This window comes from Arvicola amphibius, chromosome 2 (assembly GCF_903992535.2).
Source record: "Arvicola amphibius chromosome 2, mArvAmp1.2, whole genome shotgun sequence".
Taxonomy (NCBI): domain Eukaryota; kingdom Metazoa; phylum Chordata; class Mammalia; order Rodentia; family Cricetidae; genus Arvicola; species Arvicola amphibius.
The window spans coordinates 114,801,436-114,945,614 of record NC_052048.2 but is presented as its reverse complement, the minus strand read 5'-3'; the positions used below and the strand labels follow the sequence as shown (position 1 = coordinate 114,945,614).

Below are 144,179 nucleotides of genomic sequence, written 5' to 3'. Positions count from 1 at the left end.
TGACCTCCCTTCCCATGCTAGTCAGGAACCATGCCCACCCTGACCTCCCTTCCCATGCTAGTCAGGAACCATGCCCACCCTGACCTCCCTTCCCATGTTAGTCAGGAACCGCGCCCACCCTGACCTCCCTTCCCAATACTAGTCAGGAACCGTGCCCACCCTGACCTCCCTTCCCATGCTAGTCAGGAACCGTGCTGTTAGAGGCCTGGAGTCTGAGTACTGCATGCATTCAAATATAAAACAAAAAACAAAAGCCAAAACCCAGAGACTGCTACTTATACAAACCTTGAAGCTCCAGGTGGTCAGCCCGAGGCTGGTGAAGGTGCTATGGGAATTACAGAGGTCTGTCCTGGTGGCTCCACTATCCTTATGAAAACAGCTTTTATTCTTTTATTTATTTATTCTGAGACAGAGTTTCTCTGTATAACTATGGAGCCAATCCTGGAACTCACTCTGTAGACCAGGCTAGCCTTGAACTCACAGAGATCCATCTAGGCTGAGTTCTATGAGTTCAAGGCCAGCCTGGTCTACTGAGAACTAGTCTCCAAATCTTTTTAAAAAGCCAACAACAACAGCAAAAACACAAAAAGACTTTCCAAGAAGCCCCAAGCACAGGTTTCTGATTATATCTCATTGGTCAAACACGGGCTACTTCTAGCTACAGGGCATCTTAGTGAGTGAGGTTTTATATGGGGAGCCCACCAGAGATGACCACTCAGTTTACAGCCAATCAAAAGTCTTCATTCCAGTCCTCTGGGACTATACTCAGGTATTCAGGATTCCAAGTGTAGCCCTGAACATTTAGCCAAGGGTCTTTTAAAGGCAAAAACCACAACCTGGTATCTCACACAGCAGCTGCAAGGGGAGATTCGCACAAGTGGGCAATTTATCAGAAGCTAAGATAAACTGTTTGCTAGAGGGGGAGGTTAAAGTAGCTGGGGGCATCTTGACCTTGGGTTCCTAGACTAGAGCTGGGTAATTTTCCAGGCGATTCTCCATCAAAGAGCTCAAATTCTAGTTAAAACGGAAATGACCTCGGCAAGAATACAAGATAGAAGACCTCTTGTTCTGTCTTGCCCGGCAGTTTTTATCAGAATACTTTTGCATCTTTAAACAAAATGAGGATTCCAACAGGACAAGTTGAATGAGAAACTAGCTGCCCACCATTCCTGCTTTGGAGGCCGGAGTGACTGAGTCAGAGGCCTAGGTTGGTTGAGTCAGGCAGGGGGAGCCGGGCAGCAGCCAGTCTGTGCTTGGCCCCGTGCTGTGTCTACCTAAGGAGGAGCACAAGTGGCCACAACTACACACCACAGTGGGAAGGGCTTGGTTTCACCTGGATGCAGTTGTGCCTAGAACTGCTCGGGCCTTCACCATCAGGGCAGCGACCCAGTCTGGGGACTTAGCGGAAAACACAGATCAGTGTCGGCCATCCTCCAAAACTGCAAGAGATGCATCCAAGGCTACAGTCTCTCCCCTTCCTAACTCAGGTCCCATAGAACACAGCCCACTGCTCTGACTCCATGGTCCTACATCCAGCCTCTAAAGACTGTCTCATGAAAGGAAGTCACTCCCAAGGCCTACTCTGGTTTAACCCAAATAATGAGACCCTAATAACAAGTAGGTCTAGGGGGAAGGGCAAGACAGAGTTCGCCAGATCCTCAAATAGAATATCGTAGATTGCCAACCCCAAGTCCCAGGCCTAGACTGCTGTTGTTTACTGCAGGGAAGGGCATCAGGCAGCAGTCTAAGGCCCCTTCCCCCACCTTTTCTGTTGTAGGCCCTTGAAGTTTCTTGGGCTTCATTTAAGTGACCTATAGGTTATCTAGAAACCCAGGGAGAAAAACAAAGGCTTAGAGCTTTGGTAGCTAACACAGTTTACCTGAGATTGTGTCTGGAGGTAACTTTCTAGCCTAGAATCAGGCCCTGGTTGATTCTAACATGTAGCCAGGATCTGTGGGCCAGCAGCGCCAGGAAAGCCTGGGAGCACCTTAGACATGTGGCAGCCTGGATCCCAAGCCCACTGAGTACATGGGTTTCACCTGGATGTCTGTGTGCCTAGAGCTCTCTGGCCTTCACCATCACTGTGATGGGCACCACCCCATCTAAGATACTGTTGCCCTGATTGAGACTGCATTCTTTTCTCTGATCTGCTCTTGGCCTGGAGGACATTCCTGAGGGATAAAAGAACAAAACAGAAAATGAGGTGAGGAGACCCCCATGTGGGTCCTAGTGCTGCGAGGGCCTTCATCTATTCCTGGCACGTGGGTCCATCTATAACTGGCAAGGTAAAGGCTGGCAGGAGCTGGCAGCACCACCACAGGACGCCCAGCCTAGAAGCTGCACATCTGTCCCTCCTCCCTCTGCTCTTTGACCAGTCCTTGCTCTGGGCTTCCGAGGAGCCAGTTGATTTCAGGCAGCATTCCAGAAATCACCAGAAAGTTCTAGAGTCCCCTCAGACCCATGTCTACCTCTGCAGGCTTTTTGATGTCTCCTGTGTGTGGCTTTGTGGAATCCTGCTCAAATCCATTCATTATTTAAAGCTTGTCCCTGCTCCTTCAGGAAGGTTAAGCATGATTAAAAGATGGGATTTTTCCACAGGGCACAGCAAAACAGCGAGGGCTCCCACATTTTGATGCTGTTTTGGCCAATCCCTGTTATATAATTTAAAGCCTGTGACTTATTTAGATTTAATTAGCTGGAGGGGCACAGCTGCAGGTTCACTATTAGTGTTCCCTAAGCTTTGTGGGATCTGAGAGTAAGGCAGCAGATTGGCTCAGGCTTGTAAGTTTCTCATGCTGTCTGAGATGAGGCCAGGGGGAAAGGTGTTTTTGTTCCTCAGAGAGCAAAATGGTGACCTCAGAAGGCCTCATTGGGCAGGTCCCCACGTTGGCCCTTCAGAGATGTCGGCCCCTCACTCATTGGGTTGTGATTAATATGGTCGCAAGGTAAAAGCCTGGGGTGGGGAGAACAGAGTTGAGCAGGAGAGAGGAGACAGGGATGGGGTTATCCCCCTGAATGTAAGACCTGAGGGGGACAGACAGAATAGGGCTCCTGAATTTGTGAGCCCAGCGGGAAAGGACAGCACAGGGTCCCATATTCAAAAACAAAAACAACCCCAAGGGCTGGGGAGATGGCTCAGTTGGTAAAGTGTGTTCATTCCTTAGAACCCACACAAGCCAGGCTTGGCTGGCAGAGGGGCCTGGTAAGGTAGGGGAGTGGAGACAGGCAGATTCCTGGGGCTCTGGCCAGCTAGCCTAGTCTCCTAGGTGAGTTCTTATCTTGGGACATACCCTGTCTCCAAAAAGAAAGAAAACAGAAACCATTAAGTGAACAGCACCTGAGGGCTACTGCCTGAGGTTATCCTCTGCCGTACACACACCACGCACTTGCTCACGCGTTTTCTCTCTCTCTCTCTCTCTCTCTCTCTCTCTCTCTCTCTCATTATATATATATGCGTGTGTGTGCGTGTATGTAATATATGTATATATACACGTATATATTACTATATATCATTACTATTGTTGTAATATATTGCATATACATAATTACTATTGTAATTAATAGTATGTAATATTATATACTATATATACATATATATATGTGTGTGTGTGTGTGTGTGTGTGTGTGTGTGTATATATATATATATATATATATATATATATATATATATATATAAAACAACAATAGTAATGACACTGAGAATTCCTGATTCTGACAGCCCTAGTGCAAGGACTGGGCTCTTGCTACCATCCTGTAGCAGGCTGTTGGAGTATGCCTAGCTAGGGGCTTCTGAGTCTGGTGTCCAAGGCAGTCTTTAATAAAAACTCAGAAAAATTGGGGATCAACCTAAAGATCTGAAAAGTAAAGCAGCCAGCCACTGACACCTCAAACTCAGTCCAAAATGGCAATCCTGCCTCCAGGAATCTCAGAATGAGACCGTGTCTACGAGCTGTTTCCTCCCGTCTTATAATCCTCTCTAGTTCTGCATTAAAGGTATACACCGCTGGGATTAAAGGCATGCACTGCCAGGTTTCTATGGCAACTAGTGTGGCTACTGGGATTAAAGGTGTGTGTTACCACTGCCTGGCTGTAACACTGACCAGTGTGGCTGTTTTACAGTCCGGATCCCCAGGCAAAGCTTATTAAAATACAATTGAAATGCCACTACACGGTTACATGTACATCCTAGCACTGGAGTGGACTCTGGGCCTGAGGGAAGCATCGTCCAGTGAGCAGGGCACATTGTACGTCCCTAGCCACTCAACAGGACTCCCCGGAGACCACCCAGTCTCCAACTTGGGGACACATCTCCTTTCCCTCCTGCCTTGTACACTATTTAGCCGACTCTTTCTCTAGGTTAGAAAATCCAAAAATAGAAAGCTGCATTTTTTTTATAAGATGATGGTGACTTTGATTCAAACTTGTCATCAAAGGGGCCTTTGTTCAGTCCTGGGACAGAGGGAAGATCTGGGAGGAAAGCCACCAGGAAGTCCTGTGAAAGTGCTGAGCAAGGAGACCTGGCAGGAGTACTGGGGTGGGGGGAGTGGGATGGGGGGTGGGGAGTGCCAGGACCTTCCCCACCCCCAAGAAGGGCTGAACGCTTCCACCCTGGGCAGCTCCGCTCTGTGCGAGGACGTGCAGCTTTGGATCCTGTAGGTGCCAGAGCAGCCAACAGTGTGGCTGCACACACCACCCAACTGCAGCAATTCCATGGAGCCCAGAGCAAAAGGAGGCAAGAGGGAGTCTGAGAAAGGCCCTGGGAACTCAGACTGCACCGAAGACTTCTTGCCAGGGCGCACCTTGACCAAAGTCTTTCAGTATGTCTGCTCTGCCCACTCTGTTGTGCAGTGAGATTTCATTTATATTTTAATAAATAAAGCTTGCCTGAAGTTCAGAGAGTAAAACAGCCACACTGACCAACCTTATATACCAAGCCGCAATAACCCACACCTTTAATCCCAGTAGCCACACTAGTTTATAATAGAAACCGGGAGGTGCATGCCTTTAATCCCAGCCCTAGAGAGGATTATCAAATGGGAGGAGCCAGCTCTCAGACACAATCTCATTCTGAGATTCCTCCTGTCAGGATCGCCATTTCAGACTGAGGTTGAGGTAAGAGTCGGTGGCTGGCTGCTTTGCTTTTCAGATCTTCAGGTTGAACCCCAATCTCTCCCTCTGAGTTTTTATTAACTGTGCGTCACTGTTGGGTCAGTCATCCCATGGCCACCTAGTCTTAGACTGTTCAGGCTGCCATAACACACGACATACATGGCTTAAACAACAGGAGTTTCATCCAGTTCTGGAGATAGGAAGCCTAAACAAAGGTGCTGCCCCCTTGGTTTGAACATGGCCTCCTCTATGCAGATACATCTCACATGTCCCTTCACATGCCCAGATATCTTTGTTGCATGTTTTTTTTTTCTGGGAAGACATAAATGTCTAATCATCCCAAATAGGGTCCTGGAGACCAATAAAAGATTTCCACTGAAGTTCGGTCTGGTGAACTAATGGATTTATTAGGATTATTTATTTATCAGGACTAATGAAATTATTAGGATCTCAGAAGCAGGAGTAGCCCAAAGTCAGCCACACAGCCCCTTCAGAAATTCCCTGGATGGCCTGGTTTACAGGCAGTGACCCACTGGGAAGTCCCACCTCAGTCAATAGCCCACATCTTCCATAATCTTAGGGAGGGGCAGAGCTGCTGAAGAAGGCCTTGTGAGCCTCCTGCCTCCCTCACAACAGTGTGCAAATAGGCCTGATCTCACAGAGGGCCTGCACGGTGATTGCTATGTCCAACCTGGAAGAAAGGACAATAAGGACACCATTAAGACTGGATGAAGGCCTCATCTTAATTAATTCTTCAAAAGCCCTGACTCCGGGGGCTGCAGATATAGTCAGTAAAGCTCTTGTCCTGAAAGTAAAAGGACCCGAGGTCAGTACCCAGAACGCAGTCATAAAAAAACCAGCCATGGTGAAACATGCTTATAATCACAGCACTGGGGAGGTAAAAATATACCACACATATACACTATTCACCACACATACACAGCAATACTACACACACCATACATAGAGACATACCACATACACATCATACAGACCCATGCTACACATACAGCTACAGACACACATCACACATATACACCACTCAATATACATACCGTATACATGTACACATAGCACACACATATACAGGCCACACACTATCACATACTACCATACACACATAGACGTATCATACATATACCACACAAACATTTCACATACACAGTATGCATATTCACACATACTCCTTATACCGCACTGCCATACTACACACACATATACCATACACATACACCTCATATACACACCGCATATACACACATACACACTACACATAGGATACATGCTACATGCTACCTCACCTATACACTATACATGCCATACATATACCATACAGTAGTACATACTAACATACACACACATACAGACCATACATATCACACACCTTTCACACGTACCACACATATCACAGAGTACTTGAACATACACTATACATATCACACATACACTACACACATACACCCCAAGTACATGTACCATACAAATACTACACATACCATACACTACCCATATTACATATACCACATAAAGCAACATACATATACCACATGCCTCACATGTATCACACATTCCACACACTGCTACACATAAACTATATACATACTACACAGACCATATACAAATATCACCCGTATCACACAGTGCCATACACATTTATACCACACAAACATACCAGATACATATACCACACAAATATGCCACACAAACACCTGAAATATGCATATCAAATACACACCACACACAGCTACATACTACCACATACTCATCACACATACATACACCACAGTACCATACATACCTCACACATATAAACACACAAGGTACAATATATAGCATGCATACTTCACAAGAACACAATGTATATAGAACACATTCCACACACAAAGCGCACACACACACACACATACAGGCAAATGCAGGAAACACAGCATCAAAAAGCAGGCACCTCCTCCCCACCCCCTTCACTGTGTGGAGATGCACACACCATGCCTCTGTCCAGGGCAGCCAGCTCCAACACCCATGTGAGAACCTGCTGGATTTCAAATGTTGCTTCAATTTTCTTTAGTTACTCTGTGGCCCTGACAGAAGTCTGTGAGGCCAGCAGCTCATAATCCCTGAACTATTCTTTTAGGATAGATTGTTTCCCTCAAAGACATGCTGGGGGAGTTTCTTCAAACAGAAGCACTCCAGGTACAGAAATAGAATGAGATTCACTCCCTAACAATGTTTAAGCTCACAGCAGCAGTAAGGGGACTCTTCTTCCCAAATTGCCTCACCTTGAGGTGTTCCAAGAGGCAGATCTCTTAATGCATTTCAAATCAGGTTAGAGTGGCAAAAATCTAATTTTCATACAACTTCTTAAAGATGAGAATTTAACTAAAGGCTAGATCAAGATTAAGGAAGCCTCAATTCAAAGGCCTGGGAAAAGGGCAATAGGTGGGAGAAGGTGTCAGAGGAGGGTTTAAGGGGGAAAGGCTGGGGACCCTGGTTGTGACATGGGAGAGGCTGGGGATCCTGGCAGTGACATGGGAGAGGATGGGGACCCTGGCTGTGACATGGGAGAGGCTGGGGACCCTGGCTGTGACATGGGAGAGGCTGGGGACCCTGGCTGTGACATGAGAGAGGCTGGGGACTCTGGCTGTGACATGGGAGAGGCTGGGGACTCTGGCTGTGACATGGGAGAGGCTGGGGACCCTGGCTGTGACATGGGATCGGCTGGGGATCCTGGCTGTGACATGGGAGAGGCTGGGGACCCTGGCTGTGACATGAGAGAGGCTGACAACTGCTCTTTGATGTTGGCGAGACAAAGGCAGGTGGGATCTGGGGAGTAGAGAGAACCAGAGAGGAGGAGATGAGGAAGGAACATCATTAGTTGCCATGGTAATAAAGGAACAAGGGAAGAGGGAGGGAAAATGAGGGGGATCTGGAGGAAGAGCTGCATTTTTGTTTCTACCTACAATACTTCTCAATTTGCCTAAGACCCCAGGGCCCCTCTGATTCTACTCATTCCAATATAAACCGGCTACTGTGAAATCACATCAAGAACAATAATTAAACATGGATAAACCAACTGGGAACCTATGTGGTAAATCTCTGCAGCTCCAAAAGACCCTTTGGATCCAAAATGTTTTCAGTACTATCCTGCTGTGAGGCCAACGAGTCCACTGTTTGAGCAGCATTTCTCGGATTCCTAAGACATTAAGTTCAATTATAAATCTTCATTAGAAGGTTTAATGTCCTGGTAATCAATGTTTAAGCTCTCAGAAGGAGGTTGTCATGTGCTACAAGGACTTCAGCTCCAGTCTAGGAATGTCCACTAGAATCCTGAATGTGTAAGATCCACTAGCAGGGCTGATTTCAGATAGGGCATCTCCTAGGATGGTACCCTTGACAGTCACTATATGTTTATCCAAAATTTATTTCCTCTGACTTTCTTTGGGGTGCAGGTCTTTTTCTATGAGGTTCTGATGTGGAATTCCCCTCTGTATGCTATGAAAATGTTTTATAACTATTGGTTAATAAAGAAACTGCTTTGGCCTATGACAGGGCAGAATAAAGCCAGGTAGAAAATCAGAACAGAGATATAGAGAGAGAGTAGGTGGAATCAAGGAATCACCATGTAGCTGCCAAAGGAGAAAAATGCTGAATCCTTGCTGGTAGGCCACAGCCTCATGGTGATACATAGATTAATAGAAATTGGTTAATTTAAAATGCAAAAGCTATCTAGAAATATGCCTGAGTTATCTGTCAAGCAGTGTTGTGTTTAATATAGCTTCTGTGTGATTATTCAGGTCTGGGAAGTTGGAAAATGAAAGAGCCATATCCGTTTACCAGATAGCACCCAATATTTTCAGATAGACTCTGTTAGCTGGCAGAGAAGGGGCTCCTTTAACTGCAAGGCTTCTTTGAGAGACAGCTTCCTGGTTTGTGCTGGCAGCACGAATAGCTCTGGCTTTTTTCAGGAGGCTGAGCACTTGAATGGGGTTTGTGAGCAGTGTGCTGCTAGTTGCTTAATGACGATGTAGACCCACTGTGTCCCTGGAGCTGGGGTAGTGAGCATGGCTTGCAGAGGTGGTAAACATACCTCTGCCATGTTGGACGGGACGGAGCCAACAGGCAGGGCTGCGGGGTTGGTCCTAGCCACGCCCAGCCTAGCTCAATCGGTAGGATATGAGCCAGAACATGGCCCTTCATCTCAGTCTCATGGCTTCATGCCCCACGTTGGGTGCCCATGTATAGTCACACCAAAGAGTTCCACAATAGCCTGGAATGGAGTATAACAAAGGTTTGTTTATTTGGGGATAAACTCACAGAAAGGGTAGCGATCTGCAGTCCTCTGCGTGTGCTGGGAACTGAAACCAAATTCAACAGCAAAGAGAGCCAGGCATGCTTTTTATCTGCCCTCACAGTACATGAGACCACGCCCAAAGTGGAGCTGTATCTTAAAGGCTATTAGCTGAAGGAGTTCCCACAACAAGGTTCAGGCGAGCTGACTCACATTAATTGCCTTTCTAGTGTCTGTAACCAAGGGACAGAAGGCACTTAAGGAAGATGGGGTGATTTCAATTCATAGTTCAGAGGATACGGTCCATAAAGGCAGAGAAAGGATGGTGGCTGGAATAGTATGGGGATAGTCATTAATAACAACATGACTGGAGTTTCTAGACTGGCTTAAATGAGGAGAGAAAACCCACCCTGTACATGGGTAGCATCATTGATGAGCTGGGGTCCTGGGCTGGATTAAAGAGAGGAAATCGGGGTGTCCTGCTGGGCAGCGGCATTCCCCCCCCTCTCTCTCTGACCAAGGAATCTCAACTGGGTACTGGAAGAAGAAATGTGCAGAACTTCTGGGTGCTGTCTTGTTTCACCTTGGGAAAAGCTACCTGAAAATGAAGCCCATATAAAGAAGAGCAAAACAGGGAGACCAGAAGATACATGGGGAGGACACAGGAGGCCGAATGTGAGTCCCTGAGGGACTGCTTCAGGTGCTAGGTCCTGAAGTTAAGCGACATCCCTGAGCATTTCACTTTCATTTCTGTCACTCTAAGTCACACGAGAACAGAATCTCCACTCCATGAAGCCACTTGGGTCTGCAACAGGATGGAGTAGGTGTTGTCATGTCTTGTCCCAGCTAGAAAGAGGGGAGATAAACCCAAACAAAGGAGTTTCCAAGCCACAGGGCAGAGAGCTCCTGGGTACCTGTGAGGGTATGTGCCCTTCTGCAAGGGATAGAGCTGTCTCCTCCATTCTTGGGTATAAACAGCCCTACCCTAGCACAGTAAGAGAGGGGGCACTGATACTGGTACCAAGAGAACCCCAGCAGGGTCCTGCCGGGAAGGCAAGTGCACTGTGCAATTCAGTGGACAGCAGACGCTGCCAATATACAGTGCACTGTGCAACCTAAATGCCCATCACACACTGGAAGGGCAATGAAATGTGGGCCATCAACATAGTATGCCACAATAAAGAGAAATAAAGTACTTAATCCTACTACAGCATGAATGGACCCTGAAAACATTTATGCTAAGTCAAACCCTGACACAAAAGACCACAGTTGTCTAATTCTCTCCATATAAAATATCCAGGGTAGGAGACACTAGAGATAGGAAATGCTTTTGTTGCTGCCTGAGATTACAGGAACGGGGAAATTGTGGGGTGATGGCTAACGTATACAGGGTTTTCCTCGGGGTGCTAAAATGCTCTAAACCTGAGTGTGGTGATGATTGGTTATACAGCTCTATGAATATACTAAAATCATTTCATTTGTACATTTTAAAATGGGGGAAATGCATATTATACAAATAATTTCTTAATAAGACTGTTACCAGTCTGTAAGTGGCAGGGTGGGGCAGGGAGTGGCCTCAGAAAACCTCAGAGCACATCATGTGACTGCCACCACTGTGAATGGACTCTCAGTCCCAAGCAACGAAGACCTTACTTTAGCCTGCCACACTAACAAACCGCCCCATCCTGATCTACCTTCTCCACGTGACATGCAGCCACAATCACGCTTTCTCTTCCTGGACCATACCTAGGGAACCCTGGAGTTCCCACCCCAAAGGCCTAGAAGCTGTTTTTAGAATCTTTAGGTCTGCCTTCCATGAGGGCAGAATGTAGCAAATTCTCAATGCTTGAGGCAGAGCTGGGGTTGAAAGGAGAGCCACCTATGGGCTGTGAGTGCAGTCCTGTTGGCTGGAGCCGGATCGTTCCTCTGTCACCATGTTCTCATGACGCCATCTGAGGAGCATGTGGCTTCCAGATTTAAACTTGACCTTCCAGGTCATTATGAAGTATGAGTCACCAGAATGAGAGGGTAGAACCCTGGAGCATGTGTCCATCCATGTTGTAGCTGTATTTGAACTGTTTATTGGCACTCTGTAAGCTTCTGCTGCGTGTCTATAAATGTACAGAACTGAGAAGCTAAAAAGTGCTACATTTGAGAGAGAAATCCATCCCAGCTTGTCTTCCTAGTGAATCAGGGTGTGAGGTTTCCCAAGCTGTGACTGCAGATTTTGAAAACACAGTTCATAGATTCCTTGCTCCAGGCTAAACAGAAAGCTGCCACTCAGCTGAGCCCAGAGATTTGGGGATGTGAGGCACAGGCTGAGAGGAGTCCTATTGAGCTGGACTAAGGAGTCCCATGTCTGCCCAGATTTCTTAAATTTCCCTTTTTAATATGTAACAATAGAGTCTGACAGTCTCAGATCACTGGGAACCTCTAAGAACAAGGTTTGGACAGGCCAAAGAGTACCAGTTCATACTTTTTCTGAGTCTATTTCTGAGTCGATTGTTGTAGAATATTATCTTAATTAGGCAATGATGCATTACATTTGTCTTTGCTGAGGAATATTACTTGAACTGTGTAATGGTATGTTACTTTTGTTTATGCTGCATTTGCTTAATGATGTAAGGGTGTGTGTTTAATTATGTGTTGCTGTTTTACCTTGCTTGTCTAAAGCACCTGATTGGTCTAATAAAGAGCTGATTGGCCAATACCTAGGCAGGAGAGGGATAGGCAGGGTTGCCAGGCAGAAAGAATAAATAGGAAGAAAAGAGAGAAAGAGGAGAGAATGAGGGATTCACCAGGGGCCAGAAGCCAAGCAGACACCAGCCAGCCAGAAATAGAGAAGCAGTGGCAGTAAGATATATAGAATTAAGAAAAGTAAAAAGCCCAGTGCAAAATGTAGATAAAGAGAAACAATTTAATGGAAGTTAAAAGAGCTAGCCAGAGCTGTACCTAAGATAGACTAAGCATTCAAAACTAATAAGTCTCTGTGTCATGATTTGGGAACTGGTTGGTGGCCAAAAAGAAAAAGTCCATAAACCCAGAGGGATTCAGTGCTAGTGAGATCAGGGATAGAGACCTACCAGACACATGCTCTGGCCTCTAGGTCACCATCTGCTTGAGGACTTTCCACTGAGCTGCTCTGGCCATGGTGTCTTTCCACAGCGATGGAAACCCGCGCACCCCTGCCCCTAAAGAGACTTTGCATGGAAAGATGAGAAGAAAGTACATCAAGAGCTATGACAGTCAACCAGCAGTCTGGGTGGGCCAGAGGGGACAGACACCTAGGACCAACATCAGTGGCCAAGACACCTGGGGCTCAGAATGCTTTTCTACCCCCTCTGAAGAAAGATCTTACAGAGGCAAGGCCACCTTCCCTCCAGAAAGAGCCTCTTCATTCCCACATAGAGATTTGAGAACCTGTAGGAACTCCTCAGCCACCCTTTCCCTCCCTGGTTCACCAATCCAGCAATGGCTCTGTAAAAACTGAGGATGGAAGCGCTTGGGGATGACACAGAAGCTTTCCACAGGGTACGTGTTTGGACCTGGGTCATTGTAAGAGACTCACATTTAAAGTCCTCAACAAGAACCCTCTGCACTGGTGACCTGTCTGAGACCATCTGAGTAGACGAGGACATTGCACTTCTTCCTGTCCCCCATTTTATGTTCCTTAAACACACAACCCCTACTCACCCTAAACCCTAGTCTGATGCATTAACTTAGGGGAAATAGCTGGAGCACAGGGGCAATCTCAATCCTGGGGAGGAACTGTGTGTGCTGAAAAAAAGAGGAACAGTGTTTCGAGAGATTTGGTTACACTGTGTAAAGATATGTCACTATGACGGGTTTAATAAAAAGCTAAAAGGGCCATAGCTAGACAGGATTTTCGGGGCAGAAAAAAACACTGGGAAGAAGAAGGTGGAGTTGCCAGCCAGGCTTGGTGGAAGCAGGAAAGCAGCAGGGGCAGTAAGAGTAAAGGTAATAGAGCCACAAGGCAGAAAGTCAGTTATAGAACTAGCCTAATTTAAGTTATAAGAGCTAGTTAGAAACAAGTCTAAGCTACCGGCTGAGCTTTCATAATAAGAAGTCTCCATGTTGTGATTTGGGAGCTGGCTGGTGGGACAGAAGAGGTCATCTACAGATCATGAGTGGGAAACCTCAGTAGACCCCGATTCACTGCTCTCATATAAAGGGGGAGAATCTATTCCAATTGGTCAGCTGACAGGTTTTCATCATTTTTGTCAAATAACTCAGAGAGTTTAGAAAATTAAATGACCGAAGTCACAAAAGTCCTTACATTTCTTTGCACTTACTTGGAAGACATTTCTGAGCCCAATTCTTGTTACCAGTTTTTAAAACTCCACAGCAATACAATTAGTGATGACTCAACCCCTTTTAACACTAGTAAGGGACTGAGACATGGCTCAGTGGCTAGTGGTTAAGAGTTCACGTACTGCTTTTCCAGAGGGTTGGAGTTCAGTTCCCAGCACCTGTGGAATGTCAGCCCCAGAGGACGGGGCAATTCTGACTCCAGGAAGCACCCCTGCTCACATGCATATACACCCCAACACATGCCTACACAGAATTACAAATCTTTAAAAAGCAAGTCATACCCATTTACAGGCATATGAACTAACTGAAGTGGGGGGAAGCTCCATCTACTTACATGAGTTTCCAATTAGACTCTAGGTCTTTATTAACTTGCTAGATATGTGTGAAATAGCACCTGCTTTGACTGTGGGTGAGTTACTATGACATGACATCAGACCAATTGTTAACAAGAGTATATGGTTAGAAGAGGGAGGGAATTGTTTTCATTAGTAAGGTAGCCACTGATTAGCTAACTGTCTGTGCTCACCCAAGCCACCCAAATTGGAACACACACACATATGCACACACACATATGCATGCACACACACGCTCACACACATGCAACATGCAAGTATGCATAAATAGGAGGGGAACTTGTGGGGGGAAGGGCTCAGTGGTTCAATGGGATTAGAGAGGGTAACGGGGATATATATGACCAAATATAAAATTGTCAAGAATATAAAGATCATTTTTAAAATGACAAAAAAAAAGAATGTGTCTCAAACTCATTTTCTATGAATACGTACACGGGTATACAAAAAATAGCTTTGCTGGAGGGAACGAGGCTTTGGTAGGGGATACAGTCTTCCATTCATAAAATAGCTTTGCTGGAGGGAACGAGGCTTTGGTAGGGGATACAGTCTTCCATTCATAAAAATGTGGGCTAAAAATGAAAAGTAGAATGAAAATGTATGTTGAAGGAGAAAAAAAGATGAAATGGTTCCAACTTGTTCATGTATTTTTAAAAGGGATGGTGGTGGGTAGCCAACCACTGTGGTATTGCACGTAGGAACATCTTTCAGAGTACTGTAACCATTTTATTTTAAAATGTCAATATTTGCAATATACCAGAAAATGTATTCCATGTAACTATTTAAACTTAGGAAAAAATATTTGAATGTGTGAACCTAAAAATGTACAAGAAGCTACATGGATTTTTTTAAGAAGTCTTAAGAAAAATGTTAGGGCTGTGTGTGTGTGTGTGTGTGTGTGTGTGTGTGTGTGTGTGCATGCCTGTGTGCGCTGGGGTGTTGCGGGGGCGCGAGGGGAGGTTGGTTGAGGGGCATTTGAAAGCGTGCTTGCCTGCAATGGAATCGGTAGGCATTTGCATGCTATAGGAAGGTGTCTAGGATGCATGCAAAATCGAGGGCTGTGAATGTTCCCTGGGTCTTTGCCAATCTGTCACAGGAACTCTAGAGGGAAGTGGAACCGTCATAGGCTCTGGGTAGGTGGGAAGCGAGTGCTCTTTCACTTCAGGAACGCTGTCCTTTCGTCTTTGGGGTCTCTTTATATTGGTGTTTCTCTCAAAAATGCCCTTTCTGCCCTACAGATCCGGATAAATCCTGCCTTGTCCTTTTCTTTCCTAAAGTGCCCGCACACCAGGGGTCCCCAGTCTCAAAGGCTTGGGTGCAGGTGGGGGCCTCTAAAGCTGCCTGTCTTGTCCTCACTTCTGGGCTGGAACCTGAAGTTTTCTCGGTCTGTTCCCAAGAATATCTCCTGGGCAGTAAGATGCGGCTATCAGAGCGCTGGGAGAGGAAAAGGCAGAACCGCTGGCACAAAGGCTGGCCTGCAATCGGAGCTGGGCATCCAGCTGCACGCAGCAAAGAGTGGCTAATGAAGCAGAGAATTATCGTTTCAGTCCATCAGAAAAGTCGGAACATCTCCACCCTCTGCACTCAGGAGACCAAGAAGAGTTCCTTTAAGTAACTTGCCAACTTGGGGTGATGTGGCTAGCTTCCCGCCCCTCCTCCCACAGCTGCTGGGCCTGGCACAAGCCCGGAGCTATGAGGTCATGCTCATGCCACGTGACTGCTGCTGCATCTGTCAACCTGATACAATTACTAAGACAGTCAGTCAGGGCATTTATGACAGTCAAACCTGCTCTTGCCTCCGCCTCCCTCTTTACATGCTGGCCCCTTTCACAAGTAAGGGACCGTCTCAAAAGTGCAGGAATCCGAAGTGTACGCCTTCCACGGGACAATTTCAAAACAGGAGGCTAGAGAAGGATGAAAAGGTCCCAGATTGTAATTCCTGCTGCTGCAGTTTGAAAACCACGCTTGAGCCCTGATCTTAAAATCTCTTCTGTTGAAAAATTAAGCACATGCTTTAGCAGTCTCTTAAAAATTATCATTCTCAGGACCGGAGAGATGGCTCAGCGGTTAAGAACACTGACTGTTCTTCCAAAGGACAGGAGTTCAATTCCCAGTACCTGCATGGCAGCTCACAATGGTCTATAACTCCAAGATCTGACACCCACACACAGACATGCAGGCAAAACACCAGTGCACATAAAATAAAACAAATCAATTATTTAAAAGAATTATGATACTCTTAACTGGGCAGTGGTACTAGCACTTAGGAGGCAGAGGTAATCTGATCTCTGATCTCTGAGTTTAAGGCCAGCCTGGTCCACAAAGTGAATTCCAGGACGGTCAAGACTACAGAGAGAAGAAACCCTGTCTGGAAAAACTTTAATTTTTTTTTAATGATACTCTTTAACTCGTTTAACACAAGTCTAGAGTGGAAATAATTCAAACTGGGGCAGAACTTTAGGTACCCCCAAATCACTGCCTTATTATTAAGATAAACAAAATATAGGATGCCATTGGATAAATTAAGGTATATAAAATACCACAGTATCAGGGAGTCACTGAAAATGATGATCTCAGGACTGGACTAATGACTCAGCAGTTAAGAATTTCCAGAGGACCCTGATTTGATTCTCAGCACCCATGAAGGCCGACCACTGTAATTGGGGTTCCAGAGGATCTGATGCTCTCTTCTGGTATCTGGGCAGACCAGGCACCCACATAGTCCATATACATACGTGCAGGCAAAACACTCAAACACATAAAACAAAAATTAAAAGAAAACAATAAAAATGTATTTTCAAGAATACTTCATGGCATTGAACATACATGAAAAATAGCAATGGCTAATATTTATGGAACACTTACTGTGTGCCAGCTCTGATGAAGGCTTTCCGTGTAATGACTCTTACACCTTGAAGAGACGAGTACTATAATTATCCTTCTAAATATGTGAATGGGAGAAGGACGTTGCCCAAGGTTAACTAGATTACTAATGTATGAATACAGAGACTAAGAGTTTATCCATGTAGGGCCAGCCAAAGACGCACACCCTGGCCCTGAAACCAGAGCCAAAGGCTAAAAAGAGCCAGTGAAAGAAACACACTTTGGCCCTGAAACCAGAGACAAAGGAATACACACAGCCCCTGACTAATTTAACATAAAAATCAACTAATTTCTGAGCAGGTAAATCAACCAATCCCTGGGCAAGAAATCCAGCCAATCTCTGAGTTTATACTAGCTCAGGGACTGAAGTCTGACCAGTTCCCACCCTGAAAATCTGCACCCTAGAGAAACTCCGCCCCTAAGAAGCCCTATAAGAGCCCTGTGCTTGTTCAGCTTGCTGCTGCCTTTTTCACCATGGCCCAGCAGCTACCCTACTGGGTTCTTTCCTCCCAATAATTTTTTGTTTGTTTGGTTGGTTTTGGTTTTGGTTTTGGTTTTCAAGACAGGGTTTCTCTGCGTGACAGTCCCGGCTGTCTTGGAACTAGCTCTTGTAGACCAAATTGACCTTGAACTCACAGAGATCCACCTGCCTCTGCCTCCTGAATGCTGGGATTAAAGGTGTGTGCCACCACTGCCTGGCTCCAATAAATCTCTTGAATGAGGTTTGGGTAATGACCTTCTTTTGTTGGTGCAGAGAGGGAACCTGGGCAGATCACAGCAGGACTATAACACTTCTACTGGGGAAACCCTCCCCTGCCAGGGCAGAGTCGTTACATTGGGGAAATCCCTTTCCATTTGAGCTGCAATGCTTAAAATCCAAAGGGTCAGGGCATGGAGTTGAATTAAGTTCGTATTAGTCTAGACTCTGACCTCCTAACCCTCATACTCTTAACTGCTTCCCACAATAGTAGTAAGATAAATAAAACTGTTAAATCACATTCTCCACACTGTGTACATATGCACAAACTTAGGAGTCACTGTACACCATACACCTAGAGAAAAAGAATGGAGCTGGGTGTGGTGGTCCATGCCTGTATTCCCAGCACTTCGGAAACAGAGGCAGAACAAGAGTTGATCGGCCTTGATTACTTAGTTTGAAGCCCACCTAAGTCACTAGACTCTCTCTCCCTCCCTCTCTCTCCCTCCCTCTCTCTGCCCCTTCTCTCTCTCTCACTCTCAAAAAGCAGGTATCTCCATATTTTTAGCCTGGTATCTCTCAGTAGGACAATTAGACAAAACAATACACACAGATTGATTTTACTATTAAAAAAAGGGTTAAATCACAGCATCATTTACTGTAATGGATCCTCAAAAGGAGCTCAGCTGTCAAGGACTGCTGGATTCATTAAATTATGAAACGTTATTTTCAATAGCTTATGGACCCTGAAAATGAAATTGCAAAGATCCCCACTCCCAGTAAGTGACAGCCCTGGGCATAAAGTGAGAAGGACCTGCGCATAGTGTCTTAAAGACAGCGTTTGGTTTAAAGAAGAGAGCCAGCACGTGGTGGCTTCAGAGGACGGCCAAGCTTCAAACTTTGAATACTAAACTTTCAAAGTTTTAAGGCATTTTTAAACATTCTGGACGTCCATAATGTATTCACATTTCTTGTATAATGCAGTAATTAAAAATAATTCCATGGAGTTAAGGTTTGGTGTCTAAATTAGCATGGAACACATGGAACTGACTCTCTTTGACTTTTTTCTAGAGAGCTTTTTCTAGTTTGTCTCACTTCAGTATCAAAACTCCCCAATAAAAAGAAGCCCCTCTTCCTCCCTGCTCGGAGCAGAGAGTGAGTGAGTTATTAGCTTAATCCAACGAATGGCTAGCAACTCTGCAGCCAGAACCTGCGCCGGCGGCCTCCTGCCCAGTGCCCTCCTGCTCAGTGCCCAGCCTCTAGTATACTGATTTTCCTATGTAAACGGCTGCTGGATAATGCAAGCGGCTATTATGAAGACCCGGAGATCTAAGATCCCAGTGATGGTTCTTTTCAGAGGGCGAGCCCGTAGATAGGAAACATGCCCAATTCCTGCTCTCTAGGGACACCTATGGCCTGAAGCATTCATTCTCCTGCCTCTCTCCCAACCTCTCAACTACATTGCAACTCTTGTATACCCAAAAGCAGACTTCCTGGGAACATGCCCTGCCTTTGGATGGAGGGAGAAGCCTGGGTCCCATCCCCAGCACAGAGCAAAGCAATAATGGAACAAAGTACAGCTTTGGGGTTGGGGGGCTAGGTCATAATTAGAAGCACACCTTATGAATGATAAGCGCCCTTAGGAAAGAGCCTGAGGGGGCTTGCTGAGCCTTCTCCCTCATGGAATCCTCCAGAAGACACCATCTCTGGTGAGCAGCCTCCTGTACCAAGTCTCCGGGACTTTGACCTTGACTTTCCAGCTTCCAGATTGTGAGCAACCAATTTCTGACTCTTAGAAATGATCTTATCTGAAGCATTCTGGTACAGACCAGGACAGTGACACCTCACAGCATGCTCAGCTGAGAGCACCTGCTCAGCCCTGACCCCACCCACCATTTATCTGCTAATATGACTGCTTTCTTTTTCTCCTGAGATACCAAGGGACAGTTAGGAGGACCCCTGCCTGAGCAGGGGTTAGGGAAGACTTCTTGAATTATAACTTTTTAATTTTTTCTCAGACCCACTTAAAGTCATGCACCGGCAATGTGTTTAGTGCCCCGGTGACTCCTCCCATCCCTGCCCTCACCATGCCTATCAGAAGGTTCCTTAAAGGCCTAGAGCCTTAATTCTCCTGTTCAGTGCAAAGGCCACTTAGTAAAGACACACTAGGACACGATAAATATTTTCAGAACGTGTGAATAAGAAGTCTGTTGGTGTGAGATTTCACCGTGTGAAAAGCCAGGACTCAGATTCCAAAGAGCCAAAGATGACAATCTCTGACTGCCTGCCACTGTTTTCCTCCCACCAAGTAAGCCCTGCAGCCTCTCGCTTCTACTCTTTCCCTCCTTTCCCTTCTCTCCCACCCATCCACATTTTTCTGTTTTCTCCTTCCCTCCCCTCCCTCCTCTTTCAGAGAGTCGTCAGTACCCACTAGGAGATGGCCCTGAGCCAGGTACTGAGGGCTGGGCCCTCCTTCCCACCCACTCTGTTTCTTAGGGTGCTGTTAGTACTCTGACATTGTACAGGGCTCACTCCTTCCCTGGACCCCTCCGGTCACTGCTCTTGTACAGGTACCATTGGTCTGTGGGTCCTCACGTGACTAAGCCTAAGCAGGACGCCCTGGGAGTAAAGGGCAAAGGCTTCCCGGGAGCCCCAGCTATGGCTGTGCACTTATTCTCATAGCTGGCCTACTGGCCGCCAAGGCTCTCTCGTTCCTACACAGTGTGTCTTCTATAAAGAGGAATGGTGACAATTCAGGCTTCTCTGGCTTGTTTTCAATCCCAGGAGTCTTATTAGCAGGTCAGGCCCTGGCTGGACTACTTCTTTGCTTCTTCAAGACTTCGGATTCAAGCAGACATTTGGCTCTTTGGGTGTCCTGGACTTCAGAGCCTCCTGTAAAATCCAGGATAGTATGGGAAGTCCTTCTGTATATGTGTTGCTTTTATTGGTTAATAAAGAAGCTGTTTTTTGACCAACGGCTTAACAGACTATAGCCAGGATGAAAGAGAGGAAGAGCAGGCAGAGTCAGTGGGATGCCACGTAGCCACCAGAGCAGACAGACATCGGAATGTTGCCCAGTAGATCACAGCCACGTGGCAATACCAGATTAACAGAAATGGGTTAATTTAAGATGTAAGAGCTAGCCAGAAATACGCTGAAGCTATTGGCCAAACAGGATTGCAGTTAATAGAGTTTCTGAGTGGTTATTTCCAGTCAGGGCACCTAGGAAAGAACAAGCAGCCTCCAACAACACCAGGACAGGTCTGGGAACATCCTGGATGAACTGATGAAAGCAACCTCACCCTCCACAGGCTCCTTGCCCAGTGGTGAAAGAGCTCACATCCATCACTCTCAGGAGACGGCTGAGGATGTGGGCCAAGAGTCCGCAGTCTCGAACATTACTGCCTGGGGCCCCTTCTACTGTCTTTAGACAGAGGTACTCTGCCTTCCTACAACAGAGGTTAGAGATGGTGATGGTGGGGGGGGGCAAAGCAGAGCTTCCTTTCCTGTTCTCTCAGTAGCGAGGGTGACTTCCTGGGTGGGATCGGAGTTGAAGGATTAAAGTGTATACTGGAGAAAGCTGGAAGAGGGGAAAGTGTCCCCAGGCCATCAAACAAGGGGCCACAGTTGCTCTCCAGAGGTGCAAGGAGGGCTCCAATCTACAATCTAAGACACTCATGACCTCAGGGTCAGTGCCAGAGCCCTGAGCTCTGCTGTGTTTTCATTGCTGCAGGTTTGGTCTCCCAACTTTCTCTGAAACTGGCCACATGACCAAAGCAATCATACCATCTCTGTTTGCTGCTCTCCAGGAAGCTCAGAGTCAGAGTTAAATCTATTTTCTTCCTCTGTCTGCTGACTGACCTAACTCTTGATGAAACACTCATCTGTGCAATGGGTAGGGGAGAGGAGGGAGGAAACTGGAGGTGAGGGTTCCTATACCCCACTTCCCCCTGCTCGATCTCCCCTTAGTGGGAGGAGTCTCCACAGCATCCAACTCCCTCAGTGGGAGGAGTCTCTACAGCATCCAGCTCCCCTCGGTGGGGGGAGTCTCCACAGCATCCAGCTCCCTTCAGTGGGGGGAGTCTCCACAGCATCCTTGCCACTTTAGGCACAGCTGCTCTTCTTTGCAGCCAACAGCTTGCCTCACACCTCAGAAGGAAGTGCTAATGAGAGAAGGGCTGTGCCTGTTTGGGGGTTCTCACAGTTTGTTCCACGAACACACCTTCTTCGGGGCAGGATGTGAGTACTGATGCAGAGTTCATACCTGCTAACCAAATGCCTAGGTGAGTGAGCGCTTCTAAAGCGAAGACCCTGGGGTACCCTGCGGTAGGGCACCTATGGCTCTCAGCTCCACAGCATGATGAGGCAGTCCATCACCCATGCCATGTTAGTCCTGGAGCCGTGCAGATTCGAAGCTGGAAGATGCATTTCCCATGGCACCTGTGAAGGTTACTGGTTAGGCACATGCCCTCTGGAGCACCCCAGTTTGTGCACACAGGTGCAAAGCAAGGCCCTGCCCATGGAAGGAAGAGGTGCAGAAGCCCCCAGATGCATTCAGGCCAGAAGGGAAGCAAGGCAGGGGGCATACTTCCTCAAATACAGCAACTTTTTTCCCCTGAGATAGGTTTCTCTTTGTTGCCCTGGCTGTACTGGAACTCTGTCTGTAGACCAGACTGGATTCAAACTCACAGAGATCCACTGCCTCTGCCTCCTAAGTGCTGGATTAAAAGCGTGTGTCACCACTGCCCGGCTCCGCAGCCCTGTTACAGTCCTTTCTCCCAGGAGCAGTGGAGAAGGTTTTTCTTGTCAAGCTCCAATTCTGAAATACTGTGGAGATGCCCTTCCCCAGACCCTTGTGCCACATCTCCACATACTGGAGAAAGCTGGAAGAAGGGAAAGTGTCCCCAGGCCATCAAACAAGGGGCCACAGTTGCTCTCCAGAGGTGCAAGGAGGGCTCCAATCTACAATCTAAGACACTCATGACCTCAGGGTTAGTGCCAGAGCCCTGCTGTGTTTTCATTGCTGCAGGTTTGGTCTCCCAGCTTTCTCTGAAACTGGCCACATGACCAAAGCAACCATACCATCTCTGTCTGCTGCTCTCCAGGAAGCTCAGAGTCAGAGTTAAATCTATTTCCTTCCTCTGTCTGCTGACTGACCTAACTCTTGATGAAACACTCATCTGTGCAATGGGTGGGGGACAAGCCAGCCTAGGAGAGACCCAGGGGTCCCCCATCCAGAATGTCCCTGACTACTCACTCACCCCGAGCCTCTGTGTCAACCAGCACCAGATGCAGCACCAGCCCCAGGCAGCGGGGTTACACAGAAGAGCAGAGATGACCCCTGTCTGGAAGGCAGTGTGTGGGATACGAGACAGGTGGGAAAGTGACACCAGGAAATAAAAGTCTCTTGTGTAGAACCCTCAAAGGGACATGGTCCTTGTGGCCGGGAACTGGGGAAATGTCAGGGCTTGGTTGAACATTCCTTTTGGTTTGGCTGTAGGGACATGGGTATTCTGGAACCACGGAGACAGAGGAGGAGGGGGAGGAGCAAGGCCAAGCAATGTGTGTCATGGTAACAATGTGAGAAGAATTTGGCGAATCATGGAGATAGGACTTAGGAGGAAGAAGATTCTAAGTGGCTTTTTGGAGTCTCAATTGCAGCTCTTTCCTGAGGCCTTGGGAGATTTCTACCCCTGGAGTATGAAGTACCCCAACTTACTAATAACCTGCCCTAACTTTGTGTTTGCTTCCTATGGGCTTCTCTGTTCATGGTCCTGACCAGACAGGGCATAGCATTTGCTCTGGGAAGGTACCCAGGGTTTCTTCTGCTCCAAGCCTTCCATCAAAGGCATGTACTCACGGACTCAACTTGAGAGCATACGTACTCATGCAGACTAAATATGGAATCTGTGGGGTCCACTGTACAGTAAAAGTGAAGGAGCCTTTGTTTAAACATTAAGGGAAGTGTGATGGCACAGGAAGGGCTTCTGCAGTCTCTCCACCTTTCGTGTTTCTTTACTACTTAATGTCTTCCTAAGCAAAGCAAGATTAGTCCAGACTTTACTGTTCACATGTGTTTGCCTCAAGAAGGTATGTGCACCATATGTGTGCCTGGTGCCTGCACAGGTCATAATGAATTGGCTCCCCTGGAACCAGCGTTAGAGATGAATGAGCCGTCTGGGTGCTGGAAATAAGCTGGGGTCCTCTGAAGAAGCAACAAGTGCTCTTAACCCGTGAGCTACATCTCCAGCCCCACTAGTCATTTGACACTATGTAATCCCCACATGTAAACCAAAATGACCACCGTCTGTGTACTTCAGCTTCTCTCAGCCCAAATCTCCACAGGCATTTGACTCTCTGAGGGAGGACTCCTGTAGGTGGGAGGGGGGGGATTTTTTGCAGACCCCAGACTGCTCAGGAGCCCCTGAGGAGCCTGCCGTGATACTTGGGCCCAGAAAGTTTGACAGTTGCTGGGTTCTCTTTCCCGTCAATCCCAAGAACTGCACACTGTGCCTGAACTAAAAGCAGAGATGTCTATCTTTGTAGTTGATCCTGAACTCCATAGAGTTTATATAACCCACTCTGACCCAGCATGTATACAGGAGCGGAAAGCTGGTGATGTAGGCTGGTAACGAATGTAGAAGGCTGGACCTTGGGGTAGCAGGGAGATGGGAGAGACAGGTCAAGAACGGACTTTAGAAATACAGGTGGACCTCTGGAATCTGTAGCATCCCTAAGTTCAGGCTCCAAACCCATGGTACACACCCCAATGTCACACTGAAGTTTCTCTTACTCATTTCCAACGATAGCAAGAATTTCAAGGCAGTGGCTAGAGCCACGAAACTGTAGGTTCAGTTTCTGATTGCCTGGGGATTTCCTGATCATGAGCTCCAGGGAAGCTGTTCCAGGCACATCCATGATGCTGACTCTCCTTTAATACCATTGTCACAAGTTACTAAAGCTGAAAAAAGGAAGGAAAAACCCATTTCATAGTTGAATAAGCGTAGAGCCTTGGACTCATAGGTCAAAGGGGCCATTTATATCTCAACTAAGGTGAAGATATCTTCACTTCATTCATTCCAGACTTCAAAATGTCCCAGAAATTGTCATAAATATGGATGAACTAGAATTTGATTTCTGAGCAGCATTTGTGCTTTATTCCAAAGTTAACGAGGTGTCATTCTTTTAGCTGTTCAAAGCTAGGAATCAACACCAGAGCTTCCAAAGAGGAAGACGCATCCCCACCCCCACCCAGTTCCCTTTGTCCAAATGACTTAAGACTTGACTTTGCAGTTCAACCCAAGCTTCCCTTTCCAGTGCCTTTATGTAAAGAACTTTCTATTGGCATTACCTCCAAACAAAGCCCTTCGTATCTCTGGCATCTTTTCCAGGGCCGCGAGAGTCAGCCGACTTTCCAGGGTATTGGAAACCTTTATTTTCTGATCGCTGCTATAGACCTCCACCCCGCCGGCGGCATTTGGAGCTAAGTATGCCTCATGATCAACATGGACATCTGAACGCTTTTGGCAGAGCATCATGTACTGAGGGAGGGCTCTTTGCACGGCAGCCTCCACCAGGTGGATGTCCTGTGGCCGGCAGCGGACGATCATTGCAGGCTCCAGGAGCCGGAGAAAGGCTTGGAGCACGAGCTTGTCCAGCAGCTCCTGATAGATATCCGGATCCAGCACGATTGTACTGAGTCTCATCTTCACATCCTTGAGCAGTTCCAAGATGAGATTGTCTCGGGCTCTCAGGACTGTGATCCGCGCTTGATTTCTCATGGTGGACAGCTGGATTTTTTTCTGCTGTTCTATCTGCTTCTCCTTCTTCTCATAATAATCCATGATCTTTAGTCGCTGGGTTTGCACGAGGCGGCCTTTCTCAATGTTAAATTCTTCCTCCGCCTTGGCGTCGATCTCCTCTGCCTTTTCGTTGGCTTCTTGTTCAATGAAAGCCATCATGTGCTTGATCTGCTTCTGCACATCGGTGTCACTCAGGGCCATGGCTGCTCTCAGGAAGCAGGGAGAGGGAGAGCTCGTGGACCCTTTGGTGACTTCGATTTGGAGCAGTTTCCAGAGTGCTACTAATGTTCCACGTCCTCCCTGTGGAGTCCATAAAGGAGGAAAGGGCTAATCAGAATCGAAAGGGAAAGACCCTGGAGACCATCTCTATAGCCCAGCTTGTAGGGAAGTAAACGGAAGTCCAGGGATGAAAGGAGATTTGTTCATTCCCTGGTACAGAGGCTTCAACCTCCGTTCCATTCCTCTTTCACTCCTTGTCACCCAGTAGCCGCAAGCTGGGCCCACTCTAGTCCAGAATTCTCTACACGGCAATGGAAAGTCAATGTAGAAATACCAAATCAACACACAAACATAAAGAATGTCTCAACATGGGGCTAGAGAGATGGCTCAGCCATTAAGACCTGAGTTCGATTTCTAGTCTAGTGTTCCTATGGTAGCTCACAACTACCTGTAACTCTAGACCTAGGCAATCTGCTACCTTCTTAGGGCCTCTGCAGGCACTGCACAGATGTGACACACAGACATGTATGCAAGCAAACCACTCATGCACACAATTAAAGAAAAGGTTAAAAAACCAAATAGATACATTGTGGGGTGGGGAGGACTGAGGAGAATGGTGAGAACCTGGTAAGGCAGGATTCTATCTAGGAAGACTGCTCTGAGGCAGGAGGCATCACAAGGCCTCTAAAGATACAAAGACTTCCAGGACAGGCTCTTAAAAAGCTGCAGAGAAACCCTGTCTCGAAAAACCAAAAAAAGAAAAAAAAAAGACACAAAGACTTAAGAGGATGGCTCAGAGGAGAAAAGCACCCTGGGGAGAGGCATGGGACTGCAGAGGTAGTCTTTTCACCAGGGATGGTTTCCAAGCTTGTGTAGATATTTGAATCGCATTGAGGGTCTTTAAGAAATCCATCTTTGAAAGTCTCATTCCGTTCCTGCTCCTCCTACACCAGCTGTCATCAAAACCTCTGCCGGCACCGTCTGGGATCTGGGATCTGAAAATGAGTGTTGGGCTAGAGTGCTTGCCTAACAGTCCAACAACCTGTGTGTGGTCCACAGGACCCTGTAAAGGAAGAAACAGACCCAGATCTTCTACTCTGACCTCCATGAATGCTCCATGGTATGTGTGACCTTATACCCACAAACTGTTGTGCGTGTGTGTGTGTGTGTGTGTGTGTGTGTGCGTGTGTGTGTGTGCGTGTGTGTGCGTGTGTGTGTGTGCGTGTGTGTGTGTGTGTGTGTGTGTGTGTGTGTGTGTGTGTGTGTGTGTGTGTGTGTGTAATTCTTTGCTCTTTGGGTGGCTCATCACCCAGCTCCCAAATAAATACATAGAGGCTTATTATTTCTTATGAGTGCCCAGCCTTAGCCTGGCATGTTTCTAGTCAGCTTTTCTTAAATTATACCATCTACCTTTTGCCTCTGGGGTTTTCCCTTTATTTCTGTATTTCTTTTCTTTCCTTCTTATTCTGTGCTGGCTGTGTGACTGTGTGGCTATGTATCTGTCCCCTTCTTTTCTTGCTCCTCCTCTTTCTCACCCCTCAATCTTTCCCAGGTCTCACCTATTTATTCTCTCTGCCTGCCAGCCTCACCGATCCTTTCTCCTGCCTTACTATTGGGTGTTCGGCTCTCTATTAGACCATTGAGGTGTTTTAGACAGGCAAAGTAAGCTTTAGAGAGTTAAACAAATGCATCATAAAAGAAAGCAATACATCTTTGCATCATTAGACAAATGTTCTACAGCATAAACAAATGTAGCACATCTTAAAATAATATTCTATAACAACAAACACTCATCATATACATATCCTCCTCTGGCAATAAGTATAATGAAGAAGAGGAGAGGAGGAGGAGGAGGAGAAAAATCCTCAGGCTGGGGATGTGATTCAGTGGTAGAGCATTTGCCTAACGTGCACACGGCCCTGGGTTTCATCCTAGGACTACAGAAACAAACAAACAATAAAAAAAAACACCAGAAAGCAAAAAACAAAAAACAAACCTTCCTACTAGGTCCATAAAATACTGTCCTATGGGCATGGCATGGCCATGACATTCACGAGCTTCCAACAGCTGTGGTTGCTTACATAGGACCTACAAAAGTCTGAATCCATAAACATTCAATCCCAGATGGATGAGGGTTAGTGGGGTATCCACCCCACCCAGGAAATCTAAAGGCAGTCTTGAGCTGCCGGAGGACAGAAAGTCATTTTCTTCAGTAGCAAGGCTATCCACCAGTGACTAATGCTACACTGTTCCATGCCCATGTCCTCATGAGTGACCCGATTAAACCCCATTGGTCACAAACCAAAAAAAAAAAACCAAAACAAAACAAAAACACAAAGTATGGTGAAGATTTTGTAGGAGGAAAAGAAGCATGGAAGAGGGGGCTGTGGGAGGAGACTAAGGGACGGTGGAGGGATCCGTGGCTCAGAATGGATTATATACACAGATGAAACTGTCTAAGAATAAATTAATTTTAAAAACTCAAAAAATCTCATCAAGCTCAGGAAAATGCCTGAACAAAATGAGAATATTCGTAAGAGAGACTATACAAAGAACTCAATACCTTTTAGAGCTAAAGAATAACTGAACTAAAAGGATATGAAAGGCATAATCAGGACTAGTGAGATGGCTCAGAGGGTAAAGGTCTTACCACCAAATCTGAAAACCTGAGTTTGACCCCTAGGGCCCACATGGTAGAAGGGAAAACCGATCCTAGTAAGTCCTTTAAGCCCTACACCTGCGCCCTGATATGCATTCATGTAATTTTAAATTTTTCAAAAAGGCTGGGTGTGGTGGCACATGCCTCCAATCCCAGCACTTGGGGAGCAAGAGGCAGGCAGAGCTTCATCAGTCTGAGGCTAGCTTGGTCTATAGTTAGTTCCAGGCCAGCCAGAGCCACATAGTAAGTTCCTATCTAAAATAGCTTTTATCCAAAAAGAACGATATGGAACTCATCTCGTATTATTTTGAGGTATATTTTTGAAAACTAAGTTATTTTGTCGACAGAACGAAACATTCCCTGCTCCTACATGAGATGTGTCGATGAAATCTGTTTTAAAAGACTCCCTGAGTGACTGCTATCACCAGCATTTGGAGCCACTGTGGATGAAAGGCTATAGGGAGTTCGAGATGTAGGGCACCCTGGCATGTGTGTGGAGGAACAAACACACGGGGCCAGCCCTTACCGGTTCCCTGCTAGGAGCCGCCTTTGGTCTGGCGCCTGGAGTCTGATACAGAACGTGGAACTTGGAACACACACTGGAACCTGGCACCCTCATAGCCTTCTGTCCAGATGACCCTGGCCGTCTGACCAAGCAGCTCAAATTCACAGCTAGGCCGTCCCTTAGGAAGGCTGGCCAGTTCTGCGGAGAGGAGTCCAGGAGAGGCTGGAGCCGGCACTTGCAACACTCAGAATCTCAATTAAGTTGGTACAGGGTGGGCCCGATTCTGGGGTGGGCTCCCCTTAACAGACGCATGTATAGACCCAGGCAGCTAGTTTATTCATTTACTAATGAAAACTACAGCCGCCATGCTGGCGGGTCATGGCCTCTTTTCTTGAAGACAAGTTGCCTGTGGAGCCAAATTTGAAGGCTGTTTAAAGAGAAAGCAGTCCAATCAAAATCCACCAGATGGTCTTTAAGCCAGTCACTCCTATCATGGGGCTGCTGGGTTCCCTTTCATGATGGAGGCCCCTCTCGGTGTCTGTACAGCTTCCACTCCCCAGCAGGGTTGCCTGAATGCCCAGCTCTGCACTGACCATGCACGCGATTTTCTAAAGCACTTCAGGTCCTCCTGCACCCAGTTTCATCGTGGATATAATGGGACTATAACAGCATCCACATCTGGGAGCCACTGCTTAAATGAAAGAAGAGAAGACTGGTCACAGTGATGGGCAGAGTCCGTCTTCCTGGATGGTGACTGTCATCAGCACACTGCTGCTATGACCTCTCCTTGGTTTTGGGTGTCACCCCTCATCACAGTTCCTCTTTGGGTGTAAAGAAGCTAGATCTGATTTGACTCTCAATTTGTAAACTTTGTAGCTGGAGTTCAGGGACTCTTCCAATATTTCACAGTGCCCCCATTCGTAGTCCAAACACTGACACAGCTCGGTGATGGTGGGCAGAATTCTCAATTCTAAGGTCCCAGGCTGGGGGTGGGAGTGGATCACCTCATAGCTCATCACAGCTCCCTCCCGTTGCTGCAGTTCAGGGTTCTTGGGGCCCTCCCTGTGCACCAGCTTCTACTGTGTTCATTAATGCTGGCCTTGGAAGCATCTGCACAGTGGGGTGGGTTGAAATTCAGGGCTAGAGTCAATGTGTCTGCAGGAATTCGGGTGCCCTGCCGTGCGTCTGCAGGAATTCGGGTGCCACGTCATGCGTCTGCAGGAACTCGGGTGCCACACCATGCGTCTACAGGAACTCAGGTGCCATGTCATGTGTCTGGCAGATGTAACTTCCTGCCTGTCTTGAGTAGAAATTTTGAGTTCATGTGGGCTTGAGGTTTAAGCAAAACAACAAGCCAAACTGAGAAAGTCTCATGTCGGCTTTTGCACAAAAACCCAGAGTCCTGTATTCTACTTTCCTGAAAGTAATATCTGTCCTAATGATATTTGAGGTTGTGGCAGCCAATCAGGGCCTCTGAGCCAGACAAACCTCCAAGTGTCTCCCCATATCCAATAGCAGGGCATCTTTGCTCCTTCAAACCCAAGCACGCGAGCCCAGTTCCATTCAGCAATGTTCGTTCACACGGTTCCCTCGAGTAAAATGTCCAGCTCGACTGAGCCCCACCCTTCTTTCAGTCCCAGTTTGAGTCACACTCTTTCTTGGGCCTCCAGGCTCCTCATCAAAATGACAATTCAGAGGTGGGACCTGGGCACCAGCACTCAACAGTTCAGCAGAGGCAGGTGTAGGCAGATGCTTGTTCAATACGATTGGCTGGACTAGGGGGCTTGGAGTCAGGAAAAAATGCCTCTCTCTCTCTCTCTCTCTCTCTCTCTCTCTCTCTCCTCTCTCTCTCTCTCCTCTCTCTCTCTCTCTCTCTTCCTTTCTTGTCGTCTTAAATAAAACATATATTCAGAAAAGTACACGGAATAAAAATGTGCAGCTTAATGAATTATAACTTGGAAATCCTGACTCCCAAGCAAATATTTGGAAACTACCTACCACCCAGGTCGAGAAAGGAAGTGTCCAGGGCCAGCGAGATATCTCAGTAGGTAAAGGTGCCCTTACCACCAAGCCTGATGACCTAAGTTCGATACCTCAGACTCACATGTTGAAGTGAGAACAGACTCCCACAGGTTGTCCTCTGACCTCCAAACATGTGTCATGGCATGTTCACACTAATACATAACACTTCCACACAAAGTAAGTTATTAGTTTTTTTTAAATAAATGTTGCTCATATTCCAGACACCCCTACTAAGACTGTGGATAGGACATTTCTGGACTGGTGATTTTGTATCTGTGGTTGAGGGAAAGGTCGTAGGAGGAAGCATGAGCTTGGAAGTCTCCATTTCTTCAGGCCCTTGCTTACCTGAAGCCATCTACACCCTAGAAAAGCAAGAAATCCTATAACCAAGAACAAGCCAGGAGTCTGTCAGCCAGGAACTTGTCCAGACCCTGAGCAACCGTCCTTCATTCCAGCTGTGTCTGTAAGCATGCCTGAGGTCAGATGTGTGTGGTGTGCTCTCACTGCCCCGTCCAAAGGGAAGCAGCTTCAGATTTAGACCTCTAGACACTTAGGGGTTTCCAAGCAACAAGAGGAAGGGGCTTTCCAGGACTTAAAGCATGGGGCAATATGTAGGGCCCAGGAAGTAGGTGAAGAAATTTAGGAAGTCCTTTTGCCGGGGGTGGGGGGGAGATTCATAACTAACTATGTGAGAGGAGGCGCCTCCCTCTGTCTTTTAGCAGATATTGGCTGAGCATGGTGTGAGGCACTGTGCAGGCACTGCCAGCCAACAGAGAGAATAAGGCCCATGCCAGTCCAGGCTCCCAAGCCCTTGATGTGATGGGAGACATGGTTGGTAAATAGGAAATCACAAGCCAGGGGACTAGGCATCCACAAAACCACTAAAGCTACATGCATGCAGGGATCTAGCCCTGCAGTCCATACCAAGCTCATCGTAGACTGTCACAGCATATGGCCCTGCATGTCTGCAATCTTACACGTAGGTGGTTTCAAACGTCTGGGTGTTGACAGTAAAATGCAAATGGGGGGAAGGATGATGATAAAAGGATGGAGATGTAGAAATTTAGAGACATTCGGACAAAACGAGGTTTCAGGGAGATCCAGTATAGCACCTTAACTTGGAGCAAGTCAATCTGGAAAAGACAGGACATTGGTGGAACTTGCAATTGGGAATTTATCCAAGCTGTCAGGAACGACTCAAGTCTTCATGGAGTTCCAATCTTAGCAGAAACTTGAGCTGCGCAGAAAGGCCTCTGGCTAAGATGTGTGGAAAGGTACCTGCCATCCAAGGTGAGAGAGGATAAGGGGAAAGAAAAGGCACAGATAAGGTGGCCTAGGTTTCAGATGAGTGACAGAGCCTGTGGTTTCCGAATAGGGTTGTAATTTGACCAAACACTGGGCTAGGGAGATTCACTGGGTGGGGGCAGAGGCAAATGAGATGAACTGGCTATAAAGCAAATAGGGATGGCCCAGGTTAGGCCCAGAGTGAGAGACAGGGTGGCAGTAATGAAAGAGGAGACATAAGAGCTATCAGGTGCAACACTTGGATGCAACCTTCCCAGGGCAGAGCGGCTGGGCTGGGCTAAGGCTGTGGATGAACACTGGGAACTACATGCTGTGCTCTCAGGAGCCAGCTGGAGGAGGGCAAGTGAGAGCATAATACTCATTTGCTCCGGAAGTAGAAGTCCACTCCTGGAGAGAAAATGAAGTCAGAAAAGCATAAACTACGTTGTCAGTGATGACAGTGAGGACCATATCTAGTCTCAGGGATTCCATCCCAGTGGCTAAGCGATTTCTTGTCCTGGCTGCAGAACGTAAAATGCATGTAGGGGCCAGGCAGAAAGGGAAGAGTGAGTCAGACAAGGCAGGGAGACACTTCTTCCAAAATCATTTACATCAAGCAACCACAACTTAGCCTCTTCTAGAACATCTGCAGGCCAGATGTTTCAAAGCAGTACTTCAGAGAAGTTGGGTTCTCCCCAAGAGCGGTTTGTTTCAAGTTAGTATAGCTTGGTTTCCAGGGATGGTGTCCTCCACAAGAAAAGCCCTCCAGTTCTCTTTCACCTCCAGGTGATACAACCCAACCCACCTTGAAAAAAATAAGGCTCTCCATGACAATTGAGGCTGTACCTTCACCAATGGCCTCTCTTGGCTTCTTTCGGTGACTCCAACCCTGCCACATGGTGTCAAGACTCAGCATCTTGGGGTTTCCACTGCAGCTGAGGCTGCCCCTTCACCAGTGACCTTTCCTGGCACCTCACAGTACCATGCCTCTGTTTGTCCCCCATGACTCCTTCAGTCCTATAACTTCTAAGCCAATGATTCTGTCCTGTATGGGATGCATTTACACATCACCAAGTTCATTTGTTACCTTGATACACAGCCTTGGCTCCTCTGGAACACAGTCTCGGAGTCCTGACCCCACGGGAATGCTTCCAGGGTCTCACTGCAGTGGTGCTGGTCTCTTCTTAGTCACAGATAATTTTTAGCCCTAGATAACCAGGATCGATTGCCCCGGTAAAGCAAAGATTTCACTTCGGGGGTGCTGGTCTCTTGTTAGCCAAGAGCCACAGCTAACTAAGACTCACAGATTCCCAATTCAAAATATTAACAGCCCCGAGAGGCTTTGCTTCCTTCTGAAATTTCACAAGCCATCTGCATTTCTCTCAGCATTATTGTTCATGTTCCCACAGAACAGCTCATTAAGCTCCAAGCCCTTGATGGCATTTCCAGACCACACTTACAGATGTTTCCAGAATCCTCCCCTGAGGAGCAGGGCCAGGTAGGCTATTGTAACAGCCCATTCTCTGATACCAACTTCAGCTTAGAGAGGAAAGGGTTTAGTTCCTCTTACAGCTTACAGTCCACCATGAAGGGAAGTCGAGGCAGGAACCCGGAGGCAGGGACTGAAGCAGAAGACATAGCAGAATGCCGCTCCATGGCTTGCTCAGGCTGCCTTCTTATATAATCCAGGGAATGGGTTGTATACAATTCCACCTGTCCAGGGGATGGCACCACCCATGGTGGACTGGGCCATCCCACTGTAACCATTAATCAAGAAAATGCTCAACAGATGTGTTTATAGGACAGCCTGATAAGGACATTTCCTTAACTGAGGATATGCATAGGCTAGTCTGAAAGGGACATTTCCTTGATCGAGATTGCCTCTTCCTGGGCAACTCTAGTTTGTGCCAAATTGACAAAAAATCCTAACATAGGATCAGATGATCTTATTTGACACAACAAAGTCACATCTATGAAAGAGAGATGCTGGTACCCTAACAATGGAAGTCACATCTGTGAAAGAGAGATGCTGGTGCCCTCACAACAGAAGTCACATCTATAAAAGGGAGATGCTGGTACCCTCACAATGGAAGTCACATCTGTGGAGGAGAGACGCTGCTACCTTCACAATGGAACGGAAAGGCCAGAGATGTGAAGGTTGAACAAGCTTCGGAAAGTTCTAGGTGAGTTTGTTATTACAAAGTGTAACTTCCCTGGCCTCACCTCCGAGGTTCCTGCCCTCTGACCTTACATAGAACCAGACCCTCTAACTACATGAGGGCAAGTGAGCCTAGATTAGAGGTCCCAGAAAGCCTCCAGAGGACCAAGCCTAAGGGTGAGGTGAGTGAGTAGCTTTGGGATATATCATCTCAGAGAGAACTATCCATCTATAACTTCAGAACTTAGAAGGAATACAAATGTCAGCCTCCGAGACAAACAGCAGCCATGTCTGCTATTAGTCCTCAGCTCTAAGTGACATATTCGGAGTACACACTGCTCTGATACCATCATAAGAGTCCCAGCCTCAATCCTTAAGAGGGACACAGCTCAACCCCCAGCACAGGGCAAGTACTGGTTTGCAAGAAAGAGGATGTAAATGCCTGTCCAACATTGTCCCTCACATGTCCAGGGTCTCTTCAGGGACTTCTTCTGGAAGAAAGCTGTTTTCCCTTTTCCCTGCTCATCATGGAGGCAGCAGAATTCAGTGATGTCATCATAGCTACACACTGAGCCAACACACTAATGGTTGGATGGTGAAGTGCCCCTATAAACTGCTAACAACCCTGTGTGTTTTCAGCCCCTTGTCAGAATGAGAGAAGACCAAATGTGTTGATGGAAGGAGGTGACACAGTGGCCTGCTCTAGCGGGGCTCCCATATGGCCTACCTTGCTGGGACACAAGGCTCCACAGGAAGTTGTGAGTGTGAGGTAGTTAAATGGATTTTTCTAGAAGCCTCTGAGACTATTCGACTCAAAGAGGTGACTATTAAGGAAGTCATGATTCTAACTTATACTCCAGTAGAAGATGAGATCAACCAGAGTGGTCCTGCCTCCTGGAACTACATTCCAAAACCCCCTTCTTAGTATTAACCCTCCAGATACTGAGTAAGGAAGTCAGAGGGAGCCAGAGAAAGGCTTGGGCAAACTTTCCTGGGGGAGGTCACGGCAGAAAGCAAAGCAAAATTATTTCATTACCTTTAAACCTGTCTCTCTATAGAACATGGTATGTTATAAGCAATAAGTTAGCTTTGGATCTCTGGAACTTATGGAAGTTCCCATGCTTAGTTGAAGATCTGTAGAACAAGTAATGTAGGACAAGGGTGTTTTGCCTCCCATACTACGCGATACCACCTATGCCCAATGCCTTCTACCCTGAGGGACCAAGAGACCTTGTTGTAAGAAGGCCACTTGTTTGTTTCCCAGCCTCCTGGAAGCTCAGACCCAGAATAATCACACAGAAACTATATTATTTAAAACACTGCTTGGCTCATTAGTTCTAGCTTCTTATTGGCTAACTCTTATATATTAATTTACCCATCTCCATTAATCTGTTTATCTCCACGTGGCTGTGGCTTACCGTCTAAAGTTCTGACATCTGTCTCCGGCAGGGCTACATGATTTCTCTTTAACTCCTCCTTCTTTCTCCCAGCATTCAGTTTAGTTTTCTCCACCTATTTCTATTCCCTTTGCAGGCCCAACACAGTTTCTTTCTTAACCAATGGTATTCACAGCATACAGAGGGGAATCCCACATCCTGACCCGGATGTGTGAGACCAGGACAGTGGCAGGGAAGTAGACAGGATTGAACAGAAGTTGATGGCCTGCTCAGGGTGCTCTGCCGGGTTGGTGGTTGGACTTTCCATGGTCCTTGTTAGGCATTTACTTATGTCTTAGGAATGCAGAATCTCTCCTTTCCCCCATTCTTCAGCCCTCATTCAAAGAACAAATAGCTTGCTTTTTTTATTAAGGTCCCAAAACACAAAGGTTCTCATGTCCATATTCCCATTTCCATGGACAGTAGGCATGGTTGCCATGAACTATCTGGTGTTCTTAGACATGAGAGGTTCTTATATCTAATACGATTTTGATAGGCAAAGAACTTGTGGGTGCAGTGGTTTCTCATATAGAAAGGTCTTGTGGGTTCATATACATCCTACCTTTTTTTCATTCTCTTTTTGTCCTTCTGGTCCCCCAGAGTAGATGCAGAACCAAAATGCCTTCCTGGTAGCAAAGAGTAAACCCTTTACAGACATAGTAAAGTTGGCTAGTGTTTTGGTTCTGAATTTCCCAAGGTCACTATATAAGCAGCACACTTTAATTATTTATCAATATGTCATATTAGATTGTGTCACTTCCTATGAGATTATGTGTGCCAATTACATTCAAACTACCACACAGTGGTTTTTTTGCATTTAATGTCATTTTCAAGATCCTTACACCAGGAAAATTGGTCTAGTACTGTTGCTTTCTATGGTAGAAGTGAACACAGCTACACTGCTTATGCAAAGTGCATTCAACATAGACATCTGCTTGTCCGCTCCTTTCTCAGGAGGCTAGGCTGCAAGCAACAGAAACAATGTCTGATTAAACAGAAAAGGCATGGAGAACCTTAAGAGAATTGCGAATAGCATGCAAGGTTGTAGAAAGACTAGGGAAACTTTACTGGAAGATGCCCATGCTTATTGGTTCCTAGTCGCCTGGCTAGCTTAGACCTGAAATAATAACACAGAAACTGTATTAATTAAATCACTGCTTGGCCCATTAGCCCTAGCTTCTTATTGGCTAACTCTTATATTAATTTAACCCATTTCTATTAATCTGTGTATTGCCACATGGCTGTGGAATAATGGGTGAAGTTCCCAGCGTCTGTCTCTGGCACCTCCCCGGCTTCTCTCTAACTTCACCTTCTTTCTCCCAGCATACAGCCTAGCTTTTCCCGCCTAGTTCTGTTCTTCCCTGCCATAGGCTCAAAGCAGTTCTTTATTCATTAACCAATAAAAGCAACACACAGACAGAAGGACCTCCTACACCAAAACTTGAAGATGGGAATGGTGTTCAGCTCACACCTCAAGAGCTATTCTGGTAAGAAAACCACTTCTGCCTCCATTCCCATCACCTAGCTTTCAACAACCCATGTGAACACCTGCCGCTTTTGAACCAGGAACTCAATCATACCACATCTATAACCACTGCCTGCCCTGAGGTGCCACTTCCCATGTCAGAAACTTTCGTACCCATCGCTGAAGCTGAACCTCCAGAGAGTGTTTGCTTATATTTAACTTGAGTTTCACTGACTCATGAATCTGGCAAGAATTGAATGTCTGCAATGTCTATCTTTACTTTACGGTTAGCTCTTTTCTTCCACTGAGACTCACAAACTAGACCAATGGCTCTCAACCTTCCTAATGCTGCAACCCTTTAATACAGTTCCTCATGTTGTGGTGACCCCTAAATTATTTCATTGCTACTTCATACCTGTAATTTTGCTACTGTTACAAGTTGTAATGTAAATATCTGATATGCAGCTATCTGCTACGCAACCCCAAAGGGGTCATGGTGAGAACCACTGAACTAGAAGATGCTCTACATTCAAAATGTCGTTCTGAAGTTCCCTGACCAGAACATCTACTATGAAAGAACAGCCACAAATGAGTTTGGCTGGTGGGTATCATTGCTGCGACATGTATCTAAACAACTCACGCGTCTGTCACTTCTGAACCAGGAACTCTATTACCCCACTCTTAGAAATGAAGCATGGGATACAATACGGACTTCATTTCTCAAAGAGAAATCTGTGACCCAGCCTTCTTTGAAGCTATGGAAGGGAACAATTCCCAAATTATATGACTGTTTTATTGCATCAACCTCTAAAGACGTGTCCTCTCCTACAGCAATTGGTGGTGATATTGTCAGTCACAAAAACTGCTTTCCTAAACCCAGGGTATAGCAGAAGGCAGAAGATGGCAAACATTATGAGCGGTACTTCAGTTAGAATTCTCAGTGTCTGGGGTTTAGTCCTGAATTTCTGCGAGGTACTGAACTGGAAAGGGGGATCTAGTTCTAGTCACTTGGAAATGGAAACCAAGTGAGGCAATCTTGTTAGACTTGGTTTCCATCATTCTACCTGCTAAGGTCGATGACTTTTAAGAACTCACTACAGTGTTTAAGTCATTAGTACCCCAGCTCAAAGCACCATGTAATGTCTGTTACCAAAGACAGCAATGCAGATGGGAGGTGTAATAGAAAGGAAAAGTGTAGGCAGGATATTTGGCCAGATGACAAGAAGTCGGCAGAACCCTCAGCACATCCATGGCTCAATCTGAGCACAGGGACCATGTGTAACAGAAAGCAGTGTCGTGACAAATGATAGATCATTTCACTTTCTTATAGGCAATTTTCCAGAAGGAATTTCATAGACAGGGGTGGGGGTGCCAAGGCTCGTAGTGAGCATGGGCTCTTGTAGAGACAAATCAAGAGACTGGAACTGGTGGCAAATCGTGGCTTTGTGATGGACTCATGTCACCTTCCTCTGCACCTGACCTGACACATTTCTTTTCCCTTTAAAACTGTCATTCCCACTGTAGCCTTGGGGGACCTGCGAACCCTGGTGAGCAACAACCCAGGTGAGTGATGCTGCTGGCTGCCTCTCCAGCAGAGAGCCTCCTTCGGAACTGTGGCCCATCACGTGGGAAGTGCAGAATCTAGTCAGAATGAAGCCCATGCCTCAGTAGGAAGGGTGGATAGAGCCGACCAAAATGGTCCCAACCCCTTTCCATAAGGATGGTTTTATGGATGAGGCATCTTCCGGGTGTTAGGCAAGAGCCATCCAACATTTCACCACCATGACTGGCTTAAGGATGAACTGAATTGATCCAATCAGAGGAAGTCTAAGTCTTTTAATTATTGAGTCAAGGAAAACCTGCTGGTTGGAGCAGTCAATGGAAGATAGAAGCCTTTGCCATGCTGTTACCAAGCCCCGTGGATTTCTGTCGTATACACATTCTTGAACCTGACTCTCTTCTTCATATCATGGTAATGCTTCAATTAGTTATATATACATACATACAGTGTTCTGCCTGCAGGCCAGAAGAAGGCACCAGATCTCATTACAGATGGTTGTGAACCACCATGTGGGTGCTGGGAATTGAACTCAGGACCTCTGGAAGAGCAGTCAGTGGTCTTAACCTCTAAGCCATCTCTCCAGCCCCGCTTCATTCAGTCTAGCACAATCCCTCCCTTCCTCCCACTGTCTTAGTCTCCTCCTAGTCACCAAATCCATGCTCTAGTCCCAGAGGGGTTTCAAATGACAGACTAAATTTGTCGTTTTTCTTTGCCTACAATCTTCGACGCAGTCATGGAACATATAGCCAGTAGCATAAGACTGGAAGACATTTCAAACCTTAGCCCGACTACTTGGCTGTGTAACTGAACAAGTTTCTTAATGTCTTTGCATATTCCTTTCCTCAGCTTATAATGAGAGCAGTGTAAGAGTCAGAATTCCTTTGGTTACCAGTGACTGAAAACTAACTTCAATTAACTTCAATTAGGCAAAAAGGAGAGCTGTGCTGGGCAATGGTGGCAGCTGCTTTTAATCCCAGCTCTCAGGAGGCAGAGGCAGGCGGATCTCTGTGAGTTCGAGGCCAGCCTGGTCTACAAGAGCTAGTTCCAGGATAGTTATGGCTGCTACACAGAGAAACCCTATCTTGAAAAACCAGAGAGAGAGCTCACTATACCAGCTGTTTGGCCATCTTAAAGAGCCACAGGAGCACAAGAATCCTGGACTTAGATTACCCCCATGAGCTTTACCTGTGTGCACATTCGTGCAAATGTGTGTGTGCATGCCTTAAGGGCAGCACATCTCCACTGTGGCTTCTTTCCGCCCTCTGGCTTCACTTTCTTGCACTGACTAGTTCCTGAATAGCCAACAGTTTTCAGACCCACACAAGCCAGCTATGCAGTGAAAGAGGAGAAAGGAAGTCCTGCTGTGAACTCCCCATTCGAAAACTTCAGGAAATGTGTGTCTTGTCTTGCCTTGGTTGCGGTACCCATGTAGGGCTAGTCCTCATGGGTTCAGGCAGGATGTGGAAAGTAAGAGCTTCCCGCCAAGTCACATGATGGCAGAGGTGAAATTACAAAGAATATTTATCAGAAGCAAGTGGTGCTGTCCTAGATGGCCGCTGTCTACAAGTCTCACCCTGCATAGTATTCCAGAGATAAAACAAGATTACCTACATCACTGACCTTCGAGTACACAGCACAACCCAGGTCCCACAGAGCAGCACTGCCAATCCCTCCCTCATTCATGATGTTCACTATCTCCTTGCTTTTAGGCTCACCTAGACAGTACCTTTGTCTCTTGCTGTGTAGATAAAGATGGTCCTCTCTGTATGCGTCCCTGTGGCAATAAGGTTTGACAAACAGGCAGTATCATCAGCTCCTACGCACCGCTAACTCTGCTCTCTGTCCACCTCAGATGGCCACCGTTCCTAAGAAATTGTGTGCCGCTCTCCCTTGGCCAGGGCCTGCGTCTGCTTCTCCCAGGCCTTCTACTATTTGCCTCACAAGCCCCAGGCCAATGATAGCACTTCTGCAAGTCCTTCCTCAGCATGCCCACAGCTCTGCGCGGTTGCTCCTTGGCTCTTCCAGAAGCCTGCCCTTTCTCCTCCTCCACAGTACTGATTACATTACATAGCAATTATCTGTTTGCCTATCAGGTCCTTTCCGCTCCCCTCCAGCGATGGTGGCTTGCCAGCTCTAAGTCCCCTGGCCAGGAAGAAAGCCTGGCTTCTAGTTGACCTCAATTCACGCTTGTTAAATGAAGTACTGAATGAATCAATGAGGAGGAGGAAGGAAGGAGTAGAGGAAAAAGAGAAGGCGGCCTAGACAAGCTCACTGTTCCCACACAAACCTGTGTCTGTTTCAATGCTCACAGTTGGAACAAAAGGGGGGGGGGAGCAGAGGCCTATGGGATGCTTAAGAACAAAGTTGCTTCCTGTCCCCCAGTCCTTGACAGTTGAGAACTGTTTTTGGTTTTGTTCTGTTTTACCGCTTGGGCATTCTCTTCTTTTGCCCATGGGAAATAGAGTGCCTTGCAGAGGTCTATTTATTCCAGTTGAAGGGAGCAGGGGCTGAGGAGGCAGTATTCCGGATGACTCCCCTACCCCCTTTTTCAAGTCATAGCCATACCAGGTGTGACCGTCCCCAGAGCACTAATATTGTTGGCAGTCTGTCTGGCATTACTATGGGCCAAGGGAATGAGGTCACCGTCGCCAGTGAAATCACCACTGTATGATTCAGGGCACATCAGTTCCCAACTTGGAGTGTGCTCTGAGATTCCCAGAGCTTCCCACAGCCATCCAGAACCTGGGGTCCCTGTGAGACCAGCTCACATTTTTAGAGCAAAAAACTGAGGCCCAAAGAAAGGCAGCCTCGCTGCTAACTTGTGGTGCTTGGACCAAATTCAGCTTTCCAGCAGAGCTGGCTCGCACAGCTCTCTAGCCTCTTCCACAGATCCTCCTTTCAGAATACTAGCCTCTGCAAACCACGGCCTGAGCTAATGGTGTTCCTTCCCTCCTCTCCACGGGAAAGAGGCAGATCTGACTTCAAGGCAGTTTGTTGCCTTTCTTAACCTTTGAGAACTTACAAGTAACTTCCAGATTTATCAACGCAGCCAGTGCAAGGACTTCCACTCAAATGCAATGGGCAGGTTATAGAGAGAGATACTACTATACGTTCACAAGGAACTTTAAATGATACTCGAAATCTTCCTGGTAGATTTGAAATCGTGTTTCGGATTTGAGAATGGGTCCCGCGTGGATCGGGAGAAAGAAATGAGGACATCGCGGTAAGCATTTCCCCCAAGTGCTCCCGAAGTTCTTGACCGCCAGTAGTAACCACTTCCCAGGTACCAGTTCCTCATCCAAAACCCGAGGGCGAGGGTCTAAATGACCCCACGCCCCTCTCACCACAGTTATTTCTACCACTGTGAATTGGTGAGTAAGAGCGATTTCCCTGTCAGAAAGCAGGAGGTGGGGTGGGGCGGGGGCGGGGGAGGGTGGTCAGCACTGAGTGCGTCTTCTCTCCAGTGCCATAAGTTTAAAGTAGAACTGGGCCACAGAACGGCCCCGGCCAGACAAGTGTTTCCGGACTTGCCAGACAGAGGCGCAGGGTTGGCCCTGGATCCCCAGCCAAATCTCAGAGCATGAGGACACATCATATCTCAAGAATCACAACCAAATACTTTTGGAGACTTTGGGGGGAGGGAGGGGAGGAAGCTTCGGACGATGTCGCCTCCAGAGGGAGCACAAATAACATTTGCAGTCTCCTGAACAAGGCTCGCCCCTTTGTGGCTGGTTGGGGGTGCAATATGCTGCATCTCTTAGTCACCAATTTCATAGAAAATGACTCAAGCTCGTGCTGCGAAAGGCGTGGGGTGGTGATGCTGAAGAGAAAGCAATAAGCCAGGAGTCCCAGTTTTCAGCTGCTCAGAGACCCACCGCCCTTCCAGCCTCCGCGCGTCTTTCTAATTATTGTTATTAATTATTTTTATAACCTTTTTGGCCTCTGTTCCTGATTTCTAGTTGCGTGGAGCATTTGCAGGCCGATAGGATGGCTCCTGCCTTGCAGGCTGAATTTAAATAGATACATCTGTGTAATTTTGCACAATTGCGTCACCGTTGAAGTCGTCGTGGTTCCCCGAAAGGCCTCCACGACTCCTCCTCGCACCAGGGCCTGCAGACGCTTCCGGGCTCTGGACGCACTTTCGCGAGGAGCCCTGGGCTCCTCCCGAGCGGCTGCCCGAGAGCCCCTCCCCCCCAGCTCCCCTTCCCCACCCCCTCCGTCCTCCTGGCTCCCGGGCGCCTCCTCCACTGTCTCTACGCTCGCCTCGCGGGGAGTCAGGCTAGGGTGAGCGGCTGGGCCCCCACGGCGGGCGCGGGTGCGAGCGCGGAGCTCGCGACGCGCGGCGCTCGGGAGCAGCGGGGACCGCCCTCCTCCCAGCCCAGGCGGGCGGGGGCCGGGGCGGTGCGGGGCGGGCAGAGCCGCCTGGCCCCTCCCCTCCGCCGCCCTCCCCAAAGTTGCCGACTCCCTTGGGGCCGGACAGTCTTATGATCCAGCAGATCCTTCTGGGGAGGCCGGGCCCGGGAGCGGGTACGGGCGCCGACCGGCGGGGCCATCAGGCGGACGCGGCGAGCGGGGCCGGGGCGGGGAGCGGGGCAGCGATCGAAGCGGCGGCGGCGGCGGCGGCAGCAGCACCCCGGGCCCGCTGCACCTTCTCCTCCGGTGAGGGGAACTGCTTTATGGGGCCGGGGGGGCGGCCCTGCTGCGCCAAGCGGCGGCGACGGCGGACCCCCCAGGCGGGCTGGGGTTGAGCCCGGGGCCGGGGCGGGGGCTCCGGGGGGACCATGCCCCGAGGCCGGCCGGCCGCAGCATGGCTCACGGGCCCGGCGCGCTAATGCTCAAGTGCGTGGTGGTCGGCGACGGGGCTGTGGGCAAGACCTGCCTGCTCATGAGCTATGCCAACGACGCCTTCCCTGAGGAGTACGTGCCCACTGTCTTCGACCACTACGCAGGTAAGTCTCTGTCCTGCTGACTAAGGGGCTGATCCCGGGCCGGGAACTTTGGAGCAACTTTGGCTGAGCCCCCTGGCTGCCTCCCCTGAGCGCGATCCCCTCCCCCGCCTCGCCCTCTGCCTGGCGCTCCTCCCCTCCCCCCCTCCCCAGACTGTGACTCTGGTTAACCCCTCGAAGCAGCTCCCACCCCCTCCCTATCTTCCCCCCTCGCCCCTTCTCCCACACTTCCCAGTTCCCTGAGCGCCCTCCTTGACCTTCCTACAGTTGCTTCTCTTACTGCCCAAAGCCCCTGTGGGGGAGACATTTGGGGACACTTGGATAGACGTGGCTTTGGGACTTGGGAGAAGAGGGGTGGATAGCAGGGGTCCACATTACACCTAAATCTTATGCCACATGACGAGCTGGACACAAAACGGGGGTACTCTCTTCTTGGGAGTACCCACACACCTCCCAGTGATTTGGGAAAGGAGGGTCCTGTGGGAAGCGAAATTGCTCGACCTCAGGTCATTGTGAGCTTCTCTCCCCACCCCCACTTCTGTCCTTGCAGTCAGCGTCACCGTGGGGGGCAAGCAGTACCTCCTGGGACTCTATGACACAGCTGGACAGGTGAGTGTCTTGGCCTCTGGCCGGTTCCTTTACCCCCACCCTTCGCCAATGCTGTGTGACTGAAGGGCCTTTAGAAACTGAGGTGTCTAAGTGGGAGGGTGTGTCTTCCAGGGGCTCCTTCAGGATCAGGTTTTTTTCTTAAGTCAGCAAATTAAGGAAACAAACCAAAAAGAAAATGCAGACCAGTGTGAACCCCCGGGACGTGAAAGTTTTGACTGTATGGGTCGTTCTGTGTGTTGCCTGCTGTGTGGGTCCTAACTCCTGTTGCAAAGTGTCGGCGGCCAATGGTGAAGCGCTCTTATTTTTAGTTGCTGATGACCAGGTCTCCCCCCTCACAGCCTCTGTCTGGTCCCTCATTGGTGAGTGGTCTGCCTGCCCGAGAAGCCTGATTGGTGGGAAATGGCATCATCTAACATGATGGGAAGGCATTTGGTTCTGGTTATGTTTATTACAACATCATTGCACTCTGGGACTCCAGTCCCTGAAAACGTAATTTGTGGTGTTGCCAGAGGACCGCAGGGAAAAAGGAAAGAAACGACAACCATCAGCCACTCCCTGGGGTGCAGGGAGGCTAGGGTTAAGAGTTCAGTGTGAATCTTGGAGGAAGAGCTTTCTTCCTCCTGGAGGGCCAGGTGACTGTGTTTTCTTTGGAGAGATTATCGAGCAGAGAGGAAAGGAACACGTCTCCCTTCAGCCGCTGGCTAGTGTTTGCAAACCTGAAGGGCCAGGCCGTTCTCCTTGTAGGATTAAGGCGCTTGTTCTTTCTCTCGTCCTCCCTGACCAGCTCAGCCGCTTTGCCAGACCCACTTTCTTTCCTCTGGGTCTAGGTGATGAAGTTTTGCAGAATTCAGCTCTGCTGTTTGGCCTGCAGTCTCAGGAAGAAGTTTCTGTGTATTGTGCAGACTTGAGGACTCTGAGGATGTGGGAGCCACTGAAGGCCCTAGACTGGCTCTGGGGGAAATTCAATCACTGAGCTGCTTTATTTGTGCACAGGGTCTTGAAAAAGAAAAAGAAAGGGGGTGGAGGAAGAAAGGAAAAAAGGAAGGAAGGAGAAGAAAACTACAACCACCATAGATACTATATGTCAAATATGTTGTTTGTTTAGATTTGCCTTTCGGAATTGTACACTCTCAGATTCTATACTGACGTCTAGAAATAGCTTGTGGGTTGGAGGTTTTTTTTGGGGGGGGGACAACTTGATGTGGCCCTGATTTCTAAACCATTAGTGGAACATCTGAGCCTGGAGAACAGGCGATTTAAAGGGCAGAGGACACTACCTGTCGTGAAGGTGCCCAAGCCAGCCAGGTCTGATTCACAGATTTGGGGGCCTGGTTTGAGTATTCTTTCAATGTCCCCCACCTTAGCCAGTTATGGAAAGCAAGGAGAGGAACTCAGCCAGATACCACCATCTTTTAAGTTGTGCTGTTGACAGATAAGAAGTTGATATTAGTTGAAAATAGAGTTTGAGGGGAAAGTTTCTATTTTTAACTTTTATGAAATTTTACCTCATTTCATTGTTGCGGTGATCGCGTTTCAAACAGGCGCCTGTTTAACAGGACGTGTGAACGTCGGAATTCTGTTTAGACAGAGATCTGTTACTATTAACCATATGCCTATGTATGTACATCTCGGTGTGCAGCTCCCAAGAGCTTGCTGCTGGGATGAAGACCCTTGCACCACTCCAGCTCGAGGTCCTGGGAAGTGCCCGGATGCTCCCCGGGTTGGCCAGATTGCTTGTATGTATAGAATACCTGAAATTTACAGTCATTTACTTGGTGGTGGTAGACAGAGTGAAGGTGGGGAGGATGTGATCGGGGTCCTGTGCTACCTGATGGTCGGCTCCGGTAGTTTTTTTACCTACTCACTGATACTTTTGATTTGGGGTTAAAGTTATGGACAATTCATTCCATTGGTAAGAAGTAAACTTAATCATTATCAGACAACATAGTAGGACCATTGTATCATGCTAAGCAACTGGGGAACACAAAAGAAGACATTTAAGTTAGGGGCCCACCACTGCTGGTGTGAGTGTGTGTAAAAGTCTGGATCAAATGTGTGTCTTACATAGATTTCTGTGTTGATTGTTAAAACCCCACTTCTCTATGAATAGGTATCTGATTCCTTTTATGATGCTAATAGTGGTAAATAAATACATAGACATACATGCACATACTTACCTGTTGAGGATTTTCAGACAGATAGACCATAGAGGAAAGACTATGGGCTTTGAGACCCAAACGTCTTGGGTTCAGGTCTCTACCTTGTGTGTGATTCTAGCCGAGTTATTTACTTTCTCTGTAATAGTAAAATGTAGATAATTAGCATCTACACTGCAGAGCTGTAGGCTGCCTTAAATTCATTAACCTTTGCAGAAACAGTTGGCGTCCACAGTTCTTTGTATATAGTAGGCGTGCAAACGGTATTACAAGAGATTACTGTGCTCTGCAGTGGGCAGGGTAATGGGGGTGTCACAAGTGGAAGAGGATATATGTATCTTGCATGCCTAAAGTTGGTAGATTCTACTAGAAGCGTTAGCAGATGTGTGGAGCGAGAGAAATTGATTGTTTCAGGTTCTGGGGAGAAGTTGAGAAGCAAGGGGCATATGTAGGTTTCTGTTGGTTCTTCTGTCCCAGAGACAGAGGGATGAGGAAGAAGATCATAGCACTGGAAGGCATTGCCTTCTCTCCAAACTGTTTGCTCATGCGTGTGGGCGCTTGGCATACCTACTTAAAGAAATGCAGCCGTGCCGCCCTCGGGCAGGCACCCCTAGTACACTCTTTTCAATCTTGACCTTCTTGATGACTCCAGTCAAGTCCAAAGCAATAAGCGTCATTTGCCCAGTTGACATATTAGGAATCTACCAGTTGGGTGTGTGTGGGGGGTTAGGTTGTGACCTTTGGTCTTCTTGACCTGGCTGCTGTCACTTGACCTTTGCTGCGAGTAGCAGAGAAAGAGAATGAGTACGAGAATGTGTTGGGTATCAGTTCCTACCCTGTGCCTTGTCTGGAGACATCTCTCACTGCTCAGCTCACTCAACAAGCACTGCTGCTGAAGGTAACTCCCTTGCTCCTCTTGGCTGAGCCCCGGGGTGGTCCTAGGACAGCTTGCCATTTTGACTGCCAAGCATTTTGGAGTGGAAGTTGACAGTCACCTTCCTCTACCCTGGGGGCCTTACAGGGAGGTCTGGCTTTCTGCCTGTCTCTGGGGAACTTCTCCTTTTGTGTCTGACTCTGGGCCTTCAGTGTAGGCTCTGCACTAGCCTCTGTTTGCTCTGGGAAGGGACTAGAAAGGTGGGGTTGTCCCAACTGCCTCCACTCTTGGGAATGAAAGGAAGTGGGGAGCCAGCGGGGATCTGCTGGCAGCTGCACTCTGGCTCCCGGCTCCAAGCCTGATCTCTTAATCCTTGGCAGGAAGGCAGAACTTCATGCTCTGGAGAGGGAAGCACTGAAATCCAATTTATCCCAGGTCGCAGAGTACCCATACTCAGGAGAGTGTGTGGTGGGGTGAGTTTGGGATCCCCAGAGTTGTAGATTTAGTCACTATCTCTGTGTCCAAGTTCACACGCATGCGTTACGTACATGGTTGCTGTATCTGGCAACTTCAGCATCGAGTTCAGGGTTGCATACATGAGCGCTATAAATAGCCTTATTCCGGTGTCCCCTGCGGTAGCTTCTCAATGACAAATGAGATTGGCTTCACACTTGCCATGGCCCAGCAGCTGTGACTGGTTCCCCACCACCACCCCAGGAGCTCTCTGGGTACCCAGGGAGGCACTTCCTCCAACAAAGGGAACATCCACTGAAGGCAGCAGACAGGTCCCTCCCCTCTTCTGCATTTCATGGGATAGCACCCAAGAACTAGTCTAAGGGGGGGGCCAGGGAAGGGCAAGGGTGCTGCCCCGTGCACCAGGTGCCTCTTATCTTCAGGCAGGGCTAGTTCACACAGCACCTTTCCAGGTTGACTTTTCCCAGAGAGGGAACAGCAAGCAAGTGAGCTGATGGGAGAGCGGGGAGTCAGGGATAAGTGTGCACTGAGCAGAAGTAAGGGCGTCAAGAATGGCCATTCACGTCCCTCAGGCTCAGCTTCCCTAAGCCCCGCCTTCCATCCTTGAGGGAATGGAGCATGAGAGGAGCCCCGAGCTCCTTCTAGATATGAGCTGCAACAGGTGAGATGTGGCGCCGAGCATCTGGTTTCCCTTGGTAACCCACTGTGGATTTCTTGTCTGCGTTTTGCTAACCTTCCTAGAAGCTATTTATATCCCAGGCTGCACCGTATCACGCAGGCACGCTGGTTTCCTCCTCTGTACTGAGAAGGAAGGTGGCCCCTGTCCATTCATAAGTTGTTGCTGTTTAAAATATACCATGTTTTCCTGGGACTCGGGTGGTCTGTTCCAGCTCCAGCTTGGGTTCATAGGCAGGGACCTTAGGGTGGGGGCAGTGCTTGATTGTGCCACGGATGGGCTTCAACCTTTCTGGGCCCTTTGATCAATTTCCAGCATGACTCTCCCGAGGTCTGGTGACATTTCCAGTCTTTAACGTTTCCTGACTGGTATGCTAGGCCTGAGTGCTGCAGATATACCAAGATTCTGCCCCATCAGACTTAGGGAGCTGGGGAGGTGGAAGGCCTCAGGGAGCTGAGCGTGTATTGCTGTGTGTGCCATGATATGGCCAGAGTTGTTTTGTTTTGGGGGGTTTTTTGTTGTTGTTGTTGTTTTGGTGCACTACTGGGGTTTGAACGTGTAGCCTCATGCTAAGGGGCTTTTTGGAGAACTGGACTTTTGTGCTTTCATTGTGGAATTCGGGGCTTCAGGGGATGAGAGCAAAGGGCAAAGCCAAGCAGGTCTCCGTGGGAGTATCAGTTTCTAGCAAAGACATGTGTGTTGGCAGCAGCAGATACCCCGAGGCCCCAGGCACGGCAGTGAAGCTCCAAAGAAGAAAAAGGCAGAGGCAGAGAAACCAGGCAAAAAAACCTACAAATGCAGCTTAAAAAAAAAAAATCCAACAATTTATGACTGTGATAGGCTAGATTTCCTTTTACACCTAGGGGGTTGATTTTGCCCTAATTTGGCCAGCTTTGGCTGGGGAGTGGCTTTCTTTGCCCTCAGCACTTTCTTGTTCCTCTTTCAGTGCCTTTTGCAGCTGCTCTGAACCCAGGAAAGCCTGCAGGTGGTCGGTGGCCAGCTGTTCTAGCCCTTTCTGTGTCCCCGTAAGTGGTCTGAGACCATTGCCTGCCATTGCCTCTGTGGATGCCCTGGGTCTTGGGCCCCAGGCTGGTGGAGCACTGTGTGTCCTTCTCCACATCCCCAGGCCCAGGCTGGTGGAACACTGTGTGTCCTCCTCCACCACATCCCCGAGCCCAGCCAGTGCCTCGTGATGCTGGGCACATAAATCTTAAAATGAGTTCGTTTTCGTTTGGCTCTCCACTTGCTCAGCTAAAAGCTAACCCATGGCTAAAGAGCACCAGGTACAGCCTCCCCTGCTGATTCAGCCACGGCTTCTGAGAGGGGAAGATGTGGCCAGTGCATCACCCTACCCATTTTGTCTCTGACCTGGCTCTCTAGGCTTGAAGGGTACCTTTGCATTGTCAAGGCCTTTTGCTTCCTGATCTCCTGAACAGAAGGTAGTTTGGCAGTGGGAAGGTGGGCTTTGGATTCTGCAGATAAACATCAAATTCTGTCTGTACTTTCGTGTGGCTGAGATAAGTCCACTAGCCCCCCCCCGCTCCCCACCCCCCCCCCCAGCCTTTTTCCTTCTGTATGGGTTGCGGAGACAGTTTCTACTTTGGCCAAGGTGGCAGTAAGGATTAGTCCCAGGAGTGCCGCATCACCTTGGTTCTGGTGATATCCATTTGGTGTTCTAGCCTTCTGTGGGAGAAAAGGGAAGATGGAGGGACCCTGCAAAATGCATTGCGCAAGTGGGAAGCTGGATGAGAGCAGCGTTGTAGGACCGTGTTTGGGAGATGTAGGGAAGGAAAGGAGGCAGGAGAGCACTGCCAGCCAGGATGGGCTGTCTCACTGGGCTGTAGAGTCCTACCCAGGCTCTGCCATTTTCCGCCGAGAAGCTTCACCCCTCCCAGGCTGATGTCCCCAACGATACAATGGGTTATGATAGTACTGTCCAGTACGGTTTGGGAGCTAAGAGCATTCTAACTTCCAAAGGGATTTCCTCTTCTCTTTGGGTAGCCAGGTGAGGCTTGGAACACCTTCATGTTTCCCTTCCAGTCACTTAGCCATGCTCCTTGTCCCCACTCGGCATGTGTGAGCACAGACACTCCTGTCTGTGCCACTAAGTGCAAGTTTGAGAAGCATGGCGCTAAATGAGGTCTTGAGATAGAGTGCATGAGAGAAAGCTGGCATCTCAGCAGGGGTGTAGGAAGCAGTAGAGAGAGGGCAGGCTTGGGAGGTGTCCCCCTTGTGTCTTTATGGGCCTGGGATGCCCGCTGTGGCTGTCAGCTTGAGGTGTAGGCTTGATAACTAAATTATAGACTTTTCCCCTCTTGATTGACAACTTAGTAATTAGAGAGATATTAATCTGCTGCTTTGTTGCTTGTTGATTTTAATAGAAAAGTAAGCGGAGGAGGAAACCTTTATTGTTGCATTTCTTTTGTGGTGTCTGGCCAGGGAAGGGAGCCGGCCTCCTCTTCAGATCCCCAGATATATCTGTGGAACCTCAGGGTAGACTGGGGCCTGAGCCTTGAATGGTATTTTCCCCACAGAGCAAGCTTGTGGCCTCTCTGTTTTCTCACCTCTGTGAGGCAGGGCGAGTAGTGGTGTTTGCCGTAATTTGCAGGGTCAGAAAGGTTAAGTGGCTTGCTGCAGGCCATGTAGTTGGTGAAAATTAAAAGGCAAGTTTCCAGGGCAGAACTTTGGACTGCAAATCCTGGGATCTTTTGTGTTTGTTGACACGGATCAGCTTGCCCATCAGTACATGCCTTGTTCTACGACACATACTCCTTATTGACTATGTCATGCAAAAGCGCCAATCACTTTTCTAGGCAGAAGAGCTGGTAGGCTGGCTTCCATAGGTGGGATGTCAGGGCTGGTGCTGAAATTGCTTCAGCAAATGTTGTTCCTGTGAGCTTGAGTCTGTTTTGTCTATTTGCCCACAAACCACTGTACTTCCTTAAAAGGGGCACGTCGGGGTGGTGCCCATGTCACTCTGTGGATGAGTGAGTGGACGAAGCTTGGTGGCATTTGCCGTATGTCCTGGGCTGAACTGTCCGTGGACTTCCCTCAAGCCTAAGGGATAACACCCCTCTGTGCCCGTCTGCTTCCTGTGCCCTATCCTGCCCACTTGACTTGGCCAGTGGTCGGGGAACTGTCCCACACTGGCCATTTGGGTCTCTCTTTTATCCCTTTTCGGAGTGTTCTTATTTAGGGGAAGCTGTCTCTTCACAAATGTGTTTCTGGGCCCTGGGGTATAGCACAGTGGTAGAGAACTTGCCTATTATGTTCACTGAAAAGAAATTGTCTCTCTTGTCTAAATGTCCCCTAATGCATCCCATACCTTCATCTGCCGCTTGCTACCTATATAGTTTGCTGACTTGGACCATCCGTATTGCCACCACCTTGTTCGTGGGCTCCCAGCTTCCCATGGTAGCTGGCTAGATGAGAACATCGCTCTATAGCTGGCCAGTAAACAGCCCCCTAGTATCAAATCCGGGCTGGGACCTGTGGTGGAAGTACAGTGGGGTCTGTCTCTGGGGTTGCCAGGAGGCCAGCATCTGCTCTTCTGGTAATGAATTCCTAATGAGGACTAAGTTAAAACAGGGCTTCACAGATTGGATTCCTACATGTACTGGCTTCTCTTTTTTTTTTTTTTTTTTTTTTTGGTTTTTCAAGACAGGGTTTCTCTGCAGCTTTTTTAGAGCCTGTCCTGGACCTAGCACTTGTAGCCCAGGCTGGCCTCGAACTCACAGAGATCCGCCTGCCTCTGCCTCCCGAGTGCTGGGATTAAAGGCGTGCGCCACCACCGCCCGGCATACTGGCTTCTCGAAATGTAGTCCTCTATACAGCGCAGATTGCCTGGGATGTTGTCAGGCATCTCAAATCTCAGAATCTACCACCATCTCCTAAATCACAAGCTTGGGGAAATCAGCTAGTCCAGGCTGGACACATGATTCTAATGTGGGTCAGAAAGTCAGAGCTGCTGCACAGACACCGTGAGTCCCAGCATCTCCTCTCAGCAAGCCACCCACCACCACCTACCTTACACTCTGTCTGGGGAATCATGACTGGACTTCATGTCTAATCTTCTTCCCTCCCAAACATTAGCCTGGCCTCCTTCCTCATTTTGAACAAGTGTTGGGACTGTCCATATTTGCTCAACAAATGGACCCCTCCCGGCCTGCCTGTGGACAAATCAGAAAAACAGAGGCAGGATGTCATGTGACAGACCACAGCCCCAGAGTGTGCTGTCTGCCTTAGGGGTATGCAAATAGTAGACGCCACAGGTATTCCTTGAGCCAAAGTGTGCTCTCTCCTGCACACTGAGTAGCTTGATAGGTCTGATCTCCTTAGCTGAGGCTTTTTCATGGCATCAGACCCTGTGCCCCATCGGGATGGTGGCTTGACTTTGTAGTGTCTCAGCTCCAGAGTAGTCGATGGGCTGTGGAACCTTCTGGTCTTAAATCCCAGCCGGTCACAGTGGCTGGAGGCAGAGGAGGTGCTGTGTTGGTCCACACCCACCTTGGTAACTTTTTCCCTTGGCAGACCTCAGTGTTTTAGGGAGTGACCCCTCTCTCCTCCCTGCCCCCTTCCTTTCAAATTTATCTTTTTGTTTCCCTTAAAATAAAATAAAAACAAAAACCAAACAAACAAAAACCATAGCCAACTTGTCGCAGTGAGAAGCATCATCCTTCCACTAGCGTAGTGGTTAGGGTTATGAGCGAGGAGGCGTGGAGGAGGCGTGGAGGAGGCCCCCTTGGAGGAGCTGCCGCTGAGCACATTTAATTCCGACTCCCCAGTTCAATTAAAGCTCCATTTGCTCCGGCTTAATTGCAAAAGGCTGTCCTCGCCAGCCAGCTGGGTCAGGGCTCGGACACTCTTATTACCCGAAGGTGTTTCTAGAAGCTTCCTTGGCCCTGAAAACCTGGGGATGGTGGTAGATGTGGGAAGAGAACAAAACAGGTGCAGAGGAGGGGCAGAGATTTCTGCTCCCTGCACCAGGGACTCTGTCCAACAGGTGGAACCATCCAGAAATCCAGAAAGTCTGAGGGGCCTGCTCAGCAGCCCCTCCCATCTGAGGTTGATCTATACCCCACTTTTGAATTTTAATCCTGTGAGTGACCAAGCTACAATCTGACACGTGGCTTCATTCTTGGGCAGATCTTTATTGCCCATGAAGATTGTCCAAGTCCCTAAGCGGGGAATATGTGTGATACAGCACTTTACACAAGGTTTGGAAATCCCCGTAGGAACTAGGTGGGTGTTGGATCTCAGAGAGTCTGTTAGTCAAGTTATTATGGAAAAAAACCTGACTTTAATAAGTGACTTTGCCATTTGGAAGAGGATTCTGACCTGTCTAGACATTATCGAAGGCTTTAAAATCAGCGTGTAGGTGGTGGTTTTAATGCACTGCCCGTAAATGTAAGCACAATGATACTCATTGCAGGGCCGAGGAGGAGACAGGCTGCCGGGTCCATTTGGCTCTAATAGGCTGTGTGGGTCTGAACTGTTCTCCAGTGAGTCTAGACCCACAGAACACTGCCTGCTGTCAGGTGCGCCTCCGGAGTGACCTGTGGACCTAAGAGGAGGTAGCAGAAAGGCTGTATAGTTCCGATGGGTCTAGACAACACAGCCTTCCTGCTACCACGGGGGCAACAGAGGTATCAGTAACCCGGCAAGTCGGCCAGGGTTGTTCATCGGTGGCTCAAACTGCTGATGTATACATTTACACTTGCTTTATGTTTGAAGCCGAGATGTTGTAAGTCACAGAACAGTTTTATCATCCCCCAATGCCCAGAAACTTCACACCCACTGTTGGTCCTTCCTCATATCCTCTTCCCCCATTGGTCCACTTCTGTCTCATAGATTTGTCTATTCTGGGCTTTTTGTGAAGATATTTGCTCTTTGATGTCTGGCTCTTTTCATTTGACATGTTTTTAAGGTTCATTTTTATTGCAGAAAATGGCAGTTTTTCATTCCTTTTTAGCTGGATTTTCTCTCTAGTCTTTTTCCATGTCCATTTTCTAGGTTCTGGGGACCGTATTCAGGGTGGGACAGAATACAAAGTCCTGCTGTTCTTTGGCTTCCCAAAGGATGTGGCTGTCTCCCCCTCCTGTCCAGTGTTCTTGCCACATTTGTGCTTTGGTCTCTGGTTTCTCTCACCCCCATCCTACCCTAATTTCTTTATTCATCAAATGTATGGATGTATTAAATACAGATGAGGTAAGGAACAAAAATACCTACCCAGTGGGTTTTCCCCTTTGTTGGAATGGTTTATAGAATTGGGAAGCCATGGACACAGCTGACCAAAATACACATAGAAAATGAAGATTCTGTAAAAATAAGAAAAGTGTTACAAATGTGTCCACCCAGGCAGAGTCTCTGTAGAGTCCCCTCAATTTAGAAGTGACTCTACTGGGGACAGTCATGATGGTCAGGTCCATGGGTCTGTATTGTTTTGTAAGAAACAAGAGTCTAAGTAAGGTTGCCAACAGGTATGTAGGGGGAAACACAAAGATATAAACCAGTAGGCCACAGAAGAAAAGAAAGCAAGTAACCAATCAAAACTCACAAAGACATGGAAATAAAGACTTTTAATCTATTGAATTGGATAAGATAGAAAAAATACGATATCCAAGAGACAGGAAAGTTAATATTCTACTAAGCATGGCCAACCTGGCCTTTGGGCTACATGTGCCCCAAAGTAGCTATAAATGTGGCCCAGAAAAAAAGTACAAACTTATTTAAAACATTCTGAGATATTTGCATGTGTGAGAGATTTTTGTTTAACTCAATCACACAGTTCTTGAGTGTGAACTCTGTGGTGTTGGTGCATCCAAAGGTTGGACGGGCCATGTCGTTGGGAGTGAAAGCTGCCCCAGCTATTGAGGATATCTGCCAAAGCCTCTCAAGTTTGCAGCCATCCGTTCCTCTGAATTTATAACAAGAACACACTCAGAGCACACACAGACTTACATACAGTGGTATTCTTCGCAGCATCGCTCACGGCAGTGGATTCTAAACACAATGATGAAGAGTGAGAAGCGGCTGCTGAGCACAGGACAGTGTTAGGATAATAGCAGCCATTAAAACCTGCCTTCACAAAATTGTCAAGAAATGTAAAAGGCTAATGATTCACGCAGTCTAAAAAATCGTGCATTAAAACTATAAACGGCAATGACTACATTGAAAATATACACGTGTATAATAAGGGGAAATGTAACAAAACAGTCAAAGTGGTCAGCTCTAAGTAGTGATAGCAAATAATTTTAGAGATTTACCTCTTTATTCTGTTTTCCACCAGCTTTTTTGAAAGTCATTTTATTTTATTTTATTTTATTTTATTTTTTTCGAGACAGGGTTTCTCTGCAGCTTTAGAGCCTGTCCTGGAGCTAGCTCTTGTAGACCAGGCTGGTCTCGAACTCACAGAGATCCGCCTGTCTCTGCCTCCTGAGTGCTGGGATTAAAGGCGTGCGCCACCACCACCCGGCAAGTCATTTTATTTTTATAAAAGTTTTAATGTAGATGGTTTAAGAGGCAGCAGTCCTGACAGGGCCCGTTAAGGAGAAACAAAAGCTCCCTCCATGCTCCTCCTGCAGCAAGGACATATCCCCTCCGTCCTTACGCCCACTGTCTACTCCCAGCTGCTTATTCAGTGGCAGACATCCTGTCTGCATGTCACACTACAGCGCTACAGCCCTGTAATGACACCATGATTCCAGGTGCCCTTCCCAGTGGAGAGTTTGTAGTTTCAGTCTCCCAGATGATGAGTGTTTGTCTGTGACTGGTGGTCACAGCTGAGCCCTGTGTGTAGGCTGCCTTGCTCACTCCCCCTCTCTGTCCTGTGTCCTGTAGAGTTGGGCATTGTCCCCTTGCTTAGACGTCACTTTGCCGCCTATTTCACCTTCAGCCTGCCCTTCCAAGCATCACCCAAGTTCAGCATCTGTCAGCCTCTCCCTGGGCGTATGCCTCCTGAGCCTTCCAGTGCTGCACTAAGTTAATGACTGTGGCATACATCAGGAGCACTGAGTTAGTGACTGTGGTATACATCAGGAGTACTGAGTTAGTGACTGTAGTATACATCAGGAGCACTGAGTTAGTGACTGTAGTATACATCAGGAGTACTGAGTTAGTGACTGTAGTATACATCAGGAGCACTGAGTTAGTGACTGTAGTATACATCAGGAGTACTGAGTTAGTGACTGTGGTGTACCTCAGGCAGTGACTGTGGTATACATCAGGAGTACTAAGTTAGTGACTGTGGTGTACCTCAGGCAGTGACTGAGTTAGTGACTGTAGTATACATCAGGAGTACTGAGTTAGTGACTGTAGTACACATCAGGAGTACTGAGTTAGTGACTGTGGTATACATCAGGAGTACTGAGTTAGTGACTGTGGTGTACCTCAGGCAGTGACTGAGTTAGTGACTGTAGTACACATCAGGAGTACTGAGTTAGTGACTGTGGTATACATCAGGGGGTACTGATTTAGTGACTGTGGTATACATCAGGGGGTGACTGAGTCTAGTAAAATAAAGACTTCTCCCATGGAGTCCCATGTGTGATTTTCTGCAGGGTGGTCGCTGCAGAGATATCTTGGTCCTTTGAATGGGCCTTGATTTCTTGTGTTTGTTCTTTAGAAGTGCTTGTCTCTGTCTCTCTGCTCACATCTCAACCACTACCACAGAAGGTTTAATTGGCGTCTCCACAGGTGCTTGCTCATACTTAGCGTTAGGGGAGACGGTAGTGCATGAAGAGGCTGTTTAAGTCAGCTTTCCCTGCAGGTCAGGGTTTCTCAACAAATACCATCCATACAGGCTGGACCATTGTTCTTTAATGGGAAGAGGCTGTTTCATGCACTGTAGGATGTGCAGAAACACCCTTGTATCTCCCCATTGAGCAGGTAGTACCCTCCTCCAGCTGTGGCAATCAAAATGCCACAGACTTTGACACACGTCCCCTTGGGACAATGCCATACTTCCCCCACTTCCAGGTGAGAGTCATGTTTGTACTGTGATCAGTCTAAACCCTTCATTTGGGAATTATGTGAAAATCAGTAGTGTTTTTGTCTTTCTTCCTGGGCTAGGGTCATATTCCCCAGAAAAGAATGTCCATCCTCCAGCCCAACAGCTCACAGAGTTGCTGATATCCTGGGAACCAGTCGGAAAAGGCACCTTGAGGGCCTCAATTTTAAGCACATACCCTCTCCTTTTTGCAAGGTTAGAGAGTTTATCATGGCATAGAAGGGGGCAGAAATTAAACCATGCCTTCACCTTTGTCCTGTATCTAGAAGAGCATATGGCCCCAGACCTCACATCTCAGCCCCCGGGACATATTCGTATTCCAGACAGCTGCTCCTGAGGCCCACTGTGTTGGCCCAGGAGCTACAGCCCTGGGCCTGCTCAGCTGGTTCACTTTGTTCTTTTTAGAATCTAGAATCTCTAGATTCTAAAATTTTTGTGGCTGCTGTTTCCTTTTCTATTGGTTTTTTTCCATGTAGCTGTATGCCTTAAAAAAAGAAAAAGAAAAGAAAAAATCACAGTACATCTTAAAGGACTTTAGCGAGAGATAAATGTATGTGTTCAGTCACTGGGATCTAGCTGCAGTCGTCCCTTTATAATTAGAAACATAAATATGTTCCAGCAGCGGCTCCTTTTCAGCGCCTGCCTCAAGACGCCGGGGAAATGAATTTTAAGACGCTTGCTTGGCATTCGGGCTTTAGAGCAAAAGTCATTGAATGTCTCAGAGGTTTTGTCCTCTAGGTCCTGAACCACATCACAGCCTTTTTCTTCCACATGCGAACCCGGCTTCCACCAAGGTCCAGCACCCTTCTCTGGCAACAGGAATATCAGCGTATTCCAGCTAAGACGCGACCCGTGGGGTCTGCACGGACCATGATGGTCCCCTGGACACATTCTCGTGCAAATACTGTCTCTCAGGTTGCAGCTTCCTTTGGTTGCAACCCAGTCACCTGATTAGATTTGGTACTTTCATGGTCCCCAGTCACCTGAGTCACTGGCACTGCTGATGACTAATAAACACATTTCCATTCATTCATATCTCAAAATGTATTTTATTATTATTTATTGCCAGTGGTTATGTGGCTCCCGTAACCCCCTACATTAACTGTCTGCGGTGTTGCTGCTGTTGGAAGGCAGGAAAGAAAACTTCTTGCTTTGGGTCAAGGGCAGACTGTCCTAGTTGCTCTGACCAAAAGCAAGTTGAGGAGAAAAGGCTCCCACTCCCACAGCACTGCTCACCACTGACGGAGGGCAAGGCAGGAACTCACACAGGGCAGGAACCTGGAGGCAGGAGCTGATGATCTCCTGGAGGCCATGGATCACTGGTTGGTTCAGCCTGCCTTCTTACTGAACTAAGACCACCATCCCAGGGCAGCCCCACCCACAACGCACTGAGGTCTTACACATCAATCACTAATTAAGAAAATGCCCTACAGGTTGGCCTGCACCCTACGTCATGGAGGCATTTGCTCAACTGAGGTGCCCTCCTCATAGATGACTCTAGCTTGTGTCAGGCTAACATAAAACTAGCCCACCCACAGACCAGAACAGTTTCCTGGGTAAGGAGATGGCATGAGTGTGTGGGTGGGGGTGGAAAGGAGACACCCTTGATGGAGGAAGTGTTCCAGGCTAAGAGAAAAGCACAGAAGGTGTGCAGAAGTGGTTGGGGTGGGTGGAAGGCGTGCACAGCATTCTGTGTCCATTTTGGTCAGAATGAGCTCTCGAAACAAACTTAGGTAGGCAGAGGAGCTTGAGGTCAGCTGTGGCAGGTCTGGAGCATTCTGCTCCAGAGTTATTCCTTCTAAACCGTCCAATCAGGAGCTCGTGCTGCCTGAAGACCAGTGCTGTCAGAGCAGGTGACATGGACATCCGGTGGTTTCCTTATAGCCTCTTCTGAGTCCTCAAGAGGGGCCAATTTCTGTCTTCTGACGGCACCTTGTTATCAGCCTGCACCTGCAGTCAAGGATTCATGGTCCTCTTTGGACCTGTGTTCTGCTCAATCACAATAGCAAACTGACCTTGAACAAGTTCCTGTCTTTGCTTTTGTTTTAACAGTGGATGGTAAGGCCTGAGACAAGAAGCTCGCTACACACCAGCATGAAGACCTTAGTTCGGATCCCTAGCGTCAGTCCATAACATGCTGAGTGGGACAGATTCTGTAATTCTGGTGGTGGGAGGCAGAACCAGGAGGCTTCCTGGGGCTTGCTGACTAACCAGTTTAGCCAAATTGGTGAGCTCCAGGGTCTCTCACTGACCCTGTCTCAAAAAATAAGGTAGAGAGCATCAGGAAGATGGCTGACGTTGACCTCTGGCCTCTACGCACATGCACACCAGCACCTCCATACATCCATGCACACACTCATACACTCTCACATGAATGACGAGGGGAGGAGAGTCTGTGAACACTGAATAAACAGGGTTAACGCGTGGCTTCAGAGAGCGCGTGTCCCCGGCCCTGACCCTACACTCCGAAGCTGCAGTCGGCTGTGTAGTGACTTCCTCTTGCTGTCAGATCTCACTAGCTTTCTTAAATAACAAAGCGGCTTGTTAACGGGGGGGGGGGGGGGGGGGGCTACATTTTCAATTTTCAGACAGCACATTATGTAGCCTCCATAGTGGACTATGAGCTCTAAAAGGAACTCAGTGGACAGGTATCACACGGCTGGGTCCGGAGCCAGAACCTAAAGGCTCCTGTATAATTCGACCAGGTCACAAGGTGTGGTCTTGACCTTGGGATCCACCCCTGGGACCCTTTGCTTCTGAGACAGTTTCATTTTTGAGTCCCCTAGAGTTTGGCTGCTGTCTTCAGTACCCTGGGATGGGATGATGTAGGCAGACTGGCACTGCCTCTGAGGTTGTAGAAGATTGGTAGAATACCTGCCCAGCATGCATGAAGGCCTGGGTGGTGCAAACCTGTCCTCCCAACAGTAGGGGAGGTAGAGGCAGAATTCAGTCACCCTTAGCTACATAGCACATTTGAGGAGTTTGAGGACAGTTGAGACAGTTTCCTAAAACAGTACACAGCCGGGCGGTGGTGGCGCACGCCTTTAATCCCAGCACTCAGGAGGCAGAGGCAGACGGATCTCTGAGTTCGAGGCCAGCCTGGTCTACAAGAGCTAGCTCCAGGACAGGCTCTAGAAACTACAGGGAAACCCTGTCTCGAAAAACCAAAAAAAAAAAAAAAACAAAAAAAACAAAAAACAAAAAAAAAACAAAAAACAGTACACAAAGAACATCCTGTGTGTAAGCTGCGGTACACGCGGAAGCTGCTTAGCTGCTGTCACTCATCCACTGCAGAGCTAGGTCACTGTGCCTTTGTCACCCTGGCGCTTAGCTTGTGTTTGGTCGGTGTCACAGATGTGTCTCCCTAACTAGATTCTTTCCGTGGGGAGTCTGTTCTGGCTGTGTAGGTGAGCATGCACGTTTGTGTCCCTATAGATGGGACCCAGAGGTCAGCCTTGGGTGTCTGTCCTGAGGTAACACTGCCTTTCTTTTTTAAGGTCTCTCACTGACCTGCAGCTTACCAAGGACACTAGTTTGGCCGGCCAGTGAGAGATCTGCCTGCCTCTGCCTCCCCAATGATGAGATTACAAGCAACACCCCCCCTCAGCTTTCTGAAGTGGATTGTGGGGTAGAGTCAGGTTCTCTTCACTGACTGAGCTGCCTCCCTAGTCCCAGAGCAGAGCAAACATCTCCGTGTGTTTTCCTCAAAGTCAGTTTTGCCCACAACATATTCTCTCTCTCTCTCTCTCTCTCTCTCTCTCTCTCTCTCTCTCTCTCTCTCTCTCTCTCTCTCTCTCTCTCTCTCTCTCTCTCTCTCTCTCTCTCTCTCTTTTATAACTCTTCCCCAAATCTGAAAGTGAATGGGAAGCATGGATCTACACTAGAATGGGGAAGAAAGGCTGCTGGTGGCATGGATCTGGACTAGCAAGCAGCCACCCCATGTGCTGAGAGCCTTTCCCACTTCAGCTCTTTTAATCTAACCCCCAGCTCACTGTGAGGATCTGTAGTAGTCTAGATAAAGGAGACAGGGAAGGTGACCTGCTAGAGACCACAGAGCTGACAAGCCCAGCTCAGGTTCAGAAGGTCAGTGACTCAAGCTTATGACGCATTGCTGGCAAACCCTCACTGTCTAGAGAACTTCGTTTGGGCTAGAGTTCTGCCCAGCTGTTCATGTAATACTGGATAAGCGGTAAGCTTCCTTGACGGAGCAGGAAGCTCCTGTAAGTGGGGCTAATGGTGAAGCGCAGTGGGATGGTTGGAACTTCTGCGGAAGCAAGAACCTGGTAGCCTTCCCGAGACTAGGCCTGCAGGACTCCATGGCAACCCTCATAGAGGCAAAGGAAGTGATTCAGCAGGGGGTCCCAGGAGGGTAAGCTATGCTCAGGAGTGTGGAAGTACCTATGGCAATCCTGACCTCCCTGCCTCTATCTCCTGAGGGCTGGGATCACAGGTATGGGCACCTTGGATGCCTTTTGTGGCATTGGTGGCCGAACCCAGGGCTGCTCCAATGCTAAGCAAACCCTGCAGCAACTGAGCTGCACTCTCCTCTGTGCTCTCAGTTCTCTCCGGGTTACTTACAATACTGACACAATGGTAGTTATGTTACTGTGTTATTAAGAGATAATGAATGACAAGAAATAGTCCCAGAGACAGGCACAGGTTCTGTGACTAGGTTGTCATGTACATAGAATTGGACTTTTCCAAAAGACTCCCCCACCTCCTTTAGAACCGAAGGTGAAAAGGGACACAAGGCAGTCTCCGACCCATTGCTGAGGACAGCCTGGCCTAGCTCCATGCACTGCAGAGACTGGGCCAGCGAGAGGTAAATCCTTACATCTTGGGGGAGAATGATAGACGAGGAGGTCAAGGGAGCAGCAGGAGAGGCAAATGCATATTGGACTGTTCAGGTATTGCTTCATTCTGATTGGACAGTTTAGGTCATGTACCCATGCAAGAACCAGGAATAGAGAGTGGAACTCATCACTTAAGTTTAACCCAAATACCGCCCTCCTCTAGCAGGGTGGGACCAGGCTCCCCGGACCCATGTATCTAACTGGAAGAGGATGACCCTTGAACTGGATCAGGGTTCTGGAAAGAAGGAAAAGTACAAGGATGCTGGATAGACAGCGTCCTCTGCATCTTGGCACCATAAATGTCCAGGTGATGGTAGAAGGCTGTGGGGGAAGCAGCAGCAGGAGCTAAGAGCTGGGAGTTTCTCAGTGTGAGGCTCCTGGGCTCCGAGGTCACTGCTGAGTGAGTTTAGAGCAAACATCATTCAGCAGGGAAATAGCCCTAGTCCCAGGAGCCAATTTGATTTCTCCTTAAAAGTGACAATAGCAACCCAACAAATTAGCATGTCACTTGAGAGTTCCAATAGCTAATACACTTGCTCCAGCCCCAGCTAGCACAGTGCAAGCTTCAGGAAGTTTCCTGGCTTGGCCACCAACTAGCAGATACCGGCTACCAGGCCCTCAGACCTGCTCCCAGGGAGTCCCCAGGGGATACAGATGAGAGGGGAGGCACCACTGTTTCAGTGCCAGAAACAGGAGCAGAAACGGTGCTGTGGAAGTTCAGAGCCAGTGGTGGTAGATCTGAACTCGGCATCCAGCTGAGATCTGTCGGACTAAATAATTTATAGACCAAAGCTTAGGAAGTGTGGAGAGGGAAGCAGAGTCGGTTGGTTGGAGATGTGTGCTTGAATTCTTGTGTGCATTGGAGTAGCTATCGAGGATTTCCGGGTTTCTAGCTCGGGCAGCTTGAGTGGGTAGCAGTTTCTTTTACTGAGGTGGCAAACTTCTGAGTTGCAGATTTGAGAATTTAGTTCACATTGTCAACGCGGGAGGTTCTGATTCAACCAGAAGAGGATGTGGAATACAGAGTCTGTCTGGAGCTACCTATGGATGTCTCAAGTTCAGCATGAGGCTGTGGAGTACAGAGTCTGTCTGGAGCTACCTATGGGATGTCTCAAGTTCTGCATGGTCCACCGTGGCCACCTTTTCTTCCCTAATGTGTTTGCCTCTACTCTGTAAAATCTGCCGGCCATCCTTCTAGAAGCAGTAGCAAGAACCCTGTGTCCAACCTGCCACCAAGCCTCAGTCTGCCACCAGTTCTCCGGGGACCAGCTGCTTCCACTGAATCCAGGCCACCGTCTTCATCCTCCAGCATCCAGTAACAGCCTGTCTTGTGCCCCTGTCCACCTCCAGTCTTTTGAAAAAGTCCGACTCTGTGATTCCCCCTCCCTCCGGGTTTAATGACAGTCTTTGACTTCCATGACTCAGGCTGACTCCCCGACCGGCTTTGCCCCCTGGCCTTGCCCAGTGTCGTCATCAGCGTCCACCATGGCCTTGGGGCTGACCTCTATCCCTGCTGTCAGACCTCTGGCTGAGGTCTTTCCTTCTCCCCTGCCAGAATCCATCTGCCTAGTCCAAACCTTCACTAGTCCCTGGGCCTCTCCTTTCCTAGCGCCCACTCCAGCACTCTGGGGACAACTTTTCCTGACCTCAGCCTCATCGGACTAAGCCACCCCATCTTAGAACAAATGTTTCTCTTCTGTTTGTGCTCGCATGATATCTGTAAATGCTACAACCTCCCTAGACTCCTAATTCCAAGTCAGCCTTTAACATTGCACATGTGAAGTCGGGATATGGGGAAAGGAATCCATCATGAAATATTTATTTCAGTACCAAGTTCCTAGATTCCCAGGGTGGAAGATTCCTGAGATCACCATTCCATAACCAGAGTGACTGACATAATAATGTTTTATTGACTATTTGGGTGCTAAGAGCAGTATTGCCTGCGACCTTCGTCAATAGTGTTACTCTGATGTTTCAGTGCTTGGAACGATTGTCTCTCTCTGGTTTTCACTGAGATCACCTTCCTAGAAAATGTACTTTAACTATGCTAAAAACAAAAATAGATCAGGTCCTAGAGTCATGTGATTACAAAGTTGTTTTCATGTTTCTGACGCCTATACTCAGCAGATAGAGGTATCAGTCTCAGAATGCCTGTAGGGACCCCTTTCAATCAAAAGCAACTCTCGCTTTCCAGGATGTCCTGCAGATGGAATTGTACCACCTAAGGAAAAGCCCCTCACTAGCCCCTCGTTTTATGCCAGAAGTGCAGGAGGACAAGATTCATACCCGCTTTTCGCTAGTGTGTGTGCCACATTCAGTGCCTTGTTTCCAGACCTTAGCTGGGGGAGGGAGGGAGGGAGGGAGGGAGGGAGGGAGGGAGGGAGGGAGGGAGAGAGGGAGGGAGGGAGGGAGGGAGGGAGGGGGGAGGGATGGAGTGTTGTCTGAGTGAGTGAATGTATGATCCCAACAACATGAAATTCCAGCCAAAAAGTCAGGCATTATACCCAGGAGAGTGAGCTGGCATTTAACTCCTTTCCTGAAGCTGGAGGCCAGCTGACCTCTGTTTTAGTAAAAGCGACTTGTAATTATAGCTCCCCACAGTGTAGAATTTCAGTTCCCAAACCTCTCCAAGCAGGGGAGTCACCTCACCCTGCACCAAAGAGACAGCGCTGGCCGAGAGGCTGTGGCTTATCTTTTTTTGGAAAGTCAGCCCTGTCTGCTAGAAGAGCTCAAAGCACGTATCCAGCTCCCTCCTCTCAACATGTGGATGCTATATTTACTATCTCCACACGGATGGGGAAGCGAGGCTTGCTGGACGGAGGACCATATTTAGCTGAGTCTTGATCCTCTGCCTTGTGGGGACCAGCGTAAATAAAACAGAACCCTGAGACGTAGGCTCTCTCTAAGAGTAGTGTTTTCCCAGGGTTACTCACAAGGTGACATGCAGGTTCATCCCCCCTTTTAAAGGGAGGAGGTACTGGTCCCTGAAGTCCCTCTCACTGGGTGTCATTTAGCCCCAGCTCGTCATGTACATTTCCTGTCCTCTGGGCTAACTAAAACTGGCGTCATGATCAGTCAAGTGGCTACAGAGAACGTATCTATGGAAAAGCCCGCAATCTGGGTCCAAAGCTCCAAAATAATTGGTAAATTAAAAGAGACAGACTTGTTTAAACACACACACACAGAGAGAGAGAGACAGAGAGAGAAGGAGAAAGGGAGGGGAGGCACTTCAGAACTCAGAAAGCAAGGCTTCAAGTTCAATAATTCTTTGACTAAAGCTAATCAGGCCTATGACTTACAAATACTATTTCATAACTAAAATGAAGATTGAAAAAATAGGAAAAGGCTAAATATGCAAAAAGGTTCTGGAAAAAACCCCAGTCACTTCTTAGGAATTTATAGCACCCTAAAAATGATTTCTCCTCCCCAAATTTCCTTTTGTTTAGCAGTAGTAGGAGGTAGGAGAAAGTAAGTTGGCGAGCTCACTGGCCATGTGGTTGAACCGTCTTTATCAATACAGTCTCCACAGGCAAGGAAGGGGACTTATCCCCAGTTTCCTTGAAAAGCGAGTTGTGGCTGTTGCTGTTACAGAGCTGGGGATCCTCCCTGAGGTCACACATACGCTAAGCGAGCTCCTCCACTGAGCTGCATCCCCAGCCCTAGAGTTACTGTTTAATACTAATTTTCATTTCTAGTTATGCGGTAACGAGCGGGATGGTGTGTGCACATGAGCTCAAGTGTGATGGAGGACAGGGGCCTCGCAGCCACTGCAGCCACTGTCAGCTGCCTGGCGTGGGTTCTGGCGCCTGAACTCAGGACCTCTGTGCTGAGCCATCTCTCCAGCCCCTCTTGCCATACCGAGTCCCTTTGTGGTGCAGGAGGATCTAACCTAGTACTAGGCAAGCGCTCCACTCCGCCTCTGACTAAGCTGGAGAAGAAACGCTGTTTTCACTTGACCAAGTTAACGAGGAAACAAACTCGAAAGTGGCAAATTGGCTACACAGAGGAAATAAAGTTTCAGAAGTTATGATTACCACAAAGGACTCTGGGAATGTCTGTAAGATCTTGTCGGACTTAGGACAAACCCATTTCTCCTTCATGAGTTACTCCATCCATGCGCCTGAGCCCACCTGGCCTGGGTATGTACCCTGTTTCCAGAGGGCACGGTGCCTATTTTGGACTTGCCACTCGAAACAGATGTTTCGGATGGAGAGGACTGCTGCGAGCACTGGCCGCGACAGTTGCTGCTCCGTGGCTAGCAGAGCTGCAGTTGTCAGGGCATTCCTGACGGTGAGGCTGCTTCTCTGTCTCCCAGAATACCCGGCAGCTGTTTTGAACTTAGAAGGCTGGGGCTTGCCTGAAAGAATTAGTCCTCTGTGGCCCACTTGCTCTCATTCCAGGCTGTCTCAGAGGGAGCTTGGAGACTTTGGTAGTGGACGGTATTCTGATCACTGGGGAGTATAGTTTATCCCTATGGCATTTTTCTGGCCTTGGAAGTATTTGTTGCTGACAACCTCCCATTTTACAAAGAAACACAGGCTCCCAGAAGTGAGAGGCTTAATGGAGACCACACCCCCAGTATGTGTTCAGACCTCTTCAGCTGTAAGGGCTGACTCAAATACATTTCTGATATTTTCTTTTCTTGGTATCTCCTAGTCAGCACTTGGATATATACAACATTCTGACTTGTAAGGGCGTGCTCACAGACATCTTTACAGTGTTCAAAGCCCTAGTGTGTTGCAAGGCACAGCGTGGATTGCTTGTTCATTTAACTTCATTGCCTGTTTTTCTTAGATTTATTTATTTAATGTGCACCAGTGTTTTGCCTATATGCGTGTCTGTGTGAAGGTGTCAGGTCCTGTGAACAGGAGTTACAGACAGGTGTGGGTGCTGAGAATTGAACACAGGTCCTTTGGAAGAGCAGTTGGGGGTCTTAACCTGTTGAGCCATCTCTCCAGGCCCCTCATTGCCGGATTGCTAACACATCTTTCATGAGAGAACTCTGCAAATGTTTCTAATGTAATTTAGAAATCAGATTTTGAATCTTGTTCTTTCTTCATGTCCTTGTTGACTATAGCACCATTCTGGGCACTCTGGGGCTGTTTAATGGTGATTCTTGGATTAAGCACTTATCTATTCACCTGTTCAAGCTTCTATCCATCCTGTTGTTTATATGATCATCTTTTTCTGTTTATGTCTTGAATATCCATCTAAATTAGAAGCTCCAGGAGATACTGTCAAGCCCCTTGTCTGTGCATGTATATCCTTGTCTGTGCATGGATAGCCTTGTCTGTGCATGCATATCCTTGTCTGTGCATGTATATCCTTGTCTGAGCATGTATATCCTTGTCTTGTCTGTGCATGTATATCCTTGTCTGTGCATGTATATCCTTGTCTGTGCATGCATATCCTTGTCTGTGTGTGTATGTCCTTGTCTGTGCGTGTATATCCTTGTCTGTGCATGTACATCCTTAGGACATCTTCATGCAGTGCAATCTCAGCCAATATTTGCTGACGGCTTTGGAGTGGCCAGGGTGATGGAATGTTCACTGGCAATGCACAGCAGAGGGAGGCTGTCCAGTGTCGGTGGCTGATGAGAAATGGATCTGTATTGTAAACAGAATCTGAAGACCAGCCAGGTGGGAGGAAATGCTCAGGTCTGCAGGGAGGGAGTGAGCATTGAGCTAACGAGGAAAGGCTGGTGGCTCTGCGGGCTGGGCCTTGAGCACAGAACTCTGATAGGGTACCCTTCAGTTCTGCTGTTCCTGCAGACCTGTTGTGTTCTCTGTGCGCATATTTCTCCCTGTGTGAGATTCTTGTCATCTGCTAAGTGTGTGATCATTTCTACCATTTCTGGTTTCCAATATTGTAATACCTGCTCAATAAGTTCTGAGAACATGGCTGATTAAAAACCGGAGCCTCTCTGCGGTAGCCAGTTGGTAGGAAGTCAAGAGTTCCAGTAGTAGCCCCAAAGTCCCATTACCCATTAGCAGCCCAAAAGTCCCGCTAACAATATTCAGGATTTTTATGTTGGGTAGTTGTCCTTTCGTATATGTAGCCATGTTCCTGAGAACATTCCAGTTAAATGCCTATTTTAACAATTAGAACTAACATAATTGGTTTACTAATTAGGAGGACACAGGAGATTTGGTCGAGAAAGTTCTGACTTGGAAAAATGGGTGTTTCAAAGTAAGGGTGCTTATTCTGCCAACTCTCAAGGTGTTTCTGTTTACAACAGCCTGCCTGAGATGAGAGACTTCGCGAGCCCTGCATTGTCCCTCTCAGGCCCACATTTGAGGTTAAACCCAGGCAGACACCGTGCACTGGGGAGAAGCCACTTTGTGTGAGGCTGGGCACCATGTGCACAAAAGCTAACTTATTCTTTAATTTGCTCTCTATTAATAGCCTGCTAATTACGCAGACTGGATAAGAGCAAGAGAGGGCTCCTTCTTAAAATAACCGCCACTTATTTAGCCCAAGATGGCAGAGAAGAGCAGTTCACTGTAGGCAGTTTAGCATTATTTACTTCCAAGAAGGTCTGTACATGCTTTTTATAAAAATTCTGTTTTTATAGCTATAGTCCTAGCATGTGATTATTCTAACATAAAAAATGCAATTTAATAGATTCCTAGAAAGGATCGATCTAATTGTCCTCCGATATGTCCACATCTGTCACTAGGAAAAGTCAGGCCTGACTCATGAAAGCAATCAGGTTTGGATTAATGTGACTAAGTATTTCTAGGGAACTTTGAATCCAACTTCTTTAACTTTCTTTTCACAGCCCCCTAAAGAAGGAATACAGAGTTTTGTTTCCCTGATGAAGTAAACTTGGTTGAGGAAAAAAAAAAAAACCTTGGTATTCTTTAAAAAAAAAAAAAAAAAAAAAAAACTTTTTTTGATGTTTCTAATAGTCTTAAGCTGGTTGTGTTCCAAAGTGCCCAATTAACACAGCGCTAACAAATCATTTTTCTTCTATTAATCAGAAACGCATGGTGCTCTTGAGACTTTGGTTTGGGTGTTTTGATGAGAGTGTAGAAAATTATATTTCTCAGGAAAGAAACCTCTCTGTAGTTGCTGGGCGCTAAAGCCAGGAGCACAGGGCTCCTGGGACCTTGCAAGGACTGTGGAGGAATTGGAGAGTTGGCTTCCCCTGGGGCAGGGATTCTGTTAAAGCCTGGTGTCCTTCCATGTGCTGGATGCAGGGTTCTGAGTGTTTCAGTGGCTCTGTCTTAGTCATTCCTCCTCATCCCGGGGTAACACCGCATTATGGAGACTGTTCCTCCTCATCCTGGGGTAACACCGCATTGTGGAGACTGTTCCTCCTCATCCCGGGGTAACACCGCATTGTAGAGACTGTTCTTCCTTATCCCGGGATAACACCGCATTTGTGGAGACTGTTCCTCCTCATCCCGGGGTAACACCGCATTTGTGGTGCCTGTTAAAACTGGAAACCTCAGTGTGGGAGGATTTTAGTGAGAAGAGCCCGCCCTCCAGAGCGCTAAGGGCGGGTTTGCTTCACCGCTTTCAGCAGCTTCCATTCTGGACCTGTGAGCTTCCTTTCCACATCCCATGTGCTAGCTGTTTGACGGGGGCTACACGGTGTGAAAGACATGCTCAGGGCAACCGAGTGTACCACCTGACACTCAAACTGCTCTTCTAAATCAGGGTTTTGGAATTTGTTTTAGATTTATTTTATGCATATGAATGTTTACTGCATGTATGTTTGTGTACATGTGTGTACCTGGTACCCTCAGGTTAGATGAGGGTTTCCAGTCCCCTGGGACTGGAGTTGCAGATGACTCTGAGCTTCCATGTGGGTGCTGGAAATTGAACTTGGGCCCTCTGCAAGAGCAAGTGCCTTTAAACCCTGAGCCAGCTCCCCAGCACCCCACATAACTGTTAATGCATACTAATTCCAATATCGGGTTTTTCTGTGATGTATCCATACACTCATATTTATATATTTGTTGTATCCACCCTCCCAACCCCACGCTTCTTCTCTCCTCACTCCCGGTGTCCCTAACCCTTCCCTAGCCATCCCCTACCACTTTCCACAAATGAGAGAAAACATGTTGTCTTTCTCTGTATGGCCTACTTTAACATAATAAACTAGGTCTATCCAGTTTCCTGCAAATGACATGACTTTGTTGAATGAAATTCTATTTTATATACATACCACATTTTCTTTACCCATGTACCTTTTGATGGACACCTAGCCTGATTCTATAACTTGGCTACCATGGATAATGCCACAGTGAACGTGGGTGTTTTGCTGGGTCCTAATGGTCTCATCTTCTTACAATGAGTGGACCAGTGTCTCCACTGGATCCTGACTCTGATTCTTTTGAATATATACTGTGGGGCAGTATACTGGCTTATATGGTAGTTGTGTGATTTAGGACTTCCTTGCTGTTTTTTCTTGGTGGCTGTCCTAATTTACATTCTCATCAACAGAGAACAAAGGTTCTGTCTGGCCAATATGCCTAGCATCATGGCTCCTTCTTGCTTTCTTGCTGATAGCCATTCTCACTGGGGTGCGATAGGATCTTAGTGTAATTTTGACTTCCTTTTCCTTGACTGCAGAAGACATTCAGTATTTTTTTTTTCTGGTGTTTTCTTTTTAGATAAGTGTCTGATTGTATTATTTGCTCTGATGTATCTTTGTTTGTCTTTTAGCTGCCTGGGGTCAAACCCTACTTTACTCATATCTCACGATACCTCTCTTCACCCTTGTAGGCCAGAATGAGCATAGTTCATTGCGTCCCTGCACGAGTGCAGCCCGTTTTGCAGGAGCTTGCTTGCTGCCTATGGCCTGATTTCTAAACACAGGGCTCAGATGTAGCCAAAAGTAAGTTGAAACCTCCACACTGGATAGTAAAGCCAGACAGCAGGACAGACAGCCTAGCAGTTAGTAGCACTGGCTGCTCTTGTAGATTACCTACATGGTGGCTCACGACCATCTGCAATTCCAATCTCAGGGCATCTGACACCTCCTCTGGCTTTGTAGGCACCAGGTATGTGCATGTATACACACACACACACACACACACACACACACACACACATTTACATATACAGGCAAAATACCTGTATACATTAAATAAATATAAAAAATAAACCAAGATTGTAGAAATGTGGCAATGACATTTCCCTATTGTTCTGTTCTGTCACCTTGGAAACTTTCACTGCCTATGGCTGTAGAGTATATGCCCTTTGATGAGCCAGCAAAACTGCCTTAGAATATATTGTCATTTGAAATGTAACACAATCCTAATTCGTTTTATCAAATAAAAACTCGGAGCTGGGCAGTGGTGGTGTGTTGAAGGAGTGGCGGGCTGCATTCCCGCCCAGCTCCTGCACGGCTAGCTTTACACCCGAAATAATTACACAGAAACTGTATTCATTTAAACACTGCCTGGCCCATTAGTTTCAGCCTCTTATTGGCTAATTCTCATATCTTGCTTTAACCCATATTTAGTAATCTGTGTAGCACCCCGAGGTGGTGTCTTACCAGGAAGGATCTTAACCTGCATCTGTCTCAGAGAGGAGAGGCATGGCAACTGCCTGAGGCTTCTGCCTGACTCTGCTTTCTTTTTCCCACAATTCTGTTCTGGCTACTCCGCCTACCTAATTTTCTGTCCTATTAAAGGGCCAAGGCAGTTTCTTTATTAATCAATGAAAATAACATGTAGACAGATGACCCTCCTCCATCAGTGGTGTACGCCTTTAATCCCAGCACTTGGGAGGCAGAGGCAGGCAGGTGGATCTCTCTGAGTTCATGGTCAGCCTGGTCTACAAAGCTAGTTCCAAGACACCCAGGGCTGTTACACAGAGAAACACTGTCTTGAAAAACAAACAATCCCCCCCAAAAAACAAAAAACACCGAGTCAGATATTAAGGGGTGAAAGTTGAAAGATCAGAAGCAGAGCAGCCAGCCACTAGAGGTCTTACCTCTCTGAATGCTCAGACCAAATAGGCAAGATCCTGTCTCTACGAATCCTCAGACTGACTGCCCTGAGCTGCTGTTACTCCCAGTTTATATTCCTTTTTCTGCCCAGCCATATCCCTTCCTGTCTCCATCTTCCTAGTGATGGGTTTAAAGTTTGAGCCACCCCCTGCTTGGCTCTCTTTCTCTTTAGACTGATTCAATCTCGTCAAACTCACAATGATCCATCAGCCTCTGTCTCCTGAGTGCTGGAATTAAAGGTGTGTGCCACCATTGCCTGGCCTCTATGGCTAACTAGTGTGGCTAGCTCCATATTCTGGTCTTCAGGCAAGCTTTATTTGTTAAAGCACAAACAAAATATCACCAAATGAAAGACTCACAAAAAAAATAGAAAAGTTAACATCCGTAGACAAGGATTTAAATGTTATACATCAGCCCTTTTTATCTGCAGGTTTCATATCCAACTATGAAATTTTAACCAACTATGGATTGAAATATTTGGGGGAAAATATACAATGCATGCAGATCTTTATTCCTGCCGTCATTCCCTAAGTGTCTTAGTTGGGGTTTCTGTTGCTATGATGAAACACTATGACCAAAAAGCAAGTTGGGGGGAAAGGGTTTATCTGGCTTACACTTCCAGATCATAGTCCATCATTGGAGGAAGTCAGAACAGAAACTCAAACAGGGCAGGAACCTGGAGGCAGGAGCTGATGCAGGAACCATGGACGGGTGCTGCTTACTGGCCTGCTTTCCATGGCTTGCTCAGTCTGCTTTCTTAATAGAACTCAGGACCAACAGCCCAGGAATGGCATCACCCACAATGGGCTGGGCCCTTCCCTATCAATAACTAATTAAGAAAATGCTTACAGGTTTGTCTACAGCCCCATCTTATGGAGGCATTTTCTTAATTGAGGCCCCCTCCTTCCCAGTGACTCCAGCTTGTGTCCGGTTGACATAAAACTAGCCAGGACATTAAGAGATACAGTAAGCTAACTTTGTGTTGATTAGGCACTCTAAGCAAGCTTAAGATGTACACGAGGGTGGATAGTGGTTACACATAAGTAATGACCCCATTTTATAGAAGGGACTTGGAGCATCTGCAGATTTGGGTGTCATGGGGATTCTGGAACTAGTCACTCACAAGTAGGGGGAGGTGCTGGGACTGAAGTTATAGTGAGAAAAATGTCAGATGGCGTGGAAGGAAAATTCTTGAGTGGAGAATAATGCTGCAGAAACTAAATGGAAGATCTTTGGAAATATTCCCTTAGTTCCGCATTTATACAGCTCTGGTAGTAAAGTGGGTCATTTAAGAGATAGTCTACTCCAAAACCAGGTTCCGAGAAAGCAGATGAGTCTGGCCATGGCAGAAGTGGAACCCCGACTCCGTTCTCTTGCTAGAGTGTACACAGAACTTAGTGTCACAGAAAATAGATCGTGCAAAATGAGATAGTTATTGTGGTGTGGCAGAAACTAAAACCTGTGAGGAAGGAAACCCTGAAGCAGCGGTGTGACCCGTGTAATGGTCCAGTGTAGTTAGGAAGGAAACCCTGAAGCAGCGGTGTGACCCGTGTAATGGTCCACTGTAGTCAGGAAGGAAACCCTGAAGCAGCCGTGTGACCCATGTAATAATAGTCCAGTGTAGTCAGGAAGGGAGCCCTGAAGCAGCAGTGTGACCTGTGTAATAGTCCAGTGTAGTCAGGAAGGAAACCCTGAAGCAGCGGTGTGACCCGTGTAATGGTCCACTGTAGTCAGGAAGGAAACCCTGAAGCAGCCGTGTGACCCATGTGATAATAGTCCAGTGTAGTCAGGAAGGGAGCCCTGAAGCAGCGGTGTGACCCGCGTAATGGTCCAATGTAGTTAGGAAGGAAACCCTGAAGCAGTGGTGACCCGTGTAATGGTCCACTGTAGTCAGGAAGGAAACCCTGAAGCAGCCGTGTGACCCATGTAATAATAGTCCAGTGTAGTCAGGAAGGGAGCCCCGAAGCAGCCGTGTGACCCGTGTAATAGTCCAGTGTATTTTGGTGTGGAGTGATTAGCAAGGCAGAGTAGACAAGGTGCTTGCAGAGTAGAATGTATGTGTGGCTTTATGGATGTGTGTATATATGTTTCAGGTATATATATGCAAAGAAAAAAAAGCTGGCAAATACAAAGAAAACACTTGGGAAAGAAAGGGAAGTGGGAGGGGTTGTGAGTTACACATTTAATATCCATATGCTGTATACACAAAGGATGGGAGGGGAGGGGGAAGGAAGAGGACAAGAAAAGCAAAAATAGTCTCCGTGAAGGTGCGTTAAGCACTAAGAACGCTGTCAGGCCCCAGCTCCCCAGCACCTTTACTATGACTCTCCATCCTTACAGGTTCTTTGCCTTCTGTGCCTCTGTATGTGAATCACAGTTTTAAGGAATAAGTCCGTGAAAGACCATGTTGGTCTTACCTGTACCATTGTAATACTTGCTGTACTTATTCAGTGTGTGTTATTATGTTAGAATACTTAGCATCAAGCTCGTCTTGGGTCTTTGTACAAACTTTTCAGTGATAGCTTTAGGAATCAGTGTATTCTGTCTCTCTTCCCTTCCCCCTCTCCCCCCTCCCCCCCCCCCCCCCCCCCCCGTGTGTGTGTGTGCGCGCGCTTGTGTGTTTTGAGGTGGGAATCTCACTTTGTAGCTCAGGAAGGCCTAGAATTCCCCATCTCCCTTCCTTAGCCTCCCAAATGTTACGAAGTTACGGAGTGGGCCACCACACCCCTCTATTTTCTTAGTTTTTATTTGATTTGTTAATTGTATTAAATTGTTTTACCAAAAAAGATGAAAAAAGAAAAACAAGTGGAATCATCTTATTTCATGGAGAGATACAGTGCTGGATGAACTTTTTGACTCATGTGACCTAATGTATTTATTGTTACTAATCGGTGGACATTGTAAGTGTAAATAATGACCTCTCATTTTATTTGTCCACAGGAAGACTATGATCGTCTGAGGCCTTTATCTTACCCTATGACTGATGTCTTCCTCATATGCTTCTCTGTGGTAAATCCAGCCTCATTTCAAAACGTGAAAGAGGAATGGGTACCGGAACTTAAGGAATATGCACCAAATGTCCCCTTCTTATTAATAGGAACTCAGGTGTGTCTGCTTGGATTTTATTCTGTTAAGAATAAGCTCTCCAGCTATTTTGGAGGGTTGCTGTCAGACAAAAGACCCTAGGATTAGCAAATGATGTGTCTAACAAGTTTCAAATGGTAATTCCTCTCATTTTACATAAAAATAATTCTCCCAAATTATATTAATATCTTTAAAATCCTGTTTTATTTTTTAATATGTGGAGCTTAAATGGGACTATATGCGTTGGTTTCTTTTAAAATATACATCATGGGACATTATTGATCTTTCTTAATTAGATTGATCTCCGAGATGACCCCAAAACTTTAGCAAGACTGAACGACATGAAAGAAAAACCTGTCTGTATGGAACAAGGACAGAAACTAGCAAAAGAGGTAATGAGTCCCTGCTGGATTTCCCACGAACGTGAAGTCACAGCAGAAGCCAGCTGCGCTGTGCACTATGTCCCAGGGCTGCTGGGTACTTCTCTCCCCTTATCTCTCTTATCTCTGCATTGATGTCACAAGGAAAAACTGTTTTCCTGACTGTAGATGAATGAGAGAGAATGGGGGCGTGCTTCTAAATATCAGGGGGTCTTGCCTGAGATCTCGCAGTAAAATTGTCAGAGCTGGGCTTCCAGGTCACATGCCTGTCTTTGGTATGCTTACAACTATGATGTCTTTAAAGCCATTGGTAGGTGGCTTTTTAAAAGCCAGAAGCAGGTGCTTAGACTTCACACCTTTCTTAATTATTGAAATATTTGTAGTGTGCCAAATTAGGCTCTGCTTTCAGTGTAGTTGAAGTGACATTGGGTAACAGTTTAAATGTGTGGCTAAAAGGAAAAATATGGCTAGATTTCTAAAACATATTTACAGATACATAGAATACCTTTTAACTCATATTTTCCCTTACCCCAAAGCTAGATTCTTTTCCCTTTCACACTGGATGATTCTTCCTCCTCCTCTTCCTCCTTCTACTCTTTCTTCTTTTCCATTAGCTTTAATATGATTTTTGTATAAGTACTATCTAATGAGGTCTTTTAAAATATACTATTAGGAGATAGGAAGAAGCAAGAGAACTTTCTGGAGAACAGTTTTCCCAAAGCAAACAGAAAGGATTTCACCAACAAACCACTTCAGAAATTGCTTGCATCTGACTTTATCATCTCGGGGAGAGAAGGAATTTCTAATGCACAAAGGCAAAAGTTCTAAGAGCGGAGAGTGAACTACAGAATGTGCTGTCATATCAGGTGCCGGAAATAAAGTCGGCCAATGTGTAGAGCAGTGGCGTCTCAGTGTACAGCAACCCCTTACATTAGATGAATTAGTCAGCAGAGGGCATATGTCCCAGCAGAAAGTGGGCTAAGAGCATCCATCCTAGGCCACCAGGTCAGAAGTAAGCACGAGCATCCACTCCAAGAAGACTGTGCGTTACTTGCCAGGTGACAACACAACAGAACAACATTAAGTTCCTACCCTGCTCTTGAGACTTAGTCCCAGAAGCAATGTGTAGTCTGGAGAACACAGTAGGGATAGAGCAGCGTGGCAGTCCTGAGGAACTGACACTGGAGAATGACCAGCGTCTACACGGTGAGCAGTCACATGCCTATCGCTCCCACCTCTGGCTTCTCCGCTGTCTGGGCTATGTCAAGTACCTCCCATAGGTCTTTGGGTCTTGCGTGGCTCCTCAGGATTCCTCACTGCTCAACCTTGACCTGAAAGGCTTCTCTGACTCTCTCTGCTCCTTCTCCCCAGCACTTGCCTTGTCTGCTCTGTGCTCCTTTAATCCTCAGCACATAAGCAGTAGCAAGTATCTATTTGATGAATGAACTTTTCATAGAGAAATCTAGAAGGCCATACACTAAGCATTTCAACGACTGTCTCCTCTGGAGATTATGAATATGGGTAATAATTGGCATAGCTGTATTTTACAACTTCCCATACAATGTGCTATTACTGAGTTCTATAAAAATTGTTTTATGTAATCGTGGCTTTTCTTTTCTTCCCAGATAGGCGCATGCTGCTATGTGGAATGTTCAGCTTTGACCCAGAAGGGTTTGAAGACTGTTTTTGATGAGGCTATCATAGCCATTTTAACTCCAAAGAAACACACAGTTAAAAAAAGAATAGGATCAAGATGTATAAACTGTTGTTTGATTACGTGAGAAAAGTCTGTAGCGGCCAAGGAAACTGTCCATTTCTCCCAGAAAGCACTTGAAATGCTATGGCAATGTCCTGACCTCTTACAACAAAGCAGTTTAACTTGAGGGGGAGGGAACCTGTCCTCAGCATTCTACCGAGTTCACAGAGAATGTTTCTTAAAGGTCTAAGCGGCAGCAAACAGCATCTGAAGCCACAGTCTACTATAAATACTTTATTTCAACTAGAAGGTACAATCTCTCAGGGGTTTCATAGTTAAAAGCTACAATCACATCACGTTGAGACAACATTGACAAACAACAGTGCTGTAAATGGAACCGCTTGGCTTTGACCATCCACCTCTGCACAGCCCTTATGGAATCTGCACCAAGAAACAGCTTCTCCCCTTCCTCCTCTTAACTGCTCTTGTATGTGAGTTGCTTTCTATTCCAGTATATCCAGAGTGGTGAGCTCACCAGGCCAGCCACGTAGCCAAAGGTTGCTCCGAGTGTACAGGAGATGGGCCACACCTGAGGAAAGAATTATGAAATCAAAACCAACTGATGTTTTATTATTACTTGAGCACAAATTAAGTGTAACATAAATATTTCTATAGTGAAGCTTAATGTGCTTTCTTAAAGAATGCCAAAAGTTTAATAGGTCATAATTGCATTTACCACGAACACTAAAATGTACACATTTTAGTTAATGTGCATCAAAAGGTAGCAAGGCTTCTGGCAACTGTAGATTTAGTTTGATGTTTCCCAAATTGCATGAAATACATGCTAACGTACAAATTTAAAAATTGGGTCATAGTTTGCCATAACCCTGAACTCAGTTTAGCTCTCTGAGTTAGTTGGTCATTTTTCTAATTCCCACTTTGGCTGTGTACATCAAAGGAAACAAGAAGTGAGTAGGCTGACAAACCTTAGAAACCTTCAGTTGTGTCAGGGAAGACCTAGAATCTAAGCATGTTCCGTGGAATGTGTGGATGTTTGGCTTCCATGAGCTACAGATACCGTAGCCACAGAGGGTACAGCCCACAGCTTATACACAGAGTACAAGGCAAACAATACTACAGGCTTCCCAAGACGGTTTCTCCAGCCATGCCATACTTTATTAAACCAGAACTAAATAATGCTGATTTCTTTAATGCCGCAGACAGGGTATGTGGGTCCCTACATAAAAAGCCCCGTGTAAAAAAAATATGGGAAGCAAACTTCCATATCTCTTTGTAAAAATTAGTTGGTGTACTGGAGCCACTTCTAACCCTTCTCGGGGAATAGGCCATCACAGTGTACTGGAGACAAACCACCTTAATAACTGGCTGGTACCATTTGGTTTTCTTCCTCGGTCTGCTATGGATCTGCCTTATTCTAAACGCCATGCAACAGACAGTAGTGTTAGATGAAGCTTCCATGAGAACCAGCTCATGCAGTTTAGGGAAGCATAATCTAATCCATATCGTGTTGCCAGCCTTTCTTAGATTTAAATTTGCTGTTGCCTAGACTGCGACTCCTTTGTCTTTAGCGAGCTCCTGTCATCTTCCAAGACTTGTGCTCACAGCTTTGTCTATTGCACAGATTGGGTAATGGAACACTAAACATTGATACTTGAAAATGACAGCCTTAAATGTTCATACCAGTCACAAATCTAGATGTACTGTCTTGCATGTGACTTTGTAGGAGTTTTTGAAGTCTAAGCACCACACGCCCCCACTTGGTAGTGGACAGTCTACTGGACAAGAGCTTTCTCTTGGAAGTGGACGTGGGATGTTTTTCTCTCCAAGCAGTGGTGGTTCACATTAAGCATCATGGCCTTATGTATGCTCAGATGGGGCTTCTGTACCCTCCCCATTTTGTCTGGTCTGTTTTTAGATAGAATTGAAAGAAACTGTATAATGAGTTAACATGCTAGCTAAGTTGTCAAACCCATGATATGAAGGAATCCCGACAGTAAAGTGTTATTCATTTCCAAGTTGCCTTTGGAGATTTGATGGGTTTGAGTCTTGGTTTTTCTTTTTTCTTCAAATCTACACTTGTGAAACCCTTGACACTTAGTGTATTAGGCAGTGAAGTTGAAGTCAAGAACGTTCCTGCTCCAAGAGAAATGGATTCAGAATCGGGAAAGGTGCACTGGTGTGCCTCGCTCTCCTCCTGCTGTGACCATGGGAACACGCTCCAGTGTCCCTCCCACGCATGAGCTCTGTCTCTCTCTTCTGATTCACAGCAGTCATAGTTGGGCATCACCTTTCCAGCTTCCCTTTCTCCAGATGGTAAGAACCATGTATATAGAATACTCGGACTCTAAGCAGACGATTGTATCATCTGAACCTGAGGTGCCTTAGGTACTCTATTTACCTTGATGGGGTTTGGAGTTTCCCATTGCTTGTTAAGAGCTCTTTGTGTTGGTTATTTAGTATTTCTTTTTGCAAAATCTTCTCTGCCACTTTAACCAAAAAAACCAAAGATTTGTTTTCTATTCATGGGCAGATTATAGAGAATATGCCTTATTTTTCAGAAGCATATCTTCATTAAAGGCTTAGGCTGCAACAGAAATTCAGACTAGTCTCTGGAAAAATCCCTTTCAAACTAGTGAAATACCTAAGAAAGAAAATACTTTTCAAAACTATTTTATTAACATGAATTGTGCTAGTGAATGCACTGCTTCAAATAAGGTCATGTATGAACAAACTTAGAAGAAATTATAATTCATCAGTGTTTGCACAGAAAATTTGTTCTAAAGTCCTTTAAAATTGTTAGGGGAATCTTGAACTCTAATAGAACTTTGCTAATGTGTGCCCTTACTCCATCCTTACATTGTAGCTTACTTGCAATGAATTATATTTCCAATAAGTAAGAGCTTGGGTTCCTGCTATTTGTTATGAATTATCTTAGTTACTTTAGACATTGCTTCCATTTGACTTTTTAATTTTTGGTTTTAAATACCAAATTAAATACTGGTTTGTTGGTTGTTGCTTTTTAAGTGATTGTTACTTCAATAGCATCCCTTCCTAACATATGGGGTCATAAATAAAATGAAATGCACAGTTTACTATTTATGTAAAGCACTCAACTTCTTACCTTAGTAGTTTTTATTTAATCCCTTTCCTCTGCTTTGAGATTGCTCACTCCTGGCAATGTGTGAGCACCTGCACCCCCTACAAAGTCTTCTGTCGGTAAATGTGTGAGCACCTGCACCCCCTAAAAAGCTCTCTGTCAGTCAGAGTGTGGGGGAGAGTAACAATCCCTGTGGCTCCCAGCCAAATTCCAATTTCAGGCACCAAATTCTGTTTTAATCACTATGTGGTTTACTGTTCTCAAACACAGACATACACAGCCGCACACTTTAGACAGCTGCCATACTTCACTCCCAAAGAATGTGAAAAATGAAATAAATATTTTATTCATGTTTAAATGTTTTTCTCTTCTAAGGGGTTAAAGCTTGGAACATTCAGTAAGTCGCTGTTATGTAAAACTCAAGATATCCATACCATCATCAGAAAAAGAAAATGTCCTAACCTTCCAGCCGGTTTTCTAGTGATGGTGCAGGCTTTGTGCCTTTAAGAAGGCTGGCTTGGCTCTCCTGTGACACACAATCTCCTAAGCAGCTTCTTGCTGGCCTTCTTACAATTGCTTTAAAATGTTTAAAACCACACTACAGCACAGAATTCATCCCGACTTGTCAACTCAGCCCAGCTTAATTATATTTTCATAACGAGATCTTAAGTTTTCCATTTAAAACCATTTTCCTGTTTCACAGAAAGACTTTTTTAACGTTCTTTATGGCACGTTAGTATTTCTAAGAATCCATAGAACCTATGTGCCATTTCAGCTGCAGAGATATAAGTACTTCTCCAAATTATGATGATCTGAGATCACTATATAATTACTTGGTTTTATGTAAGGAAAATAGGTAATTGAGAACAAAGACATTCATATTAAGAAGCCATTCATAGGGTTTGCCACCAAAATGATGATCATTTTATTTAATTTCTTTTAACTTCAAATATTTCTTAAAAATCACTAAATGGAAGAAACATCTCATGTTATATAACAACATAATGCAATACAAGTAGATAAAATTAGTAGTTATCAAAAGAAAACCCTATTTTAGAGATGAGCAGCTTCATTGGGTAGAGAGTCAGCATCCTAGCTATGCACAGTGCACCTGCCTCTCATCCCAGCACTCGGGAGGCTGAGGAAGAGGATGGTTCATTTGAAGCAACCTCGGATGCTGTGTTAGGGTGGCCATGCTGTAAAGAATCACCATATCCAAAAGCAACTTGGGGAAGAAAGGACGGGTTTATTTGGCTTACACTTCCACATCTCTCTGTCCATCATCTAAGGAAGTCAGGACAGGAACTCAAACAGGGCAGGAGCTGATGCAGAGGCCGTGCCTGCTCATAGAACCCAGGATCACCAGCCCAGGAGTGGCACCACACACAGTGGGTTGGACCCTCCCACACCACTAGGTAAGAAAATGCCCTATAGACTTGCCGAAGCCCCATCTCATGAAGGCGTTTTCTCACTGAGGTGCCTCCTCACAGATGACTCTCGCTTGTGTCTAACCAGCACAGCTGCAAAGCAAGACTTTATCTCACAAAATCACGGTGGTGCCGGTGGTGCCGGCATGTGACCTTGTACTTCAGAGGCTGGATCACCATGCGCTTGAGGCCAGCCTGGCTACAGCATACTCAAAAAAAAAAAACCAAGACACCAAGAAAAAAAAAAAAAGGAAAACAAAAAGCTAACTCAAGCAACCCCCCCCCCCCCAATAAATAAAAATGCCTTGCTTTCTGGGCACCATTATGTTTCTTCCTATAAATTATGTTACTGTGGTTTTTTTTTTCTTTATCACTTGAGTAAGAACAAAAAAGGTCTGTTTTCTCAAAGTAATAAAAATTAATAAGATTTTATATTATCTAGTATAGAATTTGGGTAAATGAAACCTGTAGTTTTTTCCAGAAATAAAATAATTCCATCTCCATAAGCCAAAAAGCACTTTCAAAATATACAAATAAACTGAATATGTGTGTTTTTTTATGTCAAATAAAAACCGTTTGAAAGGAACAATGTAGGCTGGGGCAGATGGCTCAGCAGTTAAGAGCACTGGCTGCTTCTCCAGAGGACCGAGTATGGTTTCCAGCACCACATGGAGGCTCACAACCATCTGTAACTTCAGTCCTGGGATTCAACACCCACTTTTGTCCTTGTGAACACATAGCACATACATGGACAAAAAAATGTAAAATAATCTTAACAAAAGACAACAATATAAAAATGAAATAATCTAAAAGTGTGTTCCTACTTTGCTGCTGCAAAGGGACTGCTTCAGCACATCTGTGCAGTGTGGTATTTCTCAACTGCGCGCCAGCTGGCACAGAACAGTGATTAAGAACACTGATTGTGGTATTAGACAGACAGGATTTGAATCTTGACTTAAGATTTACTAAACGTGGTCCCTGGCAAGTCATCTAGCCATTTTGTGCTTAGTTTCTGTGTCCAGTATACACCCTGCAGATGCTCATACATACACAGCAAAAATAAATATCAATGTAAAAAACCATGATTCTTTTTCACCAGGATAGAAAATCATATTTTTGAAATATACATTTTCTAAAATTCACAAATGTCACAAATTCTTGCATAATTTGAAACTAGAAGTCATAGAATTATAACTGATTGGTTACTGCAAAATGCCAAAGTAGAGGATAAAACCAAGATCACTGGTTTGATTGAATGAGGACTTAAATGATTTTAGGTTAATTGGTATTTCCCTTACTGAAGGCATTATACTGTATTCAAGTAAAATGTTAATATATAGTTACACATTTCAAGACTTGGAAAAGTACTACTTAACGGAAAATGATTCTGGGTTAAAGATGTGCCCTTTGTAAGCTGTGCTGACAGGACGGAGGCAGAACTTTCATTAGAGATGGTACAGGCTAACTTATGTGCATGCGTGTGTGTTCAGGAGTGTTTACTGTCACTTGTGAGGAGTCCTGACCAGGAATTCACCGCTCCACAAGTCATTTCCTAACTTCGTGTTCTTTGTAGTAGGAGAAAGGTCAGAGTAAATGCAGGTCAGTGTCCATTTGCAATTAGCAAACTAGGCCCAGATGAGCAGCTCCATACAGCAGAGGGCAGCATTTGCATTAGGAGTATCCAAGGCAACACACGCAAGACCAAATTCAAAGGAAATGTAAATTATCATTTGAAGGCGATACATTACCAGACTTCAGATGGATTCTAACAGTCATGCAAATGAAAATTTGCTCAGGACAATAAACCCACTAAAATATAGCTTGTGAGAGACACAGAACTGGCTGCAGAGAGCTAACAGCCCTTCCTCTGCAATTCATCAGTTTATCCCTATTTACTCTGATGGCACCCACATCTGGAGGCTCACAAACACCAGTAATTCCAGGTGAGGTTTCCAGCGTCCCTTCTGGACTCCATGGGCACACACACGTGCACGGATACACACAAATAAGTCTTTAGAAGAAGTAAGCGGAACATGACAGCTGTCACCTTCCTATAGTCACATGCTACATATGTGTGCACACACTTGAAGAGAAAGCATGAGTTTTACAGATACAACAGCACCGTAAATTAGCTTTAAATATGCTCCTACAAATGTATTAAATTTTGGTCTAAAAATACAGACATCTCCGGGGTGATGCCGACACTTAGAAGAAACAATATGGGAGAAGAAAGCAATTTAATACTCTAAAGAGAACAAAGCTATGGCCTGAAAGAAACAAACAGTTTCAGTCTCCAGCAGTGAGGAGAATCATGGTGTAGGTGGAGCTTTTGTTCAGATCCTAAATCGTTCCTTTGCCAGTCAAATAATGGTGAACATGGAGTGTACTCCTCCCTTCCACACGTTGCCTTTGTGGGGGTTAAGAACAGGAATGAGATCTACCTTGCTTTACAGTTGCCATGATTACATTACCTTTGGCATAGCACCAAGACCCATGCCTGGAACACAGAGACCTACAAATGACTCATGTTCTATTTGTGTCTGAAATGTCACACAGAATTGAACACGATATGAAATTCAAGAAACTCAATAAACTGGTTTAAGAAACAAAAGGAAAGTAACTCACGTAAGGACTACTAGCAGAAAGAACAGGACCAGAAGCAGAGGGTGAGAGCTCCGCATACATAATGAAGCTGGCATTTGTGTATGCTGAAAGATTTGTCAGCAAACCACAGCTTTCATAGGTCACAGCCGTGTGGTAGGTACCTACTACCCTGCTTTCTGTAGCCACCTTCTTTTGCTGCCTTCTACACAGGAAGGGAGGTCTTCCTTCAACTATGGAAATGCCCAGTAGCTTCAACACCTGTCACTACTAAAATATTGAAAGCTCACATTAAGTTGAAAGTAAGTTTTCATTGGCTTGAATTTGAAATTGAAATTGGTTTCAATTTTCAATGGGACTTCCCTGTCCCTTAATGAAGAATCCATTTGAAAACTACAAATATGGCTGAGATTTCTCATTTCAGAACACCATCAATGCCTGGCCACAGGAACATTATACGAAATCAAACTTGAATTCAGAGTAGAGAAAACAGCATTAAAATGCGAAAGGTTTTTGTTGGCTCTGTGTGTTCATGCATGTGTGTTTTTAAAGAAACCAGACGCTCCTGTTTCTACAAAATATAAATAAAACACAACCCAGAGATGCTTGCTCTGACTATAACTTAAACATATCAAGTGTGTACTGGGCTACAAGGAACAAAGAACTAAAATTCCCCTGTAATAGCATGTTGTATTTCACAGCAGAGTTACACAGTATACCTTCTCCTGAAATTTCTTTTGCTCTGGCACAACCCCCACATTAGGAAATGCCATTATCCCCTCATCTCCTTTACTGCTTTTCTGGCAGATTCTGTCAACATTATGAGCCACCATGAGGTCTTGTTCTGTAGAGTTTGATTTATTAAAAAATAAGAATAGTACCACAAAAACTTTGTTTGCTGAAAATGAAAGTGAAAGAAAAAAACAGAAACTGCATCACTTCTCAGTTTATTAGAAAGCCTAAAAGGAGCATGAAAAAGTGAGTAAAGGCCCCAGACGTCGTGTCCCCCTTCAGGATGACAGCGAATAAGCCAGGCTCTCACTTGTAGTCCTCGAAAGCGAACAAAACAGCCAGTGTATCCCAGCTGAATGAAATGTTCTCAATAATGATGACTAACAACTTGTAATGTATTCAAATTAGCTAACTAGAAAATCTTTGTTTAAAGTCTATCATTCAGAAGATGGCTCAGTAGTAGCCCAGGCTGCTGTCACCCCAGGAGACACGAGCCAGAGAGGCGGCTAGCTAGGTGTACACAGTGACAATGAGGAGCCACCACCAGACTGCTCATGTGCAGTAGTGCACACTCACAGATTTAAGAGGCAAATGCTCCGTGTGCAGTAGTGCACAGTGCACACTCACAGAGATTTAAGAGGCGAATGCTCCATGTGCAGTAGTGCACAGTGCACACTCACAGAGATTTTTTTTTTTTTTTTTTTTTTTTTTTTTTTTTTTTGGTTTTTCGAGACAGGGTTTCTCTGTGGCTTTGGAGCCTGTCCTGGAACTAGCTCTTGTAGACCAGGCTGGTCTCGAACTCACAGAGATCCGCCTGCCTCTGCCTCCCGAGTGCTGGGATTAAAGGCGTGCGCCACCACCGCCCTCACAGAGATTTAAGAGGCAAATTCAGTCAGCACCTGGGATGTGGGGAAAGGAGGATCAGGTGTTCAAGGCCAGCCTTGGCTACATCGTGAATTTCAGGCAAGTCTGGGCTACAGAGTGACAGCCTGTCTCAAAAATCACACTTCCCAATATCATAGGTTAAGGGAAAACTACAATAATTTAAAACATTTGATATTAATTTGAATCTTTCTCACTCTTCATTGTAAGTATAGAGGGCGAAAAATTAGTGGCAAAAAAGCCTGACTGATGTAAAAGTGGACAACTGGACTGTGAATAGCGTCTTCTGAGCAAACCCAGACACCTGCTTCAGTCAGTACGTCTGCCTTCCACAGTCTGGCTTCTAGTTCTGTAGACGTGCAGGGATGATCAAACTTGTAGACACTAAAGTAGGTAATGTACATACACACACTGACATTTTACCAACTCGTTAGAGCTGATGTCCCACTGTGCTTTAGTTTCTATTAATATTCTATATTTAGATTTGATTATATTAACCTAAAGTCATGAGTCTGGCTGTCTGAAATAACTCATGTGCCTTCGTCAACAACTGCCCTCCGGTGTCTATGTCACTATCTTCAGTGGAATAACACCAAGTATGGCTGACTGCAATGAGATGTCAGCTGTCACCAACATGATGAGAAGTAGGGCTCTGCTCCACGAGCACTGACACCCCCACAAGGACATCAGTGCTGCCACACTCTCCTTCTGAGACTTCTACAATATGACAATCCGTCATCATGTGGAGGGCAGCTCATCAGAATTATTGAATGTGAAAGAAACACTCAACTGCTTGAGAGAGAACATCTAAGTGAAACCACAAAAATGGACTAAAAATAGGCAGTTATGTTCAACAGAAAATTCAGGTCCTATAAGTGATGTATATGTGAAAGATTTAACTTCAATCATTCGTTACCTAGGAATTGACCTTACAACCTCGGCAAATATGCAGATATATGCTTAAGTATGACAATAATAAAATTAGTGCTGCTACAATGAACTGAAAACAACCTAAATGCCCATTTATTAAAAACTGGTGTATTGTCATGTAGTGGTGGCACACACCTTTAATTCTAGCACTAGGGAGGCAGAGGCAGGTGGGTCTCTGTGAGTTTAAGGCCAGCCTGGTCTACAGAGCAAGTTCTAGGACAGCCAGGGCTACACAGAGAAACCCTGTTTTGAAAAATCCAAAAAGAAGGAAAAAAAAAACCTGACATATTATTTTAAGAAAATAGAATGTTGCAGTTATATAATTCTTCACTAATGTGGCAAAACCATAGTATAAAGTTTAAAGGGAAAAAGCAGATTAAAAATAACATGCACATTATGAACAGCATGCATGGAGAGAGCTGCAAAAGCTACCATCAGAATACAAATGGTGGTTTTCTCTCACTGAATGGGGACAAAAAAAGCTAATTTTAACTTTCTACAAAAATTATTAATACAGCTTAAATTTAAAAGGCAAATATATTTTTTCTTTGAGACCAGAAAATATTCCCTTCATGTTGGAAAAAAAAGTACATTTATTTGTAATATCACTGATCCTTTTAGGAGGAAATTATCTCCAGAAAAATTCATGATGCTATAGATTCCAAAGTATTTATCACAGCAGTGTTTACTATAGTAAACACAAGCAATAAACTAAATCAATAGTGAGTTTATTACATTATAAAATAACTACAGCCGGGCGGTGGTGGCGCACGCCCTTAATCCCAGCACTCGGGAGGCAGAGGCAGGCAGATCTCTGTGAGTTCGAGGCCAACCTGGGCTACAAGAGCTAGCTCCGGGACAGTCTCCAAAAGCCACAGAAGAAACCCTGTCTCGAAAAACCAAAAAAAAATAAAAATTAAAATTAAAAAAAAACTACATGATAAAGTAGTATATTATAAAACAATTAAAAATTGGTGAAACAAGATCTTGGGGACAAAAGAAAAGGAAAGGTTATAGTGCCACAGTGATGAGTTTGTGTGTCAAGCTGACAAACTATAGTGTGTCCTGGTTAATCTGAATTGTCAACCTGACAAAGCCTAGAGTCATCTGAGAAGAAAAGCTCACCCGAGGGATTTCTCAGCTCATCCTGGCCTGTGGCATGTTTATGGGGGCTATCTTGATTATTAATTGATGCAGGAGGACCCGTCAGCTGTGGACGGCACCATCCCATAAACTAGCTAAGGAACAAGCAAGCAGTGTTCCTTCGTTTCAAGTTCTTGTCTTGAGCGCCTCTCCTGACCTCCACCAATGAGGGACTGTAACCTGGAAGTGTGAGCCAAGTAAATCTTTCCCTCCCCCAAGTTGCCTTTGCTCAGTGTTTTATTGCAGCAACAGAGAATATTAGAACATGGTGACATGCTTGTAATCCCAATACTAGGGAAGGAAAGGTATGAGGATCAGGAATTCAAGGCCAGCATGGACTACATAAGATCCTGTCTCAAAAAAAACCATATTTTAAAAATTAAGATAATGATGCTTGGTGTTGTGACTCATATCTGTAATCATGAAGCAGGAGCAAAAGGATCATAAGTTTCAGGCCAGCCTGGATGACAGAACAAGTTCAAAGTCAGCCTGCGCTATGCAATGAGACCTTGTCTCAAAGCCCCAAGGGGGTGGGGATATGGCTCAGTGGTATCCCATGTACTGTTCAGCTTCCTCTCAAACCATTTGCCTTTGTTATGAAAATTACATAGGGGCTGGCAGGACATCTCAGTGGGTAAAGGTACCTGCTGGTGCTGCCAAACCTGACCACCTGTTTGATTCCTAGACCCATCTGGGGGAAGGTGAGAACCTACTCGGATTCCCACTCATGCACTCCAGCATGCATGCACCCAGACATATGTGCACATAAGATAAATAAAAATAATGTAACAAAGCTTGTTTTAGAAACTACTTTGCTATAGGCTTTGTAATATATTTCAAGGTAAGTATTCAATGAAGCAAACGAGAGGGAGGGGGAGGGAGGAAAAGCCTCCTGTATGTATTAGCAAAATAAGCTTATAAAAGAGTGGCTGCTCTCCAACATGAAGTCCTGAGTCTGGATTAGCAGCACCCATGTGAAAGTCAGGCATAGGGACAAACATTTGTAATCTCAGAGCAGGCAGGGGAAGACAGGAGGATCCAGGACCTCCACGGCTAGCCAGCCTATCCAATCAGTAATCCAGGCTCAGTGAGAGACCCTGTCTCAAAAAATGAGGTGAGGACCAACAGAAGAAGACACTGGATGTCAACCTCTGGCCTCCACTCATGATAAATGCATAATCACATAAGCAAATACATGCATACAACATATATACGCACATTTTAAAACGAAACACTCACTTATGCATATAGAAAAAACAGCTGTACGGTAGATCCAGGCCAACATGAATGCCTGTGGCACTGGGTCATGTCCCAATAGCAGCCACCGAGACTGAGCTGTGTTCACAACTTTACTGAACAACCAAATACCTTGCACCACATACTAGCTTTCTTCATCAGCTTTCCTACTGCTGTGCCAACACGCATTTTGTTCGTTTGAAGTCTTTAAAACCAACCTGCCATGGTCTTTCCCAGTCCAGTGGAATAGGAAATGCTCCCAGCCATGCTCCAATAAAACTTGAAATTGTAGTGATCTGAAGACTGTTCTCCCAAATGGATGTAACTCTGTAAGACACAAAACACAAGTTATTGGCAATTTATATTATAGTAACTAGAAAAATCATACAAGCACTAGCACAAATTGATGCTACACACATTTCTCACCCATTTACATTATCAACACAAACTGGCATAGAAACATGAAGATACACATGTATTTCCACTTAAAGGTACTGCGTGTGCACTGTGAGAGGAGACAGTCCCAAAGAGTGCTGTAGTAACAAGTATGTTTTCCTCTCACACTTCCTGAGTCCTTCCCCACAGCAATGGTCATTTCCAAATGATTATGTGTCTATGCCACAACACAGAAAGCAGTCTGTGCAGGTCCACACACACACACACGATTTTATCTTAAAGTGCATATGCTTATCTACATAATATATATATTTCCAAGTAAGATTTAAATGCATCATGCTATAAGCCAATTTAGCTTTGTTTTCTGCATGAATAACTATAACAGTAATTCATTGTATGGATGTAGAATAGTTTTCTCAACTCATTTTCACGCCATATTGTATTCAATATGACTGCATCTGGTTGACAAATAAGTGATAGAGAAGAAGAACTTCAAAGGATCCCCGATGGCGGACACGGTGGCCCACACTGTAAGCCCAGCGCTCAGGGCAGTCAATTCCTGGGAGAAAAGGGGAAGGACAGAACTCTCGCTCCTCTCATAGTTCAGGTCTTGATTTCAGTCTTAGAATGTAAGTAGATATTCTTATGTATAACTGCATGACCATATAACTATGACACGTGGGAACATGTGTCTAGTTACAGTAAAGGCCCACACAATGTAGCACGTGAGGGCAAAGATCCGACTGCTTACAATGCATGGCGGAGTTAAATGAGGTTAATGAAAAACAGCAGCGGCATTTTCATTAGAAACTCTCCAACTATTTCACACAGTGTACAGTGAATTACTGACATTCAAATGAAATGTCCATCTGACATCCCACATCCAGAAAAGTCTCGTTTCTGTTAAAATTTGGGATTGGGAGGAAGTGGTAGACAATCACCCTGTATCCAAATTTGTATTATTTGCCAGGCCTTACTGCTCTAGATTTTAAGTAATACTTGGAAATGCTAGCCAGTTTCAACCAGTACCTGGCAGAATAGAAAGCTATTCTTATTTTCAAGAGGAAATAAACTAGCTGAGTTAAAGATAAAAAGAATTGCATTGTCCAGGTAATGTAAAAGAGTCTCCAAGGTAAGTTTTGACTAGGTTTGAGGCTGACAAGTGTTGACATTAACACACAGCTCAGCTATACCACACCACAGAAAACAGTGTGCTGGGGATGGAAAATGGGGGAGCTCAAAGCAGACTTACTCTCTGCTGGAGAGGGTCTGTTCTTGTTTTACTGAAGAAGGAATAAGCAGTGCAAGGCCTTGAGCTAGAGAAATGCCCTGTGGATAGGAGGACAGGTGCGATGCTGGGTGAGGCCAAGTGAAAGCCGGGAAACGGGCTGGAGAAGGGGGTCACTTGTGGTAGCTCACACACGTAATTCCAGCACAAAGGAGGCTGAGACAGGAGGAGTACTACAAGACCAGGGTTAGCTTGGACTACACAGCAAGTTCTAGTCCAACCTGGGATATTGTTAAATAACGACTTTATTGAGTATAGCAACAACAGCAAAAACAAACAAACAAACAAAAAACCCTAGGAAATACTGTTCTAGACACATAATTTACTAATCTAAAATTTATAATGCAATGGTTTGGGGGATAGTCAGTATTACATATTTATCACCAGACATATTAGAATATTTTAATCACTATAAAAAGAGACTCTTCATTCATATGCAGCTACTCTCCTTTCTCCTTCCCCATAGCCCAAAGCAACTGAATTACTTTGTGTCTATGGATCTGTCTATTCTAAGTATTTCACCTAAGTGGGCTCAACTGACATGAATTCTTATACTGATTTCTTTCACTTAGATCTTTTCAAGGTTCATCTATGGTATAGCATGTATAGACACTTCATTCATGTCAGTGGATCATACTTCCTTGAATGGACACTAAAGATTTTATTTCTCCAACCAAAAGGTGGTTAGCATCTGGGTTGTTTCTACCTTTTTTTTTTTTTTTTTTTGGCTATTAAAAAAAATGCTGCTAGGAACATTTGTGAACAAATTTCTGTATGGAAATGTGTTCTCATCTCTCTTGGGATTATACCTAGAAGGAAATAGCTGGGTCACCTGGTATTTGAGGAACTGACAGTTTTCCCAAGCAGTTAAAACATTTGATTTTTCCCACGATTTGAGTGTGAAGGTTCCAGTTTTTCTACATCTTCCTAATTATCTGTGGATTCCAGTCTCTAGCCAGTGTGAAATGGGAGTATCTCAATGCAGCAGACTTACGGTTCAGACTGCATTCAAGTCATGCTATAGAAGTCACTGAAGGATTGTAATCAAAGCAACCGTGAGATCAGAGCCACTGGTGCCAACAAAGATGCTCCTCAGTTTCACTATTCCGGCACACTGTAACCAACTTTTGCTTATTAAAATAAAAAGTGCAAACATCCAAGAGGTTTTCAGTTTTGATTGTTCAGCATATCCATGATTGTTTGTGATCCTACATACTATAAACATCAAAAAAATATGGAACCAAGACCTATATAAAACCATAAAAATTCTGCAGTTTGTATTTTAAATGAATGTATTTATCAAAATAACTTATGTAACTTTTTATTGTTTTTATTGAGCTATATATTTTCCTCTACTCCCCTCCCCTTCTACCCTCTGCCATGATCCCTATGCTCCCAATTTACTCAGGAGATCTCGTCTTTTCTACTACCTATGTAGATTAGATTCATGTATGTCGCTCTTGGGGTCCTCATTGCTGTCTGGGTTCTCTGGGATTGTGACTTGTAAGCTGGTTTTTCTTTGCTTTATGTCTAAAACCACTTATGACTGAGTACATATGATATTTGTCTTTTGGGTCTGGGTTATCTCACTCCACATGATGTTTTCTAGCTTCATCCATTTGCCTGCAAATTTCAAGAGGTCATTGTTTTTTTTTTCTACTGTGTAGTACTCCAATGTGTAAATGTAACACATTTTCCTTATCCATTCTTCGGTCGAGGGGCATTTAGATTGTTTCCAGGTTCTGGCTATGACAAACAAAGCTGCTATGAACATAGCTGAGCACATGTCCTTGTGGTACAATTGAGCATCCTTTAGATATATACCTAAAAGTGGTATTGCTGGGTCTTAAGGTAGGTTGTTATGTAACATCTTTAAAGTCAAAGACAGCAATTAGAATAAAAGTCTCCTCCTCTACCTGATTTCTACACCCTATAGAGATGCTTCCAATTAAACATATATCACATGTTTATATTATATATATTAAGTATATACATATTGCATGCCTTATATATCAAGATGTCATTACTCTCTGCCTTTTACTGTAGAGGACATAGCTCCTTTACCCACAAGCTTCCATGTCAACGTCTCCCTCTGTCATCTCTTCAGTACTAAAACTGCCCCCTTTAGCTGAATGGATAACAAGTGTTTTCGTAATAACCATAGAGCAAACCACAATTACACATCTGTTCTCTTAATAAGTACAATTTTTAATTTCCCTCGGGTGCTAAGAGCTGTTTCTCCCCCTCCACACACACACACCTGTTTATCTCCCTGTCACCAACTCATCTTAAACACTGAAAAAGAAAACTACCTCAGTAGTACTCTAGATGTTTGCTTCCTCTCTCTCCTCTTTCTTTCTGAAGTGTCTCACTTGCTCCAATCTGGTTGCCCTCAGCCTGCTGACAGCTCAGTCCTCTGAGGATCCTGCACTATCATCTTGGAATTTCTTTGTCTCAGGACCACTGCTCTGAGATCGATTGCCTGGGTTCAGAGTCAGATCTTGATCCATTCTCTCATTCCCTCTCTCTCCTCCATCCCCCATTACCTTCCCTTCCCTTCTCAAAAATAGGTTTGAAGAGATACTTTAAATCTGAAAATGACTTTATCATGACTGCCACAAACATTTTGCCTCAGATTTTTGGAAAGCACTGTTCCCTTGGGTCCTGGTTCCCACCGAAAGGTTCAGTATCATTCCACTCCCTTTTCTACAAGTAACATATTTTTCCCACTATCTGGAAGATTCTAAGCATCTCGTTACCCCTGGTTATATTACATTTCACATACAAAAAAATCATTTTGTCTGAATAAGAATTTTTTCCAACTGATCTCTACTTGTGTTTTTTCTATAGTATTTAGTTCATTTTTCAAGAGCTCCAATATTGCTGAGTATTCCCTTTGCCTGCTCATGTTTTACAGATACACACACAAAAAAGATGAGGTTATCTTCTGTTCATTCTATTGTCTCTTTTTTATTCTGTCTCAATTTCATTTGAGGTTAGATGGTGTAAGCCGAGTTTCCTGAAGGAGGAGAAGGGTTGCAGATAAGAGTAGATTCACTGGTGTGTAGAGGTTCATTTAAACTTTATCTGTACATGGAATGGTGGAGGGCCACTTCCCGCCACGCAGCTGGCTTTATCCAAAATAATTACATGGAAACTGTATTCATTTAAACACTGCCTGGCCCATTAGTTTTAGCCTCTTATTGGCTAATTCTCACATCTTGCTTTAACCTATATTTAGTAATCTGTGTAGCACCACGAGGTGGTCGCTTACCAGGAGAGATCTTAACCTGCGTGCATCTTGGAGAGGGGAGGCATTGGTGACTGCCTTCTTTCTCCTAGACTTCTGTTCTGTTTACTCCGCCTACCTAATTTTCTGTCCTATTAAAGGACCAAGGCAGTTTCTTTATTAACCAATGAAAGTAACACATAGACAGATGACTCTCCTCCATCATTCCCCTTTTTCTGTTTAAACAAAAAGGAAGGTTTTAACTTTAATATAGTAAAATTACATATAACGAAACAGTTATCAAGCAAGAATTACAGTTACAATATTTAAATCTATTTTATCTTTATTATAATAATGGAAAACTATAACTATCTATCCATTCTTCAACTCCATCAAAGACTCCAGAAGAATATATTACCTAATTAAACAAGAAGTAAGCAACTTCCAACATTCTAGAATGACAGAGACATTTCGCTGCCTAGACAGTCACCCAAAGTTCCTCTGTACTGTTGGGGCATCCATCTTCGGCCTACAGGTCCATAGTATCCAGAAGACTTTTTCATGAAGCAGGAAAATTCAAAGACAGTTCAATCACTATCTGTTGTGTCCTATAGAATGTCTCGTAGACTCTTTTACAAATCAGGAACCCCAAAAGATCATCTCATCTTTAGGCAAGTTCAGCAGTCCTCTTTTTGTGGGTTCTTTGTGTCCAGTTTATGCAACAGTCCTGGCAAGAGCAGTTTCTTGCCCAAATGGTTATCAAACTCCATAAGGATCCTCTTTGATGACCATCATCCTCTTGAAGTAGATTGGTGCTGCCAGGAGCAGACATGTCTCATTGCCATAAAAAGCCCTAAGTTATTAAAACATTAAATGCCATATTCTGTAGCCTTTGAAAGATATGAAGAATGCCTATCTGATATATATCTATGCATACCTAGAAAATCTAACTAACATGATTACAAGCTTAATTATTATTGATGATTATCCATTAACAACTTATATTCCCTAATTATATATTACATTTTAAAAATGAACTACACAATTACAATATCTTAATCAAGATCAGAAATACATATACATATAACAAAACTGACCTTAAAATCCATACCAATGCAAATTATTTATACCTATATTGTATTTCCCTTTAAATGTAAAAGAACATTTATAAACAATATTTGGGAATATGGGCACAGTTATTTCTCTCCAAATTGTTTTCTGTTGAATGGGGGCGCTGTTATTTAGGTCTTTTATGGTTTATAACTTGTGTGCTAGGTTCATCTCAGTTGGCAGTTGAGTGAAGTAATTTTTGAGGGTGTTTATAGTAATCTTTTAGGAGGGTGTGGTCTATCATAGCATATTGGGATAGAAGAAATCCATAGGGTCTCATCCTCTGTGAAAACAAAAGTAGACCCTCTCCAAAACAGCATATCCGTAGATCCAAATTTTGAAGTCAAGATACCTTTAGAATATATATGTTGGTTTAGTTTGGCAGCCCATACAATGAAATGTTTTTTTGTATTTAGCTCCTTTACAGTCAAAAAATTTAAAGAAAACAGAATAATACAAAGAATCCAAACTTTCTGTGAATTTTTTATTTTTATGTGGCTTATTTTTTTTCACTTTTTAATCTATAACTATCTGTATTCTGTTTCTTTAAAGACTTTACCCGTTTTAAGGCATTAATTTTATTTTCTCTATATTTTTTTCTCTCTCCCAAGCCTATGTATATTTATCCAACATTGTGACCCATTTAAAGGTCTTTTATGTCTGAATCCATCCTATTGTGAAGCTGTAATTTTTTATTGTCCAGGAGCATTTTTTAAAATGTTAAGCGGTTCTTAAAAATTTAAGTTGTACCATGTAGAGGTAATATGGTACCACCTGTGTCCTGTCCAGTCTAAACCTTAACTGTGCTGTTATCATGGTAATTACGACAGTTTTTGCCTGAGACCAGCATAGTTCAGCATGGCGGAGCCTCTCCGCTCGTGCCTCTGAGCCTTGCATATTGTATCATTAGCATGGTGGAGCTGCTTGTGCCTCTGAGCCATAGCACACAATAACCCCCTTTTAGGCACACAGCGAGTCTAGTTGCCATCAAACAAATCATAGCACTTTATGCCAAATGCTCCATTCAAAGGCTTTGTCTCCCGCAGAAGCCAGACAGAGATCGCAATGGCGGCATAGCCCAGAAACTGGTATTTCAAAATCGCCATTTTTTAGTAGACCTGATCTCGTGGCCTACCCAGGCAGGAAAAGCTGAGCCACAGGCATGGTCTCAGCTACTTTGTTCCCGACCCCTAGTGGGCCCAGAAATGCTCCATAGCTGGAGTTTGCACCGGCGGCAGAACCCAGGAAGCTGCGTTTTAAAATGACCGTGGCTTTCTTTCTGCCACTATGCTAAATTAGGAAATCTCTCTACAGCATATCCTAGCAAACAGCAAAAAGCTGTGTTAAACTCTCTCTCCCTTTTTTTAAAGCCCTCTCAGGTTTTTAAGAGGATTTAGCCCCACATTGGGCGCCAATCTGTAGATGGAATGGCCAAGGGCTGCTTCCCACCACGCAGCTGGCTTTATCCAAAATAATTACATGGAAACTGTATTATTCATTTAAACATTGCCTGGCTCATTAGTTTTAGCCTCTTATTGGTTAATTCTCACATCTTGCTTTAACCCTGTAATTTAGTAATCTGTGTAGCACCACGAGGTGGTCGCTTACCAGGAGAGATCTTAACCTGCGTCCATCTTGGAGAGGAGAGGCATGGCGACTGCCTTCTTTCTCCCAGAATTCTGTTGTCTACTCCACCTACCTAATTTTCTGTCCTATTAAAGAACCAAGGAAGTTTCTTTATTAACCAATGAAAGTAACACATAGACAGATGACTCTCCTCCATCATTTATCCCCTGAAGAAGCTGAACATATCACAACATTACAGCTAGCTGGAACAGCTGAGGCTTTGATGAGTACAATTTATTTCTCTATTCCTCTTCTTTCATTGCAAACTTGTTTGTGTTACTTTACAGTGTCTTCTGCTCTACAACTCTAATTCATTCAAGTATTTTCTTGGTGTAATGAGCCTCTTTCCTAACTTCTCTTCTGTACAACAGAAGCACATGGAGTCTTAGGTGTGAGTCTCCATTGTCTTTTCTCTGTATCTGTCAAATGTTCTCTAGTAACTTTATGCTTCCCAACACTTTCCTTACCCTTCATTTATTTTGACTGGCTCAAACCTTTCCTTCACGCTAAAATTTGATTTTCTAACTTACTTTATGCTTCTCAATATTTCTTTCATTGTTTTGTTTTGTTTTTGAGACAGGGTCTTCCTATGTAGCCCAGGCAGTCCTGGAACTCACTATGTAGACCAGGCTTTGACATCTGCCTCTGCCTCCGAAGTGCTGGGAATAAAGGTGTGCAACATCCAGCCACTTCTTAACATTTCTAAAATATGTTTTAAAGATGTTCTTTAGGTTCTGAATTTATGGCACTGATTCTGCAGTTTGGTTTCCTTCATTTTGGCTCATTTTCTCATCTTTGCTCTTTTTATTAAATTAATATACTTAATAACATGTTTCTATGGTAAATCGTGTGAAAATGTTTGATTTTAGTCCAGGGGCATGTTCTCCTGGAACACATTATTCATCTGCCTGTGCACATGTCTCTCTAACCCCCCATGTCACCCACCCTCACAGTTGTGTGCCATGTCTATTTCTCTTTCTCACACTTTCCACTGACAACCTCTCGAGGCTACCTATTTGCTCAGAAATAGAACAAATGAATTCTCTTTGGTGTTGTCTTTTCATCTTAACTGGCTCCAATTTTTCCTGTTGTGAATCTGCATTTTGAATGCTGGGTGTTATTTTCTACCTGTGTTTTTGTTGTTGTTGTTGCTGCTGCTGCTGCTGTTTTGCATCTTAAGGCAAAGGGAAAGAATGGTGAAAACCAAGGTAGATGCTACCTCTGTGACTCAACAGTAATACTCAGCTAAAGTGGAGTAAATGGTAGCTCCATGGTTCACACTTTAAAAACTCCCGGCCAGGGTTTATACATCCTTTTAGAAACCAGACGAAGCCACTGTGGAGCCATCTGTGTCCTTGGCAGGGGCCCAGGAGAAAACAGTTCTTGGATTCATAAAAGACAAGGAAAGCTGACAATGAGTCAGAGAATGGCTGTTGTGTTGGTGAGAAAAATCTATGTAGCTATAAATATATTCTTCACATTAGGACCCGAGTCTGACAGTGTCAATCAGCTGCCTTTGATCCCTGCATTCTACTCTGGCAATCTAGTTCACAAACCCTTGCCTAAGTTTTGCTGAAACAAATATGTGCATTACACTGCTCACAACTGTTCAAAGAAACTCTTGCTTAAGTTTGGTGAAACAAAGATGTGCATCACCTTATTTACAGGTATGAAAATCTGATAACTTTCAACAGTAAACCAATAGAACAATTTTATTGATATGATGATTAGACTAATTCAACCACAGTGACCTATTCTCCTTCTCAGTAGTTAGGACAGGAAACTACTGTCTTTCCCATCCTAGACCAAGGACAAAGACTGGCAGAATCCTTAAGAAGCACAGAATGTCCTATTTGTAACCAGAAGCACTGGCATCTGTATTACAGCATCACCGTATTCCTCCATGGTCCAAACGATACAGGTTGAGGTTTCACTCCACTTAAAGATCTGATAACTGAAGTTGCTATGCGAAACATGGTACATTTTACACACACACACACACACACACACACACACACACACATGTTTATATATCAGTGGACTAAACTAAATTATAAGGCAGTGATTAGAGTAACTGATTTTGTTTCAAAATTGTACATTATATGAATAAACAAAATTAGAGTATATAAAATCTGTAATTATTGTTCCTTTAATACTATTATTAGTTCTCTAACTTTCTGTTCCATTATTTGAATTTTTAACTTGAATCTTATTTAAAATCATATGCCTTTACTACAAAATCTATATATTTTACTACTGAGGCTAAAAAATATGTACACACATGCATTCTTTTGTAACAAAAAATGGTAAAAAATTAAAACAAGGCAAATTCCTACTAACTTCTTGAAGAACTGATACCAGTTTATTTTCATTTCATAGGCTTCCATAATAAACTTATCTAAAGCATATTATTACTACTAGTACTGTCATGATTATAGAACATTTGCACATAACCAGTAGGGCTGAGAACAGACTAAATGGCCTATTGTTATGCTATGAATAAAATTGAAAGGTACTTAAAGAAATGCTATAGGTCACTCTTCATGACAATAAGGCCTATGTACCTGCCCATATTACTTGGCTTCACTGAAATTCATTATGTTAAATATCAACTGAAATATGCCACTTTGAGTGCTTCCTGTATGCTAATGTATCGGCCACTTGGATGCAATTAACAGTAAGTATACCTGCTTAGATAGGTTCTCGTCCAAATAGGATTTGATCTAAGGAAAAGGGGGGTACAACTCCTCCTGGTGGCTAAAAATATTTTACACAATTTTCAATATAAACTTTCCCCACTAAATGAGTAAGTTTAATCTTTGCTAAGTTTGTGTGACTACATTCAGACTAAGTTACCTATTTTTATATGAGTAAATCTTTGACTCAGTCTCCATGGTTGTTTTCTCTATAATATAAAGATGACAAAGAGAAGCCTGTTTGCGTCTGCAGGACAGGTGTGACTGAGAGCTGATTGAGCATCCTATCCAGGAACATGTTTAGCTCAACGGACCAAGACACTGCAATAACAGCAATAAACAAACTGAGAAATCAAAAAGCAAACTTCACTACAAAACGCAGGCATATGCTAGGTTACTGCTCTCCTTTATAAGATAATCCACATTGAAAGGAACACAGTGATAATACAAGGTGACAAACCAAATTAAACTCTTGCAAATCAAGTATATTCAATATTATGCAGACCAACAAGAAGCTGGCAAAATATTTTAAGAAAACAAATTACTTTTTTGTCATCAGTTTATTTACAAGAACATTCTCTAAGAAGTGGTTTTGTTTACTTTTCTGGAACAACTTTATAGAGAAAGCCTGTTAATGAAATTAAGTATCTAAATTTCAAAAGCATCAGAATTTATCCTTTATATATAAATCTCAATCTTCAAGTTCAAAATGTTTGCGTTTTCAGCTCAGCACTAAATTTACATGAACAAGCAAATAAATACATTAAACCCAGGGGCTGGAGGGGACTCAGCAGCTAAGAGCACCTTCCAAGCACCCAGATCTGATTCCCAGTACCTACATGCTAGCTCACTTACTTGCCACTCCAGTCCTAGGAGTTCCAACCACCTCTAGTACATGGCCTAGTACATGGTCTCCATGTACTAGGGATACACATGTACAGACATATATGAAAGCAAAACCCATACACATACAAATGAACAAAAAAATTAAAATTTAGTTATTTCACTTAAAAGTAGTATAAACGTTTTATATTGATTTGAAGCTTGGTGAGATGTCAATTCAAAACAGACCTGTTCACCCTCAGCATCTTAGGTTCATTCTAGTGCTTCTAACTACGCTAATCAATATGGAGACACAGAGACTTCTGTTCACTCTAATGACAGGTTCATGTGTGAAGGAGGAGTGTCTATGTGTTAATTTTATTGGTTAATAAAGAAACTACCTCGGCCCTTTAATAGGGACAGAAAATTAGGTAGGCGGAGTAAACAGAACAGAATGCTGGGTAGAAGGCAGTGAGGTAGACGCTTTAGGCAGTCACCATAAGCAGTCGCCATGCCTCTCCTCTCCGAGATGGACGCAGGTTAAGATCTCTCCTGGTAAGCAACCACCTCGTGGTGCTACACAGATTATTAAATATGGGTTAATTAGCCAATAAGAGGCTGAAACTAATGGGCCAGACAGTGATTAAAAGAATACAGTTTCCGTGTAATTATTTCGGGTGTAAAGTTAGCCGGGTGGCAGGACGCAGCCCCGCCGCATCTACAGACTAGCGCTCCAATGTGGTGACTAAATCCACTTAAAAACCTGAGAGGACTTTAAATAAAGGAGAGAGAGAGTTTAACACAGCTTTTTGCTATTTGCTAGGACGTGCCCTAGAGAGATTTCCTGTTTAGGAAATAGCGGCAGAGAAAAAGCTGAGTCATTTTAAAACGCGGCTTCCTGGTGCTGTGCCGCCAGTGCAAACTCTGACTTTAAAGCATTTCAATGGCTTTTATAGGACTGGATGTTTGTGTTCTCGCTCTGCATCAGGAGTAAAGTAGCTGAGACCATGCCCTTGGCTCAGCTCTTCCTGCCTGGGCAGACGGCGAAATCAGACTTGGTCAGGCGGGAGAGCATGGCAGATTTCTGCCGCCATACAGAGAGATGTTTCCAGGCTGTGCGGTGGTCTGCGCGTCAGATTTGGCTGTAACTTGGATGAAAAGAGTTTCTGTGCTGCAAGCTCAGTCTCAGAATTAAACTGCTGAGTGTGGCTCCAATGTGGACTGCTGTGTGCCTGGAACTGTGTGTGGCTCAGGGGCACCAAATGACTGAGGCAGGAGCGGCTCAGCCAACTGTGCTGATCTCAGGCAGGCTCTATTGTAATTCCCATAAGAACGGCGCAGTTAAGGTTTAGATTGGGCAGGACACAGGCAGTACCGTATTACCTCTACATGGTGCGACTTAAGTTTTTAAGAAGTGCTTAGTATTTTAAGAAGTGCTCCTGGATAGTAAAAAAATTACAGATTCACAATAGGACAGATTCAGACATAAAAGACCTTTAAAAAAGACCTTTAAATGAGTCACAATGTTGGATGAGTGTACGTAGGCTTGGGAGGAAAAAATATATAAAAAATAAAGTTAATGCCTTTAAAAAAGGGTAAAGTCTTTAAAGAGACAGAATAAAGTGATAGAGTAAAAATAAGCCACGTAAAAATGGAAAATTCACAGAGAGTCTGGATTATGTATTTTATTGTGTTTTCTTTGAAATTTTTGACTGTAAAGGAGCTAAATACAGAGAGACATTTCATTATATGGGCTGCCAGGCTAGACCACAATGGACATCTTAACGGTATGACTTCAGAATTTGGATCTAAGAACATGATGCTTTGGAAAAGAGGGTCTTTTTGTTTTTATAGAGGATGACACCCTGTAGATTGCTTCTATCCCAAAATGGTATGATAGACCACGCCCTCCTGAAAGGTTGCTATAAACATCCTCAAAAACTTACTTCACTCAACTGTCGACTGAGATGAACCTAGCAGACAGGTTATACCATAAAAGACCTAAATAACAGCGCCCCCATTCAGCAGGAAGCAGTTTGGAGAGAAATAACTGCGCCCACATTCCCAAATATTGTTTATAAATGTTCTTTTACATTTAAAGGGGGATATGATATAGAGATGAATAATTTACATCGGTATAGATTTTAAGGTCAATTTTGTTATATGTATATGAATTTCTGATATTGATTAAGGTATTTTGATTGTATAGTTCATTTTAAAAACTGTAATGTATAATTAGGAAATATAGGTTGTTACTGGATAATCATCGATAATAGTAAAACTTGTAGTTATGTTAGTTAGATTTTCTAGATATATAGAGATCTATTTCAGTTAGGCATTCTTCATATCTTTCAAAGGCTACAGAATATGGCATTTTAAATGTTTTAATAACTTAGGGTTTTCATGACAATGAGACATGTCTGCTCCTGGCAGCACCAATCTACTTCAAGAGGAAGATGGGCATCGAAGAGGCTCCTTATGGAGTTTGACAGCCATTTGGGCAAGAAACTGCTCTTGCCTAGACTGTTACATAAACTGGACACAAAAAACCCGCAGAGAGAAGACTGCTAAACTTGCCTAAAGGTGAGATGGTCTTTCGGGGTTCCTGATTGATGAAAGAGTCTGCGAGACGTTCTGCAGGACACAGCAGAAAGTGACTGAACTGTCTTTGGAATTTCCTGCTTCATGGAAATGTCTGCTGGACACTATGGGCCTGAAGGCCAAAGATGGATGCCCCAACTGTACAGAGGAACTTTGGGTGACTGTACAGGCAGCGAGATGTCTCTGTCATTTCTAGAGTTTTGGAAGTTACTTATTTCTTGTTTACTTAGGTAATATTATATCCTTCTGGAGTCTTTGATGGAGTTAAAAAATATATAGTTATTGTTTTCCTTAGTTATAATAAAAGATAAAGTAGATATAAATATTGTAACTATAATTCTTGTTTGATAACTATTTTGTTATATGTAATTTTACTATGTTAAAGTTAAAGCCTTTCTTTTTGTTTGAACAGAAAAAGGGGAAATGATGGAGGAGTGTCTATATGTTAATTTCATTGGTTAATAAAGAAACTGCCTCGGCCCTTTAATAGGGACAGAAAATTAGGTAGGCGGAGTAAACAGAACAGAATGCTGGGTAGAAGGCAGTGAGGCAGACACTTCAGGCAGTCGCCATAAGCAGTCGCCATGCCTCTCCTCTCCGAGATGGACGCAGGTTAAGATCTCTCCTGGTAAGCAACCACCTCGTGGTGCTACACGGATTACCAAATATGGGTTAATTAGCCAATAAGAGGCTGAAGCTAATGGGCCAGGCAGTGTTTAAAAGAATACAGTTTCTGTGTAATTATTTCGGGTGTAAAGCTAGCCAGGTGGCAGGACGCAGCCCCACCGCTCCATCTACACATGTGCACTCCATACTGCATTAACTGGCAAAGCTGTACTTTTCTCTGTGGTATTTATGTACTACACTTGCTGGACTGGTACTTAAAAATCAAACAGAATTATTGAGACAAACTGTAGTTAGGGTGGAGATATGATAGACATATGATTGAGATAGAGATATGATTGGGAGATAGATGCTCCCAATATTTGTTAATCCATTTGACAAACATTTCTTGAATGGTTGCTCTTTGATTTTTATTATCTTACTCTAGAAATTTTGAAAGGGTAGCTTTTATAGTCTAGTGACATTTCAGTGGCATCTGAAGAACCTAACAGCTTCCTATTACAAGCCTAACTTTTAATAACCAAGAAATCAATTCAATATCTTACTCATTATTTTCATCCTGAATAGGGCTCAAATTTCACAGGCTAGCTAAAAAGTTTCAATGAAAAGTTTCTCTAGCTTATCTACTAGCTTCTTAGATGTTTTCCTCAGAGATAACCATTACTTCAGAGATCCATGGTTCTACCTCTTCTACCTTTCCAATTTTGGACATAACTGTTGCATCCCATACACAAGTTTTAATCTTGGTGGGTTTTCTGCTTAAGCTAAGTAGTGCCAGAATGCAGCAGTTGGTAGACTGCTTGCCTCCCATATACAAGGTCCAAGGTTTAATCCCTAATACCACTATAGCAAGAAATTAAGTATCAATACATGCTACAACATGAATGAACCTTGAAAACATTATGCTAAATAAGAGAAATCAATTACAAAAGATCATAAACTGTAGGGCTCATTTATACAAAATGCCCAGTACAGGCAATCCTACTGAGATGGCAACAAGATTCATGACTGCTTAGACACAGTAACAGGGTAGCAATAAGACATAAGAATATAAAACTTTTTGAAGTGATGAAAAATCCCTAAAGTTGACTCTAGTGGTGGGTATGCAGACCTGAGACTGTACTAAAAATCATCATTTCATATGTTTCAGCAGGTGACACTAATAGTGTATGAATTGTATATTGTTTTTATTTTTTTTCTCCCATGAGCTGGCATGATGGTTCAATTTGACATAAGTTTACATCATATCAAGAGGGAAGCTCAATTGAGAAAATGCCTCCATTAGATTGACCTGTAAGGCATTTTCTTGATTGATGATTGCTCTGTGAGGTCGTAGTCACTGTGGGTAGTGCCACCCCTGGGCATGAAGGTGTATAAGAGAGCAGACTGAGCAAGTCAGAAGGAGAAAGCCGGTAAGCAGCATCCTTCCATGGTTCTGCTTCAGTTCCTACCTTGACTTTTTGCCCTGACCTCCCTCAATGATAAACTATGATTGGAACATGTAAGATAAATAAATACTTTCCTCCCCAAGCTGCTTTTGGCCACAGTGCTTTATTGCAGCAAAAGAAACCTAAATAACACAGCAGATAAAAACACTTGCTGCCAAATCTGTTGACCAGAATTCAATCTCTGAGACCCACATGGTGAAAGGAAAGAACCAACCACCCAAAGTTGTTGTTCTCTGACCTCCACACATGCCCTATGGCACAACAGCACCTGAACATATAAACGCACATGCATATACACACATTAATAAATAAATAGAGAATATATATAACTACATCTCCCAACTATATTAGGTTACTTAATGTATCATAAGCCATATTCATCCACACCTGGTGTTAATTCTTGATCAGATTTCCAATAACCATCTTTCACTAATTCACAATAACTGATAAGAATCAAATTTTAAGTCTTTTCCTATAAAAAGAATATTATTTAATGTAGTATGTGTTGTTGAACCGTTTCAGTGTAAAACTGTGCTACCATATTTATTAATTTCTTCACTTCTTTCTTTGTCATTAATGAAGTCTCCAAGCATTATGACTCTAACTCCATCTTTTCCCATACTGCCTAATTTTTACAAAGTACAGTAAGTTTTAGAAAACACAGGTCGAGTGACAGACGAACTATAGAACCAGGTTACTTTGTGTCCCCAAATATATAACTTTGACACAAAATTTAAAGCTGGCTAAATCACTAATCTAGCTAAACCATTAAGAGTTTCAGCCAGTTTCCATATTTAAAATTTTCAAACTAAAATAAACTAATTCCATTGGAGATAGTATGCTAACACTGTGGGGATGGGTGGATATTCAGTTATGATTTTGATCCTAGAAACTTTATACTCATAAAGACAGCAGTTCCAGAAAAAATAAAAATAAAACACAGCAAGACCATATAAAAAAATAACCACTACTCATTCTAAAGAAAACTGTAACTTACAGAGACAGGCTACCCAGAGCCCGTGCTCTGCTCTCCTTGAGCTGATTTCCTAATCACACAAACCACAAGCTGACTTCAGTTTCTGTGCCCCTCCAGCACCCTGCAGAAGCATCCTCTCGCCTTTGGGACTTCTGATGCAATCCACCGCAGACCAGTTTCCTTGTGCAGCCCCGTTCTCTCTCCCCTCTTCTCCTACAGCACTGATTAGGGATTTATGCACTTCAGCCATTTAGCTGCTCTTTCCATTCTTAGCCATGAAAGACAGGGCCCTTCGGTATAATCTGAGCATTCTAGAGCCCACACAGAGCCAGCACAATGTGAAACACAGAGTAAATGCTCAAGAAGTTTTGCTGCTGGGTTAAAAATAGGGCAAACTGTAAAGACTAACTTGCCTGGTTTCTCAGTTAAAAATTAACCATTTTTAGTATCTATCATTTCAGTGGCTTTAAGGACGCTAAAACTTTAACTCAGATATGCTGAAAACGTAGGTATGGTAGCTACATAAATGACATGGTGAAGCTTGCACTCTCAGCGTTACCATAAAAAGACCACACAAGAGATGGCTAGACAAAACATTTCTAGATTATGAAACTTCATTTCTACATTATGAAACGCACAGAAGCAATTACACTTTGTAGTACTCTCTCTCGCTAATGTGGAGGCAGAAGCTGTAGTTCTCTGTCTGGAATTCTCTCAAACTGTCTACCTTCAGCTTCTGTTCTCCAAGAGCACGGCCCCTTTCGGCATCTCGAAGAGGCAGACAAATGCCTCAAAACACTCACAGGATGAGTACACCAACACGAACAGGAGAGACTTCTGTAGTTCTTTTGAATTACTATTGTCACTAAAAGAGAAACGCTCAACTTACCCATTTCTACTGAAAACTCTCAGCCATGCTTTGAGATTTGGTCCTAGCAAACACAAACAAGGTACTGTAGTAAAAGTAGATAAAATAACTGCAAATAAAAATGTTTCCAACACCAACCTAGAATGAAAAAGAAAACCTGTTAACCTTTCAAAAGTGTTAGAGGTCCATGTCTTCACAAGTCTATCATCATTGTAAGAACATTCACTAGACAAGAATCCTCTTATACTTTACTCTGAAAACTACCTGAGACCCACTAAATAAGACTAAATCATTCTACTAGCTGCAAAAACATCCTAGAAATTACCTGGCTTTAATCACAAATTTCAAAAATGTTAAAAATCTGAAGATCCAGACTGAGGCCTTCTTGCAAACAAAACCACCAAAAAGCTCAGTTCTAGGTAATTAGCTTTCTTCCTCAACAACCTTCAGAACTCTAAAGTTGAACTGCTTTTTTGTTTTTAACATTAAGAGACTAGACTAACGATCAGCAAGTTTCACCTCAAGAGTTTATGTCTGGAGTCTAACTATTTGCATTTTGATAAAATCTTGAACTAAGGAATACATTGTCTATCACTGATTCTCTTAAGATAGATTACACAGAAATCATTTTCCATGACAAGAAAACTTTCCTGCCCTGCATGAAATAGAACAATCTGTTAGTTTATTGTGTATATACGACTATGTGTGTATCTGCATCTGTAGCTTTATGTGTGCATGCACAACCACACATTTCACCATGATCATTTAATCACTGCTAAAATGAAATGTCTCATATAAAAAATATTTGTGAATTTAGTTTCCACTAATTTAAAACTGGCCAATTTTAAAGACTTAAATTTTAATATAAACAGTGATATCTGATAAAGGAATCTACGTCCCTCAAGAAAATAATTCAGTTACTGTAGAAACATATTTGAGTCACTGAAATACTATTTATAACCAATATACACATATCACAATAGTGAGTTGCCTGCATAAATTAAGGCATGTCCAGCCTGTGGCCCTCATCCAAGGATAGCTATAAATGCATTCCAAATCATAAACTTACAATTGCCAGATTTTGGTAATAATTATCACAAGGTCCTTAAATACAATTCTGTAGATGACCACATCATGTTGTAATGTCAAAAGGCTGGACACCTGGAGGTTTTTCACAGCCACACACTAATTACTATGATGTGTGTGTACGTGTGTGTGTGTGTGTGTGTGTGTGTGGTGTTTACGATGTACAGTTGAGTATCAGAAAGCTAAATAACAGAAATATATGTAGAATTAAGTTGTCTCAATGTTTTTAACATAACAGTACTAATAATAGGACAATGATAGTTTTTTCTACCCTGATCCATTAATCAAACCAAACTATGACTCTACTATCGTTGCTAGGAGTTAGCAGATCATTTAGTAAATACATGAAAACAAAAAGTAAATATTCAGAACTCACTCTATTAGCGGTGCTCCATACAGAACAAAAATGATATGAAGGAAAAAACAAGACAGAAGAAAGTAGATGCAGCACTTCAAAACCCTGGTTACCTAAGAAAGAAAGGAGTACACTGAAGACTCAAGACCCACTTAAAAAGCCACTGATTCTGCCATTTAATACACAAGTACACACTGCTCCCACTGCATCTGAAACAGCTGGATCACATCTCACCACATACACAGTCCTCAAACTACAAAAAACTTAGAAGACAGTGCCAGCAAAATGGTTCAGCAGGTGAAGGCACTTGCCTCCAAGCCTGATAACCAGAGTTCAATCTTTGGGACCCATGCGATCAAAGTAGTGGACTACTCTCTGACCTCAATATGAAAACTGTGTTACATGTACACACACACACACACACACACACACAAAAATATTTCTTAAAAATTTAAAAGACAAATATACTCTACACTACAAAAGCCAAAACGGATTTCTGCTTATGTGGTGTGATTACAATATTACTAATAAAGAAATACTAAGAATAGAGTGTCAGGATACAAAACCCAGTGACCCCACATGAATTATCCACAGAAAATAATGAATACTATATTTTTTTTTCATTTTAAAACAAAACTGGAGAAATTACATCGAAAAAGCAAAATACTAATTTCCAAAATCATATTCATATTACTGTATAAATAATATTTTTAAAGACTTGAACATCTACAAATAAGTCCATGCCTGGAACACACTTGACCTGAAACTCAAGAAGATATAATTATAAAACACATACTAACATTTTAAACTGTAAGTCAGTTAAGGTGGTAAAAACAGTCTAACAGGGAGTTTTACATATTATTGGATGTTCAGTGAGGATTTTAATTTAACCTAATTGTCAAGGTCATAGAATCGTGACTATTCTGGAAAAAAATGATTCTAATATCTGAAAACTTTTAACTGTTTAGTCAAGGTAGACCATGTGTAAAATACCAGTTATGATGACTTAATTTGCAATTTCTGGAAAATTCACTTATTTAAGGAGTGCAAATACACAGGCTGGGCCTCAACCCTAGCTGAGGAAGCTATTGACAGTTGATGGCTACTAAGGCAAAGAAAGTCAACTGTCTTTAGGAGTGTCGTCCCTGGTAGCTTGACCATGCTCCATGGAAGGCCCCACATCCATGCAGATATGGGATGCTGGAGGTTATAACAACGACAAAAAGGACAGGAAGTTAGGTAGGGATTAGGAGTAAATTGATCAAAACACACTGTGTGCATGTACAAAGTTATCAAAGAACAAAAATACTTATTTTTAAAATATCCATGGGCTGGGAGACAGCTCAGACAATTAGCAACAAGGACCTTAGTTGATTCCTAGAACCCACAGTAAAATGTTAGGTATGGGGCACACTTGTAATCCCAGCACTAGGGAGAGACGGGAGGATCTCTGGGGTTCCCTGGCCAGCCAGCCTAGCCTACTCGGTGAGCTCCAGACAATGAACGACCCTGTACGGAGCAGGAGGACAGTGTGTCTAGAGATGATACTTGAAGTTGTCCTCCAGCCTCCGCATGTATTTGCACACAGTGTAACCCACCTACCCATATAAAAAATATACAAAAATAAATGAAAATAAACTGCAGTGTGTTAAAGTTATCTTCAGTGATGATATAAAACAATGATTTTACAGGCTCATATTTATATTGTGATGCACTGAAGGAGCCAAATTCCACAATTAATACACAACAAAGATCTATCAAACATTGTAAGAAACAGGCTACTGCTTCTGGGGGTGAATTTGGTTCCCTTTATATGCTGTAAATAACTCAAGGATATAACAATACTTCGTTCTTTGTTTGGTTCTTTCAGGACAGGGTTTCTCTACGTAACCTTGAATCTCCTGGAACTAGTAGCTCTGTAGCCCAGGCTGGCCTTGAACTCACAGAGATCCACCTGCCTCTGCCTCCTGAGTGCTGGGATTAAAGACAGGCACCACTACCTGGCACAATGCTTCATTCTTACACTATTACTTCCATCTAGAAACTGGTTATTAATAAGCAAACCTTACCTTATGTGATAATGAACTTCTTCTAGAAGATACATTTGGTTTCACTACTAAATATAGCACAAGATTGACACCAGTCACAAAAGCAGAACAAATGCACAACCAGGTCAAGTGAGTTTCCAATATCGAGAAGTTATCCAAGAAGATGGATGGAATAAAAATGCTGAGGACAATTGAAAATATGCACAAAAGATTGGTATACAGAAGTCTCTTGATGTCAGTATCTTTCATGGTGTTTTCTTAGGTCGCTATCTAGAAGGAAAAGATTAAGAAAAACATGTAACAATGATTTTCCCGCATGTCCCACCCAAACACTTCAATACTCTACAGATAAACCGTGTACTATTAATTTTCTATGGACAATATATTTGTTTCAAAGCACAGAACACACACTGATATCCTATTACTTTAGATTTTTCTAACACGATACAAATATCTTTCAGAAAAAAATCAGTAAAAATTTAAATACTCATGACTGGTTTCGGCAAAGGGGGCATGTATTAGAGACAATTAAGAAACTAATTTTACCTTTTTTGGGGGGGGGGCCAAAATCAGGAAAATGCAATCACTTTAGCTCCTAAATGCCAACCAAGTATACACTTGGTCATGCAAATGGTGGTGAGTACCGTAGTTAGATGGGCATTATGTTAAACTAACGGCTCCCGAAGCTCTTCGAAAATCAAGAAACACTGTCACAGGCTCTAAATTCTAGTCAAAAGCAGAACTTGAGTAGGAGGAGGAACAAATGTTTATGGTCTCTAAGTTCGTATATATGACCTAACTGGATGTTTATACGTTATACTGGTTAAAATAAAGAACTTAAAGTAATACATATTACATTGTGGTTAAAATCCCGCCCAAACAGAAACATCCACCGTTTGGGCATTGTTCTATCAGCACTCAATTAATTCACACTGTCGTTTTCAAAGGCAGATATGATACTGATTAAGCAAACTAGACGAACAAGTTAGCAGGCACGGCCAAGGTTACACACACTAAAGTCGTTTCAAGCAGTCTCTTCAACACGAAGATAACCTTCAGGGGTCCGGAGAAGAACGTGGGGGAAAGCAAAAAAAAAAAAAAAAAAAAAAAAAAAAAACTTGGGGAAAGTTTCTGAGACTCTTCCCTCCAGTGCCGAGGTCGGGCAGGTAGGGGATCAGGAATCCATCCTCGGAGTTAAAGAGAGCGCTTCTGGGCCACCTGCAAATTCTGATCTAACATAGCGAGCGGTACCCAAACGCCAAGGCTCGTTGAATGGAGCCCTTTCTCAGACACTGGCGGACCCTGAGTTCCCCAGCACTCCAGACCTGGAAAGCCACCAACTGCAGTCGCGATCCGACGTGAGCCGGATCGGAAGGCGCGGCTGCTCCCGAACCCTCCTACGCAGCCTTTGCCCCGTGCGCACCGCAGCTCAACCCCACCCAGGGTGGCTCGAGATGCTGCCCCCACCTCGGATGGCGGGAGTGTGGGCGACTGAGGGGCGTCAGCAGAGACAGAGCCCGTGCTGCCCACACGGTGACCTGAGAGGCAGAGGGTCTGTCCCGAGGAGAGACGCGGGGACAGAAAGGGTCCGGTCCGCGCGCGGACATCCCCGGGTCCGCAGGGTGCGTGGCGCTCCGGGAGCCACCGCGGCAGTCGGCAGAGAGTCCTGCACCGGCCCCCGGCGAGCGCGAGGGGCACGCCGCCGGCTTACCTAACTCTCCCGCCCGCCGCCGGGAAGGGGACGCCACCGCTTCCCACCCTCCTCAGGTGCGATGGGCTGCCATGGCCCTCGCGCAGGCGCAGACCCAGGAGGTGGGGATTCCCAAGTCCACAGCCAATCGTTGGAGAGGAGGGGAGGAACAATGAAAGAAGCCCCGCCCGTCGGCTCTCGTTTGACCCTCCCGCGGCTTTCCGGGTGCGGGATAGGCTGGAGCGGGATGCTGAGAGCGGAAGCGTGCTGACGTAGCCGGAAGGGGAAGCCTTCTCCGGCTGTGTTGTTGATGTCTTTTGGCCGCTGTTCCTGCTTTGGCGGTTGAGGGGACCGTTCGTGGAAGGATGGTGTGCGAAAAATGTAAGTTAAGGGTTGCTTCTGTGGGAGGAGGAGGCCGGAGGGACCTGAAAAAATTGTCTTGGAGTGTTGACCTTTGTTTTTTCTCCTGCGGGGCTGTGGTTGTGACCTTTGTCTTCCTTCGTACCCCGCTGTCATTCTTGCCTGTCCCTGGACGGCATAGTTCTATGCTTTGTGTTCAGAGTGGTCTCAGTTCTGCATCTCTGCTTGTTTCTGTTGTTCCCATCTCGCCCTTCTTCCTGGATCTCTTCAACTACAACTTCTTGACTGTTCCAAGATTCTTCAAATGGATCTTCAAATCTTTCGGTAGCATCAAGAGTTTGCCAGGTGTAGCAAGTATAAATTCCAGGCTTTCGGTTACATTTTAAGATTATAAACAACAAATCGCTTCTAGTACTATTTCTATGTCCCTATAGTATTTGAGTCTAAAAGTGCAACATTTAATACAGGTTAAGTTTAACTGCATATTTTGTACCATCCCGTCCATTCTTTTCATTAATACCCACAGCCAAAGAAATATGTGTATTTCATATTCTGGCTTTCAAAAAGGATCTTTTCCACCCTTTTAGTTCTAATGAAACCCTTGAAATTTGTTGAAAGCTTTTTTTCTTCTTTTTTCTTTTTCTTTTTTTTTTTTTTTTTTTGGTTTTTCGAAACAGGGTTTCTCTGCAGCTTTTTTTTTAGAGCCTGTCCTGGAGCTAGCTCTTGTAGACCAGGCTGGCCTCGAACTCAGAGATCCGCCTGCCTCTGCCTCCCGGTGCTGGGATTAAAGGCGTGCGCCACCACCGCCCGGCTTGTTGAAAGCTTTTTTGTTGTTGTTGTTTTTGTCTTTGTTTTTTCAAGATCGGGTTTCTCTGTAGCTTTGGAGCCTGTCCTGGAACTAGCTCTGTAGACCAAGCTGGCTTCGAACTCACAGAGATCCACCTGTGTCTGCCTCCTGCGTGCTGGGATTAAAAGCATGCGCTATCTCTGCCTGGCCATTTGTGATTCTTCTTATGCTATTAAGTGCTTTGTTCCACCAGGCATTGAGGATAGTAGGAAATTGTGAGTTAATATCTCCAAGGAATATAAAATTTTGAGAGTCCAAGATCCGTTGTGGTATTAACATAAAATACTTTGGACTTTATTGTGTGCCTCCTCCCACTATTTACTTCTCTGTTCTTCTGAAAAAATATTATTTTTAACCTCCTAGTTTGTCTGCACATCACATTCACCCTGCAAGTAAAATAAAATTATGTTCATACAAAAGCCATAATGTCAGGCAACCACCACAGTTCTGTCTTTCCTTGTGTCATAAATTAGTCCAAAAGTTGTTGTCTCCAGATTTTTAGAGTTACTTCTGACAGCTTTATAAGCACAAACTGGCTTTCCATGCTACTAAAAGAACTTTTAAGCTTTGACCTTTCAGTTACTAAGTTCCAGGTAGTGTTTTGTTTTGTTTTGTTGTTGTTTTTGATGGTTTTTTTTTGTTTTTTTTTTTGGTTTTTGGTTTTTTTGGTCTATTTATTTCTCTGGCTCCATAAATTTTTGGGAAATGTTTGACCTCAGCTAGCACATCCATACCATCGAGTATCAAATTCACTTCTCCACCCTCATCTTTTCCATACTTAAACAGTCGGCAGTAACTCTGGCTATTTTGGGTGTCTGAGACCCTCTGCAGATGAGGTGCTGGCTTATCTTTCCAGCCTCATTTTCACCAGCATTTACCCCATCACACTTTGTGCTGTTGCACACCCTGAACTTCCCATGCCTTTCCTCAGGATGTGTCCTTTATCTATGTAGTTTGACTTCATCGTCTTCATATTTGTATTGCCAGATATGTAAACTGTTTCAATTAGCTCACAATTGTTATACTTTATTTTCCAGCTTATACTGAAGGGGTCTTCACTTGTTTTAAAGTCTCGGGTCACAAAATCTGATAAATACTATATATTCTTAACAAGAAAAAAATAGAAATAGATATGTTAGGTTTCTGTACCAATCCACCTGGTCATTTACTTCCTGTGATCTACCTAAAGGCTCTTAAGAACCTAGTGAACTTGGTATAAGCTCCCTGAAATCTAGATTCAAGGCTTTATTTTCATCAGTACCTTGTTTTGTACATAGTAGGTAATTAGGAAATGTTGAAGTTTGTCAGAATTGTTTAAAATATAAACAGCAAAAGCAGCTTATTGTCCAATAAACCTTCTTTAGAATCAGTTATCCATTGCCCACAGTTACTATCTTAAGTCTTCATTCACTGGTTTCTATCCCAGCATTAGTGGATTCCTACTGTAATCTGACATAATGTCATTATGAACCTCAGGAATGATATAGTATATTTATTTTAAAAATAGACAAGAAATGGGCTTATTTTATTTCCACAGGGTATATTTATTAGATACTAATTCTACATTCCTTTTGCTATCTTGCTATGCCAGGTGAAAAGAAACTCGGCAGAGTTATCACTCCAGATACATGGAAAGATGGTGCACGGAACACCACAGGTATTGGTTCCTATTAGGAAATAGGAATTGGGGCTGGAAAGGTGGTTCAGCAGTTAGGAGCACCGGCTGCTCTTCCAGAGGACTCAGGGTCAATTCCCAGCACCCACATGGCAGCTCACAACTATGTGTGACTCCAGTTCCAGGAGATCCGACACCCTCACACAGACATACATGCAAGCAAAACACCAGTGCACATAAAATAACAATAAATTTATAAAAAATGAAATGAGAACTGATCAGATACTTACGGACACTGCTTTAGTGTTTCACTGAAGAGTCCTGGGTTTCCCCTTGTGATTCTATACCTTCTTTTTTATCGTCTGAGTTACATGTATGGATTCCTAATATAGTCAGGAAGTGTAACATGTATATTATTTAACAGATGTTAAATGCACAGAAATAAATTTATATGTATGCACTTTTTTTTAATATATAGAAAGTGGAGGAAGGAAGCTGAATGAAAACAAAGCTTTGACTTCAAAAAAAAGCAAGGTAGGTAAGATCATACCCAGGGAAGTCATGAAGTTGACTTTTGAAATAGCAAGCCTACTGGAATGAACTTTAGCCTGATCCCATTGTGGCCTAGTTGGGCAGTGTTGGTATACAAACATACTGTTTGTTATAAGTTGGTCCTGCACCCTATACAATATGTGAAGATGTTAGTGCTACTTTCTATTATTTTACTAGAAAACATGATTTTTATTTTACCTACTTGTTAATTTGCCTACAAATCAAAGATACCAAAGAAATGAGGGACAGTCATAAGCTTTGGAGTTGGACCTGAGTTTGAACCCTGTCTCCAAAAACAAGCTAACAAACAAAAAGCATATACAGCAAAGGATGTTTTCAAGGGTGGCGGGAAGCCAGTGTTTTTCTGTATTCAGTCTATGCTATAAAAATAGAGAGATGTTACAGATACAAAGAAAATGTGGGTCATTGCCAAAGCAGTACTTTGAGAGTCTGTCTCTCTGTAGTCATATGACCTGGAGTTTCTTACCTTCTGTAGTGAAGAGGTACGGGCCGGCTTCCCGCCGCCCAGCTCCCAGCCACCGGCTAGCTTAAAACCCAAAATAACAACACACAAATTGTATTATCTTAAATACTGCCTGGCTCATTAGTTTCAGCCTCTTACTCACATCTTGACTAACCCATATCGAATAATCTGTGTAACACCATGAATGGTGTCTTACCCGGAAAGATTCAGCATCTCTGACCTGGCGGCTGGCTTCATCGCATCTCTCTTACGGAGGAGAGGCATGGTGGTCTGTCTAACTTAGGAGAGGCGTGGCATCTGACTGAGCCATCTACCTCACTTCCTTCTTCCTGTTCTGTCTACTCCACCCAAGGGCCGGTCTATCAGATGGGCCAGGCAGTTTCTTTATTAATTATCCAATGAAATCATCAGATAGATAGAAGACACACCTACACTTACCCTTTCTGAGCTATACCTTTTCATCTGAGAATGAGAACAAAATGTCTCCCATCTTCAAAACAAGATTTTGACACCGTACTTCATTATATTCAGTTAAATTTTTGCATGAATACTTCTATCCCATTTCTTTGCTTCTTTTTACCACACTGAGACATTCTTAGCCAGAATGATTGTCTAGAAGGTCATTAATCCCTTAGCTTAAAGCCTTCCATTGGTTTCCTGTAGAATAGAATCTAAGTTCTTTACCATGCTTAGAAGGTCCTCCATGATATGACATCGTTTTCTTCTGACTTCCCAGTATACCACACTCCTCCTCATTAGTCATGTAGCCTCATTAGATTTGACAATCCCACTGTCACCTAAAGCAGGTTATGTTTGCTGCTCGGAGGTTCCTCCTGGCTCATTGTGACTTGTTATTTGACTGAGATGTGAGCTCCTTGGTGCAGGGTCCTTAGCCAGTATTTATCTCTTCTCCACTACAGCTTCCAGCTGGGTTCTCTTTGTTACGCTCACTGCTTATCTGAAAAACTTGTTTTACTGGACTGTTTTTCTCCCTGTCCACTCCTATATTTGTTTGGTGAGGACAGGAAATTTTTAATGTTCATCTCTGGCATTTAGAACAGTAAGTACTCAGTAGATATTTGGTAAATGAATAAGTAGCCATTGTGTGGCATCATCCCAATGATTTAAAGAAATAATAATAAAGCTTTTACTTTATAAAGTGACTGCTACATAGTAGGTGCTTATTAGAAACTTGATTTAGGAAAAAAAAAAAACAGCATAATGGACCTAATGTTCAGCACAGCATCATACTGTGCATTGTTAGTTGACTTGGTGTTTTCTGGCCATTCAGGTTTTACTAGTTATTTATATGAATTGTGCAACTTTATATACCTTCAATTCCTCCAGGGTTATAAATTATTCTTATTTCTGAAGTGTGGCTGTTACTTTTGATTGTTCTAGCTAGCTTATTTTAGAAAGTATCCTACCTACATTACATTGAATTTCCAGTGCCATTATAAGAAGCAAGAAACTGGGAGGCTGGAGAAATGGCTCAGTGGTTAAGAGCACTGCTTTTCCAGAGGACCTGAGTTCAGTTTGGACACCAAAAGACCCACAACCACCTCTGATTCCAATTCCAGAGCATCCGCTGCCATCTTCTGGCCTCCGCAGCACATTCACCAGCCACACGCAAACACACACACAGACAGGATATAAAAAATAATAGCATCTTTAAAGAGAAAGAAAGAAAGAAAAAAACTACCAGTTCATCATAAGAATTTGGAGATTTAAATGTTGTCTTAAGATATAACAGTATGGTTTGAGAAAAGGACTCCAAGCACCCTTACTCCTGTGGGAGTAAAGTGATTGTCTTGAGTTTAGGAAGGTTAGCCTTTAATAGTGACCTGTTGCCTGGCTGTGGTGATGCACTCTGGTAATCCCAGCATGGGGAAAGCCAACAGGAAGATAGTAAATTCCCTGACAGTCTGGGTAATATAACCAAATTCTGTCTTAAAAAATAAAAACAAGCAAGCAAAGAGTGTCTGTTAATACAGAAAATAATGGGGCTGGAGAGGGTTCAGAGGTTAAGAGCACTGACTGCTCTTCCAGAGGACCTGGGTTCAATTCCCAGCACCTGTATGGCAGCTCACAGCTGCCTACAACTCCAGTAGGAGACCAGTGCTCTTCTGGGACAGCATTCAGGGTGTCCAGGGTATGCAGGCAAGATGCCCGTACACATAAAATAAAAATAAAGAAATGAAGGCAAAAAATTTCAAAAAGAAGCTCCTAGATTGTACCCCAAACAGGACACCAGGACTATGATGCTACACAGAAAAAATATAAATTAGTCATTTTAGAGCTAGGCAAACAGTTTTAAATTAGAACATTATTGCCATTTTGGGGAGAACTTTCTTCTAAAGTTATTTGCCCTAGGGTTCCTATAGAATACCATATTTATATAGTAGAAAACCCTTTATTCAAAGGGATTAGGCCAGTCAGTTAAAAATACTTGTTGAAAGTAAGTAGTCATTAGGAGAGGTACATACCACATTTTATCTTAAACATAAAACTGTGGGTGTATTCATCTATCTCTGGGTACTGAGGTAGAGCCTGTTTTCTATCATTTTCCTCATATAAACCGTCACCAGAATGTATATTCTGTCCCTCAGTGGAACAGAGTTGAAGCCTGTGTGATGGCACATGCGTGAGATCCAGTGCCCGGGTGCTGCTGACAAAAGAACCAGGAGTGCAGGGTCATCCAGCCTGGGTTTACAGAAAATAAAAATAAAAAAGGCAAGGAAGGGACTGGCACTGATGACCTGAGTTTGGTTCTCAGTACCTACTACATTAGGCAGCTCAGAACCAACCACCTGTAAGTCAATCTCTGAAGGACCCAAACCCTCTGACCTCTACAGCTACCTACACAAATGTGGCATCATACACACAGAGACATACACACAAAATATTTTTAATATTTTTAATGGTTGGCTTACCCATACCCAATTCAATGGTAGTTAACAGTTTATATTTAGTTGTCCTAAAGCGGTTTCTTAGATTTTTTTGTAGAATCAACCATGGCTTATACTCACATTTCATCAGTTTTCATATTTGTCACACAGATAGAATAACATACAGAAGTGATAGGAACAGGTCTGAAAATAAATACAGCTGGCTTTTCATGAGCTTACATGGAAGGGCAGCGGAATGCAGACATATTACACAGTAATGAACCAGAGGAGGTCTGTCTGCCAGTCACGGAACTTGATGGGAGAAAACGTGGGGCATATATTAATTAATTGTGGTGTTGCTCTCAGGGCGAAGAGTTTCTAGTGTAGTGCAAATGAATATCTTTCTTTTTTAAACTTTGTAGGTTTGATCCATATGGAAAGAATAAGTTCTCCACTTGCAGAATCTGTAAAAGTTCTGTACACCAGCCAGGTTCTCATTACTGCCAAGGCTGTGCCTACAAGAAAGGTAAGTTTCTTTAACTTATTTTTTTCTATTTACATCAAATACACTTGATTTGTCGTTAACTTGGATAACAGAAAGAAGTATTAGTCAAATACTCTTTTTTCTAAGATGAAATTGAGTTTAAAATATATTTGAAGTTAAAGGATGTTTCTTTTTTTCTTTTATGATGCTTTGAAATTCTTAAAGGTTCTACTTATATGTGTGTCTCTGTGCCTGTGTTTGTGCACGTACATGCGTGTGAGACATACCAGGCATGCACACAGAGACCCAAAGAGAGCATCACGTGTCTTCATCTGCACTCTCTCCCTCCTCCTTTTCGTGGAGGGACCTCTCTCTGGACCTGGGGCTTCTGTTTTCTCAGTTGGTCTGGAAGCCAGCAAACCCCAGGAATCCTCCTGTCTCCCCCCCACTTGGGTCTGGAACTCTGGGCATTTGTGAGGCTGTGTGAATGCTGAACTCCACACTCTAGTGTACATGACTGCAGTCAGTGCTCTTAGCCGCGGAGCCTTCTCTCCATGCCCGTAAGTGGTCCTAAGCGTTAGATGAGCACAAACAACCACAAGTTGGTACTACTTGGTTGCTCACTTGTTTTCTTTTTTTCAGGCATCTGTGCAATGTGTGGCAAAAAGGTCTTGGATACGAAAAACTATAAACAGACTTCCGTCTAGATGTTCTGCTGAACTCTCTGGCTTCCTATGGTTGTACTTTCTGCTCTGACTTTTCAAGGTGTAACACTGACGTTCCATCTCACAGAATAACCTGGTTCACGATGAATGATTCAATCTAAAGCAGGAAGTTGATTCATTTGTTCTCATGAAACTCTGAACAGCAATGATACAACCAGTCTTCTGCCTTCAGTGGTCATTTTCCCTGTGAGCATTTTCCTGAACCAGAATAAGTGACAAAATGAATGAGAAAACATATTCCTGAGTTCTGTGTGCACTTTCAATTTAACATTATCCATAGAACTCTCATCTGGTCCATGTATTTTATTTATAGATGCTGCAAATGTGAAATTACTGATGCTTTGCTCAGAATTTGACATTCAGACTTAGTTTTCCTCCCTTACTCACAGATGTCATCGTTCTTAGAATCAGCAGTCCTTGGTTAAATGCATTTTCATTAGCTATAAATATTCAAGGCCATTATTGCTGAATGGTTCCTTAGTAACCAGTCCTGCCACAAGTCAAACAAGTTGCATTTTTTTTATTTTAAATTTGTTATTGAAGCTAAAGTTCACAGCCAGTTCCATTCAGCTGTGAACAGGAGCCCATGGAGTGCCCATTTCTCCAGCTGAGTGCCCTGTATTTCAGAGAGATGCACTCTGTCAACATCGTCTTAAATTCAAGTTGTCATGAAAGCTGGGGTGTGGGGGCCGTGTCGTTCATGTGAGAATGAAGGTGTCTGCTTGGAGTATTCTCTAAAGCAGGAGACAAACCCTTTCTTAACCTCCTTACCACCCCTACCCAAGAAACCAATAAATAGCTTGGCTCTGTGTGTGTATTAATGATGTTACCCTAGACTGCCAGGATCTGAGGTTCCAAATGGTTTTTCTTCTGTTTCTTTCATAGATTTAGGCCTTCTATCTTTAAAACCTTCAGCCTACCAGGAGACCAAAAGGATATTCTGTTTTGAGTGTAGACTCTTAAATACATATCACTGTGTAATATGGGAACCACTATAATAATGAAAAGTAGACATTGCTTATTGTTCTAAAATTACTGTGAAGAAAAAGTTCATTTTATCTACAAGATTTTTTAGTGTTTTTCTAGGATGCTTTGTTATTTGTTATTCTGTAATCAGAAAGATTACTGAATAATGTAAAATACAAATAATATCTATCAGGACAAATAATGTCCTCCTGTATTGCAATCAGTTTGGGAGTTTTAGGGTTTGGGGTTTGTTTTTTTTCAGACAGTGTTACTCTACGTAGCTTTAGCTGTCCTGTAGAGCAAGCTGGCCTCTGTGAGCATTGGGATTTTTAAACCAAAATCTTAACAGAAATCATAGCAGGACCCAGGCGGGCACATCTGTTGCCATGCTGTACCCTTAGAGCAAATACTCTCCAGCAGGGATGTTTTGCTCTCGGATCTGTTTTACTTTTGTTTTCCCACCCCAAGCCCTGTGGTTATTCTGCCAAATGTCATTGGTTTAAGTGTTACACTTTCTGGGCAAGCCCACAAGACAACTAGTGTGTGTGTCATTTATCAGTCTGTTCATACAGGGAAAAGCTTGGCAATTGTATGCTTCTGCTTCCTTCCAGGTACTGTTAGGGAATGGAGTGCTTTTAAAATTTAACCAGTACTCATTGGACTTCTGCTGTATTCTTATCTCTAGGCAGACTGCTCATTTCAAAGTGTTCGCAGAATCTGGGCCTGTTTCAAAGCAATGATTTTAGCCAAATAATAACATTAGAAGCTGAACTAAGGTAGTGGTGGGTGAATGGAAATAAAGATACAGATTGGAGAGGTCCAGTGAGAAACTGGCAGGGCTGATTTTCTGAGCAGAAAGACTGGCATACAGTGGACCGTTTTACAATGTGGTGATAGGCATTTCCACCAGATGGCAACGATGCTCTGCTTGGTTTTTAATTTGACATCGTGCTAAAATATTTGTAGTTAAAGCAATCCAAAGACCAAATATGTGAACTTAAGTTCCCAGTGATATTGTGAATAAGCCAGAGAAGTTTATCGTGAAATATTTAAAATCTGGAAAATAAGAACAGCCTACAGGACGGTTGCCTGGGTGCATGAAGCCCTAGGTTTGATTACTAGTGCCACATATACTAAGTGTACTGCTTCAGCACTTGCAGGATAGAGACAGGAGGATTAGAGGCTAAAAGGTTACCCTTGGCTATGTGTAAGGCCACCTGAGACTACATGAGACTACATTTAAAAAGGGGTGGGGGAATAGTGGTCAAGAGTGCACACGGCTCTCACCCAGGACCTGTTCCGGTTCCCAGCATGGACATGGTGCCCCACAGTCTCACTTTGGCCTTCACAGCCTCCTTCACACACATGCAGACTCACACACACACACAACTAAATAAATCTTTAATTCTGAAAAATACTTAAAATGTTACTAAAGCTAATCTTCAGACCAAAGACAGAAATATTAGAAAACTAATCCAGCAACACAGGACAATAATGTTTTGTGACCAGTTTAGGATTATTCTAGAAATTCAAGGGTGACTGACATTTTTTGTTTTGTTTTGTTTTTTACACCTATTAAAGGTACATACACTAGAAAATTAAAGCTGCATGAGCATCTCAAAGTGTAAAAACCCCACTTGATAAAGTGCGGTGGTTGGGGCCTAGAGAGATGACCCAGCAGTTAATAACAATTGCTCCACAATTGTAAGGCCCAGAGTTCAGATCCAGCACCCATGAAACAAACTAGGGTTCCCCTACAGAGGCCTATAATCTCAGGACCGAAAAAAAGCAAACAGGAGGGTCACTGTAGCACCTCCAACCTAGCAGAAACTCAAGCCCCAGGTTCAAGAAGGAACCCTGCCTCAGAGGAACAGGAAAAATAGTGAAGGAGTGTGCCAATGCCCTCTTCTGACCTCTGCTGGTACAAACAGGTGAGCGCACCCCACACATAGACACACAGTTACATAAATAAAATATTTTTAAAATTTAATCACAATGAAAATTGCTATAAAATTAGAAATTCCTTAGCTTCTAAGGTAACAAAAGGCCCACAACAAATCGCAGAAATGTTAAAATGCATTTCTTGAAAGGGATTTGCTAGACTTTGTTACTGTGAGGAACTATGTATGGTTCAGCTTGCTCTTTGACATAGCTTTAGCTCTGTTGGGAAGGATGTAGAGTAGCCCTCACTCAAAGAGTAGTTTAGCTCCTATGGAGGTGTGGGCCTTCCAGGATTACTTCTGAGGCCTTATTGTCAGTGAGGGCTCCTCCACTCTATATGCTAGGTGTTTGGACAGGGTCCTGTAAAAAGCTTTCTCTAATGTAGTCGGACTTCCTTCTGTGGGACCGCCAGCTCCCCAATAACAACACAGAGACTTAATTATGGGTCCTGTAAAAAGCTTTCTCTAGTGTAGTCGGACTTCCTTCTGTGGGACTGCCAGCTCCCCAATAACAACACAGAGACTTAATTATGAAAGCTTGGCCTTACCTTGGCTTTTTCTAAACCAGCTCTTATAACTTAGTTAACCCATATTTTTTAACTACATTCTGCCACATGGCTCAGTTGCTTCTTAGTACAGCACATCCAACTTGCGAGTCTGCTGGAGAAGTCACAGTGCATAGAATCCTCCCTGTTTATCCCTCTGTGCCCAGAAGTCCCACCTATTCTCTCCTGCCTAGCTATTGACGATTTAGTTCTTTATTAAACCAATCAGAAGGTGCCTAAAGCAGAGACCCAGCTTTACAATGTAACAAATAGTGTGAAGCAGGGTCTATGTTGCCCAGGTCGTCCCAAGCTTCCTATCTATCATCCTGCTTCAGCCTCCAGAATGCTGGGATTGTAGGCACCAACCACCACATCTGGTTCTCTGAATGCTGGAATTTTGGAGTTACACACCCTGTGCCAAAGCTGGGGACTCTTCAGCTCCCAACCGTTCTTGCCTTTCCCTGTCCTCATGGGCTTGCACGCTACACGTTCTGGCCGACAGAATGATGGCTATGAAGGATTTCTGGAATCCTTTCTCGAGCTCTGCCGTGCATCTTTTAACTTTTTACCCCCACACTGCTTTAACTCTGTCTCTTCCTCACTCACTGTGGTGAATAGGATCCTCTTTGGTATGGATGGGGCGTCCTCTCAGGAATCGCAGTGCTGCGCTGCCTATTCTCCAATATCCAAAACCAGTTTTCTCAGTTTTGCCCAGTTTTTTAAATTGATTGGAGAGCAGGATGATAAGTATGACCCTTGATAGTTTGTCATGGTCACGAGCTCTCTGCCAATGCAAAATCCCAATCAAGCCAAATCAAGAAATATCCAGGTTTAATGGGATTCCTGCACTCTCAGGTAGCGACCACCTGGAGGAAGGAAAAGAGAGCACGTGTTTCTCCTTTGGGAGCTCACATAAATACTCTGTGGGTGTGGTCCTGAGGGGTCAGGACCTCGCATGCTGGGATTTGTAGTCCAGACCAATAAAGCTCCCAAGCCGGGGCTGGGGCTACACTCCCAATTTAACAGTCACAAGTGGAAGTCCATTACAGACGGACCAAGATGTTTGATAAGGTTCCCATTCCAATAAACCCATTATAAGCTGCAAATGTTATAGATAGGCTTAATACGCCCAGTGATTGCACATCAAAGCTTACAGCATAGTTCAACAGAGTGTCAGCCCCTTCCCCCTTCCCCCCCCCCCGCGACACACACACACACACACACACACACACACACCCTGATGGTGGCACTGGCTGAGACCTGCAGCTCCATGCTGCTGCCTAGTGTCTTGAAAAGATATGTACTAGCCTCAGCATTCCAAATCCGAGTACAATCGCTTCTCAGTGGATGATGCTTCCTGGCCATCCTAAGTTCAGAAGATCCAAAGTCAAGCTATCACAAGTAGAGGACTCTCTGTGTGGGTTTATTCCAGGCTGGCCTAGAATGCTTGATTCTGCCGCAGTCTCCCAAACGCTAGGATGAACAAGGCATGCACCTCCATGCCTAGCATGTCTTGTACAGTTTCTTAAAAGTTTTTTCCTCCCTATAGACTCTGTCCTTTCAGGTGGCTCTTCTCATTTCTACCTCCCTATTTCTGAGTAGAGGTTTTCCTCACCTTTCTGGTCATTTGTGTCCTTGCAGACTCAAGCGCAGAGAAACTATTAGGTTCTCAGCGACTCTGCTTCTATTGGTAGGCCATCTGACCAACAGACTTAGTGTAAGGCCAGCTTTCCCAACAGTATTACTGAACGATGGTTTTGACTGGGAAGACAGTGAATAACGCTCTACTTTCTCTCATCTGGACATCAACGTGGGGGGAAGGAGCCTAAGTGGTCAGTGTTCAGTCACTGGCTCTTTCTAAGGTCCTGTGCCCACCATCAACTGTGTTTGGTGAAAATGTTTCCCCTTTTCTGGAGCCTGTGCCTCTAGATTTTGAACGTAGTGTGGGAGACACAATACTCCTCTACCAGGAGTATGCATGGGGTTTACAGGTGTGGTCAGGGATTCACGTGACTCTCGCCTGTCCTTCACTCAGCCAGTGTTCTTCAAGTCAGTTTTCCAGTCCTCTTCCAGAGGCGCCGTAAGTTCTTGAGCCTGTGAGCACTCGAGGGTGTGCTGAACTTGTTCCTATATGTACTTAATGCCATCTGCAGTTTGACTTTTCAAGTGCGTCGGGTCTGTTGTCATTTGTTTCCCCACCCATTCAAAGTTGAGTCCTTTCAATATCTTTGGAGTTCATGCCATTTCCCCTCCAGATATTAGTAATGTAGTCCTAGAGGGGAAAAGTTGAGGATCAAAATTAGATATGTTTTATTTTATTGACTTTTGCTAGAAATTTTAGTTTCCTTGTATTTTTATAGTTTCAACATCTTCCTCATGTTCACCGGACATTATACTCTCTTCCCTGCTTGTCTGTCTTGCTGTCTATCTAACGATCCATCTATCTGTCTAGTTCGTGGTACTGGAGAGTGCCCTCACAAATGTTGGGCAACAAACCAACCTAATAATTTAATTTTGACCCCAAAATATCAATAGGAGAAGTGGTGGGGACAAAAACCAAAGGCTAACAGCAGGAAATGAAGGTTAAGGATGTTAATGGTCATATGAGAGATTAACCCGGTTGAAGCTGAATGTGTAAAAAGAATGTATATAAGAGAAGGGACTGTGTGCAAGGGAATATGCTTAATATAGTTATTCCTTTAATCTAAGCGTTTTACACCTCGGATTAGCACTTCTCCCTGATCCCAGCCCCAAACCTGCTTCCTGATGAGGCATCTGGCCTTTTACAAAAGCAGGCTTCTTCATGCAGGATTTATAAGTATTAAAGGACACTGTCTATTGGCTAGTGACGAATATGACCTTAAAATACTGTCTCACAGAAGTCTGCTGTGGATCCCCAGAGAGCTCCTAATTTTTCTCAAAGAATTTAAAATCTTTCTGCATTGATGCAACCATTCAGAGTCAGGCATAAGGAAATTACAGCCCAGGGGCAAGTTAACTATTTTGACAGATAAAGTCGTACTGGAACATAGTCACGGGCACTCGCTATCGTGGACATAGTCGTTAGGACATTCAGTGACTTCTTTCTTGTGAGACGACAGAATTGCAAAAGCCTACAATATTTACTGCTTGTTCCTTAAAGTGAGTCTGCTGTCCTGACTCCTGTCTTAGAAATGCTCAGTATATTTGGGAAACTGAGTAGCTATGTAAGGTTAATGACTGCCCAACAGTGATTCAACGTTTTCCCAGACTATTCTTACTGTTTTTTAATTCCCCAATGACCTCCCGGATTAATGTCAGGGCCAGAAGTCGCTCAGACATCTCTGAAGATTATCTCCTGGCATGAGTTGAAGCATATCTTATTGTATGTTCATGAGCTTAATGATCAGTAATTTGATCCATATGACCGTTTGCAGCTTAGCACAAATGGACTTAGATCTTTCTGGTTATTTACTCAAGGATCATAATTTCTTGCTACATTCACTCAATAATAAGAGTGTGTAATTATTTCCTGTGTGAGCTAGAATTTATGAACTTTCTCCAAATTCAGTCCTCTGATTCACTTCCATGACATGATGCAGTTGGAGTTCCCCAGACAGGATGTTAGCTTTTTCACAGCTGCAGAAACTTAATTCTTTCCCATGATTCAACGGGCCAGAAAGCCTCCTACAACTCGGGCAATCCTTATTTTATAAAACGAATTTTAACTTCTCTGCAGATTATTCGCAGCAAACCTGTGTTTTAAGGCATTTACCCCACACCCAGATGAACACACTCAGCTAAACCAGCCCGTTTGAAACAAGTAAGCTTTACCCAAAGGCTTAATCATAAAAATGCATTGCTTGCAAAAGATCTGGTCCAGCTTTTAACGCCTAGCACACCCTGGAACACAGACCCTGTAAAGCATTGCTCCCTTCTCCCCAAGCGGCAAGGGAGAAGAGATCCTCCATGGGCTAATGATTCCCTCAGCGCATGTGGATAAACCGGAGTGGAGGCCTCTTGCCTAGGCATGCACAGTTCAATCTTTTGAGTGGAAGAAAAAGTGTGTTCAAGACCACCAACTTTGAAACATAGAGCCCATCACTTCTCCTAGGGACTTGGGTCTGAGTCAGAGCTATGCCAGCTGCTCTCTGTTCCCCTCCTACTTACAGGGCAGTCCGCCTACAGCGGTGCTGTTAGAGCTAGCGCTGCGCCCAGAGCCTTGGTCGTCTCTTCTTAGCTTACCCAGCAAGCCTCCTTTGTCACTCAGAGGCCTTGCGAGGTATCCTGTTGCTCTGTGACCTACAGCCTGCATTTCCCCATCATTCTGAGGTCACTCCACTGGCATTTGCATGTGCTCTTTCATTCCCCGACTGAACTCTAAGACTCATGCCTCCAAATACGATGTATTTTTTGTTCATCAGACCCCTTAGATGAAGTCACCAATGTGAAGGTAGGACATTGTTCCTACTTCGCCGCTCACAACAGAAAGTCGGTGGGTTTTAAAGAGGCTTTGAATAAAATAATGGTTAACTATTAATAAATCATTAAACTATTAATTTATAATTACATAATAAATCAATAAACTATTAATGAATTATTTTTATTCTGGTAAAGGTAGAAATTACTAAATCAGAGGCAGCTGTGTTTCCAAGAGGCTGAGAGTTAGGGACTTTCCAAAGAGAGAGCGTTTGAATAGAGAGAATGTCTCAAGGGGCTGGCCATGGCCGTGAGTAGCTGCTTTTTCTTTCCCATTTCCTGCCAAGACTTAGGCTGAGGGGCTGCCATAGACAACAGCTTCCATCATTCACCAATCCTGAGAAAAATAATCGTATTTTAATGTTGTGTTCCAAAGCCCAAGCACTGAGTTCTAGATGCCCAGTCCCTTTTATAGAAAATGTCAAGATTTTATGCTCTGAGCCTAGAGTAGACATATAACAGCAAGAAACAGAGAAACAACAACAGAAACAAAAGTCTTCCTGGCGTTTGTTTTTAGAAGCTCCCTTGGGATTGGGGAAAACAAACCATGACACAGACACAATACTTGGAAGAAAAGATGAGCATAGAAGCAGGACAAGACCTCTGGGAAAATAGATTTATGGTAGGGAGCTGTGCCCTATTACCCAGGCCCACCTAGAAAGATGAGTAGTCTCGGGTGTGCCTGTAGGACTTGGAGTACATGTTCCTTGTGACCTTAGTAGAGCTCCCAAGAAAGTGGCAGAACCTCAGCAAAGAAATGGTGTGTGTCTCTGTTGCTGTGATTTAACAGTGACCAAAACTGACTTGTCACTGGGAGAAACCACAAAGGAACACTGCTTACGGGCTTACTCCCATGACTTGCTCAACTTGCTTTCCTATAAAACCCAGGCCCGCTTGCCCACAGGCGGCACCACCTGCAGCAGCCTGGGCCCTCCCACATCAATCACAGTTCAAGAAGATGCCTACAGACGTGACCACAGGCCAATCTCAGTGAGGCAATTCCTGGAGCTCCCCTCTTCCCAGGTGACTCTAGTTGGTGTCAAATTTTACAAAAATTTAACCAACACAATATTCAACAGAAATATCTGCAGAAATCTTTCTTTTAGCATTCCAGTCCATGGACGCCAACAGAAGTACTGTCTGCCGCATGGCACACTGTGGACGCCAACAGAACCACTGTCTGCCACATGGAACGCTGTGGACGCCAACAGAACCACTGTCTGCCGCATGGAACGCTGTGGACGCCAACAGAACCACTGTCTGCCGCATGGCACACTGTTTATTTTGTTTGCATTTGTGCAATTTTCATGCCCCATTGAAACTTAAGCATGTCTCCTGGGGCCCAAGAAAATTCGAGAGAAATGGAGGGATCACACAAACAGTGAAGAATACATTAATGACATGGAAGGATATACTTGAGGGTCAAACTCCTCAAGCCCTTTGCCCCCTCTGCCCTCACTCATTGAACTCCTGGCATCTCCTGACCCCTCCTTTTCTCTAGACAAGGCTCTAGGGTAAAAGAAGGTTGAAAGTCATAAATTCACTGAAGTTCCATCTTTGACAATGCGAATATCTAAGGAGGTCTGGAACTCAATAGTTAAGTTACTGTTGATGAACCACCCTCCCTCCATCTTAGGCTTGAAAGCCATCTTTTTTTTTTTTTTTTTTTTTTTTTGGTTTTTCGAGACAGGGTTTCCCTGTAGTTTCTAGAGCCTGTCCTGGAACTAGCTCTTGTAGACCAGGCTGGCCTCGAACTCAGAGATCTGCCTGCCTCTGCCTCCCCGGAGTGCTGGGATTAAAGGCGTGCGCCACCGCCGCCCGGCTTTGAAAGCCATTTTATAGTAAAGACAAACTAGGCCCGTTCCTGTTTATAATTAACCTCTGTTTCTCAAGGGTTGGGCTATGTCCTTAACTACAAATGGTTCTGTACTGCGTTTGTTTCAGAAGTTGTTACGATCACCTTGTTATGACCTCTTACACCCATGTCTTTGTTTCCAAAGGCAATTAAAACCACCTATTGTCTTGACTGCCTTGTTATGTTCTGCTCCCGTAACCCCGCCTACTTGCCTACCAGATCCTCCATTTGGAAAACCCGTACCCCTGAACTATAAAAACCTTGTCTCCCTCGCATCCAATGCTGATCTCTTGGATCTTGCCTTAGGGGGAGGTAGCCCATGTACACAAATAAAAAAAAAAAAGCTTGCTTTAATCAATTTGGTCATAATGATTTGGGTTAGTGGTCTTTCTCCTTGCATCTTTGGGATTAACCCTGTCTAGGGGTTTTGATTCAGCTCATTGCCCCTGCCAGTTGAAGAATTAAGAGACAGAAACAAATCTCAAGTATGAAAGGTAGCACCAGGGAAATTTTGGAACAAGCAAACTGCAACAGACAGAATCAGCTCTTATTAGGGGTAAGAAGCACACATACCCAGTAAGCACACACAGAAAAAAGACCCTCTACAAAGCAGGGTGTAGGAGGGTCTCAGGAAGCCTAAGTCAAACTTTTCCTTGAGGGCTTGGTGGGGATTTTAGGGGTGTTTGCTTGTTTTTAAGTCTTTGAAGGGCCTTTCTCCCCCCGTTCAGGGTTGGTCACTTTGAAGAAAGACATTATGGCTGATTGGCCCACAACTGTTGTGGAACATGTTCTTATCAGGCCTTGAACTTATTGAGCCAGTCCATCAGCAGGAGGCCTGATTTTAAGCAGGAGTCCTTTGTTTGTTTTTAACTTATTTATTTTTATTTTATGTGTATTGGTGTGTATGTCTGTGTGAGAGTGTCAGGTTCCCTGAAACTGGAGTTACAGACAGTTTGAGCCACCATGTGGCAGTGGGAATTGAACCAGGGTCCTCTGGAAGTGCAGTCAGTGCTCTGAACTGCTGAGCCATCTCGCCAGCCCCAGGAGTCCTTGGTTTTAAGCAGTCAAATGTGTCTTGCATCATGAGGAAGAAGCTAGCTAGCTTGGAAGTTCACACTCTTTATTACCTAGTCATGGCCCTTCTCCCCATCTGTCTGCCTCTCGTGGTGTCTGTCTAACTCCTAGTACCTCAGTTATGTCTGTCATAAGAACATGTGTTCTAGGAACTGCGCCCATCGGTCACAGCTTATATTCAGATATGACATTTTCCATGGAGAAAAAGTGGCCAATTGGCCAATTAAGGGCCCCTAAGAGGTGCTAACGTTCTAGAAGATGGTGGTAAATAAACTCAGCTTAGGCCGTGAAAATGCAGCCAGTAGCTGAGGAAGAGGTTCCCTTCTAACAGTAAGGTATCCCTTTCCTCTGCCCTCAGAATCAAGACTTCAGCAGCCAACTCTACCCAAATCACCTTCTTTCTTTATGCTCACGAATGATGTTTGTCCTGCTTTTATGATCAGTTGATTAAAAAACACAGCTAAGACATAGTAACATTGCAAATGAGTTAACTTTAATTTATGCATATTGGCCATCTTAATACTCATGCACACTTAAAAACTAATTCATAGAAATGAACACATTTTCATCCTCTCCGCAGAGAGAACACACAGAGGGCTTGCAGATTTCTTGCAGTAACTCCAGAGCTCCCAAGAGCCCAGGGTCCAAAATGTGAGACCTACTAGGCCAAATAATTTTAAATAGGTCCTGTGTTTAAAAATAAAGCTTCAGTGTGCACGATGGCAGTGCCTGGCAGAAAGCGCCCTTTAGCGCTCTGCTTTGCCAACTCCCGGAAGTAATCGTCTGCCTTGCCACACATCGCCCTTTCGTGTTTGCAAAGTCTTCACGCCAGCCGAATCGCAGCTTGCTTTTCACTTCTCGTAACACCTTGCAACATCACTCAATATTTGCGGGAGTTTGTGGAGGGCGGCTGCAAGAATTAGTAAAACAAAACGAGGCCTCCCTTCACTCCCACCCCTGTCGGCACCTTCTGTGCCAGCAGCCCGAAAGGCAGCTTGGGAACCCTGATTGCTTCTCCAGATTATGACAATCCTTGGCACCATAGCCCAGGGCAAGAAGGGAAGTAGAGGAAATATTATGGAACTTTGCAGGTGCTGGTACATAATACTGTCACTTTCCAGAATTGAATTTCTAAATGACTCCATGAAGGTGAGTTGCTATGGTAACCAGCATCCTCAACTGGGAGTGAGGATAGAGTGGGTCATTTCTATTTGGGAATATATATTCTGGGTTTAATGAGTAACAACCCATGCTCCCACTCCTAGGTAACCAGGCACATGTAATACTAGACCAGGGAAGGGACCTGACATCTAAATTCCCCTATTTAGACATAGCAAACAGGGACCTGTCAGCCAAGGGACCGTGTTGCTCTCTGTTCAGAGCTTTTGCTGCTTTTTCAATTTAGATCACACTGCCTATCCAAATGGGCTCACACAACATTCCTGGGTAGATAAGGAGAAAGGAACCCAGGTAGACATAAGGGGCACTGTCTCCTCACGGAGACATTAAGTCAGTTCCATTGGAAGTCCTTGTTTCTTAAGAGCTCTCTGTTCATCTCAGTAGACATGTACTCCATGTTGTAGGGAGGTGCTGCAGGCAGGCCTGCTTTTCATCCTGCCTGGCTCCAGCACGGCTAGCTTAACACGCGAAATAACAACACACAAATTGTATTCTTTTAAATACTGCCTGGCCCATTATTTTCAGCCTCTTACTCACATCTTGACTAACCCATATCGAATAATCTGTGTAGCACCACAAAGTGGTTTCTTACCGGGAAAGATTCAGCATGTCTGAACTGCTAGCTCCATCGCATCTCTCTCCCTGAGCAGAGGCATGGCAGTCTGTCTAACTTAGGAGAGGCATAGCATCCTACTGAGCCATCTACCTCACTTCCTTCTTCCTGTTCTGTCTACTCCGCCCACCTAAGGGCTGGCCAATCAAAAGGGCCAGGCAGTTTCTTTATTAGCCAATGAGAGTCCTCCATCACCATGTTTCAACTTTCGTGAATTGGGAATGCTGAATAAGAGGCATATAGGAGCTAAACAATGAGTTGAGTACTGATATATGTAACATATGGAAATTATTTATCTCCAAAGAATTATAGTATATCACAGTTAAAATGAGTATGTGAAAGTCCCTTTACTGATTAAAAGTTAATCCTTCAGATTGTTTTCAAGAAATTGTTTCATACAGAAGTAGCCAAAGAATTATAGTACATCACAGTTAAAATGAGTATGTGAAAGTCCCTTTAGCAATTAAAAAGTTAATCTTTCAGATTGTTTCCTGAAATTGTTTCATATAGATGTATACAAAAAATCCTTCAGGGCAAGAGCCTCCCATCTAGTTAATAACTTACTAGCTCATAAACAACTTAGCCGATAGAAGTATCTATGGGGTTCCATGTGAAGAACAGCAGGAGCTGAGTTCACAGTGCAACCCCTTTAAAAACAAGACAAAATCCAAAAGGAAGATGAGTTTAAAGTATTAGTATATTTTAAAGACACTCGGTCCTTGGAAGTCTTAAACAAGTATGGATCACTCAGAGCTTGCTAAGGTGCAGACTCTTGTTCAGGAGGTCTGGGATAGCATGCCACATGGCCCACAAGCTGTCAGGGAGGGCCAGCGCCTCTGGTCTCTGGTCTGCACCTTGAGTAAAAAGGATGTAATTTATTAGCTGTCTTCCTGATGTGTTTTCTGGTCACCTCTGACTTTCAGATCTGGGAGTACTGCCGCAGCCAGCGCAACCTGACACGGAGGCTTCTTTCCAGGTGGAAGAACAGCAACCTTTATTTTGCCTCAGCTAAAGCCTTTTATACCGCTACTGCTTCTGTGTAAAAACACTGGCCAGAAAGAACACAAACATCCTTGTCAATTACAGACCACAAGGAAGTTCCGCTGTCGGTCAGGGGGAGTGAGGGCAGCTAGATCACAACAAGTACCTGTTACAGGAATCTTTCTGGCTTTCAAACTTATGATGCTCTCTTGTAATGTGTATCACCTGCCTGGCACTGAGATGCCGAGTGTGTAGATGTGACTCACCTGCCCACATTTAACATCACAGACCAGGTTGTAAACCCACCTGTATTTGCTCAACCTTGGGTGTGAGTCTGTTATCAAATTTGGGGGTAACACCTTGTGCCCCAAGTCATGTCCTCAGTGAGCCAACTAAAATAATCAAATTATAAATGGAAAGCAGAACAAAGGAGAATTAGTCAGTGCGGCCAGCGGCCACCCTGGGAAGAAGGACAAAGAGATCCATTGAGCCCTTCAAGTCTGTCTTTGGGGGCCTGACGTGAGATCCAAGATTAAATAGAGGGCCAAGGGTGTGCACATTTAAGCAACCCTGGTCAAGATGCGGTCCCTGCCACCACGGATTCATCATCCGTCTCATGGGTACCGTGTTTCCCTCATGGAGACAGTTCCTCCTCTGACAGGTGCCCTGTCCTTCTCCCACGATGAGATTCATGGAGACAGTTCCTCCTCTGACAGGTGCCCTGTCCTTCTCCCACGATGAGATTCATGGAGACAGTTCCTCCTCTGACAGGTGCCCTGTCCTTCTCCCACGATGAGATTCCTGGGCAAATTCCCATGTCCTTGAGATCCATTGTTTCAACGGTTTGCTAAATTGAGAGATACGAGATAAATTAAGAGACTCGGTATCTCTTTAGATTATCTTCATTTCTGCCAGGCAGGCCAGTTACACACTTACTTGCTGGATGAAGAGCTAGCTCTTCATGACTGGCTGAAACACTGAGGGTTATTTTCTTCTTTCTCCAAGTACTATGCTTAGCCTAAAAGATACTGAGTCTATTCAGACTTGATTTCCCCTCTTTTTATAAGTTAGCTTTGGAAAACCAAAGGCCATGCAGAGACTTCACATTGGATCTGTGGTAAAACAACAATCACCAGTAAGAAACTGTTACACCAGTTTCTCTGTGTCACAACCCTGGCTGTCCTGGAACTCACTCTGTAGACCAGGCTGGCCTTTAAATCAAGTGCTGGGATTAAAGGCGTGTGCCACCACTGCCTGGCAGGATTTTTTTAAAAAACAGAAGAAAGTACATTATTGGTTTATGAGGCCACCAAAATAGAAGCACTAGCATACACTAGAAAGAACTCGGATGTGGAAGCCTACAGATTCGGGTTTGCAATGTTAATCTTCTGCTGCAAGTTGTGTTTCTTAAGAAAAGTTAGTTCAAATTGCCGGACATCTGTTTCTTCCCTTATAAAGTGGGATAACTTCCCCAGTGACGGTTTTAAGAGCTATAGTAAGCATTGTAAATGGCCCTAGCAAGGCGCTCAGTAAAGACAGACCTTAGGAACTCAGCAGAAGCCCTTCCTAGCAGGTTTGGAGACAGCCTTTGTCACCCATCTCTCGGGTTTGAGAAAGCCTGCTTGCAGTTTGCGTGTGGGGCATTTGCGCCATCTAGTGGCTGACCACTTCCGAGGCGATCGCTGTCTTCGCGTACCTATGAATGGGTTTATTTCAATTCAACAAGCATTTGTGAATGTCTGTTGTGCACCAGACGCTGGTTTGATCACTGAAGCTTCAAGAGTGAACAAGATAGACATGTCTCATGCCTTTAGAAAGTTTGTTGTCAGATGAGAAAGTTGGAATTTAAATAACTACCAAAATAAATTCATCATGTATAAAGAAACAGCGCAGGATGCCGTGAGTCTATGATAAAGCTTGCCCAAGGGGGTGATGTTGAAAGTGGGAAGAGAAGAATGTGGCCATGTGAGACAGGTAGTAGCCACTCAAGAGCATCTCTCTGGGCAGTCATACCAAACCCCACTTGAGCTCAGGCCCTTGCCAGGCATGGGGTGCCCGAGTCGTGCGCTGGGCCTCCCAGGTCAGACATCAGTGCTGATCACACCCTCTCCTTGCAAGCTGCTTCACGTGAGCCATTGCTGATTTTGCAGACTATTGTCAGATAAGCAGATAAGCTTGCTCAAAGTCATAAAGTGACCCCTCAGAGACAAGACTCACAGCAGATCTTTCTCCCTGTGAAGTCCTTGCTCCGTCTTCTGTGCAAGCTGCCCCCACCACCATCTGATGCCAAACTCATCTCTCTATTCTGTATGATGCCGCAGAACGTAGACCTTCGAAAATGCTCGGGGGTAATAATAGCTTTGTGGGTGCATTGACGGGAGGAGAACTTGCTACGTGACTGGTTATACAACTCTGGCGTGATTAGAGAGAATAAACCTTGGGCATCTGCCCACCAGGACAGAACATATACCACATGATGCTCCTTATGCCCATGATTAAAAATGTGTTCAAGCTGCTTCCAAAATTAAAATGATATGGGGACCATTTGGGGAAAAAAAAGAAGTGTTTCTCTGGAAATCTATAGGGTGCTGAGCACCAAGCCCCAGAACATCGCTGTGCAGGACTGAGGAGTTTCCTGTGATACAGGGCTTTCAAATGATTAGCCTCTGACAAACTAAACAACTGGTCACCCTAGCAACAGGTCAGACGAAGTGTGCTTAATGTGCCTATTGAAGTCAGAGTACGGCAGATACTGAGATCTGGGGTCTGTCATAGATCACTGCGAAACAGGCCAGGCAAGGCTGTTACTTGTCCCTGAGTAAGGACATGTTTATGTTCAGTGTCTGGGTTTCTTTTATTAAATAGTTTTCTAAGTTAACATACCAGTTCCTGCTCTGGGCCTCTTGGGCAGAACTGGCTGGTCTCAGGCCCCAGGGAGGAGGAGTGGGTCAGAAAGAGCTGTGTCGGGGTCACCCTACACCCGCTCTTCCTCATCTGTGTACTTAATACATGAGAAGCATTTCCCATGCCTGAGACAGTATTTCCAGTATATCAGTTAATGTCAGCAGAGTGGCCCATTGAATACAGGAAGAGTCACTATGGAATTCTCAAGAAGGAAGCTAACTGTGACCCTGGCTGGACCATGACTTCTTGTAGCTCAGTCTCCCCATCTGTGAGAATCCCTGCCAAAGGCCCCAGGGAAAGAAAAAGAGCAGACCAGTGGAGCTGGCAGGAGAGAAGTAGAAAACAGGAATGTATTCTCAGGAATCGAAGCACCTGGTTATCTCCAGCTTGGCCATGTAGCTTTTAATTCATGGGCTTCCCCATCTTGTTGAAGTGTGCGCTTGTGTGCCAGGCACTGTTCTGATGCTTTGTACACGGTAGCTCGCACATTCCTCGTTGCGTTCTTCTGTAGCAGGTGCTGTTTAGCCATCCCATTCTATAGACGAGAAGTTACAACTCCTTCATCCCCTACAAGACCTTAAGAGAGGTTGTGGACATTTCTCTTCCCCTCCACAAAACAGAGACGATACAGGATGGCATCTGCCCCAGACCTGCTGTGAAGATCATGTGAACTAGTCTACACAGTGTACGTAGGAAAGTGTTTAAAAACAGTCAGCTTCGTATTAAATCCAAAGTAACCTACTGCACAAATTGGGATGCTAAGACACGCATTTGGAAACCATCCAAACCACAACTGACAGCACAGAAGCGGGCTGAGCTGTCCTCTCAGAATTTGGGAGACAGAAGAAAGAGGACCGTGAGTTCAAGTCCAGCCTGGGCTGTGGCAAAACTCCGTCTTGAATAAAAAGGCTGTGACTGGGCAGACTAGCAAGGTGACTTAGTGGGTAAGAGCTCTTGCCACGCAGGCATGAAGACCCAAGTTCAGAACCCAGCAGCAATGTACAGAGCCAGGCATGAACATGTACAGCCCCATAACTCCAACATGGGTGGTAAAGACAGGAGGACGACTGGGGCTTGCTGGCCACCAGCCTAGCTCCACGTTCAGCAAGAGACCCTGTATCAAAGGTTTTCCCAGCACCCACATGGCGCTCACAACCATTTGTGGTTCCAGTTCCAGGAGATTCATCCAATACCCTCCTCTGACCTCTTTGAACACATGCACACAAATAAGCAAATATTTTTTTTCTAAAAAAGAGATGTAGTTAAGCTAGTCTCCAAAAGCTCTGGGGTCCTGGCAAAGTCACCCATCATTCTTCATGGTGTGGGTAGGTGTTGAACTGTATTTTAGAAAGTACAAATAGGACTTGTAGCTACCAAGAAAAAACAAGATGCACTATCCCTCCCTGATGTGGGAGGGTCTTCTGTTTGAGTTGATTTCATTGGTTAATAAAGAAATTGCCTGGCCCATTAGTTTCAGCCTCTTACTCACATCTTGATTAACCCATATCTAATAATATGTGTAGCACCACAAAGTGCTGCCTTACTGGGAAGATTCTAGCGTACGTTCATCTTGGGCCAGAGTTTCATCGCGTCTGGCTCAGAGAGGAGAGGCATGGCATCTGCTTGAGGCATCTGTCTCACTTAGGAGAGGCGTGGCATCTGACTTAGCCATCTACCTCACTTCCTTCTTCCTGTTCTGTTTACTCCACCCACCTGTGTTCTAACCTATTAGGCCAAGCAGTTTCTTTATTAATTTAACCAATGAAATCATCAGATAGATAGAAGACACACCTACATCACCTCCCCCCCACACACACTTTCAGAACAGGAACATTTTTTTCTGAACAGGAACCCTTCTCTGGAACCAGTGGCAAGAGTAGTGACATCAGTTCTACCTGCAATCACTTTCCTCTTTGGAGATGGAGCTGTGCCCTCTGGTCCAGGGAATTCACCTCCGAGGTGCTGTTTGCCTTCAGGTGGACCCCTTATCTCCTAAGCCAGTCAGCTAGGTGGCTAGCCTGGACAGTTTAATTTTTATTTCATGTGTATTTCACCCCAGCTTCTCCCCTTAAACCACTGGCATCCAGTATTCGACAAATGTCATTTCTCCCCGTCTGGGTATTACTTCCTGTTTGGCCTAAGCCTGGAGACCCAGATCTGTGTAGAGGAACTGCGGGATGGCTGCAGCAGCCTGGGTACCATGCATTTCAGCCCTGGGTTCTTAGATCTCAGGGCAGGGTTACTGCATTGTCCTCCAAATGCAAATTGGATTGCCTCTCCAGACCACAGTGGCCTCAAGAGAGCCAGGATCCTCACCATGGGACCTCTAGGTTCTTCTCAGGGAGCCTGAAGAGACAGAAGACTACAGCTGGGCCTGAGTGTGATCCGTTAGCATTGCAGGGCTGTGTTTTTATTCAGTCTGCCTCTCAGCCCAACTTCAGACACATTCCTTTCAAGGAAGATGCCATTCTGTTCTATAGTCTATAGGACAGCCGTAGTCAGGAGACCTTCCTACTGCCCATCACTGCTATGAAAGCACCAGACTCAATGTCTATGTGTGTTGTATGTAGGTGTGTACACATGTGTGTGGGAATGCATATGCCCATGCTCCTGGTGTGGAGGCTGGAGGTCCCGCCCTCTCACCCTCTGCTTATCCTCTTGAGACAGGGTCTCTCACTAAACCCAGAGCTTGCCACTTTGGGGGTAGACTGGATAGCCACCAAGCCCTAGCAAACCTCTTGTTTCTACCCACCTGCAGAAACAGTGCCAGGGCTACAGGTATTCAGGGTCACACCTGGCTTCTGTGTGGATGCTGGGGGGGCTGAGCTCAGCTCCCCACGCTTGCACAGCAAGCAGTCTTACCCAATGGGGACATCTCCCCAGTACCCCAGGGAAATGTCTTACCCAATGGGGACGTCTCCCCAGTCCTCCAGGGAAATGTCCTACCCAATGGGGATATCTCCCCAGTCCCCATGGGGAAATGTCTTGAACTTGGCTGTCTTCTGATGTGCTCCGTATGTGAAAAGGCAAACCAAGAGGCCCCTCTTTGCCTCGCAAATACCTTCGGCACAGGGCTATAACCAGAAGGGCAGTGTACCCAGAACAGTTTTTAAATCACTACTAAAGTCACTCTTCCTAGGGCACTTCAGGGACTCTCGTGTTCTCCCTTACTTCATGGGGTTGAAGAGGGGCAGACGGGTCTCTTCAGACATGCCGCCCACACAGTTTTCTGATATGGCATGCTTGCCGTGGAGACCTGAATGAATGCCCCATTTGTCTTCCTTTGGGATCTTTAGGCTGCCTGGAAGCCACCAGTCTCCTTGCTTACTGAGACTCACAGCTGCATCCCTGGGAGCTGCTTATCTCTGCCCCGTTGCTGTCAACCCCCTGCCTCTGCAGACCTCTCCTTCAGCATTGTTTTTTAATATGCAGAAAAAGTCTTTATCTTCCCTTTGGAGACTTTTCAGTCAGTTCACACCTCTTCCCAATCCCGTGCCCATCCCAGGGTCCCGTCCTGCCCACGGCACCTTGTACAATGCCCTTGGTTTACCTGAACTGCTTAGGACACTCCTATTCACAATGCTTTGCAATGTGAATCTGAGCTTAGCTTGTCAATGAAACAGGAAATTTTTTTTGTTATGGTCTTAAAAAGGCAGGAAGAAGACAGGCCTGGTGGTGCATGCCTTAATCCTAGCACTCAGGAGATAGAAGCAGGTGATTCTCTGTGAGTTCTAAGCTAGCTTGGTCTACAAAGGACAGCAAGTTAAACAGAGAAACTCAGGAAGGAGGAAGTAAGGACTAACTGGGTTTTTGCTGTTGTTGTTGTTGTTTTTGAGTATCACACAATTCACCCTCACAATCATCCTGGAAGGTGTTATTTACCCTGTTTCACACATTTAAAAAACAAAGATCAACTAACTTGAACAAAATCTCTAAACTAGATGGCAGAGATGCAAGATGCTAATATTCATTTAGTGTAAAAATAATGAGAAATTTTTAATGTTTCAGTTCTTAAAAGGGAAGGGGGGAAGTGTAACAGCCCATGCAATGAGCAGAAAGTCAGGAACCTCTCTGGGCTATAATTTGAACATCTTGGAAATCAGGAAAGTATTCTAGAGAGTTCTATCAATTCTGTGCCAAGGTAGAGGAAAACACAAACAAGCAAGCAAGCAAGCAAACAAACAAACAAACAAAAACCTCCCTCTTGGCCATTTGGAAAAGCGAGACAATAAATGGTGGGGCGCTGGCCAGGTGTCCAGCGAGCATTGCCTCGCTTTCCTGTTGAGCAGCAACTCTCCCAAAGCAGGATTGTGAGCGAGCAGAGGATGGCGTGCCTACACTCTGTGTAGCCCCCAGCGAGGGCTGCCAGCACTCCAGTTAGCGCCCGTGATTATTATAAGTTGTTCCCAGGTCCTAATATGACAAGCAGACTGAGCTTGCATGGCCTCTTCTGCATGCTAGGGGGTCTGTGTTAGGAAAATATCTGTGGAAAATAAAACAATCTCGGCACCTTGTGAGTAGAAATTATAGGGATCATAAGCAGGGGGCACGGCCTACTTCAGTCCCTGCGCACAATCTGTGCTTGCCTGGCTGGAAAACCAAAGATCTCTGAACACATGCATACATATGTGCATATTTGTGTACATACACACATGTGTGTAATCTCCTGGGGATCTGTAAAGCTTTCAGCAGCCCTAGGAAATCACACTCACACACTCGAATTCCAAGAGCACCCACCAGCATTGCAGGAGCCAAGTTAAGATTTTCCAATAGTCATGAACTAGAGTCTGACCTCAGAACACAGATCGGACAAAGGAGAATGCAGAGAAGCTGGTTAAGGAGGGGAGCTAAAAACCTGCTGTCCTTGCCTTCAGAGATCCCCTACCTTATTAAGGGACCCCACACACACACCGCAGAAAAGGACAGGCCCCGTTGACAGCTTTTATGTATGGAGCCATGCCTAGAGACACTGTTAGAGCAACTCCCCCCCCCCCACACACACACAGCAGAAAAGGACAGGCCCCGTTGACAGCTTTTATGTATGAAGCCATGCCTAGAGACACTGTTAGAGCATGGGTCAAGTTTTCTCTGGCACCTTGCGTCTCACTGCTTAGACTCTTTGTTCCCATCCCAAGCTCCTCCGCAGCCAGCCAAGCAGCTCTGCAACTCACTAAATTTACAGAGCACTGTGCAGCTTGGCATCGTGCACAGAAAGACAAAGTCATTCTGGTCACATGTCTGTTGCAAGCTCTTCAACCTTGGCCTCTAGAGCGCCCGTATTCTTGTTCTGTTTGGAGACAATGCGAGAAAAACAGGGAGGCCCTCACTCAAACGGCTGAAACTCGTACGCTTGACTGTCAAGGACATGCAGGTCTGTCTGTCTCAGCTCAGGTTATTTACTTATTGAAGTTATTATTTAAGACAGGGGTGTACTGTGCCGCCTAGGCTGATCTTAAACTCGTGACGCTCCTGCCTCAACTTTCTGAGTTCCGGGACTATGGGCACCACGGCCTACAGGTTTGAAGCCAGGTCTGTCTCATTCGCATTTTACTTTTTGTTTTACATTTTCGAGATGCGGGTGGCTCTTTAGCAGTGATCACTGTTCTAAATGACTTTTACAATCACCGTAGCTCTCTTTATCCGTGGCTTAGATTCCTTTACTTTAGTTACCAACTGCCAGCTGTAATCTGAAAAGGCTAAAAGACAAAGAAGTAAAAAATTATAACTTGTATTATAGCATATTATAATTGTGTCATTTTCATTCTGTTTATTGCCATTAATAGTTTATTTATCTAATTATAGATTAAGCTTTATCACAGACGTGTACATGTTGGGAAAAGCCCTATTCCCAGGTCTCAGTACTCTCTCTGGTCTTTGGCATCCTCTAAGGATCTTGGACAAGGTGGGACTAGTGCAGTCCCAATTGTAGTTGAAGAGAGAACCCATGATAATAATTTAATTTCTATTTTTATTAACATCTAGTTTGTAAGGAACTGTGGAGACACTGTGGGCTGAGCATTTTGAGGGCTTTTGGCTTGAGTCAGGCAACTTGACATGTGGGAGGACACAGGCCCAAGTCTTTATGCAGGACCCAGTGAGCTGGGGTTAGAGGCAGGGACATCAAGAGGTCAGAACACAGAAACTCGTAAAGGCATAACCATAAGGTGCAGAATTAAATGGTAAGATAGAGAAGAGGAGAAATTATTTGCTGGGTATTGGTTGATGGAACATGTGACTCCACAGACTTTATATAATGTCATTTAATCATAACAACTTTGAAGGCAGGACATTATTTCCTTGATGTTCAGATGAGCAGCAGGTGTGAAAAATGCAGCCAGTGTATGATGCTTAGCCCAAGGTGAGGCAGAAGGCGTGGCTCCCAGCCCGTCCTTCCCCCAGCCTGTTCCTCCCCCAGCCCATCCCCCCCTGCTGTGGTCTCCAGGTCAGTAAGCACTCTTTTCATTTCCCTCACTTTTCTAGTTACTACCTTGCAATTAAAAAAACAAACAAACAAACCAAACTCTATGAACTGGATTGTATCTGCACATGAGTATACATTTCCCATACATGTTACAGAAGAAATCAGCACCTTTGAATCCATCCCACCCAGCTGAAGGGACACAATGTTTCCAATGCTAACTGAAGCCCCTTGGGTACCTCCCTGGTCTCAGTCCCCACTCTTCCTAGCCTCAGAGGTGACTACAGTGTTGAAACATGTGAAGTCTCTTCCGCCCCTTTTAATGTTTGTGGTGGTTTGAATAAGGATGGCTCCCATAGGCTAATATATTTGAAGGCTTAGTCCAGGCAGGGATTGGACTTGTTTGAAAGGATTATAAGGATTAGGAGGTGTGTGTCACTGTTGGAGGAAGTATGTCACTGGGGATAGATAGGTCCGTGCCAGGCCCAGGCTCTCTGCTTGAGAATCAGAATGGAGCTCTCAGCTACTGTTCCAGGGCCGTGTGTGCTGCCATGCTCCCTGCCATGATGATAACACACTGACCTTCTGAAACTGCAAGCGAGCCCCCAGTTAAACGCTTTCTTTTATAAGAGCTGCCGGGGTAACTGTGTCTCTTCTCAGCAGTAGACCAGTGACTAAGGCACCTGGCAGGGAATGGCCTCAAGCATGCTGCACGCCCAACCCTTTAACCTTTAAAGTTTTTCAGACATTTTTTTTCTAATCAGTTTCACTGTCATTTTAATCCTATGAGTAAACGGTTTTGTATCATATATATGTCTGTGCTTTATATATAAGAATAACACTGCTTTTTTATCCTTTCAGGGCCATTTT

The 144,179-nt window shown here is 44.7% G+C and overlaps 4 protein-coding genes across 7 annotated transcripts; 2 read left to right on the top strand and 2 right to left on the bottom strand.

Moving 5' to 3' along the window:
• Positions 1–24,978: 24,978 nt before the first annotated feature.
• Positions 24,979–25,659, bottom strand: Atp6v1e2 (ATPase H+ transporting V1 subunit E2). Its single transcript, XM_038320931.1, has one exon. The coding sequence runs from the start codon at positions 25,657–25,659 to the stop codon at positions 24,979–24,981; it is 681 nt and encodes a 226-aa protein (XP_038176859.1).
• A 17,841-nt stretch (positions 25,660–43,500) lies between these two features.
• On the top strand, positions 43,501–80,623 carry Rhoq (ras homolog family member Q). Of its 2 annotated transcripts, none has more exons than XM_038318899.1 (5): positions 43,501–43,716; positions 44,264–44,322; positions 75,270–75,434; positions 75,710–75,805; positions 77,423–77,590. In XM_038318899.1, exons 1-5 carry the CDS (start codon positions 43,575–43,577, stop codon positions 77,453–77,455), a joined length of 495 nt encoding a protein of 164 aa, XP_038174827.1. In that variant the 5' UTR covers positions 43,501–43,574; the 3' UTR covers positions 77,456–77,590. The 2 variants fall into 2 exon arrangements, with proteins under 2 accessions (XP_038174827.1, XP_038174826.1); XM_038318898.1 differs by having other exon boundaries at positions 43,511–43,716; positions 77,419–80,623.
• Positions 77,769–112,548, bottom strand: Pigf (phosphatidylinositol glycan anchor biosynthesis class F). 2 transcript variants are annotated; one of them, XM_038318896.1, is made up of 6 exons: positions 112,443–112,548; positions 110,753–111,001; positions 108,705–108,796; positions 107,264–107,380; positions 89,777–89,885; positions 77,769–78,078 (listed from the first exon to the last, which is right to left on the bottom strand). In XM_038318896.1, exons 2-6 carry the CDS (start codon positions 110,978–110,980, stop codon positions 77,965–77,967), a joined length of 660 nt encoding a protein of 219 aa, XP_038174824.1. In that variant the 5' UTR covers positions 110,981–111,001; positions 112,443–112,548; the 3' UTR covers positions 77,769–77,964. The 2 variants fall into 2 exon arrangements, with proteins under 2 accessions (XP_038174824.1, XP_038174825.1); XM_038318897.1 differs by lacking the exon at positions 112,443–112,548 and adding an exon at positions 112,199–112,360.
• A 124-nt stretch (positions 112,549–112,672) lies between these two features.
• On the top strand, positions 112,673–121,185 carry Cript (CXXC repeat containing interactor of PDZ3 domain). 2 transcript variants are annotated; one of them, XM_038320257.1, is made up of 5 exons: positions 112,673–112,802; positions 115,220–115,285; positions 115,722–115,772; positions 119,586–119,693; positions 120,294–121,185. In XM_038320257.1, exons 1-5 carry the CDS (start codon positions 112,787–112,789, stop codon positions 120,356–120,358), a joined length of 306 nt encoding a protein of 101 aa, XP_038176185.1. In that variant the 5' UTR covers positions 112,673–112,786; the 3' UTR covers positions 120,359–121,185. The 2 variants fall into 2 exon arrangements, with proteins under 2 accessions (XP_038176185.1, XP_041910524.1); XM_042054590.1 differs by lacking the exon at positions 115,722–115,772 and having other exon boundaries at positions 119,590–119,693.
• Positions 121,186–144,179: the final 22,994 nt, after the last annotated feature.

Bases quoted from the DNA above. Each gene is read 5' to 3' on its own strand.
- Cript (XM_038320257.1), top strand. The intron at 115,286-115,721 runs GTATTGGTTCCT...TTTAATATATAG, and splicing joins TGGTGCACGGAACACCACAG to AAAGTGGAGGAAGGAAGCTG. The intron at 119,694-120,293 runs GTAAGTTTCTTT...TCTTTTTTTCAG, and splicing joins AGGCTGTGCCTACAAGAAAG to GCATCTGTGCAATGTGTGGC.
- Pigf (XM_038318896.1), bottom strand. From the start codon at position 110,980: ATGAAAGATACTGACATCAAGAGACTTCTGTATACCAATCTTTTGTGC. The intron at 107,381-108,704 runs GTGAGTTCTGAA...TTTTCATTCTAG, and splicing joins TATGGAGCACCGCTAATAGA to GTTGGTGTTGGAAACATTTT. The intron at 78,079-89,776 runs GTTGGTTTTAAA...TTCTTTCCTCAG, and splicing joins ACTGGGAAAGACCATGGCAG to GTGTGGCCCATCTCCTGTAC.
- Rhoq (XM_038318898.1), top strand. From the start codon at position 43,575: ATGGCTCACGGGCCCGGCGCGCTAATGCTCAAGTGCGTGGTGGTCGGC. The intron at 75,435-75,709 runs GTGTGTCTGCTT...TTTCTTAATTAG, and splicing joins TCTTATTAATAGGAACTCAG to ATTGATCTCCGAGATGACCC. The intron at 75,806-77,418 runs GTAATGAGTCCC...TTTTCTTCCCAG, and splicing joins GACAGAAACTAGCAAAAGAG to ATAGGCGCATGCTGCTATGT.
- Atp6v1e2 (XM_038320931.1), bottom strand. From the start codon at position 25,659: ATGGCCCTGAGTGACACCGATGTGCAGAAGCAGATCAAGCACATGATG.